At 39.2% G+C, this 144,179-nt stretch overlaps 2 protein-coding genes across 10 annotated transcripts; one reads left to right on the forward strand and one right to left on the reverse strand.

Annotated features, from left to right (window-relative positions):
- Positions 1-3,783: 3,783 nt before the first annotated feature.
- On the forward strand, positions 3,784-97,044 carry kcnh1a (potassium voltage-gated channel, subfamily H (eag-related), member 1a). 3 transcript variants are annotated; one of them, XM_047352264.1, is made up of 13 exons: positions 3,784-4,046; positions 11,300-11,423; positions 25,374-25,480; positions 29,390-29,518; positions 30,092-30,210; positions 31,493-31,885; positions 39,251-39,277; positions 45,739-45,896; positions 53,419-53,690; positions 60,969-61,168; positions 70,708-70,960; positions 76,260-76,456; positions 90,042-97,044. In XM_047352264.1, exons 1-13 carry the CDS (start codon positions 3,974-3,976, stop codon positions 90,909-90,911), a joined length of 2,922 nt encoding a protein of 973 aa, XP_047208220.1. In that variant the 5' UTR covers positions 3,784-3,973; the 3' UTR covers positions 90,912-97,044. The 3 variants fall into 3 exon arrangements, with proteins under 3 accessions (XP_047208220.1, XP_047208221.1, XP_047208222.1); XM_047352265.1 differs by lacking the exon at positions 39,251-39,277 and having other exon boundaries at positions 3,785-4,046; XM_047352266.1 differs by lacking the exon at positions 11,300-11,423 and having other exon boundaries at positions 3,989-4,046.
- Positions 97,045-99,255: 2,211 nt separating this feature from the next.
- Positions 99,256-135,366, reverse strand: hhat (hedgehog acyltransferase). 7 transcript variants are annotated; one of them, XM_047351912.1, is made up of 14 exons: positions 135,241-135,317; positions 135,004-135,082; positions 131,745-131,893; positions 131,582-131,646; positions 130,020-130,133; positions 129,741-129,938; positions 128,722-128,934; positions 125,095-125,272; positions 124,448-124,598; positions 115,678-115,713; positions 106,315-106,516; positions 105,763-105,907; positions 102,425-102,488; positions 99,256-100,008 (listed from the first exon to the last, which is right to left on the reverse strand). In XM_047351912.1, exons 3-13 carry the CDS (start codon positions 131,863-131,865, stop codon positions 102,430-102,432), a joined length of 1,482 nt encoding a protein of 493 aa, XP_047207868.1. In that variant the 5' UTR covers positions 131,866-131,893; positions 135,004-135,082; positions 135,241-135,317; the 3' UTR covers positions 99,256-100,008; positions 102,425-102,429. The 7 variants fall into 7 exon arrangements, with proteins under 7 accessions (XP_047207868.1, XP_047207867.1, XP_047207863.1 ...); XM_047351911.1 differs by having other exon boundaries at positions 102,425-102,494; XM_047351907.1 differs by lacking the exon at positions 102,425-102,488 and having other exon boundaries at positions 135,241-135,366.
- Positions 135,367-144,179: the final 8,813 nt, after the last annotated feature.

The raw sequence follows: 144,179 nt of genomic DNA on the forward strand, positions 1-144,179 counted from the left end.
GTGAAGTATTCTGATATATTCAATTTAAAATATGTTCTCTGTTATGTGACAGATAGGACCAGTTTAAGAAACATCCCCATACCAGGATGCCTGAGCCACCATGCTTTACAGTTTACTATGGCTTGACAAACTATACCTCACCCTTAATCTAATCAGAACAACCATGCTTTCATTAGTGCAGAAATTATTGCATCATTTCTCTTTAGTCCACTTAATGTGTTTTTTAGCTAAATGTAACCTCTTTAGCTCATGACTGCAGGAGCTTCTTGCTGATTGCGTGGTTTCACAAAGCGTTCATTTTGTGCACTTCTTGTTTTCCCTCCTCTAATCAACCGTTTTATCAAGGTCCATTGTTCTTCTGATTAATGACTGGAGGCATTTTATCCAGATGTTTAAAGAAATGCACAATAACTAGCATGTACAACATTTGCTGCCTTCATCCTTAAATCAGGACCACCTGTTTTGATCTGTTTTTTCACAGTTTGAACTCCTCACTGCTGTTATTGACAACAGATCCCTTTCAATTGATGATTCAGTTACACAGAATTATCAGCATGACTGTTAGGTGTGTTGGTTTTCTAATAGTCTACTAGACCTACCAGTATTATATTCAATTTAGAAATAGTTCTATCAAAAACAGTGATTCTGCCAGACCTCTTGCTGTTAATTAATAAGGACTCAAAAGCCTTCTAAACTCAAGGGATGAACTGATATGCCTACAAATTAGTCATCTCAGCAAGAATTCATATTTAAACAGAGTTCGTAAAAATGTGGTTTTGGACAGTCAAAAATAAAATTTGTCATCATTTCCTTATTTGAACATATAACACTAAAGATTACAGAGTTTGAAAGAAAAGAAAATAATTTTCATTTTAACAAGGTGACTCCCAAAGACCTATTCCTGCCTGGGGTCTTTCTGCACGGAGTTTGCATGTTCTCCTTGTGCATACACATGTTCTTTCCAGGTACTCCAGTTATCTTCCACACTAAAACAAGACTGTTAAGTTAAATGGTCTCTCTATATGGCCCTGTGGGTGTTTCTGTGTTGCCCTGTGATGGACTGGTGACCTGTCCAGGGTGGACCCAATGAAAGCTGGAGACAGGTGCCAGCCCCCCTCCAACCCTGCAAGGATAAGAGGGTACAAACAATGGACGGACGGATAATATTAATAATGATTATAAGTAATCTACATGGTTTAGTATTTGTGAGGACTCCACCACTAGGGGTATGTATTTCTACTTGTTTTGGGGGAATATAACGTAACCAATGGACATGCCCCTAACTGGACCGCTCCTGCCTGCTGTCTGTGCTGCTCTCATTTTCTGCTCTTCAGACTGTTCTTCCAATAAATTCCTCAGCCAAAACGTTTCCCATCTTCCTTCATCCCTGGGTTTTTACTTGTTTGGCTCATTCTGTAACTACAGTACTACAGTAGATTTCTTTCAATATGGATGATAAAGTCAGTGGAGCATGCGTGCCCACATCTGGTGTGCACAGCGTAATCTCTGTAACAAAATATGGCTGCACACAACTTCTGGATAATAACAGTGTTATTAATATCGGATATCGATATCAGCCTGAATTTTCATATTGGTGCATTCAAGTAAAAGAAGAGAAAGCTACAGTCAGCTGTTGTTTGAAATCTGAAAAATTCATATTCACAGCATTCGTATTAAGATATTCCGCTGTAAGTTATATTGTTTTACATCATGCTATCCCCTTTCTAATACTGTCCTGGGAAACTGCCCATATGGCCTGAGTAGAAAACTGTTACAGAACAGTTGTGTTTGTACTGACTTTAAATAACATGCAGAAGGACTCTATTGACCAAATGGGTATTTTCTGAGGGGAATAGGGTGACTTAGATTTTATGTTGGGGGGTCAGAAAATAAGGGACTGAATATAAATACACTTCACAGCTTTTTATTTGTTCGAATAATAAAAACCATGCACTCGTTTATGTCAACTTCGCAATTATGCGCATAAAATCAAAATAAAATCTGAAAAAGTTCCAGAGGTGTGAACATTTTTGGAAGGCGTTGTAGCTACAACCCCAAACTTCAAATACAGGTCCTTCTCAAAATATTAGCATATTGTGATAAAGTTCATTATTTTCCATAATGTCATGATGAAAATTTAACATTCATATATTTTAGATTCATTGCACACTAACTGAAATATTTCAGGTCTTTTATTGTCTTAATACGGATGATTTTGGCATACAGCTCATGAAAACCCAAAATTCCTATCTCACAAAATTAGCATATTTCATCCGACCAATAAAAGAAAAGTGTTTTTAATACAAAAAATGTCAACCTTCAAATAATCATGTACAGTTATGCACTCAATACTTGGTCGGGAATCCTTTTGCAGAAATGACTGCTTCAATGCGGCGTGGCATGGAGGCAATCAGCCTGTGGCACTGCTGAGGTCTTATGGAGGCCCAGGATGCTTCGATAGCAGCCTTTAGCTCATCCAGAGTGTTGGGTCTTGAGTCTCTCAACGTTCTCTTCACAATATCCCACAGATTCTCTATGGGGTTCAGGTCAGGAGAGTTGGCAGGCCAATTGAGCACAGTGATACCATGGTCAGTAAACCATTTACCAGTGGTTTTGGCACTGTGAGCAGGTGCCAGGTCGTGCTGAAAAATGAAATCTTCATCTCCATAAAGCTTTTCAGCAGATGGAAGCATGAAGTGCTCCAAAATCTCCTGATAGCTAGCTGCATTGACCCTGCCCTTGATAAAACACAGTGGACCAACACCAGCAGCTGACACGGCAACCCAGACCATCACTGACTGTGGGTACTTGACACTGGACTTCTGGCATTTTCTTCTCCCCAGTCTTCCTCCAGACTCTGGCACCTTGATTTCCGAATGACATGCAGAATTTGCTTTCATCCGAAAAAAGTACTTTGGACCACTGAGCAACAGTCCAGTGCTGCTTCTCTGTAGCCCAGGTCTGGCGCTTCTGCCGCTGTTTCTGGTTCAAAAGTGGCTTGACCTGGGGAATGCGGCACCTGTAGCCCATTTCCTGCACCCACCTGTGCACGGTGGCTCTGGATGTTTCTACTCCAGCCTCAGTCCACTGCTTCCGCAGGTCCCCCAAGGTCTGGAATCGGCCCTTCTCCACAATCTTCCTCAGGGTCCGGTCACCTCTTCTCGTTGTGCAGCGTTTTCTGCCACACTTTTTCCTTCCCACAGACTTCCCACTGAGGTGCCTTGATACAGCACTCTGGGAACAGTCTATTCGTTCCGAAATTTCTTTCTGTGTCTTACCCTCTTGCTTGAGGGTGTCAATAGTGGCCTTCTGGACAGCAGTCAGGTCGGCAGTCTTACCCATGATTGGGGTTGTGAGTGATGAACCAGGCTGGGAGTTTTAAAGGCCTCAGGAATCTTTTGCAGGTGTTTAGAGTTAACTCGTTGATTCAGATGATTAGGTTCATAGCTCGTTTAGAGACCCTTTTAATGATATGCTAATTTTGTGAGATAGGAATTTTGGGTTTTCATGAGCTGTATGCCAAAATCATCCGTATTAAGACAATAAAAGACCTGAAATATTTCAGTTAGTGTGCAATGAATCTAAAATATATGAATGTTAAATTTTCATCATGACATTATGGAAAATAATGAGCTTTATCACAATATGCTAATATTTTGAGAAGGACCTGTATGTCATATGGTTTTATCCAGCAGATGGCGCCCCAGGCTGGCAGCTGCCCCTCCTGTGCAGTGCGGTGAGGTGCGTCCCGCTCTTGTTTTCCACTCACTCCTGCATGATGAGGCAGTGCGTGAGGCGATGCGTGGGACGCCAACGCATCCAACCGGGCTGAGGAGGAGGCGGTTAACGAGCAGCGCAGACAACCCCTGTCCACGAAGCGCACGCAGGTTTTCAAAAACAGGAGAAAGCATGAAGAGCAGCGAGGCTTTGAGGGGTACATTTTTAACTGCAGAGGACTGAGTGAAGCCGCAGCATGGCGGGGGGGCGGAGGGGACTTGTGGCCCCCCAGAATACTTTTTTGGAGAATATTGTCAGACGGTCGAACGGTAAGGATGATGATGATCACTATAATGGAAGACTAGGCTGCAAGGTGCAAATAGTTTAGCAAAGATCTCAATCTTCAATCTAGGCTCAGAAATTGTTAGTCTCAAACCAATCCAATAATCAAATGATGAAAGGAAGGAGGAGGCTAATTAGTTGCACCGAATCTAACATGTCTTTATTTATTAAAAGTTCTAAGAGAAAACTGCTGGAGTGTGTCTAGATCCTGTTAATGTAATTAGTGAGATGTATTTTAAGAATGATTGGATTTTTAAAGCATCAGTTTTAAATCTGGAGTCCCCTGCAGTGTGAGCAGAGAGGAGAGACAGCAGGTCACTGTAATCATTAAATTGATTACATAAGAAGCTGGAAGTCTCCGCCGAAAAATGTATGGACCAGATAGGATGGAGAGGGATTTCTATGAACCTGGACGTCTGAAAGATGCTGATTTCTAACATGCACAAAGGTGCAGAACTGCCAGAGAGCTCATTATCATTACTGGTGTGGAAAATCATCATTCTAGCTGCAGTTTGTAACTCAACTTAAGTCCTTGTTGCAAATGCCTGAAGCTGCTAAGAGGATTTAACATTCAGCATCAGCTAAATAACAGATTCTGCTCATCCAGACAGAACAAAAAAATGTAGTTACTCATTTATTTTGTTGTAGAATGCCACTGATTGTCAAAGTAGGATACAAAGGCATGATCAGGCAAGCAATTACATACTTTGTTTAAGGATAAAATTGATTTAGATTAAACCCTTTTAATGGCAATCACAGTTTTTACAGTCATTCACAAAGCATAAATAAGAAATCTCTTAAACATATTTAATCGTGCAGGGTGAAATATTTCTTAGCTTGAAAAAAGTAATCAACAAGAATTTTTACAGATGGATAATCCATCATACTGGACACAGAAACATATTTAACCCCATCTGAAAATTGAAAGCGCTGATGCAAGCCCTGTGCATTGTTTCCTGTCACCCTTTGGCCTTTATTAGATGAAATAGAAAGTGACAGGAAGAGCTGGAGAGGTGTAACACTGAGCAGTGATCTGTGAAACTGAAGCAGGGATGCTTAGTGTATTTTTCAGTGCCATCCCGCTTTGGGGCCACGATGGATGTAGGCAAATCCCATCCATTTGTCCTGAGCCATGCTTTCTGTTTAAGTAAATGACCATTTCATTAGTGCAGTAACTATAAATGAGTGAAAACCTTCAGCTTCACTGTCACATCGGCGTTAAAATTCTCGATGACAAAAAACAGACATTTTATTCAACAGATTCCAGACCCATAACATTTTTTTGAAAGAAAAATCTCAAAAAATAAATTCTTGTGATCTTGTGGTTCATTGATTAGTTAGCAGTTTGTCACTATAAACAAAAAAAGGTGAATTTCTTATCCTTCAGGATAGAACTGAGACAGTGGTTGGTGAGAAATCATAAACGATAGAAAGAAAATTACATTTTCTGGAATGTTTAATTGTTAAATAAACAGCTCATCACAATTGCCTAGACATAATGATTTTCAGATTCCTAGCCAGTAGATTGTCTCATACCACTGATTTCCTAATTATGACAACCTGAAATCTTGTCATAATTGTATTGGATCATTACCTGACGCATTTTAAGTGTTCTGACGGACCAGATTTCTATTTAAAATCTTCGGTATTTGAAAGAGTTCATGATAACATGCACTCTAACAAGGTTCTCAGGGTTTTAGGAAGAGATACAGACCCACAGCATCACAGATTCCCCACTGTTGTTAACAGTGGGCATGATGTGGTGTTTTGCATTTTTATCCGTAGTTTCATGCCAAACTCATTCGGAGTGTTTCATAATCTTATTTGCATCCGATTGAACCACACAGTTTTAGCTAAAGTCCCAGTAGAGTTTAGAAAACTATATTCCATATCCTTCTGTTTGTGAAGGTAGGACAGAAAAGGCTTTTAGATGGTATCCCTCCTGAACACCCAGGTGGAATCTACATAGCATTTAAATGTTGTAATAGGGACTTAGGGGCCCCAAGATAACACTTTCTGCTGCTGTTCTCTAACTGTGCTTTGGGGATTGTTTTGACCCCTCTTACTTCCTTCCTCACTGTGCATGGTAGCAACTAAACATATACAGTATGTACTCCTCCAGCTAGTAGCCAGTGACTAAAAGTAACGGGCCTCTGTATCGGGTCACATTTATACCTCAGGGAAACAGAAATGTCATGGATTCCTCAATAAAACTCCCTAGAAACTCTGATTAGCTTAAAAAGTAAAGTACAAATTTAAGAAATGCTTCCGTTACGTTTATTTTAAAGGGATTAAGTTAATTTAATGAAGTTAAAGGCTTATTTTTTCTAAAACCTTCACTTTTAGAGTATTTGACTGCAATAACAGGCAGATGTATCTTCCACCAGGCGTACCAACAAATTTGCCCACATCTTTATCTGACCTATCTTTGAAAGATGAATGTTTTGAACCAGTTTATTAATTTTTAAATGTCCAAACATTTTTAATCTTTGGGCTTTGAGGGGTCTTATTGCATACGGCCAGTTAAAGAGTCTTTTCAGACATCTGAAATCAGTGCTGTATCTGTGGTGGGTCAGCTTTAACACTGTGACATGTGTCCAACTTGTTTTCTGTGTTGTGGTAAAAGGACAGGAAATTGAGTCCAATAATCCTGGAAAATTGTATTTTTTACAGATACACCACTCAGGCCTTTCTTGGCTGACACTGATTTTCGGTTTTCTATGAGGTCTCACCTGCTTATTCCAATTTTGACTGATGTTTTTGTCCAAAGACTATAAGACATAAAAGAACAGAAAATGTGCTGCTGCTTTTTAAATAGAGATATTAGTTTTGAATCAAACTGAAAATTCAGGAATTGTGAGATTATCCCCATTTATGCATAAAAACACAAATCCCTAATCTTTATCTGATTTTCATTAAACTCAAAAAAGCAGCATCAAAAGACAAGCTGTTCATTCATGTTTTATAGATTAAAAATATGGGATTATTTGATTCCTTTAAAAACTCAAAACATATGATTTTTTATCATTTGATCTACTGATCACCAATAACAGCCAATCAAGAGAAAATTAGCCGATTCTGAATGATTGGTGCATTTTTGCTCTTGATTTTTCTTTTTTGGAGGTGACTTTAACCATTTGAATGGACCAGAGATAAAAAAAAGAACAGAAAAGTAATGCCCCCGAACCCCAAAATTGCATGTTATTTTAAAGCTACTTTACAGTAATATTACCTTCCAATACTAACTGTACTTCCTGTAAAATAGTGACATTTTATATTTTCTTCTTCTTAAATGCAAAATGTGGTACTTTATTCATAAATTTTTTTTCTGTCTGTTGGCAAAAAAAAAAGGATAAATTGGATATAAATCAAAACAGTTTCATTTTGTGTTGCTGTGCCTGTTTTGCACCGACACTAAAAAGTGCATCAAAAATAGCAGCCAAGAAAACATTGGCAGTTAAAGGAGTGAAGCTTATAAAGCATCTTGTGTGTGCTGCAGGTTATGCTGTTTACTGTCAGGCGCTGTGTTTATTTCTTGGCACCATTGTTTGTATATTAAAAAACATGATTGGAAATAGATTTGTAATGGGTTAGGGTTTGTAATAGTTAAAGAAGAATTTGTGACACTGTAAAAGCTAGCTTAGACTTGTTTTACCCATACTGACAGTTCGTGTTACGGTCTTTCTCCATTTTATGACTTGAGTTTTATAGAGCTTTTTCAGGCAGCATTTTGTAATGTTTGGCTGACTGAATAAACTGATTTAAAATAAGAATTAAACCTTTCAGCTAACAGGTGTGTTAGAGATTCCACTTGATCGCCCCTAACATTTTCCAGTCAGTGAACAGAGCATTCCTAAGTGGTACCAGCTCACAACAAAAACACTAATTGGCGAGAAAGTTGTTACTGAGTTGAAGAATACTAACATTTTTGCCATATTAATTATCTTTACAATGTTTAAAAATGAGAGACAGAGATGTAAGAGGCTAATTATTGGAAAGCAATGTTTTGTTTAATATGTTTACTCATCCCAGCTGTTCATCCAGGCCTTGAGAGAGATCGAGACTTTCAGTAGATAACAGGAAGGCTGAAAAAAATACAGCCAAGTTTCTCTGTTTTATCCTTTAGAGCTTCCAGCCTCTTTCTGTCATGGAACAACCTAGATTTGAAAATGTTGGCAGCCTTTTGGAAATCACAATAAGGGAAATGAAATATAGTCTCTTGGGAAAAAATACAGAAATCACAGTTTTTTTTATGAAGCTTTAATAACAATAATAAAAAATATCAGTTGATAATCATTTTATATAGGTTTTCAAATAAGAGCACATAGCAGTTTTACAGTGATTGCTTAGTCTCTCACAGACAGTGGGACTTTGCCTCTGCTTTTAATATTAATTATTATTGATCACTCACATAGAAAAAACATATTGAAGCTGTGAATTACAGTTCTTAATGACAATCAGCTAAAACTGAGATTGGCAATCAGTCTCAAATTTCCATCTGTACAGCTCTAACCAGTGGACCTATATTCTTAATATTAATAAAGGTGACATACTCTTATCTTCTCATAAAATATATTCAATTAATAGAAAACATTGGAAACAGATGAACTATGCATATGTCCTTTTTTAAGCTATAATCATTGAGATGAAAGGACATGGCTGTGTGTGTCTTTTGTTTGATGCAGATCATCATCTTTGTCTGACATTCTTCATTCATTCAAATGTATCTCCATGTACTCTGTTAACTTTCTTTTCTTTTCAAAAATTTCAGTTTGGACACTGCCACATAGACAGACAGGTACACTGTGAAGTTTAACATGGCGTGCTCCTTATCACTATATCCTTGTAATGTTCTGTATCAAATACTGAAACACCTTATAGCTCTTTAGTCATTTGTATGAAATATTTTGCAGAAATAAGTCAGTCAGAGATTGTTTTCATTTAAGCCCCATTTCTCAAAAGATCCTCATGCATGTGATTGTTGTGAAGGACACATGGGCATGTAACGTCCTGTGCATCATCTTCTGTCATTGTGTTGATGTTTTAAGTTGGTGTTCGTGTCAGTGTGACTTTCGTGTCGTTGAAAGTTTTCTGTGTTATGTGGCCAAATTTGTTTTTGCTCCTTGCTTTTTTACCAACCCTCATGATGCCACATGGCAGTAGCAGTGCAGAGGTTTCACTCAGAATAAAACTCACTATTGCACCTAAAGCTTTCGCCTGTCAAAATTAGGATCATAAATTTATTACTTTCAACATATTTGACATATTTCTTTACTGTAAAACATGTAACCCTAATTCCTCATTGAACTTGTAGCATAAGATGTCTACATTTTAATCTGCCATTTAAGTCTGGTCAAACTGATTATTCTTCCGATGAGATGCAAACAATGTGATAGTTAGTGTAGCAAATTACTTTTACATATTATTGTTCTATTTATTTTGTTCATAAAAATAATTTTTAATAACTGACATATACATAAATAAATCTTTAAGGCATACTAACAAAAATGGGGATGCATGTAACCTAATGTATTAAATTTAACTTAAATTTATTAAAGATTTACTTGAATCTTTCTTTTTCCAGGGTGGAAGGATTATACACTAAACAACTTAAATCAGTTTTAAAGCTATGAAGAAAAATATTCCAAAGGTTTGATGCTAGCCTGCTTTATCACTTCTAAACCCGGTTTACACTTGTGTTTGGCATCACTGTCTTAGTGGAACATCTAACTGTGTCTAAATTCATACATCTCTTTGTTGATTTAAGATAAAGTTGGAAAAAATGGAGTTAGTCCTCCTTTTTTATGATACCATCCACTTTGTTCAGTGCACCAGTACCACTAACAGCAAAAAAAGCCCCACAGCATGTTGCTGCCACCGGGGCGCGGCGCTGATGGTGTAGGGGTTAAGCGTGTGACCATATATGGAGGCTACAGGCCTTGAAGCAGCCGACCTGGGTTCGAGTCCCAGACCCAGCGACATTTGCCGAATGTCTCCCCTTCTCTCTACCCCTCTTTCCTGTCTGCCTACTGTCAAAAAAAGAAAGAAATAAAGGCCACTAGTACCGAAAAAATATCTAAAAAAACAAAAAAAATGTCGCTGCCACCACCATGCTTGACATGTGGTGAAGTGTTTTGAAAGGCTTGTCTTGACTATTCTTAATGTACCTCTGGTGGTTGTTGTAGCCAGATTGTTCAGTCTTTGTTTTATCCTACCATAAAACTTTTCTCAGGGCGGCATTTGACCTGTCTGTGTGGACAGCTGCAAATTGTCATCCTTGAAGGTGTGGCTTTTGAAACAGGATCGTCTTTTTTTTGGTCCACACCCTTTGATGCTAATGCAATGTGGCCATGCTTAACCTTATTGGTGCACAGTTTCTGAACATCCAAAATTATTTTCTTTTCTTCCTGAGGTTTGGGTCAGATGGTTTAAACTACTGGATGTTTCAGCAGGACAATGATCTCAAAACTGCATCAAAATTTTAGAATACAAGGCAGAGTAACACTAAGTTTCTTAGAATGACTCCAACCTAAATTCTGTGGAAATGTATGGAATAGGCCTAAAAATCTGGTATGTACCAGGAAACTAACCTATTTAAATGAGCTCTTCTTTGGTCAAATATCCAGCCAAACGTATGCCAGAAGTTTGATGAAGACAAAAAAATGGTTTAGAGTACAGTTCAGCCCAAAATGACTTATATCCCTGGCAGATGTAGAGGAGGAGAAAGTAAAAAGTTAAAAAAAGAAAAGCTAATTTTATTGTGTTCTGTTCCTAAAGTAAACGATTTACCAGTGTGAAGGGTGTAATGAGCCGTAGACAATCAGAGATCCTAATGGCAACCACTTAAATGTGTTTGGGTAATCAAAGGCAGTGTATCCGCTACTTTTAAATAATGGTGTATACATTACTGGGTAAACACACTTTTTTAATCAAATCCACATTTCACATAACCTTCGAAGATTCAAATTATGAGGATATAACATATACCTTAAAAAGACACTGAAACCCCGTTTAATAATTAATAAGCTTGACCAAGACTAATCTCTTTATAATCTGTATATATTATACAAACGAAGATTCAAGACATATTCAAATCTTTGCTCATGTTTTAAATAGGGTTTTATTAAAGTTCCACTAAACTCACTCATCTTGACCTCTTCCCAAGCCAGAGTCTAATGTTAGATTGTGTATGTGTCAGCTTTAGACAAGACTGTTTTCTTTTATTTCCTCTTCAAAACAGATACCAACTTTGTCCTGGGTAACGCTCAGATAGTGGACTGGCCAATCGTCTACAGCAACGATGGCTTCTGCAAGTTGTCGGGGTACCACAGGGCGGAGGTGATGCAGAAAAGCAGCACCTGCAGGTAGGGACAAGGAGACGTTCGCCTAAAAGTCACCATGTTGAAGTTTGTGAACCTTTACATTTGTAAATGCGGATTCAAAAATAAGTTTAAGAACTTTTTTTGGCTTATTCACTTCATGCTACAGATAATTTAGATTTCATTTAATAAAACTGGCAATTATTTAACAAGTGGTTGCCATTAGTAATTTGTTTTTGAAAGCTGGTGATGATGCAAAAATAAATTTAAAGCTGTTTTTAGAGTTAGGACTTATTTCCTGTTTCTGTACTCTAATTAAAAAGACCAGCATGGGATTAAAAGGTTTTGTGTTTTAATCAAGTAGGATTAAATGTTTTCAATAAAATCTGTGTAATCTCACTTAGATCAGTAGGGAATAGGATAATGAACTATCACTATTTTCTAAAAATAAAACCGATAATGTCTGAAAATATAATTGGTACAAAAGATTTTGCATTTGCATTTCTTATAATTAGGCTTACTCTTTTCACTTAAATTACTTGTTTATGTTTTTTTTTTATTATTCCTGCAGTTCAACCTTTTTCATATTTTATAACGTTACTGCCACAGGCCTCAGTGTATTTTTGGGTTTTTTTATTTGATACACCAACACAACAAGTAGTGTATAACTGTGAAGTGAAGAAAGAAGGATACTTGGTTTTATTTTTTTTACAAATAAAAATTGGAAGCAATTCTTTAACATTTTTTGCCAAATAGCTCAAGCTCAGGCAGGTGGACAGCATCTATGAACATTGATTTCCAAGTCTCAAAGCAGATTCTCATTTGGATTTAGGTTTGGCCTTTGACTGCGCCATTCTAACGTATTAATATGCCTTGATCTAAACTAGCAATTCACTGACTTTTTATGGCATGTAGCACATAAGTAATTACCAACTTCCACCATCTTTACAGACTTTCTAAAACAGCAGTACATCTGGACTTGGACAAAACAAGAACTCCTCCAATTGAGAGTTGAAGGAATTCTGTTGATTTTTTAATTATGTTCTCCTGTGATGCAATTTGAGGTTTAGAATTACAAGATTAAAGTTGGGAAAAACAGAAGCAGAAACATCCACTGAAGGCAGAATTATGAGTGGAGAGTAATGTAACTTCATAAAATGTGAATACTTTTGCACCGAAATAAATATAGGGTTCAGTTTAGAACACATTTCTTATAGCCAGGTCTGTTTTAAATATTTTCAGATATATATATACTAAAGGAGTTAAAATTAATGAAGTAGTTTGTTAAAAGAAGGCAGAAGGAGTAATTGTTTAGAGAAGCCAAGAGTCGACTACATATAGATTTAGCTATTATTTATTGAGATGATAGAAAAATGAATGTCAAGTCCATCCATCCAAGTTTTTTTCTGAGAGTTTAACTCTACTGCAATTGTAATATATCAGTTCTCCCTACCTGCTTAAATATGAAAAATGTTATGCCCTCTGGCTCTCCTTCTTGTTGATTTCAATGGGATTTGTGAAAATTTTCCATGCCTCGTTGTGAAAAAACAACCAATTAAAGGCCCCTAGGACCAGCAACAGTCTGGACATTTTCTGCAGCTGCAGTGTTTTCTCTGCCGTGTTTGCATGACAGCCTCTTGTGCATGAAGGTGCCTCGAAGGCAGCGCTCACATACAGCAGAGAGAGGGAGAGAGACAAAGGAGGCAGACCTGCAAGTTCAATTTGTTCAAATATTTCCACCCTATTCCTATGATTTGTAATATTTTTAGTGCACATTTTTAAATCAAAATAATTTTCTAGCAGTTATTTAAAAAAAGATTTAAATATCAAGACCGCTGCAACAACACTAAAGTGCCTTTTTCATTCCAAGAAAAGTCCTCTTTCTTTGGGAATCATGATCATTGACCTAGTTTCCTTGAAATCCCTCCAAAGAGTTGCAGAGATTTTAGGGTGGACCAAAGCGGCAGACTTGTTGACTGATAGACTTTGACGGAGTCACGATGCTGACAAGGCTTAAAGGCTGAGCTGTGACAAACTGACAAATTTTTCATTTATCTGTCATTATAATAAACTTTAAATAGCCATCAATTAAGCCAAGAGCTCGAGGTAATTACCAAAATGATTAAAGTGCGTGTGCACCGATCATGGCCTTGCAGCTACCACTGACACCATTTCTTTTCTTTTAAAGTAGATAATGAGAATCTGATGTGATATTCTGAGTCCAGTAGATGTTTCCTGTTATAGATAACAGAGTCACAGGTCTGTGATGTAATCGGACTGTAAGAGCTAAAACTGCTTCTGTGTCCCGGTAACTGTAAAACCGAGGACCTACAGTCTCTTCTGGGCACTCGCTATAAAACTGTACGCACAAAGTGATAAAAGCTATTACAAATGAGCAATATTTCTGTTTTAGGGAGCTATTATCCAACTTGTGTTTTACTGTGCCTCTAATAAGCAAGTCAGTGCCCATATAAATAGGATCACAGTTGCTGCTGGCAGATTTGAGAACCGTGGGAGATTTCATCTGCTCTGCGAGGTAGTGTTCGTCACAGCCAGCACATCGGCTATTACTATTTTAGACCTGCGGGCCCCCTTAACATAAGCTTCAGAACACTTGCCAGCACACATATAAAAAAGCGAGTGTCAGATTATTTGTTTTAGGTTTATTTTCAGACTGCTGCAAGGAGATGTGGTGTAAGAGGAAGGAAAACAAACCTGGAAACCTCCCAACTGAATTGGGGAGCTATTAGAAAGCCTTTTGCTAACATTTATCAATGTGTCTCACAAATGAGTTTGGAGAGTGCTCGATACCACAACCTGGCAATTAATGAATGATTAACGACAAATTCCTCCTGAGGTAATTGTAATGAGTTAGAGGCGGGATATACTGTATTTATGTCTAATGATATAATCATTGGTGAGACATCTTCCACAGATGGGTAAATGAAGCTTTGTCTTTAGAAAGTATGGAGCAAATTCTAGTTTGTGCTGCTAAGGTCAGGATTGAATTTAAAAAGACAATAGTGTCAGACATTTTCACCATAGTTATCAGGTGTTTAGTTTTTTTTCTTGCTTTGGCTTTCTTCAAAATAACCCCAGGCTCTTGCTGGCTCAGCACGTAATTCAATGTGCAAAATGTGATTCTTATTTTTATTTTCTAAAGTTAGGACTCTTGCAAATCTCCTCAGCCCTAAAATGTAGCCCTTGATTTCTTTCATTAACAATTCTTTAGCTATGGTCAGGTAACATCAATGCATACTTAAAGGTAAATTGAGAATAATGGTTTGTATCAAAGAAAACAAAGTCTGATCATGCAGTAAATATATTCCAAACTCCATAAAACTGGTTTTGAGGAAAAGCATTGTGAACAGTTCGGTCTCTAATGGTCTCGCATCCAAACTGTCATTTGAACAAACATTTAAAGCAAAAATGTAGAACAATCTTTTTGGTTTGATTTAAAATAGAATTAAAAAAGCAACAGTGTTTCCTACTATAACTATATATGTTTAGATGTCATTATTTACTCAAATCTTTACATATCCACTTCCACCTCAGTTTTCTTGTCCAATTGTCATAAAATGAGCCAAATGCATGGCTAGCACTGGTGGAACAGAGAGAAACTAAAAATAAAACAGGAAATCCAAAAGACAATTTCCAAACAAGCAAAGCACATGTAGAAAGACAGAACTGACAGAGGATTCAGCACTGAACAATGATAATAAATGATAGAGTGAGGAGTGATTATGATAGCGTATGCAGGTCCTGAGCAATGAGTAATAGGTGGTGACATGGTGAGGACACTAAAGGCCAATGACAGGAAACAGAAAGAAGCGTTGGAGATATTTAGTTTAAGAGCTAAAGAAATGCTATATAAACAAAAAACTGGACCAGAAAAAAGTCATGAAACATAAAAGCCAATAGACTTTGGCAGCAATGTTACAAAACTAAAGTAAGTTGCTTAAAATACAAGAGTTTTCTTTGACTTTGTTGGATTATTGTTAGATCAAATGAAAAGTTGTTTCCTTTTCTGAAATCATTTGAATTACAGCACAGGCTAGAGCAATACCAATGCCATCTTCCAACTTCACAACAAGCTTTCTAAGTAATTTTGTAAAATGTTTGTAAATTTAGTAAATGTTGCAAATAATTTTGTAAAAAAGACAAGTAAATTTAATTCAAAACTGTTCATCTGAGATTTAAAAACCAGATTAACATTGTTTTAGTAATGACTTCTAGAAATGTTACCTCTGAATTTTGTGCAGATTTTACGTTTAAAACAAAAATGAAAATATGAAAAAATAAAATAAGAGATGAGACCTCATAGCAACCCTTAAATAACCCATTTAACAATCCTCTGGAAAGCAACCAGCTGTTCATTAGGAGGCTTTAATATTGGGAGCGGTGGGTGCTATGGTTTGTTTCTACATTACAAAAGTATATATTAGACAATAAAATGATTTATGTTTTATTCAAGCAAATTATTTTGTAAATGTAATGTTCAGAATTTTTCTATTCCAACAAAATGACCTACCTTATTTTGGTAGCAAATCCTACCTAAACATTTAGATTTTAACAGATGTTGGTTGGTTCTGCTGACTCTTATTCTAATTTACTGTGTTTGGTGTCCTGGAGGAATGGTAAGGCATGTGGTTTCAAAAGTTTTTGTGTTGGAAGCAGCATTTTTCAAATTCTTCTCCAGCACATTGTAAAGTTTCTTAATTGGGTAATGACTGTGTCCAAACCATGTGGAAGAAAAAATGTGTCATGTTCCTCTTTCACAATTTGAGTCTGGCATTTTTATCTTGAAATATACCCGAGCCATCAGGAAAGAAGAAATTCACTGATGGAACAACCTGGTCATTCAGTCTCTTCAGGTAGTCAGCTGACCTCATTCTTTGGACAAATAACATTGTTGAACCAAGACCCGGCCAACTGTAGCAACCCCAGCTCATAGCACCACCCCCACACAATACATCTTGCAGTAGGTAAGACACATGATGGGTGCATCAATTTAATGGGCCTCTCTTCTTATCCTGATACGCCCATCACTCTGGACTCGGGTAAATCTGGACTCGTCAGACCACACGACCTCCTTTGATTGCTTCAGAGTCCAGTCTTTATGCTCCCCAGCTATTTTTTTACGAGTACCCTTACTGATTAGTGGCTTTTTTAAGGCTACACAGCTGTTCAGTCTCAATCACTTGGCATTGTTCATGTGGAAATCCTTACTTTGCATATTGAACACAGCTAGTTAGTTCAGCTGTTGGTTTTTATGATTTAATACCACCAAATCGTCAATCACAATCATTCATTTCTTATGCAAAGATGATGATTCCCCACTATAATTACAGTTTTTGTTGTTAGGTCCAACAGTTGTCAACCCAATTTTCGTGGTTTCAGCGAAGTTTTAGATGTTTTTTTTACTTGGTGGGTGCAACATCTCTTTCATGAATTCACGAGCACAGGATGTGCCTTCATACATGGTTGTTGAGGAAATGAGAAGCTACTCATTGCACCAGTTAGGGTTAAATAACATGTTATCCAATCAGAACCTCTGTTAAATCAAGGTGGTGACTCTTTTTTTTGTAAAATGCTAATGAACGACACAGCTGTGGTTGTCAGGGAAAAGGTTTACAATGACATCTTGATTTTTTTGTGTTCATTAGTATTTCATTAACATTTATGCTTTAACTAGTTTAGCGACATGTTTTATCGCTGGAATCAAAACATAGCAGGCCGGGCTACATAATCCTGAGGTAGTTGTTGCACATGGCACATCTTATCTGTGGTCTTTTGATACTTGCTTTCTATGGTATTCCAAAACTGGTTACCACTGTCATGCTTGTCTTGTCCTCTGAGATGGGCAGTGGGTACATTTTGTGATGTCATTACAAACACTCCATGAATTTAAGAAAAGTTTTACTTATTTGGGTTTTAAAATATTATTATTTGAATAACATTTTTGGAGTTAATCGCAAACTGTTTAGTTTCTTTTTAATGGAGAGGACAAAGCAGATGACTTTATTTAAGAGAAGGTGCTTGTTAGTCATGATTCCACTGGATCTAGCAGAGATGTTTGTTATGAAGGATCCTCTGCATTCCTAAAACTTGTTTGTGCATGCTAAGGGTGGCAGACTGTACCCATAGGTTTTTTCTTTTTTGTAATGATCATTCTGAGCTTTTTGGTTTTAAGTATATAATAAAGAAGATGATTCTGGATCAAAATGCTGTTATTACTTTTATTTTATATGCTATTATCTTGTTAATATCGTGTTATATATATGTCCTGCTGATTCCTTGTCTAGATTCTCTGTACTTTTATTTGATTTATAAAGCATAAAATAAAAAATATTGCTTGTTGATTCTAAAATTCAAGCCGAATGTTGTAAGAAACTCAACTTATTTCAGTCACTAAATCACTAAATCAAGAAATTTTTGTAAAATGTTTTGTAAATAAGTTGGCATTTAATTTATTTAACTGTATTTTTAATTGACAATCTTAATCAATCATTTATATTAAACATAAATATTAAGTAGTACCTACAAAAACACCAATTGAGTGTTCTAACAGTTTTTTTTTGTTAATGTAGATCCATTCCATGTCTGGGCTTAAAAATGAGTCTAATCTGTGTCTAGATAAGTATCTGAAGTAAAGTCATATTAAAACTTGGTTACCTGTAAAATAAAAGATACAATACATAGGGAAACCAAAAACATAAAACAAAATCCCAAACTGAAAGTGCATATACAGCAATCAATGAGAGCCAATCACATAATAGCTCTATATGAATTTCTTGCAGTCTGCAGCTGTTTTTGTAATGAGTGTGCATAACTCTCTCCAACATGTCAATAATCTTGCTCCCTTTAAAAGATTGTTCCCTTCATGTGCAAGCTCCTGAATGAGCCTTAACTCTTAAAAGTGCAAGGTGTTACAACCCTAAACCCTCTGAGCAGCTGCACGTTTGTCCTGCACGTCCTGATCAGTTAAAGTAGCACTACAGCTTTCATCTGACAGCTTGACAGATACACCCTAGAGTCTAGTCTGCACCTTGAAAAAACTAGCGAGTTCCTGGATGTCGTCTCAGTCTCCCAGCAACCAGTGCCGAACTTGGGTACAGTTAATGAGCATGCACTTGTCTTGCTCCATCTTGTTTTTCTAAGTTAACCCAATGATACTGGGACAACAAACACAGTCGAAACCAGATAGCTACATTCTGTATAAAATTACCCATACCCTTTTTTCACTGACCAATATTATTTCCAGTGGCTAAATGCCAGAATAATGAGAATAATAATGCTTTTAGACACATTTCATTGTTTTCTTCAAACCCAGATATTTACACTATAAAAAAGCCATTAACCTAAAAGCAGCAAAAAAACATTGACTGCTATTTTTTAATACAGGGTCAAGGACCTTAATTTTTTGAGAAGATCTAATGTCAGACATTAGAAGGTATGTATCTTTTATGTATGTAGGAAATGTATGTAAATATAGGGTTTACCTGTATATGTCCTAATTATAGTGTTACCCAGAATGTACACCCTTGATAATTTTTTCCCTTGCCTTTCATTTACTTTTGCAAGGTTTTGAGTACTAACGCTCGTGATAAAAGTCTTTAGAGGTAGATTTTTGAAGATACATCTAATTTGTAGAATTTTCAACATCTAATTTGTTTTTGATAAATAGTCTTTCAAAAAGTTTGTCTTTCTGCTTTCATTTCTCTTCAAACAATTCTCTCTGGCTTTAATGACCACATGGTCTTTGAGCCCTTTTTAGTTTCTGTCTGAAACCATCTTTTTGAGCCTCGTTGAGCGGTCATAAAATATTCACTCATTGTGGGTCCTGGATGTTTTTGAGGATGATGCAAACATTAAATGTATACTCATTCCCCCCCGAGTCCAAAGCCTAAACCCCTCTGTGCTAGAGACGTGCTGTTATCAAAGATGTTTTTTCAATCATAACTGATCTTCCTGTGTCTTCATGATGTTTTTATCTGTGCTAGATCTTGTAAACACCATGGCAGACCTTTGGGAATTTCCGCACTTGACATGGAAGCTGTTTCAGAAATTATTATGCAATATTCTTCTTTGAAGAAAGTCACTTTTCTTCCGGCAAAGAAAAAACAGAACGAGCAAGGGGTGAAGTTAATCAGCGTTATTACATCAAGTGCTACTCTGAAAGCATCAGACTGTCTTATTGGATACAGCACTCCTTTTGTATTTCATAACAAGATATATTTATATCATGCTGGAAACCGCTGCTTAAGGCAGTAACACATGAAGAGAGATGAATGTCTCTGGAGCGTGGGTAAAGATGTTCATGGCTGCCTCACCAATTTTTAGGTTAAATTTGTATTTAGGGGTCACTTTGCATTTTGCCAATTAGACATCACGGATGATTTAACGTTTCATTGTTTCATGGGACATTTCAGTGAGTTTGTATCTTACGGTGCTCTGTTTTATTTCAATCTAGCCTTTAGATGTAACAAGAAATATTTTGACAGTTTCTTCAGATTTAGCATGTCTGCTTGAATTTAATTGTTACTTTTAAGAGGAGGCAGTGACATTATGCTACAACATTTGATGGGATATTTCATTCTTTTGATTTTTTTACCTGAAAACTGTGGTGATTGTATAAATATTATCCATTGTTGGGTTGAAGATGTATTCAAGGCATCTGTATGTTTCAATTTTTGACCTATTTGCTTATACATCTGGATTTTAAAGACTGTCTGATGTCTTAGCTTGAGGTTATTGACCGAGCATATGAATCCCAAGGCAATTTAGGTAAATACAGTTCCATGCTATCCTTCTGCGTTATGTGGCCATCAAAGTTCTGGGATAATTCTGGCTGGATTATTAACCGCTCCTCTTATCAGAAATGGTAGGGCTTATTTTAATTGGTTGGTTTCCTGGTGGTCCCAGCTTTTAAGCAAAGTCCATCACTTTTCAATATTTGATGAGCCTTTTTCAATTTCCAAATGAGTTTTTAAGTGTTTTCAGGAAATTGTCAGGACGTTGAAAAATCTTCTTGGGCTGTTAGACTATTTGCTCACTCAGTTGTTCACAAAGTGAACGCCCCATCCTTGCTTGTGAACGGCTAAGCCTTTCGGGGATGCGCCTTTTATACCCAATCATGACACTCACTTGTTTCCAATTAACCTGTTTACTTGTTGAAAGTTCCAAACAGGTGTTTTTTAAGCATTCCTCAACTTTGCCAGTCTTTGCTCATATCCTAGCTTTTTTTAAACGTGTTGCTAGCATCACATTCAGATTTATTGAAAATTTGCCAAAAAACGTTGATCAGTTTTCACATGTCTCTGTAGTGTATTCAATTGGATACAACTGATGATTATTTTGCTAATCAATAAATCTATCAATTATTTTTTGATAATTGGATAGCAAAAGTTGCTTAATAGAAGATTTTTACAGAATTTTAAATGCAAAATGTATGTATTTTGTGTACAATTTTGGCCTAATTGCTGTCATGTTTCGATTTAGTAGTGGACATGAGGTGCAGGACAAGCAGAGACAGTTAGTGAGATGATCACGCTTTAATGAGTTGAGCCAACTTACAGATACTGTACAGATGCTTAACAGGCAATCCAGGTAACAAAGTTCATGACAACAGTCCTGGTTTCTGGATCGCTGGACAAACTCCAGCGATGAAGAACAAACTGACTAAATAAGACTAACTTAGTTCAACCAAATTAGACTAAGGACACCGCATTGAACAAAGGACAAAGATGAACTTAAATACAAACGAAGGTGGACCTAGGGCAGGTAAGCAGGGGGGAACAGGACACAGGTGTGGACACACTAGGAGACTGAGAGGCAGGTGAACCAAATAGTTATAAACGAGAACATGAGGAGCCAGACAAGACAAACAGTAAACAAACCCAAGAGACCAGAACACAGGAAGATAACATATCTAAGAATACAACTAAAAACACAGTTAACAGAGTAGAACCTAGAAAATAAAACACCAAAAACAAGGACTCAAGAACTAACCATACTTAGTAACAGAGAAACACTTGATTAAATGTAAACAAATAACAAACCGAAATTCCACATCGTGACATCGAGTAGGTTGCTCTCTCAGCAAATGGCAGGTTTAAGAGTCTGTATACTCTAGTTAACGATTTTTCAATTACTAAATTAGTTGATAATTATTTCAATAATCATTTAATCACGATTACTCTGATTAATTGTTTCAGCCCTAATGTACAGGTCCTTCTCAAAATATTAGCATATTGTGATAAAGTTAATTATTTTCCATGTCATGATGAAAATTTAACATTCATATATTTTAGATTCATTGCACACTAACTGAAATATTTCAGGTCTTTTATTGTCTTAATATGGATGATTGTGGCATACAGCTCATGAAAACCCAAAATTCCTATCTCACAAAATTAGCATATTTCATCCGACCAATAAAAGAAAAGTGTTTTTAATACAAAAAACGTCAACCTTCAAATAATCATGTACAGTTATGCACTCAATACTTGGTCGGGAATCCTTTTGCAGAAATGACTGCTTCAATGCGGCGTAGCATGGAGGCAATCAGCCTGTGGCACTGCTGAGGTCTTATGGAGGCCCAGGATGCTTCGATAGCGGCCTTTAGCTCATCCAGAGTGTTGGGTCTTGAGTCTCTCAACGTTCTCTTCACAATATCCCACAGATTCTCTATGGGGTTCAGGTCAGGAGAGTTGGCAGGCCAATTGAGCACAGTGATACCATGGTCAGTAAACCATTTACCAGTGGTTTTGGCACTGTGAGCAGGTGCCAGGTCGTGCTGAAAAATGAAATCTTCATCTCCATAAAGCTTTTCAGCAGATGGAAGCATGAAGTGCTCCAAAATCTCCTGATAGCTAGCTGCATTGACCCTGCCTTTGATAAAACACAGTGGACCAACACCAGCAGCTGACACGGCAACCCAGACCATCACTGACTGTGGGTACTTGACACTGGACTTCTGGCATTTTGGCATTTCCTTCTCCCCAGTCTTCCTCCAGACTCTGGCACCTTGATTTCCGAATGACATGCAGAATTGGCTTTCATCCGAAAAAAGTACTTTGGACCACTGAGCAACAGTCCAGTCCTGCTTCTCTGTAGCCCAGGTCAGGCGCTTCTGCCGCTGTTTCTGGTTCAAAAGTGGCTTGACCTGGGGAATGCGGCACCTGTAGCCCATTTCCTGCACACGCCTGTGCACGGTGGCTCTGGATGTTTCTACTCCAGACTCAGTCCACTGCTTCCGCAGGTCCCCCAAGGTCTGGAATCGGCCCTTCTCCACAATCCTCCTCAGGGTCCGGTCACCTCTTCTCGTTGTGCAGCGTTTTCTGCCACACTTTTTCCTTCCCACAGACTTCCCACTGAGGTGCCTTGATACAGCACTCTGGGAACAGCCTATTCGTTCAGAAATTTCTTTCTGTGTCTTACCCTCTTGCTTGAGGGTGTCAATAGTGGCCTTCTGGACAGCAGTCAGGTCGGCAGTCTTACCCATGATTGGGGTTTTGAGTGATGAACCAGGCTGGGAGTTTCAAAGGCCTCAGGAATCTTTTGCAGGTGTTTAGAGTTAACTCGTTGATTCAGATGATTAGGTTCATAGCTCGTTTAGAGACCCTTTTAATGATATGCTAATTTTGTGAGATAGGAATTTTGGGTTTTCATGAGCTGTATGCCAAAATCATCCGTATTAAGACAATAAAAGACCTGAAATATTTCAGTTAGTGTGCAATGAATCTAAAATATATGAATGTTAAATTTTCATCATGACATTATGGAAAATAATGAACTTTATCACAATATGCTAATATTTTGAGAAGGACCTGTATAGGTCATGGTTTCAATCATTAATTAGCATACGGATTATGCCACATGCCTAGTATCCGTTTTACTCTGCCCTGCTCTCATTCACATACACTATATTACCAACAGAATTTGTCTGTGTACTTTTACATGTACATAAACTCTGATGACATCCTATTCTTAATATATAAGGTCCAATTTGTTGATAGATCCCCCATTGCCAGCAATAGCAACTTTAACTATTCTGTAAACATCTTCCACAAGGTTTAGGAGTGTGTTCATAGTTGGATAAGAAAACCAGAAGTGTCTCTCTAAATTGCCCTTAGGTGTGAATGAGTGTGTGCATGGTATTTAGTCCTGTGCGTTACTGTGTTGCCCTGCGATGGACTGGCGACCTATCCAGGGTGTACCCTGCCTCCCACCCATAAACTGCTGGAGATAGGCACCAGCTTCCCCGCGACCCACTAAAGAGAGAAGAAGCAGTAGGAAATGACTGACTGACCCTTTGAGAAACTTTTTGCACAGTCAAAAACACAGTAATACTAAATAAGAACCTTGGAGAAACACTCACTTGTTACACATGTTCTTATAATTTTACATCAAAAGAAATTAAAGCAATTTCAGTGGCCTATATATAATTTTGGTCATAAGTGGGTTAAAACCCTGATATTGTTTAAGCACAATACCAGACAGAATCCTCACTCATGTCAATTAATTTATTATTATTTTGGCTACCTTTCTAGAAACAGCGCTTCAACAGAGTGCAGTTGCAGCATTTCTTTCTGTCTTTGCTGTATCTCCCGCCCATAATTGATACGATCGCATCCAAAAAAATCTCAGTTTAGTCAGCTAGTTTTGAGTGGCATTAACCTTAAGTATTCTTATGTATAAAGGGAAGCCAATTCCCAAATCTTCAAGTTTAAATGAGGGGAGACACACGTTATCAATATGGGTCCTCACAAAGTTGGTAAAAATCTCCCGCATGTATACTACAGGTGAACTACTTCTCGGCTGCCCTTGCAAACACGGACACTCACTAGTCACTCAGCGCTTGCCTTGAGGGAAAAAGTTGTGGCTCTTTCGTTATGACATATGCAAAGTTTGCCCTTAGAAAACACAATCTTTCATTGCTTCTTTATGTTCTTGTGTAGGCACATTTCTTTAAGTTTCCTCTTTATCCTTTAGCTTCTTATGCTAGTTTTTATGTAGCAACATTACACTGAACAGTGCTGTCATTGTCTATCTTTTAAATCAAAATACAGTGTTTTGTTTTTTTACACAGAAAAATGCAAATCTGTAAAGAAAACTGTTCTTTATTTTTCTTTTCGAGGACAATGTATACAAAAGAAACTATAATAGTATTGTGATTTCACTGTAAATAATTCGTGATATCACATTTCTGGAATATCATCCACCCCAACGCTGGCCTTAGACTTTATGCAGACAGACTGTGTCAAAATCTGCAGCTTCAAACACATTAGCCGAAGTTGGCAACACCTTTTTAGACAGGACTCCTGGCTGTTTTCTTTCCAGTGATCAGCAGAGAGGTATCTGCAGGGCAAGACTAAATGTAAACAGCATAAATAAAGAACAGCCTCAAAAATTAGGCATTCTGTAACTTTCAACTTGATAGAAATGTACATAAATTTGGCTATAATCTCAGCACAACTGAAAACTGGCCACAAGTGACCTTAATGGGCACCGTTTAAACTTTTTAATGTTTATGTTTAACTTAAAAATTAGGAAACCATATGTAAAGAAAAAGAAACCTACTCAAAGTAGTTGTTTCCAGTAATATGTTGTTCTTCCAGACAACAGAGAATGTGGTGTATCTTTCCTGTTGCTGAGACATTTTACAGTTAGCGGAGTGACTCTAGAGAGCTTACAACAATAATGGAGGTAGAAGCAGCTGCTCATTTGAAAATGACAAAGGTAAATTTGGCAGCTTGAGGGCGACGCTCGTCTGGAAATGACAGCATAGATGATTATAAACCTGTTCTGCATTTTGTCTTCTGTGGAAAAAGAGAAAAAAGGGCATCCTTCACATCCTTCATAACTGACACATAAAAACAAAAGAGTAGTTGCTTGTTGGATATACAGTAGTCATAAATCTGTCTTTGCTCAGCAATCTGAGCAGGGCTGTCTATTGAATATTCAAATGTCTTCTCTTTTGTTTCTTTTCAGCTTTATGTATGGGGAGCTCACTGACAAGGACACGACGGAAAAAGTCCGACTAACGTTCGAGAATTATGAGATGAACTCATTTGAAATCCTGATGTACAAGAAGAACAGTAAGTAGCAGAGGCGAATTTGAAGAAAAGAGAAATGAGAGTCTCCACTTCTTTGTAATGTAAATGCATTCAGAACCTCTGTAGTGTAGAGCTGGAGTTCAAAGGCAGCCCAGAACATTTCAGCGTCTGTAGAAATGTGCTAATTGGTTTAAGAGCCAGACTGGAAATGAAAAAACTTTCCAAAGGAAAATATGGTTCTGTTTGTTTCTCTGTGCAGGTGTAATGTAATAGAACATTACAGTTTCTATTATCTAATGAAAAAATGTGTTCTTAAAACTAACCAAGGCCCATTTTTAAACTGTGATGAATTAAAATAATCAATGCTTTTTTGTTGGTTGTATGAAAATCAAACAATTACAAATTACCTGTTGAAATAAATTAGAAACCTTTCCAGAATTAAATGGATGCCTTTCATAAAAAATAAAATAATATTAATTCAACATAGCGTATATGGATTTAGTTAATAATAACCAATGTGAGTTGACCAAGCTTATTTATAAGTATTACTTCTCAGTTTAACTGGTGTGGTTTTAACTATTTTTTGATTACTTCTTAAATGAGCTAAAATATTTTCTCCCAGGCTTGATCATAATCTTGTTTTGCTTATTTTTTCATTCACTTGACAAAATTTACACAAATCACCAAGGTACAAAATCCATTTATGTGTTACTTAATGGTTCAACTTATATAGAGTGAATTTAGATAGATCTAACCATGCTTATTTGAAGAACATTTACAATAACCTATTTATTTAACAATCTGGTCCAAATGAATTAGAACAAGATCTAGTAAAAGAAACAAAATTTTATATGTAGAAAGAGTGAAGTGTTAGATACTTTTGTAAGTTTTTTTGTAGGTCTGTATAATTATGAGAAAAACAAGGGGCATGGAAAATATATATACATTTTCAGAGTTTTTCATTGTCTGAAGATAAAAATGTGGGTTTCTGACAATCAGTTGGTCCAGTCAGAGTTGTTTACAATGGCCTCCTATTCACCTACTTTTTAACCATAGTGCCAGCTTTTTTTATCTTTAAAAACCCATCTTTAGTTTATCATTTTTGATTAGCTCGATGTCAAAACAAATTTTAGGATTCTGAGATATCGTTCCATTTTTAAACTAAAGGATGAAAAATACAAAAACTTTAACGTGAATCTGGCAGTGCAACCAAAATTTGTCATTTGTCCTGACTCATCATTAAACTCACCAGGGTGAGATACAACAACGACAAACCCTGGTTCACAGCCAAACTCAGAAGGTTAAGACTGGATAAGGAAGAGGCCTTCAGTAGTGGGCACAAAGACATATACAGAGAGAAGTACAAGTTTGGCAAGGCAGTGAAAGAGGCCAAACGACTGTACTCTGAGAAGCTCCAAAACCAGTTCTCAGCCAACGACTCTTCATCTGTCTGGAAAGGGCTCAAGCAGATCACCAACAACAAGCCGAAAGCCCCCCACTCCATCAACGACCGACGCCTCGCCAACGACCTGAACGAGTTCTACTGCCGCTTTGAAAGACAAAGGGACAGTCCTGCAACCATCCCCCACGACACCCCCAACAGCTGCAGCCACAATCCATCACCCCCACCTCCCCAACCTCAAGAGGGGCCTTGGCACCTCCAACCCCCACCCTGAAGTTCCCCCCCACCAGCCCCCTGCCCACGCCGGGGACGGCTCTTTCCATCCAGGAGAGGAACGTCAACAAACTCTTCAGGAGACAGAACCCCCAGAAAGCTGCTGGACCGGATTCTGTCTCACCAGCCAGCCTGAAGCACTGCGCTGATCAGCTGTCTCCAGTCTTCACAGACATTTTTAACACCTCACTGGAGACATGTCATGTGCCAGCCTGCTTCAAGTCCTCCGCCATCGTCCCTGTTCCCAAGAAGCCAAGGACCACAGGGCTTAATGACTTCAGACCCGTTGCCCTGACCTCTGTGGTGATGAAGTCCTTTGAGCACCTTGTGCTCTCACACCTAAAAGACATCACCGACCCCCTCCTGGACCCCCTGCAGTTTGCCTACAGAGCCAACAGGTCTGTAGACGATGCAGTCAACCTAGCCCTTCACTTCATCCTCCAGCACCTGGACTCCACAGGAACCTACGCCAGGATCCTGTTTGTGGATTTTAGCTCTGCCTTCAACACCATTGTCCCAGCTCTGCTCCAGGAGAACCTCTCCCAGTTGAGTGTGCCCGACTCCACCTGCAGGTGGATCACTGACTTCCTGTCTGACAGGAAGCAGCGCATGAGGCTGGGGAAGCACGTCTCTGACTCCTTGACCATCAGCACTGGTTCCCCCCAAGGCTGTGTTCTCTCTCCTCTGCTCTTCTCCCTGTACACCAACAGCTGCACCTCCAGTCACCAGTCTGTCAAGCTTCTGAAGTTTGCGGACGACACCACCCTGTTTGGACTCATCTCTGATGGTGACGAGTCCGCGTACAGATGGGAGGTGGACCATCTGTTGGACTGGTGCAGCCAGAACAACATTGAGCTCAACGTTCTAAAGACAGTGGAGATGGTTGTGGACTTCAGGCAGAACCCAGCCCCACCTGCCCCCATCACCATCTGTGACTCCACAATTGACACTGTGGAATCTTTCCGCTTCCTGGGAACCATCATCTCCCAGGATCTCAAGTGGGAGCCAAACATCAGCTCCCTCATCAAGAAAGCCCAGCAGAGGATGTTCTTCCTGCGGCAGCTGAAGAAATTCAACCTGCCAAAGATTATGATGGTGCACTTCTACACAGCCATCATTGAGTCCATCCTCACCTCCTCCATCACCATCTGGTACGCCGCTGCTACAGCCAAGGATAAGGGCAGGCTGCAGCGTGTCATTCGGTCTGCTGAGAAGGTGATTGGCTGCAGTCTACTGTCGCTCCAGGAACTGTACACCTCCAGGACCCTGAAGCGGGCAGGGAAGATTCTGGCTGATCCCTCCCACCCCGGTCACAGACTCTTTGAGACTCTCCCCTCTGGCAGGAGGCTGCGGTCCATCCGGACCAAAACCTCACGCCACAAGAACAGTTTCTTCCCATCTGCCACCAGCCTTGTTAACAAAGCCCGGAAACCACCCTGACATTCTCCCTTTCCCCCACACCCCCCCTTTTTTTTTTAGGTGACAGGACACTTGTAACTTGCAACTCCATGCGATACATTAACGCTCAGCTTGGACTCCTGCTTTACTTGCACACTGATCACCTGCACTGTTGTACCGCTCTGGCATCCTATACCGCTCTACATTTACTCTCACTCACTTAAAACTGTGCACATATATTTATATTATATTGTAGATATGTTTATACTGTTTAATTTGTATTGTATTGCACCGACTACGCCAAAACAAATTCCTTGTATGTCCAAAAACGTACTTGGCAATAAAGCTTTTCTGATTCTGATTCTGAAAATCAGTTAACATAATACCAGTAAAGATGTCCAAGGAAAATCAGGCGTAGATATTTTGTTAAATGGAATTATGGCTAATCCCAGATCCAGAGATTATAACCCATATGTCAGACACACATGTTTTTAGTAACATACCTACTGTGATTTTTTTATATTTATTTCTTTAGACCAGAAATTCATTATTGTTTCCTGTTTCTTAGAACCTGTTGTATTTATGGTGTTTGAGGTTTATATATTCAAACATCTGTTGTACATAAAAGGTTAATATTTGCATTTATATCCTAAAAGATGTGTAGAAAATTTGACAAAGAAATCTGAAAATTTGAATTTAGAATAATATTGAACATTGAATTCAAAATGTGTGGCAACCTTGAACTTAAAGACTAAAATGACGATTTTGTATACATTTTTTACATTCATTCCATAAGTTGTATTATTTTCTACATTCATAAAGGGCCATGTCCTGTTAAAGTAAACAGATGAAACAGGTAAATATTCTTCTGTTTCCAGGGATGCCGGTTTGGTTTTTTGTGAAGATTGCTCCCATTCGAAATGAACAAGAAAAAGTGGTTCTGTTCCTGTGTACATTCAGCGATATCACAGCCTTTAAACAGCCCATTGAGGATGATTCTTCCAAAGGTTAGACACAATAATTCACATTTGTTCAACCTCATTAAATAGATCATCTACGTTGGAAGGATTTAAAAATATATATATATGTGTACATATTCACATTCATGCATGAGCATCAGACACATCAAGAAAATCTAGTTACATTTTCTTTCCCAGTGTGGTTTTCCTGAGGCACAGGTAACATCCAGCCTGTGCATTGCATATGTGATTTGGTACCCTGTCAAAAAAATACACAATCCATCATAATGATTATGGACACAGAGGATAAATTTACTGACCGGGATGAAAATGTGAAAAAAAAAAAAAGCAAAATGGAGCTTGAGATATTTCAAGAAAAAACTTTACAAATAAGCTGCAGAGAGAAAACAGGATCTTTGGTTTAACTAAACTAAAACTGTGAGTGTTATTTGTTTAAATGGACAGGGATCTGATGACTGGATGTGAAAACTAAAAAGATGATGCTAATGCTTCTTTATACCATATAGTAGAAGATGGCTGTTTTAAGCAATGACCCCCAAGATTGAAAGGCATGTTAAGGTCCTTGGGAACATACCCACAATCTGTTTTAATGAACTCCAGGTTGGGGGAAGTTTGCCCGACTGACTCGAGCTCTAACAAGCAGCAGGGGAGTCTTACAGCAGCTACAACCTACAGTTCATAAAGGAGAGAATGTCCATAAGCACTCCCGTCTAGCTGAGGTAAGTTCAGTTTAACCCCAAAAGTGCAATATACACTGCTCAAAAAAATAAAGGGAGCGCTTAAACAACACAATATAACTCCAAGTAAGTCAAACGTCTGTGAAATCAAACTGTCAACTTAGGAAGCAACACTGATTGACAATCAATTTCACATGTTGTTGTGCAAATGGAATAGACAACGGGAGGAAATCTTTGGCGATCAGCAAGACACACTCAATAAAGGAGTGGTTCTGCAGGTGGGGACCACAGACCACTTCTCAGTACCTATGATTTCTGGTTGATGTTTTGGTCACTTTTGAATGTTGGTGGTGCTTTCACACTCGTAGTAGCATGAGATGGACTCTACAACCCACACAAGTGGTTCAGGTAGTGCAGCTCATTCAGGATGGCACATCAATGCGAACTGTGGCAAGAAGGTTTGCTGTGTCTGTCAGCATAGTGTCCAGAGCCTGGAGGCACTACCAGGAGACAGGCCAGTACACCAGGAGACGTGGAGGAGGCCGTAGGAGGGCAACAACCCAGCAGCAGGACCGCTACCCTTACCTTTGTGGAGGAACAGGAGGAGCACTGCCAGAGCCCAGTTTGGCAGTGGGTCAGTAGTGGTGTGGGGTGGCATTTCTTTGGAGGGCCGCATGGGTTCCTCCTAATGCAGGACAATGCTAGACCTCATGTAGCTGGAGTGTGTCAGCAGTTCCTGCAAGATGAAGACATTGAAGCTATGGACTGGCCCGCCCGTTCCCCAGACCTGAATCCGATTGAGCACATCTGGGACATCATGTCTCGCTCCATCCACCAACGTCACGTTGCACCACAGACTGTCCAGGAGTTGGCGGATGCTTTAGTCCAGGTCTGGGAGGAGATCCCTCAGGAGACCATCCACCGTCTCATCAGGAGCATGACCAGGCGTTGTAGGGAGGTCATACAGGTACATGGAGGCCACACACAATACTGAGCCTCATTTTGACTTGTTTTAAGGACATTACATCAAAGTTGGATCAGCCTGTAGTGTGTTTTTCCACTTTAATTTTGTGTGTGACTCCAAATCCAGGCCTCCATTGGTTAATAAATTTGATTTCCATTGATGATTTTTGTGTGATTTTGTTGTCAGCACATTCAACTTTGTACAAAACAAAGTATTGAATCAGAATATTTCATTCATTCAGATCTAGGATGTTATTTGAGTGTTCCCTATATTTTTTTGAGCAGTGTATTTTAGCCCAACAGGGAAAAATTTGTATATTTTTCTCCATTATCTTTCCTGTTGTGCACTACTCTTTGGCAGGTGCTGCAGCTTGGCTCTGACATCCTACCTCAGTATAAACAGGAGACCCCCAAAACACCTCCTCACATCATCCTGCACTACTGCCTCTTCAAGACCACATGGGACTGGGTCATCCTCATCCTCACTTTTTACACCGCCATCATGGTGCCCTACAACGTCTCCTTCAAGACAAAGCAAAACAACGTGACCTGGCTGGTGGTGGACAGCATCGTGGACGTCATCTTCTTGGTGGATATCGTTTTAAACTTTCACACCACATTCGTGGGCCCCGCTGGCGAGGTCATCTCAGACCCCAAGCTAATCCGCATGAACTACCTGAAAACCTGGTTTGTTATCGACCTGCTCTCCTGCCTGCCCTATGATGTCATCAACGCCTTTGAGAACGTAGATGAGGTGAGTCTGTTGCTGTCTGAAGAGGCATCAATCACATATAAGTTCAGTAATCAGTTCACTTAGTCACTGTAAATGAAAACTGAACGTTTTCAAAACCACATTTGAACAAAGGTTTAAATCAAATTGACAGATTATAACTTTTTAATTCTGTATTAAGTCACATTTAATCAGCAGTTTACATTAGAACGTTTTAGTTTATTTTCTTCTGTATTGATGGAAATAAGTCAGAATGAAGAGCATGCTTGTGTTTGAATTATCCAAATGTTTTTCCATGGTGATGAGTGTTTGCTGAAGAACCATCACAGGATCTTGAGATAATTGGCACATTTTAATTGGCAAAGTGGCGTCTTTGTTAAACTAGGGCACACTGAAGAGCACAGCGAGTCCGACACCCGAAAACCATTAACTCCTTCTGAAAGCTGACAAGGACTGAACCATTGAAAAATGTGGTTTAAAGAAGGCTTTCTTTATTACTGTAGTAGTGCTGAGCTCTACCGTTTTAGGTAAAATGGTAGTTTTATAATTTATTTTAGACATGATAAATGGAGGTTTTTCTGAATATCTGGCTCTTTTTTATTACTCTGTTTTTCGCTTGGAAAAGAAGGTGCAATAAACTTTATAGCACCGTCCAGAAGTATTGGAAACCCTTAGAAAGCCTTAGAATGAATTAATCTTTTATTGCAGTAGCATTATCTGATACTGACAATTAAAAAATAAATAAACCGCCTTATCTCATATATATATATATACACAACATCCCTTTTGCCAAAAGGACAGCACTAACTCATCTCCTATGACAAAAAAGAGCGACCTTTAAACATTGCTCTTTGCAAAATCTCTCTAAATCATCTGAAGTATTAGGTTCTCACCTATGCTGTCTATGCTCTTCAGCTCCCTCCACAAGTTTGCTTTTAGATTTAGGTCTGGATATTTAGATTGTCATGGAAGGAGGTTGATTTTGTTTTTGTGTAAGGACATTTTTTTTCTGTTAATTTGGCCATATTTGGATAATTATTCTGTTGGAAGACCTAACGATGAGACTTGACAATGGCCACTGGATTTTGTATTTCAAAGAATCTGTGATACATTGCACTCTAACAAGAACCCTTGGACTTTTGGAAGAGAGACAAGTCCACAGCATCGCTGATCCTTTTAATTATTGCTGACTGTATGTGCACATTTAGCTGAGTTGGTACAGTTGTGTTCAAAAAGGGAGCAGAGAGCAAAATCCTTATATTAATTTTATTTCCCTACATACAAATTCATTAAGAATACTTTACGTTCTGTTCCATAGCAAAACAGGTTGAAATACAGGTCCTTCTCAAAATATTAGCATATTGTGATAAAGTTAATTATTTTCCATAATGTAATGATGAAAATTTAACATTCATATATTTTAGATTCATTGCACACTAACTGAAATATTTCAGGTCTTTTATTGTCTTAATACGGATGATTGTGGCATACAGCTCATGAAAACCCAAAATTCCTATCTCACAAAATTAGCATATTTCATCCGACCAATAAAAGAAAAGTGTTTTTAATACAAAAAACGTCAACCTTCAAATAATCATGTACAGTTATGCACTCAATACTTGGTCGGGAATCCTTTTGCAGAAATGACTGCTTCAATGCGGCGTGGCATGGAGGCAATCAGCCTGTGGCACTGCTGAGGTCTTATGGAGGCCCAGGATGCTTCGATAGCGGCCTTTAGCTCATCCAGAGTGTTGGGTCTTGAGTCTCTCAACATTCTCTTCACAATATCCCACAGATTCTCTATGGGGTTCAGGTCAGGAGAGTTGGCAGGCCAATTGAGCACAGTGATACCATGGTCAGTAAACCATTTACCAGTGGTTTTGGCACTGTGAGCAGGTGCCAGGTCGTGCTGAAAAATGAAATCTTCATCTCCATAAAGCTTTTCAGCAGATGGAAGCATGAAGTGCTCCAAAATCTCCTGATAGCTAGCTGCATTGACCCTGCCCTTGATAAAACACAGTGGACCAACACCAGCAGCTGACACGGCACCCCAGACCATCACTGACTGTGGGTACTTGACACTGGACTTCTGGCATTTTGTCATTTCCTTCTCCCCAGTCTTCCTCCAGACTCTGGCACCTTGATTTCCAAATGACATGCAGAATTTGCTTTCATCCGAAAAAAGTACTTTGGACCACTGAGCAACAGTCCAGTGCTGCTTCTTTGTAGCCCAGGTCAGGCGCTTCTGCCGCTGTTTCTGGTTCAAAAGTGGCTTGACCTGGGGAATGCGGCATCTGTAGCCCATTTCCTGCACACGCCTGTGCACGGTGGCTCTGGATGTTTCTACTCCAGACTCAGTCCATTGCTTCCGCAGGTCCCCCAAGGTCTGGAATCGGTCCTTCTCCACAATCCTCCTCAGGGTCCGGTCACCTCTTCTCGTTGTGCAGCGTTTTCTGCCACACTTTTTCCTTCCCACAGACTTCCCACTGAGGTACCTTGATACAGCACTCTGGGAACAGCCTATTCGTTCAGAAATTTCTTTCTGTGTCTTACCCTCTTGCTTGAGGGTGTCAATAGTGGCCTTCTGGACAGCAGTCAGGTCGGCAGTCTTACCCATGATTGGGGTTTTGAGTGATGAACCAGGCTGGGTGTTTTAAAGGCCTCAGGAATCTTTTGCAGGTGTTTAGAGTTAACTCGTTGATTCAGATGATTAGGTTCATAGCTCATTTAGAGACCCTTTTAATGATATGCTAATTTAGTGAGATAGGAATTTTGGGTTTTCATGAGCTGTATGCCAAAATCATCTGTATTAAGACAATAAAAGACCTGAAATATTTCAGTTAGTGTGCAAGGAATCTAAAATATATGAATGTTAAATTTTTATCATGACATTATGGAAAATAATGAACTTTATCACAATATGCTAATATTTTGAGAAGGACCTGTATTTATTGAATTTGCTAACAAAGTAAGGTATTAAAAAAAGTTAGGCTGTGTCTGATTTTTCTTAATAAACTCAAAACCTTCAATGTTGAAACTAGGAGAGAACTAATTTTAAGTTGTATAACCTGATTATTGGCTGAGTCTCTAGCAATTGGCTATCCTTCAATCCATTAAAATGGTAGTTTTCTTTTTTCTTCTACTTCTTTCTGGTTTTGATTTCCATTTTAAAGCGTTTGAGAACATTTAGGCTGTGATCTTTTGGGTCTGTTTGTTTTCTATTACTCTACTACACCTTCGGGTTAGGGATTTGCCGGTATAGTTTCTACTAAAAACAGTGATTGATCTCATGTACGATGTTGGACCTCTATTATTTTGAACACAGCTGTATTTTCTCGTATTCATTTCCAGACTAAAAGATCAACACATATCTGACTGATTTGAATGGCATGTTCTTTTGTTTTCTTAATTTTGAAGAATTGCTGAGGCATCGTATTCATACCCCAGGAAAGCAAAGACAAGTAGTACTAATGAAAAGGTCCCAGACACTCTGATGAATTTTAAATTTTTTCTTTCATGTATTTTAAATGAATCATTACGGGGATACTAGTTAGGGACCAGTAATTTTATTGGAAATAATTATACTTATCCTACTGCAATAAAAGATAAATTTTTTAAGGCTTCTTAACACATTTTCCCCAGGGTCGCTGTTTGTATTATTTGATATGTGTTGATTAGATAAAGAAACAGTTTAAATCTCCTTCAAAGTACCTAGAAAACTATTAATCAAGATCAGTTTGAAAGATTTATTGCACACAAAAAATATTGGTGGTTTCCAAGATGTGCAAGGTGTTCCAGAAGGAGATATGTGTTTAGTGCCATTCACATTGATTAAACTCAGCTTCGCGGTGTTGCATTTGTCAGTTTTCATTGTAGATCATTGTGTGTTTGAGTCCCTCCAAGTGCTTAAACATGTCGCGGTTCATGATTTATGTGTGTTATTGTGTCAGTGTGAAATGCTGTGATAGCATTTAACAGTTCAGTGTATCAGAATAAGTCCAGCACTGGATTTCAGCTCTTGGGGACTATTAGGTTGCTCAAACAGTCTGAGGTAACGTGAAAATCGGTACTAAATCTTTAAAATAGGGCAGACCGCATCGATCTGTTTCTGCAAGTCCAGCATTTTGGTCCTTTCGGGATCAGTCAGAGCTGCTGCATCCGAAATGCTGACAAGTTCAAGTGTGGCAGAAACGTTCAGGGGTTTGAAAAAAGTACAAAACAAGAAACCTTTTGTGGTTTCAAAAGATGCTGTTTGGGGTTATTGTAACTTCTCTATATTACCGTGAGAAGAAACTTTTTCAGTAACAAAGGTAATAAAGATGTCAAAAAACTGAACAACGGTTTGTGACCAAATTTAGTCAGCTAATTTCCGTGAATTTACACATTTGACGTGTGATTTGGCATCTTTGGTTTAAAGTGTTTCAGATTCTCTGAGTTTTTACTCGCTAAAACAAAATTTTTTTTTCTTTGTTTTTAGTGTAAATGTAATCTGAAGAGCTTTGCATTTTGTACTGTCAAAACCTAATTGTGTCAATCTGGTATCTAGAGCATTGTAACATATATGAAGCTCAGACAAATCACCATGATGATGTCATATGATTCCAAATGCATGAATCTTGCTAATATTATATGTAAACAGATTAAAACAAATATTAAAATGATAAAAGTAAATTTGCATCTTAGCCTTGGAAATTAAGTCAATAAAATATAATGACATAACACAATTTTGTGCATGTTTTAAAGATTATTAAACATATAATTGAAACAAGAGAAGTGGAATAAAGAAATAATAATATAATAATAATAATCAAAATAATCAAGTTAAATAAGTAAGGGAATGAGACTAAACAGTGGAAGAATGAGAGAATAAATCAAAAACAATAATAAACATTTGAACATTGAACAAGTTTTGTTCAATTATGAACACATCACGAATTTGGGATTTGTACAGGTCCTTCTCAAAATATTAACATATTGTGATAAAGTTCATTATTTTCCATAATGTAATGATGAAAATTTAACATTCATATATTTTAGATTCATTGCACACTAACTGAAATATTTCAGGTCTTTTATTGTCTTAATACGGATGATTTTGGCATACAGCTCATGAAAACCCAAAATCCCTATCTCACAAAATTAGCATATCATTAAAAGGGTCTCTAAACGAGCTATGAACCTAATCATCTGAATCAACGAGTTAACTCTAAACACCTGCAAAAGATTCCTGAGGCCTTTAAAACTCCCAGCCTGGTTCATCACTCAAAACCCCAATCATGGGTAAGACTGCCGACCTGACTGCTGTCCAGAAGGCCACTATTGACACCCTCAAGCAAGAGGGTAAGACACAGAAAGAAATTTCTGAACGAATAGGCTGTTCCCAGAGTGCTGTATCAAGGCACCTCAGTGGGAAGTCTGTGGGAAGGAAAAAGTGTGGCAAAGTGTGGCAGAAAACGCTGCACAACGAGAAGAGGTGACCGGACCCTGAGGAAGATTGTGGAGAAGGGCCGATTCCAGACGTTGGGGGACCTGCGGAAGCAGTGGACTGAGTCTGGAGTAGAAACATCCAGAGCCACCGTGCACAGGTGTGTGCAGGAAATGGGCTACAGGTGCCGCATTCCCCAGGTCAAGCCACTTTTGAACCAGAAACAGCGGCAGAAGCGCCTGACCTGGGCTACAGAGAAGCAGCACTGGACTGTTGCTCAGTGGTCCAAAGTACTTTTTTCGGATGAAAGCAAATTCTGCATGTCATTCGGAAATCAAGGTGCCAGAGTCTGGAGGAAGACTGGGGAGAAGGAAATGCCAAAATGCCAGAAGTCCAGTGTCAAGTACCCACAGTCAGTGATGGTCTGGGGTGCCGTGTCAGCTGCTGGTGTTGGTCCACTGTGTTTTATCAAGGGCAGGGTCAATGCAGCTAGCTATCAGGAGATTTTGGAGCACTTCATGCTTCCATCTGCTGAAAAGCTTTATGGAGATGAAGATTTCATTTTTCAGCACGACCTGGCACCTGCTCACAGTGCCAAAACCACTGGTAAATGGTTTACTGACCATGGTATCACTGTGCTCAATTGGCCTGCCAACTCTCCTGACCTGAACCCCATAGAGAATCTGTGGGATATTGTGAAGAGAACGTTGAGAGACTCAAGACCCAACACTCTGGATGAGCTAAAGGCCGCTATCGAAGCATCCTGGGCCTCCATAAGACCTCAGCAGTGCCACAGGCTGATTGCCTCCATGCCACGCCGCATTGAAGCAGTCATTTCTGCAAAAGGATTCCCGACCAAGTATTGAGTGCATAACTGTACATGATTATTTGAAGGTTAACGTTTTTTGTATTAAAACACTTTTCTTTTATTGGTCGGATGAAATATGCTAATTTTGTGAGATAGGAATTTTGGGTTTTCATGAGCTGTATGCCAAAATCATCTGTATTAAGACAATAAAAGACCTGAAATATTTCAGTTAGTGTGCAATGAATCTAAAAATATATGACTGTTAAATTTTCATCATGACATTATGGAAAATAATGAACTTTATCACAATATGCTAATATTTTGAGAAGGACCTGTATATGGGAAGGGTTTCAAACATAAGGTGACTCCATGAACAATATTCTGAAGCAGAAAAGATTTATTTTTCATTGTCTCTAATCTTATTTATTTAAAACACTTAAAAAATATATTTGTTTTGCTCATTTTGCTGCAAATGTTAAATATACTGATTCACTGGGTTTTGAATTAGACTTGATACAGTAAATTGTATTTTCAAGGCAATTATTTTATTACATTTTAGGTGTCAGGAAGTTTCTTGTTAATATTAATTCTCAATGTTTCATTAACTTTAACATTTTAAAGATGTCAAGCGTTAAGATTTTAGGTGTTTATTGTTGTTTACAGTTAACTGAAAGATGTGGTAAGCAATACATTTCAAAGATGTTCTTCTGCTTCCTGTCTCCAACAACTCAGTGAATCCTGTTAGTTTCATATTGGTTGAAGGCGATCCATGTCTGTAATGTGCCGTTGATGAAACATATTGCTTCTGCTGCAGACATTAATGACTGGTATGAATAACTTTGATAGTTGTTTCTCCCCAGCAGGTCTTTATTAAAGAAAGGGTGGATGATTATTAAGGTTCTTCATGGCAGTTTCTAAGTTATAAGCAGTTCAGGGCATGCCTTGATCACACTGTAGATCTGGTTGTTTTTTTCTGTTTCACTTTTTGATTGTTTTGGGGTTTTCATGTATTTATTTGTTGCTTATCAGTAATTAAGTATTCTTTCTCATATTCCTCGCTTTTGTTTCTTCTTTTTCACCCCACCCCCCATTGTGTTTGCATGGCCTCACCCCCTCTCTCTTCTGCCTGTGTTCATGCATGGGACGTGATGGGAAGAATTGGAACCACCGAGCTGTCACCCAAGTAGGCTTCAGTTTGATTAGAATATGATAATGCACAGTTTTGAGTTTTTACTTCACACATGCACACTTGAGACTTTGGATAAACTTCATTAGGCTTTAAAAATAGGATTGTATTACTTATGACAAAGCTATTTAGTTAATTTAACTCATTCTAGCATTAAAATTGCAGATGTTACTTCATAAGTCTTTTATAGGCCCTCTGACCTTTCTTTCTTTCCTGCCTTATAGGGCTGAACATAACTACAAACTTCAATGCATTTTATTGGGATTTTATTTGAAAAAGCAAAATAAATTTGTGAAGTAGAAGAAAAAAAGAATGCATTTTGTTTAACAATAAAAATCTGATAGGTGTGATATGCATCTGTATTCAGCCCCTTGAGTCAATACTTTGTAGAACCTCCGTCATAGTATTTACGCCCAGCTTTGCACATCTAGAGAATTTTGCCCGTTTTTTTGTTTTTTGCAGACCTGTTTTTATTTTAACCCTGTATGTTTAGGCTTGTTGTTCACCTTCAAGGTGAACTCCTGCACCAGTATCTAACACGTTTTGTTTTAGGATTATCCTGTATTCAGCTCTGTTTGTCTTCCCATCAACTCTAATTGGCTTCCATATTCCTGCTGAATAAAGCATCTCAGCAGCATGATGACTTCAGGGTTATGTGCAGCATTTGTTTTCTGCCACACACAGCACTTTGCATGTAGACCAAGAAGTTACATTTTTTTCTCATCTTACAAAAGCACATTTTTCCACATGTTTGCTGTGTCACCCAACATGAACTAAATGGGACTACTTTGGTTGTTTTTTTGCCACTCTTGCATGAAGGCTGGATTTCTTAAGTTTAGAACTAGTAGTTGTCCTGTCAATGGATTCTACTTCCTGAGCTGTAGATCTCTGCAACTCCTCCAGAGTTCCCATGGGCCTCTTGGCTGTTTCTCTGGTTAATGATGCTAATCCATGCATGTCAGTTTAGATTGACAGCCATGTGTTGGTAGGTTTGAATTTGTGCTATGCTCTTTTTATTTGGGTGATGGATTGAACAGTGGTCTGTGAGATGTTCAAAGCTTTGAAGATCTGCTTGATAGCCAAACCATGCTTTTAAATTCTCCATACCTTTATCCCTGACCTGACCAAATGATGGACTCTATTTACTAATTAGATGATAGCTAAACCCCGTGGGTCGCACTGGATTTTATTCAGGGGTACTGAAGTAAAGCGGGCTGAAAACAAATGCACACCACACCAAAAATATTTCAAAACCTTTTACCTCTATTTCACAACTGTAGATGCCTTTGTGTGGGTCTGTCACATAAAATATCTATATAACAAAATAATTTGTGGTTGTCATGTGACGAAATGTGAAAGATTGAAAGGGATATGAATGCCTGTAAAAGGAGATGTATCTAATTGTGAATTTGTTTGCATTGCTGTAGGGCGGCCACCAGAATATATTTTTTTAGTGGCACTGATTAGATTTGGGAGTTACTTTCCTAGAACAAGATCTGATAAAGGACATTTGATGCCATGAGGAGCAGTAATTAGATGATCTAAATGCCGGACACTAGAGGTAATAGGACAAAAGGAAGAGAAAAGGCTAATAAAACTTTCTAAAGCCTAAAGCTCTGCAAAACTAAGGCAGGTTGTAGGCTACAAAAGGCCAAGTACCAAAAAATCCATCTTAAATAAAAAAAAAATCATAAGTTCAAAGCAGTTTGAATCTCAGCAGGGGCTGATGAGACACAGATGGAAACAATAAATATAATCACAGGAACAGAAAAGTGGAAGAGCAAATCCAGATATAAAATGCATGGACAGACTACTGAAATAAAACAGAACCCATAAGATAAACAAGCCACAAAGAAGTCTAATGAAACGAAAAAGACACACTTAAACTGAGCCTCTAATGTCTGCACATCATAACAAAGGAACCAAACAGTACCAGAAAAATAGATAATTCTTCATCATAAAAGCTGCAAATACAAAACAATACATACCATTTAGCAGTTGATCTGTGAAACAGCAACTTACTTACCTATGAATTATAATATACTGTATGGTTAATTTCAAAATCCAATGACTCGAATAAAATAGAATAGAATAAAATAGAATAGAATAAAATGATCTTGTGTTTCCCCCCTCTGGGGAAATTCAGGTGTATCGGCAGCAAAGTGACAATTTAATTTCTCCATTGTGAGATCAATAAAGTCTAAAATTATTATTTTTAATTATTGTTTGTATTAGAAAGTGTGCCAAATATAGAAATTGGTCACCAGAAATATAGAAAATTTGGTACGGTCGGCTATGAAGCGGCGGACTGTGAGCAGCGCGGATTCTGTTCACCCAACTATGTTCTGCCCTTTACGCTTTAACCATTGAGCAGGATGTCCGATCTGACACATGGCTTTTACTTATCCTTAAAGACTAACGTGTTTAAAGATAAGTTGAGATAAACTGCTGGTTGAAAACAACATGATTCTGGTTATATTGCTAATCCAGCCCTAGGTTAATTGAACACAACATGTTTTGGTTACGGGTGGGCATGGTTGGTGTTATCAAGGTGAACAGAGGATCTAAAAATACGACAAATTAACCCCCCAAAAATGTCTGTCATCCGGTTTCTGTAGTCTAAAGTCCTTTTATTCAGAGACCTTACAAAGTACCAAAGTGAGTGGAGTTTTCTCTGACTTTATGACACATAAAGTGGGGTAGCATTTCCCCTCCCCCACCTGTAACTGTGCACCAATGGCCAGCTGGCTAAATGATAGCAACTTAACTTTTCACTTGCTTAGAACAAAGACGAATTTGGATATTTGGAAGTATTATTTTTGGTCTCAAAAACTGATATGTATGGTATTAGCACTAAAGCAGTGCCACCCGTCACTGCTGTTAAGGTAAGGCTGTTTTAAAACTGCATTTGGCGAGCTATGAGCCACATGTCTGTTGATCACATCACTGCTTTTCACAATCCTAGCAGATTGCCAGACTAATTCACCAGCTATTATCATCCTGTTAGACTTGCGTCACTCTTAGAAAATAATAATAAAACAGAGTGGCTAAATGCAGCATTTAATAGCTTTTCTATATTTTTAAGTCAGTGCATCAAAATTAAACTAATAGCAACTTACTGCTATAGATAACAGTATTATAACTGTACCAATCATTATGCCAGATTATTTCATTAGCAGTAAAAGTAATTAAAAGTAAAAGTACTTTTTTGTACAAACTGTGGTTAAACTTACTTTCAACAACTTAAGAATATCTTTCCATCCCATGTTTAGTTAGAGCTAGCATACAGGGCCAAAAAAAGGTGGCTAATGTCTAATATTAGGACTACCAGGGAGTGGGTTGAGAAATATAACCAATAACTTGAATTATTAAACAAGTAATATTTTTGTTTTTGTTTGTCTCTTTATTACTTTTTTCCAATCTAAGACTTTTATTAACAAACAAGTTAGTTTGGATAAATTTGAAATGCAGCCTCAGTATAAAACACAGAATAAAATGTTTCCTATCTATATTGACTTTAAATTGAGCTCTTTGGTCAAAGTTTAAATATTGAACATAGCATGCACTGGCTTTTTCTAGCAATTCAGCAGGTAAAAGGTAAATGTTATCCAAAGTGAACAAACTCTTTTTCTAGTGTGAACTAAAGTAATTTCCACTAACCATTCACATTAACATTATTTTACAGCCAGACCTCATTCATCCTGTAGAAGAAGTTCAATGAAGTCTCATCAAGTTGTAGAATGGTTAGAAATGGCCGTCCGTGAAGTATGATGAGGTTCCTTCTGTTGTCTTCATTAACCCAACATCTGGGTTAGCTTTTGGTTAAAACTGCCCAACCTGTGTAGCAACAGGCTAAACTCTGCATGTGGGTTGAATAAATACCTCATCTATTTTGCTTGTAGGAGTTCATCTTCTAAGTCAAGCCGAAAAAGGTCAAGGTGACAAAGTTTCAGAGCAAAACAACATACAACAGACGATGCTGCAGAGGAGCAAATAATTAGATTATTCTGAATAGGATATAAATAAATTATAACAAACTTGTGGAAAGATCTTGCCTTTATTGGATTGGTCCCAAAGCCTTTTTGGTGCATAGCTGCTGTACTGCTCTCTCTGGGTTCTCTGAGTGCTGTGAATCATCTCTTTTTGCCCCACAGAGTTATAAGTTATTCATTTGGTCGTCACATTTGAGACAAAAGGGTAATGTGATTACCCCTTTGATTATATTTTATTCTCAATAACTGAGATCTATCAGCTCTGACCTAGTAAGCATGCTCATGTTAAATAAAACATACATGGTGAGTGGAAATGGAAAAACAGTCATTTGGATCTATCTAAAAAAAGAAAGCTATTCACCATATAAAGAGCCAAGTTGCCATTTTTCTCTCACTGTCTGACATTAAATCAGACAAAGTCAATCCTGTTTTAAGTCTGTTAGAATTACCAAAATTATTTTCATTTGCTAAACGTCAGAATAATGAGAAATAATATTTGAAAAGGATTTTTTGTATTATTTTAAAATTCAGCATTTACATACACGAGGGCTACGGTGCCTTTAAAAAATCTGGGAAAGCCCCAAAAGGTAGATCCACAACATGAGTTAAATGGAGGCGAAACTGTGGATATATTTTAAGGCAACACTAATATATTAAATAAATAATATCAATAATATCATAATAAATCATCAAGTTATCAGGAAGAGAAGTGTGGACCCCTACAATTCATGTTCCAATTTGGGTACAATTTCCAGTTGCCTGAAGGGGGCATATTCATCTGTTTTAACAATTACATGCAAGTATTGTAGGAAAGTCCAGCCATCATATCGTCTAGGAAGAAGATGTGTTCTGTGTCCCAGAGATCAACGTGTTTTGGTGCGAAATTTGCATATCAACCCCAGAACAAAAGCAAAAGACCTTGTGAAGATGCTGGCTGAAGCTGGTAAGAGAGTGTCAAAATCCACAGTGAAACACGTCCATGTACTGAAATGGACCGAAGGACACTCAGACAGGAAGAAGCCATTATGCCAGATTATACTTTGTATATGCACTTAGAGGGAAAGACCTTAATAACTGGAGACATGTCCTCTGGTCTGATGAAACTAAAACTGAAGTGTTTGACCATAATGGACATCATTACGTTTGGAGGACAAAGGTGGAGAACCTCATCCCAGTTGTAAAATAAGGGGGTGGCAGCATTATGTTGTGGAGCTTTTTTGTTGTAGGAGGGACTGCTGTACTTAACAGAGTAGATTGCATCATCAGGACAGAACGGTATGTGAAAACTCTGACGAAACATCTAAAAACATCAGGAAGTTAAAGCTATCGCACACATGGGTTGTCCAAAAGCACAGTGACCCTAAGCTTGCCTACAAATGTGTCTAGAAGTAGCTTACGGGCCAAAAGTCAATGTTTAGGAGTGACCATTATAAGTGTCTGATCTAAGGGCTAGAAAGTGATTTCATAGAAGCTGAAGTTTAGGTGTCTGATAGGCATCTCCAACAGATCAAGTGACAGCTAACACAGCAGTTGTACTCGCATTGCAGACCACAGCACTTTAGCAAAATCAATACCCGGATAGTTCACAGACACACGCATAAAGAATACCAACAGAACTGCAGAGCAGACTGATGGGATTGCAGTTGTCGCTTTGAATCAGTGAGAGGGCGTTTCAGGCTGCAGCTGAGCTGAGTAGACATTTAGCCTTTGGTTATAGCTGCTCAGGGATAGAAAGTTTCATCACATTGTAAAGGAATGCTTTTACAATCAAATCCTGATGAACATTTATTTTTGTCATTTTTTTACCATGTTGCTGCTGCTATCACAAATTAAGCAAATTAAGGCGAATGAATTTTCAGGCAGGTTTCACTTTCTATGTTTCATGCTCACATTTGCTGTGGATTTTTACTTTAATGCTCACATGTCCAAAACAATCCCTGGAGCACAATTTATTTAAGCTGACTAACTTTATTCTGTGTGTCTCTTTTTCGTATCTGTTAAAAAAGCAAAACAAATTAAGAATGTACAGATAATGTTTTTCTTGATAATGACATTTATAATAAATACTGAGAAAAATAAATTTTTTAATAAATTGCAGCATTATCAAATCTCTCACACACAATACATAAAAACTGACTCAAATGTCAGAAGGCAAAACAAACTAATCCTTATCCAGCTGTTAAACCTTTATTTTAAATTTTTAAAGTTTGCCTTTTAGGAATAAAAACTATTACATATTAAGATAATTTTTAAACGTAGTGAAAACAGAAAGAAATGAGTCAAATGCAGTATAATTTATAAATATTCTTTCTTGACAAAAAGAGACATTCAATTGACACTGAGGAGCACAAATATAATAAACCAAAAAAAAAAAAATGTTGAACAGCTTTCAAAACTTTAAAAAACTCTACTTAGATTCTCCGAATGTTCTCATGTAACATTTCTCCTGTTTCACTCTTCTTTCAGGGGATCAGCAGTCTGTTCAGCTCTCTTAAAGTAGTCCGGCTTCTCCGTTTGGGTCGGGTCGCCCGTAAACTGGACCACTACATCGAGTACGGGGCGGCCGTTCTGGTGCTGCTGGTCTGTGTTTTTGGGCTGGCGGCACACTGGCTGGCCTGCATCTGGTATGTCTCTATGTTTGTCCCAGATCAGCTAAAACATTATATAACACATTTTCGTTCAGCAATATTGCAGTGCATTGATTGCAGAGCCATTTCATACAAAAGAGGTCAGCAATGACGCTGATGTGTGCATTAATTAAAACATACTTGTTTTCACTCATTAATCCAGTGTCTCAAAGGCTAAAGAGTTATTGCACTTTCAGGAGAGTTATTGTTTTTCTCATTAATATGCAAATTTATGGAGATGGGCCTCCAAAATCTAATCAGATCATCGACTCAACAGGAGGGGCTGCTATAGAGAGTAAAATTTCCATTATGTGTTTTATCTGATTTATTATGTTGATGGGAAGGTCTACAGACATAATAATACAGACATCATTTTGACTTTTTAATGCATCACCCACCCAAAAACAGAGAAATCTTTTTTTTTTTTTTTGCAAATGATATACAAATTTTTTCTGCAGGCATCTTTTATTTCTGTTTCTTTCTCTTTGATTACACACTATGCTCACCCACTTTCAGTTTCACGTGGAGGCTCCAAGCGGTGCGCTTTGCGTCAACTGTCGGTCCAGACAACATAATCAGACCTGAATAAATGTACCTGATGGTGCTCCAAAACCAGACAGCGATACCAGTAAAAATAGCTCCTGTGTGGTTTCAGTGGTTGCCATGGTCACATGCGGAGCCACGTCGGCGACTCAAGAAAAGTTTAACCGTCGTCAACTCGGATGACAGCAGCAACTGCGAGAGCTGGCATCCTGCAGTCATTTTCTTTTACACAGAAAATAATGGAGGCGGTTGAAGTGTTAGTTTGACACTAGAGCTGCAAAAACAAAAGTAGATTCTTGTGCTTGAATAAGAATACTGGAGATTTTTTGTTATTTTCTATTGAGAGCAATAAAGAAAAGCAGGCAAAACGGAGGAGGAAATCAACATGGAAACATTGCTTCATCCAGTTCTGTTCATTTGTATTCTGGAGACTAAAAAAAGCACCCTTTATACACGAAGCCAGGTATTTTCATATGCAAATAGCTCACTCAGACAGGTGTTCTGATTATGAATTGTTTTATTTCCATGCACACTAAAATCCCTCAGCGGTTACCGTGAATTACTCACTAATTTTCTTTATCTCATAAAAACTAACTTAAAGAGGACTTTTTTGGATTAAAAAAAAAATATAACCTTACTAACTGTGATGGTCATCATTTATTTAGGTTGGCTCTTTTTACATTATTTTGGTTCTCTTGGTACAAATTTCTCTTCATCATCTCTCTGTATGAAATGTATTTATTTTGGCATTATTTGATTTGATTTATATGACTTTGTTCCATGATTCTCTTTTTGAATGCTTTTTGCATTATTTTTGCTTCTCTTTGTGGCATTTTTTTCATGCTGTTGTTATAGCTGTTTTTACTTTTACGTGCTGATTTTTTTTTGTTTTCTGTGGACATCTTTCTTGGCATTTCCATCGCTTTGTGGTGAATTTGTGCAGTTTTGTTGTAAATTGTGTTCTTATGTATTTCTCTTTGTAGGGATTTATATTGTTTGTGTGGGCAATGTTTCATCACGTCATTTAGTTTGTTTCTTTTGTTTTATGTTTGTGATTGTAGTAGTTGCTATCAATTTGTTACAATTGTGTCTCTTTGAGGTTTTTGTTTGTTGACACTTTGTATATGTTTTTCTTCCTTTCAGAAGCATTCGCTTTCTGGTCATTTTGACTTTTAATTTAAATTTAATTTAATGACTTTGGTATATACCTTGAGAAGATTGAGTTCATCTCCTTGTGCTGCTGTTCTTAACTGAGACCTGTAAGAGCAATTAGCTTGATTTCTTCAAACTACAAAGAATAATGTATAAATAGTTTTGTTGAGTTAAAACAACTCAGACTGTGTGATAAGTCTTTAATCAGGCCCCACTGCTGGTTGTAGGATGAAAAAGGTTTTGTGAAACGTTTTCCAATGTTAACAAAGACTTAAAGAAAAATGATTTGGTAAAAGAGTTTTTATCAACATCAAAGAGTTGAAAAACGTTTTCAACTCTTTGAGGATTGAACTTGAATGCAGGTTTAATTACGGCATAGTGTACTTTCATACAGACCTGTTCTAGATTTGCACCACTCAAGGTGGCAGCAGGTTGGAGTATCACTGTTAATATGAGTTACAGCAACATTTAATTTCCCTTTGGGATTATTTAAAGTCTTTTTGAACTGAATTGAATTATGCTCAGTTCTCAGAGGAAGGTTTCTTTGTCATTTTGTCTGTTTATTTAAAGGAAGGATTATCCAAATCTGTTAGAATATGCCGACATCTACAGTATTACTTAAAATGCTGAGTATAGATACAGTAAATAAAATTTTAGGTTGTGAAATGATGGCCAAAACGTAACAAGCTAAAAATGATCTGATATAATATCAGGAAGTAAACTATATTGGTGCAGGATGGTGACTGACGTGTGTGGTGTGATAACCTATCTAGGTCCAGGGGCTTGTAGTACAAAGCAAAATATGGTGTTTATTTTTGGATCCTCAATACCACAAAGCTGGTTGACTTCTTACCTGAGTGCTTCTCCTTGGTAACTGATGTTGGACCCAACCTGCTCTGAGCACATTAAGGTTTCCAGATTAAAGAGATGGTGACTCCAGTTTCAGACTCAAGTCGCTCTAAAGTCCCACAAACAAAAACTTCAAAATTGACGTAAACTTGAGCTTTAAAGTTTTATTGACACAGAGTCTTGAACTCAAGTTTTATAACCTTTATCTCATTTAATCAAATGTGAAAGAAGCTGGAATGTAAGATACAAATACAGCTCTGAGAGGTCATGCACCTCAAGCGCAGACTGTGGGCTGTTAATGAATTATAACTATCTAAAAATGTTAGCTCTAACAATGACCACACTGATCTCTCTGTATTAAATCAGGTGGGGTCATTTCAGAACAAAATAAACATAACTTACCTCCTCTTACTGTGACTTTAGCTGCCTTATTACAAAAACACTTCCTGTCCACCCTTTGCTCATTATGTTGTCATTTATGACATACCTTGGAACATGTTTACTGTTCAAAACAAGGGATTTAAATTTAGATTTAGAAAAGGGATTTTGCTGATAAAATTAAACATCCTTCAATTCGGATTCTAAAGCCAATATCAGAATCAGCTTTATTTCCAAGTTTGTACAGGCAAACAAGGAATTTGACTCAGATACACTTGCTCTCAATAATAAAATAATAAATCTTTTTAAATGTGCATATATACATAATAGACTTTACAATAGACCCTCTACAGGGTGCTCGAGGGTTCGTGGGAGTTTGACCAACCGGTTCACATGTGCTTTGTGGACCTGGAGAAAGCATTCGACTGTGTCCCTCGTGATGCCCTGTGGGGGGTGCTCCAGGAGTATGGAATCGGGGGCCCTTTATTAGGGGCCATCCGGTTCCTGTACGAGCGGAGCAGGAGTTTGGTCCGCATTGCCGGCACTAAGTCGTACCTGTTCCCAGTGCATGTTGGACTCCGGCAGGGCTGCCCTTTGTCGCCGGTCCTGTTCATAACTTTTATGGACAGGATTTCTAGACGCAGCCAAGGGCCGGAGGGGGTCTGGTTTGGGGACCAGTGGATTTCGTCTCTTCTTTTTGCGGATGACGTGGTCCTGCTGGCCCCCTCTAGCCAAGACCTACAGCATGCGCTGTGGCGGTTCGCAGCCGAGTGTGAAGCGGTTGGGATGAGGATCAGCTCCTCCAAGTCCGAGGCCATGGTACTCGACCGGAAAAGGGTGGCTTGTCCTCTTCAGGTTGGAGGGGAGTTCCTGCCTCAAGTGGAGGAGTTTAAGTATCTCGGGGTCTTGTTCATGAGTGAGGGAAGAATGGAGCGGGAGATCGACAGACGGATCGGTGCGGCTGCCACAGTAATGGGGGCGCTGTGCCGGTCCATTGTGGTGAAGAGAGAGCTGAGCCGAAAAGCAAAGTTCTCAATTTACTGGTCGGTCTACGTTCCTACCCTCACCTATGGCCATGAACTTTGGGTCATGACCGAAAGAACGAGATCCCGGATACAAGCGGCGGAAATGAGCTTCCTCCGTAGGGTGGCCGGGCACTCCCTTAGAGATAGGGCGAGGAGCTCGGCCATCCGGGAGGGGCTCGGAGTAGAGCCGCTGCTCCTCCACATCGAGAGGAGCCAGTTGAGGTGGCTCGGGCATCTATACCGGATGCCTCCTGGACGCCTTCCTCGGGAGGTGTTCCAGGCACGTCCCACCGGGGGGAGGCCCAGGGGACGGCCCAGGACACGCTGGAGGGACTATGTCTCTCGGCTGGCCTGGGAACGCCTTGGGCTCCCCCTGGAGGAACTGGAGGAGGTGTCTGGAGAGAGGGACGTCTGGGCGTCTCTGCTGAGTCTGCTGCCCCCGCGACCCGGTCCTGGATAAGCGGAAGACGACGAACGAACGAACTTTAGAGAATAGAATATAATGTGAGATCAGTCCAAGTATGCATGGTGTTGTTTTGGGACTCTGACTGTCAAGTGTTCACCAGAGAAACAGCCTGTGGGGCTGCTGGTTTTAGCAGACAGCGCTCTGTAGCACTGACCTGAAGGTAAAAATCTAAACAGATTGTGTGCAGGGTGTGTGGGGTCTGTAGAGATTTTCGCTGCCCTTTTTCTGACCCTAGACCTATATAGAGAGAAGTTCAGCCCTGATGATTCTCTCTGCAGACCTGATTGTTCATTGCAGTATGGTCCTGTCCTGTTTGGTGGATGAGCTAAACCACACTGAGATGGAGGAAGACTGGACAGACTGAATTATGGGAGTGTAGAAGATGCCCAGCATCCTGTGGAATGTTGTACTTCTTGACTTGCCTCAGGAAGTACAGTCTCTGCTGGGCCTTCTTCCGAACACTGTCTATGAGTGAGGACCATCTTAGGTTTTGAGAAATGGTGGTTCCTTAGAACCAGAAGTGGTCCACAGCAGACACAGTGTTGGTTCACCACATGGTGAAGGGATGGAAAGTGTGAACATAGAGATTAATACAGGGGTTGGACAATGAAACTGAAACACCTGTCATTTTAGTGTGGGAGGTTTCATGGCTAAATTGGACCAGCCTGGTAAGCAGTCTTCATTGATTGCACATTGCACCAGTAAGAGCAGAGTGTGAAGGTTCAATTAGCAGGGTAAGAGCACAGTTTTCCTCAAAATATTGAAATGCACACAACAATATGGGTGACATACCAGAGTTCAAAAGAGGACAAATTGTTGGTGCACGTCTTGCTGGCACATCTGTGACCAAGACAGCAAGTCTTTGTGATGTATCAAGATCCACGGTATCCAGGGTAATGTCAGCATACCACCAAGAAGGACGAACCACATCCAACAGGTTTAACTGTGGACGCAAGAGGAAGCTGTCTGAAAGGGATGTTCGGGTGCTAACCCGGATTGTATCCAAAAAACATAAAACCACGGCTGCCCAAATCACGGCAGAATTAAATGTGCACCTCAACTCTCCTGTTTCCACCAGAACTGTCTGTCAGGAGCTCCACAGGGTCAATATACACGGCCGTGCTGCTATAGCCAAACCTTTGGTCACTCATGCCAATGCCAAACGTTGGTTTCAATGGTGCAAGGAGCACAAATCTTGGGCTGTGGACAATGTGAAACATGTATTGTTCTCTGATGAGTCCACCTTTACTGTTTTCCCCACATCCGGGAGAGTTACGCTGTGGAGAAGCCCCAAAAAGTGTACCACCCAGACTGTTGCATGCCCAGAGTGAAGCATGGGGGTGGATCAGTGATGGTTTGGGCTGCCATATCATGGCATTCCCTTGGCCCAATACTTGTGCTAGATGGGCACGTCACTGCCAAGGACTACCGAACCATTCTTGAGGACCATGTGCATCCAATGGTTCAAACATTGTATCCTGAAGGCGGTGCCGTGTATCAGGATGACAATGCACCAATACGCACAGCAAGACTGGTGAAAGATTGGTTTGATGAACATGAAAGGGAAGTTGAACATCTCCCATGGCCTGCACATAATATTTAGATCTGGCTAAATATTATTGAGCCACTTTGGGGTGTTTTGGAGGAGCGAGTCAGGAAACGTTTTCCTCCACCAGTATCACGTAGTGACCTGGCCACTATCCTGCAAGAAGAATGGCTTAAAATCTCTCTGACCACTGTGCAGGACTTGTATATGTCATTCCCAAGATGAATTGACGCTGTATTGGCCGCAAAAGGAGGCCCTACACCATACTAATAAATTATTGTGGTCTAAAACCAGGTGTTTCAGTTTCATTGTCCAACCCTTGTAGGTGTTAACTAAATCATTAAAAAGACAACATAAAAAGTCTGTTGTTATATTCAGTCAGAAATCCATCATTAACAGTGCTAATTATTGGCCTTTATCAATTTTCTAAATAATTTAAAACAGCTCATAAAAGTTTTTTGCATGTTAAAAGAAACGTTGAAAAGTGAAAAAATATCTCTTAAATGTTCATGTGTTAAATTAGGCCTAAAGACAGACAGTACAGGACGCAGGGCATGTATTTGATGAGAAAATGTATTTTTTAGTTATTAAAGACTCTTTATTTAGTTATGCCTAGTTTCATATTTTTGTCCATATCTTTGTCTTGTATCATAGAGCTTCATTCAAACAGTGGTGCTGAACAAGCAAAAGGCACAGAGAAAAAATTACACAAAGGGTCAATACACTGAAGGACCATGCATTGGAAGTTAAAAATCTGAACTAAAAACGCAGAAAAGGCAACATTATGGCTTAGAGTTAACCAATACCTACTTTATAAAAAGTTAATGTTTCTTGGATTTTGGGTCACAGCTCTCTAAATTCTTTTTGATTTTATAGTTTTGATTTTTTGCTCTAAGTGCACTGTTAGTCTCTTCAGCTTCTAAATTGTAATCTGTTCTCAACCAAGCCTTTGTATCTGATTGTATTGTATCTTCAATCTGAAGGTTGAGTTGGGGTTTAGGTTAGAGGTGGGGTTATGAGATTTCTTTTAAAAAAAAGTTTCATGTTTCATCCACATAAAAAAACGAGAGCAGTGTTTTAAGATTTCCCAACATTGCTTTGGGAGCTCCACAAAAACAGTGTGGACATAATAAAACACTTGCATATTTGCATAAGAGTATTCCCTTGTGGGTGGTAGCTTAGTTTTGTTTTAATAAAGGTTTCATTATTGCCTCGGCCTTCTGAGGCGATTCCATTTGTACCTTCTCTTCTCTTTGACTACACAGAAATGGGTCATTGGGATTTTTATGCTCATAATCAATGTGATGGTTTAAAGTCTCAAGATAATATTAAAATTTTTATTTAGTTTATTTTCAGAGCTGTAAGACAAACTTCTGGAAATTAGATATTATATTTCATTACTGCATGCTGTTTCTTAGGTTTTAATGTATATATTTACTTGGACCTCAATGGTACTCCTAACTTCTACCCACTCTAGTTCTTGACCACTGTTCCTTATAAAGTAAAAACAACACTATGAACCACTATAACTGAACAATTGTATCATTATCTACCCTTCAGGTACAGCATTGGAGACTACGAGGTGATTGATGAAGAAACCAATGTTGTCCGCATGGACAGCTGGCTCTATATCCTGGCTGAGACAATGGGCAGGCCCTACCGCTTCAACACCAGCGGTTCAGGGAAGTGGGAGGGCGGTCCGAACAAGGACTCCGTCTACATCACCTCCCTGTATTTCACCATGACCAGCCTGACAAGCATCGGCTTCGGCAACATTGCTCCGACGACAGACGGGGAGAAAATCTTCGCTGTGGCCATGATGATGATTGGATGTGAGTGGAAGGGCTTTCTGTTCTTTCCAGTGAGGCAGATTACCTGAGAAGCACAGTTATGCTTTTAAAAGCCGCATTGCACCGAGACGTGTGAATTAGTGAATTATAAATGGAGGCATCAAAGTTAAAAAACAGTACTCAATCAGATGAATAGCAGAGCAATATGTTTGGCTTTTACCCACATTATACATCTTACATTACATGGTGACAACTACTTTTCATTGAAATCCCAGTATAATTCACCTGTTTCTAAAGTGATACATTTACTGTTAAACTTAAATTTTGTCTAAGGAGATACTGGGTCAAGGCTATACCTGCCCAAACAAAACTCCGATTGGCTGTGCTGTTTGTAAAATAAACGGTTTGAAACCTCATCATTATTGTAACCAATGTTATGTAACATCTTGAAGATATGTAGCTCTACCTTGGCTTTTATATCAACTGTAGCACAAATTTAACATCGTGTATTTCACCCCTTAGTTTCCTTTTCAATCTCATCAGCACTGCTGTCAGCTCCATTCAGCCTGATTTATTACAATGACATAAAGTAAATTGACATTGTACTCATTATCCCAGTCTGCTGTGTGATAACGTTTTAAAATATTTAGATTTTCCAGCACATGCTTTCTGTTATCCTTCCTGAAAATAGTAAATACTATAAGAAGGTAACATAACCGACTTTGCAGCAACTTCAATAGTTAACAGTGCCTTGTAGAAGTATTCATACCCATTAAACTTTTGTCACATTTTGTTATATTGCAGCCACAAATGTCAGTGTTCTTTATGGGGATTTTATGTAATAGAGTGGCACAAAGTAGTTTATAATTGGAAAAAGGAAGAAAAAGCTACGTATGTTTCTGAAAAGTGTGGCATGCACTTGTATTCACTCCTCCTTCACTCTGATACCCCGAAATAAACTCTTTGGCCTACATGCATGGCACCCCCAGCATGAAATACGATGATGGCAGCAATATGCTGTGGGGATATTTTCCTCAACAGGGACAGGAAAGCTAGTCAGAGCTGATGGGAAGAAGGATGGAGCTAAATGAAGGACCATCCTGGGAGAAAACCTGGGGCAGAGGCCCACCTTCTAGCATAACATTGACTCTAAGCAGTCAGTGGAGAGGTTTAAGTTAAAGCCTTTTTAAGGGTTAGAATGTCAAAGTCCAGACCTGAATTCGATTGAAAATCTTTAACCAGACTTGAAAATTAATTTGCAGATGCTTTCCGTCCAGTCTGACTGAGGTTGAGCTATTTTGCAAAGAAGAAAGGCAAAACCTTTAGTCTCTCAATGAGCAAAGCTGGAGCAATTGCAGCAAAAGATTTATTTAACAAAATAGTAAATCCCAGCAAAAGGGATGCTGAGTACAAATGCATGAAAAGTTTTTTCGATGTTTTCTTTGTTTTACAGTTTTAAAACCTGACATTAATTTTCTTAAACTCTACATTTATCACTTTACATCCCAAATACTGTTAATCCAATAAGGTTTGAGGTTGTCAAGAGCCAGCAAGGAGTCTGAAGGTACATTCACCATTTCCCTGCAGTCGGGTCTAAAATAATACTAACCATGTTGTCGGGTTGTTCTTCATTTGTGAGCTTTGAGGAAATGTATGTCTTACCTAACAACACTTCCATTGGCTCTACTGTAAATAGTAATAAAAATTTTCAGCAGGCTCACACCTCATCACTACTGTAACCATAATTACATAACAACTTCTTGTATATTTGAAGCTGAACAAAGCAGCTTGACAAGGGCCTTCCTGTCAGTGTGTAGCCAATATTTAACATCATACAGAGAGAGCTTTAATGAATGCCATCCCCTTACTTTCTTTTGCAATCTCATCAGCACCGCTGCCAGATCCACTCAGTCTTAATCAATACAATGACTTCAAGTACAGGGACATTTTACTTGTTTCTCCGGTCTGCTGTTTGATAACGTGTTCAAGTTTTTTGATTTCCTGGCAACACTTTTTGTAATCCTTCCTTAAATTAATAGCCTAAAATGGGAAAATAAGAAGGCAACATCTTGAGCAATTTAGACAGTTTACAATACCAGAAGTCTTCACATTCTTTGAACTTTTTCCCATTCAGTCATGTTACAGCCACAAACTCCAATGTACGTTTTAGGTGTTTTTAATGTGTGAATAGAAAGCAAAAGCTTTTTATTGAAGAGTTGCAAGAAGCAAGCCAATTCTTGAAAGAAAGGCTGAGAAAACATTAGCCTGAAAACGGCACCCACACAGTGCAGCACGGTGGTGGCAGCATCATACTATGGGGTTTCTGTTCCTCAGCAGGGACAGGGAAGCTGGTCAGGGCCAATGCAGTAGATGAATGAAGTGAAGTACAAGGCATTCCTTGAAGAAAACCTGTTAGAAGGTGCAAAACATTTAAGACTAGGTGACTAGGTAACACTACAATGGAAAGTGTTTGCAAGGCACCAAGTATATTTGCTTTTTTTTCACCCAATGTTGTTAAATGTTCTTGTTTTGTGACAATTATTGGATCACTACTTAAAATCTACGAACAGGGTTGCAGATGTTCTTTCTTCACACATTATGTTATTGACGAGGATCTCTGCTTTTGTAGCTCATAAAGCCACGTACAGCGCGGTGCTATTACTGCACACAGAGAGCAACTTTGGAGCAATAACTGACACTGCCAGATCAATTTAGCACAGCACTCCCTCTGATCCCACCACAATCACCCCAAACCTCCACTCTACTTTTGTCAGCTACAGTCCCAACCCTGAGACAAGAGAAAAAATCCTGCACACACGCTCTCCTCCCCCTTCCATTCTCCCCCTTCTACTTTCACTCTGATTTGGCTGTTCTGGTTTATGAATACTCTCTCGGGGGAAACCCGCAAAAACTAATTTTCAGACCCGTCTTTGTCTTAAATTTTCATTGTGAGAGACAAATCACCTTAAATCTCTCAAAACCAGACAGCCTTGGGAGGATTCTGTTTTAGATGCAATCTAGTGTACTCTGTGGCTGTTCTCTATGAAATATGGATGCGCTCATTCTTGCTATTTTTACCAGCGGCATCGGATCGGCGCTTGCAGCAGAGGATCACAGCGTGGGGAGGGATTGTAGGGTGGCATGGGAAACAGTAAGGGGGATGAGGGGGTTGTACTGTACATTTGTCCTGTTTCCATAGCAACTGGTGGCCCCAGGGCTGGAGTTTCTATCAACTATGCTTTGACTACCTTCAAATGAGCCAGCTGTTTGATGGCATTCAATGAAGTTGTGTGCGGCAGGAAGTACAGGAGGATGTTGCCAACTAGGTGAAGCTCTTCTGTGCACAGAGAAACTGAGTTTCCTTTGTAACAGCATTTCCTGCTTTCCAAAGACGCGCAGTCATCCCCGAAGTCTCACTAAATGGTGTTAAAGCTGCAAAGAATATTTTAGGTCGGAATCCTGTGATAACATGTCTTTGCAGCTTAGAGATAGTGATGATTCTCCCATTAAAGGAATCATGAGCTGTTTTTAATTAGCATTATTCCGCTGCCCAGTTTTTTAGCACTTTGATTGAGCATTGTGAAATAAACAAACATGCACCGATGCATTGGCAGGTTACTGTTATCGTCATCAGAGGGTAATTGAAATGTTTGGCTGGCATGTTTCCTTCTCCATCCCTTCAAGCAGGGCTAATTAGGGCTCCATTGCCAGGAGAGGACTGCTCACACAGAGCAGACATCTGATAGCTTTGATCCACGCGTGTTCGCCAGCTGTTGCCATCTCTGATCCGCTGCTTGACTCTTTTCTTTTGGCTTTCAGAAAAGTCTTCTATCAATTTGTGATGTAGGATGTAGCACCATGAAGACAGCTCAAAACATCTCAAACTGAAACTGTAATAGTAGATTTTCCCTTTTAGCAAGAGGTCTTTGATTATATTTGGGCCCAGTTATGATTAATGCTCTGTAATTTCCAAAATGATTCATTTAAGCATTCATGGCGTCAAATTAGATGTGGTCTGGAGGCACATTTGGTCCTAATAAGGCAGATAAATATGAGGCCCCTTGCAAAGGTATTCATACCCCAATAAATGTTTTCACATTTTGACATATTACAACCACAAACCTTAGTTTTATGTTAGAATAACACTGAAAAGTGTATAGTTGTGAGCAATTCCTTTTACACTAATACCTCTAAATAAAATCCAGAGTGAACTATTGCCCTTATTAGTAAGTAGAGTCTATATGTGTGTAGTTCATTCTTAGTGCAAATCCAGCTGTTCTGTGAAGGTCTCAGAGGTTTGTTAGAGAACATTAACGAACAAACGGCATCATGAAGACCAAGGAACAGAGAAGACAGGTCAGGGAGAAAGTTTAAAGCAGGGTTAAGTTATGAAACATTATCCTAAGCTGCAGAGATCCACAGCTCATGTGGGAGAATCTGTTGACAAGATAACTATCAGGTGTGCCTTCCACATTTATGCCCTTAATGGAAGAATGGCTGGAAGGTAATTTTTTTAAAAAGGTAAATTTGTTTTGGTCATTTTTTTAGGCACCAGTGGCCTTTTTTTCAATTTTTTTTCGAAAGTGAGCTGACAGGAAATAGGGTGGGAGAGGGTGATAACAAGCAGTAAACGTCAATAGGCCGGGACTCAAACCCAGGACAGCCTGCATTGAGGACTAAGGCCTCCGTATATGGGTCATGTGCTTTACCCTTGCGGTAATAAATGTTAATTTGTCTAAATAAATATGTTAAATTTTTCAATTTAACATATTTATATGAGAATATATAAACTGTAATGAATATATTAAAACAACATCCAGCTGTTTGTATTGTTACATCTCAGTTGTTTCAAACAGTTCTTCTCACATGTTGCTGGCTGCAGACAACGAGTCGCTAACGGATGCAGGCGTGCGAACGGTGCTGAATGCAGGAGTTGTATCCGGCGATCTGAGGTTGTCGAAAATTGTGCACTCTTCAGCCTTGAAAAAAATCTTGTGCTTAACCAGGTGCTTCCTCAGATTAAACGTTTTCCTGCCGCTGGCCTTGCTCTTCACCTCTCAAATATTGCAGCGAGAGAAATCTGCATCGCATTTTCCCTTTCTATTAGACATGTTGTCTTTGTTGATGGTACCAGTGGCTACTGACGTCATTACGCTTGAGTTGATGGCAAGATCGATGAGGCTAAATACAGGCTGGAAAAGATTATGGAGGATGCTCACATTTCAGCAGGGCAATGACCCATAAACATAAAGATGGACCTAAATCCAATAAAGAATCTGAGGTAAGACCTGAAAATTGGTGTTACCAGTTTCGCTCCATACAATCTGGCTGAGGATGAGCTATTTTGTAAAGAATAGGCAAAAAATTAAGTTTCTAAGTTTCTATTTATGCAAAGCCCATGGTGGCATGACTTAAAAGACTTGCAGCTGTACGAGAGAAAGGTGGTTCTTCAAAGTATTAACTCAGGGAGGCTGAATCCAAATGCACGCCACCTTTTCCAGATTTTTATTAATGAAAAGAATTTCAAAAGCATGCCTCATTTTACTTTCACCTTATAGTAATGCACTATCTTGTCTTGGTCTATCACATAAAATCCCAATAAAATACAATGACTTTTTAAGGTTTTAAGGTGACAAAATGTGAAAAGGTTCAACGGGTATGGATACTTTTGCAGGGTACTGGGGATGGAAGTCTTTCAGAACGGCAACTATCAGTGCAGAACAATAAAAACTTCATGGATGTGTGGCCAGACTGAGGCCATTCCTCATTAATAGGAATTAATAGGATTCTGAATGATTCACAGACGAAGAAACAGAAAATCTTCAGATTTAATGTAAAAGATTACAAGGGACTTTGATCAGCATTTTAATCTCTTCATATCCGAGGCTTTATTAAAACTTTTTCATCTTTAGCCTCTAAGGAAACAAACAATATTAAAAAATGAGAAGTTACATCTTTTTTTTTATTATTATTTTTTGTAAATTATTCCTTTGGTGAGGGATGTCTGGGCGTCTCTGCTGAGTCTGCTGCTCCCGCGACCCGCTCCCGGATAAAGACAACGAGTACGAGTATTCCTTTGGTTCAGTTTAAAATAAAGATGATGTAAGGTTTGCTAGAAGCTGCAGCCAGAGGGGTTGTTTTATATGTTTTATATGACATAAGCAGTTAAACACGTCAGTATGGAGTGAAACATGGATGACGAGACATATAGCCTAATTTTGACTGAAAGTTTCTAGAACATTCAAGACCACATACTTAGGTGTAGTTTGGCTTTTGACAAGACAATAACTTGAAGGATAGCAAAAATTAAACCCAGGTGGGGGGAAAAAAAGTCCTACAGAGGTCTGAAACCAAAGTGAGCATCTCTAGATGAACCCAAAAATAGTTATGCATCGATGCTTCTCTTCCAGCCTATTCAAGTCTGAATGTTTGGGCTTGAGGATACAGAAAAAACTTCCAAAGACAGTTTGATACGGTTGTTGTTGCCAAAGTTTCCTGAAGAAGCATTATGCGAAAGGTCTTGGATTTGAAAAAGTGTAAAAACCTTTTCATCTGCACTGTACTGTATTTATTGATTGTGAAAATTTATTTTCTCCCAGAGAAAATTCAGCTTAGTATGAGTAAGTTTCTTCTAGGTCATATTGCATCTTGAGAGACATCTAAGTCATTGGGCATTAAGAGGACATTTTTCTCCTAAACTTTAAAAATTGTGATTTTTATAAATTATAAATCCATGAAATACATTTAACAAGGCAAACAATAAAAAAAAAAATTCCTTGGTTTTCTCATTCCTTTACATAATGTAATTATTTTACCCAAAAACCGTTATGTTTATGTACCACCTTCTTCTCTTTTGTTTTTCTAAAGCTACAAGACAAATTCGGTCTTTCCCCTCGTCCAATGACGCAATGGCAGAAAGTGTGGCAAATGTAGGAATTTGTCACAAGAAATGTAGGAAATTGTGTGTGTGGAGTTTGTGGTGCTCACAGTACATGCACAGGAACTCTGTGGGAGCCTTTACTCGATACCACAGCTTTTTGAGGAAATTTTTAACTTTGTTACAGGTAGTGATCTCAGAAATGCTTGAAGTGATACTTTTGGCGTTAGATGGTTAATGTTGAACGAGAAAGAATTTATTTATAGCAAATCAACAAAGCAGCAAATGTCACTTTTCAAAATAAAATTAATTCACTAAAATCATATAATTCATAAAGTTTTTGTATGTTTTTAAAAATCTTCTACCAAGAAAAAGTTCAAATAAAATAAATCTATAATTTTGCGTTAGATGGTGTCATGCAATTTCTCTCTGTTTTTCTCTAGCCCTTCTTTATGCCACCATCTTTGGTAACGTGACAACCATCTTCCAGCAGATGTATGCCAACACTAATCGTTACCACGAGATGCTCAACAGTGTTCGGGACTTCCTTAAACTCTATCAGGTCCCCAAAGGCTTGAGTGAAAGAGTTATGGACTATATCGCCTCCACCTGGTCTATGTCACGGGGTATAGACACTGAAAAGGTATGTCCTCCTGTTTCTGCAATGTTTTTGGTATTTTAAATAATTACAACACATTTGGCCCAAAAAAAATGGAATCATGTCTTTTAGAGGCTATATTATTGATCAGAAACCAAATCAAATGTAATACGTGGGCATTTTGTCTGGCAGAAGTACAGCATGTGAAACCCAAATTATTGTAGTTCTTCTTTTGTTCTGTTCAATATTATGTTTTTCACTATGCTGCTGCTGTTATCATGTCTGCATTTGGGTCCTCAACAAAACTAAAACATGACAAAATCTTCATTTTGTCTTTCGTGATTTTTAAGTCTTGATTTGAAAACAAAACTTAGCATTATTTGCAAGAATTTTATATAGTTTTGAGGCACATTTAACAAAGCCAGAACTTCGAGTCGCATCTAATGAACATTTTCCAAGTGTGGGGAACCAGTAAGTTTTGCCAGGAGCTTGTACAGTCTGGCTTAACGTGTTCCTCTCTCAAATTCCAATAATTCATGCACTCTGAATCAGTGTTCTTGAATATGCAAGAAAAAAATATCCTTAGCATTCTTGTTATTATACCCCTCAGTTTTTATGTGGATTTAATACATTTTACATTCAGTTTTGAAAAGGTGTCTGCAGAGATGGATTTTTGTTATTTCTGACTTTGAAGGTTTTTGGTTATCAAAGGTGTAACAGAGGCTACTGCTCTAATAACCAAGCAATTTCAGATAAACTATATTGTCAAAAGTATTTATCTGTCTACTTTTACATGTACATGAACTTTGATGACATCCTATTCTTAATCTATAAGGTCCAGTTGGTTGATGGACCGACTGTTGCTAACAATAGCAACTTTAACTATTCTGTACACATGGTTTACGGGTGTGTTCATTCTAGAACACCAGAATTCATTAATTTGGTGCCGTGACCCAACACGTTGGCTATATAGTTTATGTTTTGAAGTGGGCTTCTGTTGAGAGGTGTGATCAGTAAATATCTTACCTATGGTGAATAATTCACTGAACATCTTCACTTTAATGAAACAAACATTAGCTGTAGCAGAAATGGTTTGTGAGAGCAGAAGAAAAGTACATTTCTGGCATTTTAACACAACTCCAGGCTGCAACATAAGTGATCATCCCATTTGAAACACGACTGCACGGTGCTGTGAAAATTATTTGCCCCCGTTCAAATTTCTAATGTTTTTGCTTTTTGTCACACTGAAAAGTGTAAAATCAATAAATATATATATATATATATATATACGGTATATATATATTATATTTTTTAGATAAAGATAACTTGGGTAAATACAAAATGCAATTTGCAAATGAGGATTTCATGGATTAAATGAAATAAGCTTTCCATACCAGTCTTGCCTTATGTGTAAATGTAAATATCCCACAAACCCAATAACTGGCTGTGCCATCCTCAGCAGCAACTGCCATGCAGCGTTTATGATAACTGGCAAGCATTTAGCATGAATGACTTGTTTAAGCACAGCATCTCAATCTGACTCAAGTCCAGCCATTGACTAGGCCACTCCAAAGCCTTGAATTATTATTTATTTCTTTTTATGAATCAGTCAGAGTGGGACTTACTGGTGTGCTTCAAATCTCCTGCTGCATGCCAAAGTTCTGCTTGAGTTTAGCATAAAGAACTGTCAGATCTTCTGCTTCAGGACTTTCTGCTAGAGAGCAAAATTCAGGGGTCCATAAATTAGAGCAAATCATCCTGGTCCTGAGCGAGTAAGGAAGCTATGGTCCATCACAGTTCCACCACCACATCTTCTGAAATGCTATGTTAGTTTCATGCTAGATATAATGGGATACACATCTTCCAAACACTTTCATTTTGTTGCTTTCTTATTGATAATTCATGAACACTCACTTTGAACTGAGACAAGTGATGTCTGGAGTTCTTAGATGTTGTCATAGGTTCTTTTGAGATGTCCTGGAGGAGTTGTTGGTAGGTCAGCCACTCCTGGGAAGGTTCACTGCTGTGTTCAGTGTTTTCTCTAATTGTGGATATTGGCTTTCACTGTGGCAGCATGGAGTAGAGATGGCTTTGTGAGTCTTTCAGACGGAAATATTTCACTGGACTTTGTTTCTTGTATTTCTTTAGATCAGGACATGATGTGTTGTTTTTTAAAGATCGTATTGCCTACTTCATGTTGTCAGATGCCAAGATATCTATCTGTTGCAAGTAAGATAGCAAGATAAGCAGAAATCTGCAAATAAATGTAAACTATCCCTTTAATGCAGAAATTAAGTTTAAAAAAATGTGAAAATCTATTTTCCAGTCAAAGCACTACAGTGCTATTTAATGTAAGGCTTTATCATATGGATAAGAGATCCAAGAAAGCCCCCAACTGAATTTAGTTCAGCTTCACACTGGAAATTTACCACAGGGATATTTTTCAGTTGCCAAAAACATGTTACTCCTCTACCAACACAGCGAGCAACTTCCCATTCATTTAAAAGCCACGTTGAAAGACACAGAAGGGTTAAATTATTGATGTGCATCCAGCAATTAAACAGAAGTGCTGAAATTGATTTAGAAACTGTTTGGCCTGGTTAGTTAGTGGTTAAACACTGTTTAAAGAAGAACTGTGGGCAGGAAAATGAGCCTTTAAGTAATAACTCAAACATTTGTTAGACTCCTATTTAACAATTATCATTATTAGAGCTCATGACAGTGTTTACTGGTGAAAGTAAGAGGATATCAATATGTACAGTATAAAAGGTGACCTTAAGGTATTCCATCAAAATGGCTTTCAAGTAAGGAAGTTTCACGTAAACACATCAGAAAGACTAATTGGAAAGAATGGATTTAATTTACTGGACTCAGGAGTAATGGAAAAGGGTCATTGGGTTTTGGGGCAGCTTTATTCTGTTTCATTGTGATTGGTACATCCAGATGAGAAAATCAGTGGATGAAGTGATTAACTTATCATGCCTATTGGCTGCTCTAAAAGCCTGATGGGGCACAGTTGTTATCTCAGATTAAAGAATATGTTCAAGTCTAGTTTCAAAAATTAGGGCCAGCTTGCTACCAAAATAACCAAATTTGATATATATCAACCAATTTTTTCTAATTTCTAGATAGTTGTCAGGTTCAGAAACAACCTCATCACTCATAGCTCAACTAATATAAAGTTCAGGCCTCAGTTGTTTAAAGAACATTTGGATAATGAAGACTTTAGTTTGACGTTCTAAACATCAATACAAGTCCTTGATTAACAGTTATTCAGCTTTATCAATATAAACGTTTCTTCCTTTTCTTATTCTTTTTATTGTTATTATATAAATAGGATATTGCTTAACAACTGAAACCATAGCACTGGAAATGTGTACTGTATACAAAAAGCCTAAATGGTCCTACAAAATAAAACTTTTTGTCAAGACAGTGACTCAATTAAGTAACTACTTTACTCTTTGATATGTTATTTTATACAATGTAAAAATTTTAAAGTTATTCGGCTCAATAACTGTAAGTGTGTCATTATTATAATTGTTATATTTATTATGGAAGTTTGCATACAAATTGAAACTATGATACTACAAATGTGTACTGTGAAGTTACAGTGATCCTACAAAATATTGATTTTTGGCAAGGCAGTGACCAAAATTAAGTAACAACCTTACTGTTTTATTTTGTTAATTTTACAAAAATGTACATTTTGTGTCATTCCCAAATTGTTAAAATTGAAAATCATGAATCCAATTATTTACATTTTACAATAGGTGTCCCACAGGGTTTTATGTTAGGGAATAGTTTTTTTATTGTATGGATGTTACTGCTCTAACCCCTCCAGAATGGTAGAGTTGTAATACATCAATGCACTGAACCACCGCAGAAACAGTTCATTGAAAATTAGTAATTTTATTTCATCATTGTCAAATGTCATATATAAAGATATATACTATTCACCGCTCAGAAAGTGATGTAAAGTACAGGGCCCGTATTCACAAAGAATCCTAAGACTAAAAGTAGGTTCTAGTGACGTCATTTTAAGAAAAATCTTAGAATTTCTTGAATCGTAAGATTTTTCTTAGAATTTTTCCTTATTAAGATAAAAGTTCTTCACGAAGCATCTTAGGCCTTGAGAGAGCTCCTAAAGTGAACAAAAGTTTAGAGCAGTGAGGAGGACTTTTAGTGAGTCTACGAGTTTCTTATGCAGGCAAGATGGCAGGAAGACCGAGCGAAAGGAAAGATATTCTCCGTACAATAAATAACAGCGAATTAATGAAACACTACGGACTCGACAGTGCAGGGATCCACCGCCTTAATAGTCGAATAAATGAGCACATAAACTCCTATAACAATCATACAATTATTAACAGAGATAAGATAAACTTTTTCACCCCCCCAGTACGGCATTAAATAGTTTCAGCGGCAGGACAAGGTGCACCTGTAGTAAGGAAGGATAAAAAATATAATAGAAACAATAATAAGTAAAAAGTAAACAGAATTAGAAACTATAGTAGTACATATTATTTAAATACTTACAGTACAGTAAAAATTTGGAAAAAAATTGAAATACATACATATATATATATATATATATATATATATATATATATATATATATATATATATATATATATATATACATAAATAGAAACTCTAGACAAGATACAGTACCATAATCTAAACACTATATACATGGAAGCAAGATGTAAATTAGGTTAATAAGTATTTGCTGTATTGTACATGATGATGTCAGTAGCCATATTCTAAATGGTCATCTACAACGCTCCCTGTCTGTGGAGAAGTTCCCTGGTGTGCTGCTATCTCCTCTCTAGCTTCTGATTGCAGCAGGTACCAGAGCTGCTCACATTTCAGGCTGGTGCTGAAAGCAGAGGGAACGATGCATTGATCTGCTTGAGAATGCCTGTTTGTTCGCACCGTGATCCCAAGACCAAATCTACCTTTCAACACTCCTGTGTTCTGTTCGGTTTTCTCCAACTTTTTTTCTCTGTTTTGTTTTGGTCATTTTACCAAACTAAACCTCTTTGCACAAGAAGTGTTGTATAGGTTAAAATGAATAATGGTGTGTTGTCTTTGTACTTGGAAGTTGGATTATCTAGCTCAATAAAGTATGAGTTAACTATATTAGTGAAACAAAGTCAAGAACATCCAAAGGTGACACTGTTTTACGCGGTTTATGGTGTAATGTTGTTCTTTCTTCTTCCGGCGGCAGTCCTCACTGCTCAGTGCAGTTTAGAAATTCTTCTGTTACCAATGACATCGGTAGATTTTGTTAAAAATGAGGTTACAAAGGACTTGCTTGAGCTCAATGGGGTTTTTTTTTCTCCACCATGGGATGTTTTTTTGTGTGAGACCTTGGTAATCACACACCCTTTTATAGACCATCTGCTGGGACTGAACCAGCTGATATTAATTTGCACTAAGTGGCAGGATTGTTTTTTAATTACTGATATATTTCAGCTGGTGTCATGATTTTCCATTGCTTTTAACACCTCCCTTTCTTTATGTGTTCAATACTTTTTCATTCCAATATATTACACATAATTTATGGACAACTACGGATTGATTTCTTTGGATGTTTGGACTAGATGGGTTATTACAGACATCTGGGGAGAATTTCATGTCAGTTGCACCTTTAGAAATATATTTACTTGGTTTCTGCAACTGTGTCTTCACAGGTTTGCCTAAAATGAACGAGACAGCTGCAGTTAGTCCTGAATGCTACTGCCCTTGTTTTCACTAAAACTAAGAAAGTGGAGCACATCGACCCAGTTCCAAAGTTCTTACACTGGATTCCTGTATCTCAGAATAGACTTAAACATGCTTCTGTTAGTTTATAAATAACTAAATACATTAAAGATGTGTTGTCATTGTATCAACCTTCCAGGGCACTCAGGTCTTCCGGTTGAAATCTACTCTGCATCCCCAGCTACATTCAATTTTTATGCTCCACTGAAATGAAACAAACTTCCACGAAAATGCAAAACAGCTGAATTCGTGAGTTCTTTTAAATCATGGTTAAAATCCCGTTTGTTCAGAGTTCCTTTGATTGTTCTATTTGAACTATGAACTAAAACATATTGGTAAACATTTCTACTGGGCATAAAGATTAATTAGGATTTTCCATCTTGGAACAGACATCATAAAGGACCTCGCTGTCCACAGTGAGTAGCATTTACCTGTAAAAGACCCCTCCCCAATAGACTGGTACTGAGCTGGGCTCAGTTAGGAGGAAGGTACAGAGCACCAGGAAGTCTCTGAATCTTGGTCTAGGCGTGGACCAGTTTTAAAAGGAAAATTCATTATCTGACCCATTATCTAGACGCGTAATGAGTCAGAAAAGGATCTGCCTCCTCACCAGGGAGAAACATTTGATTTTATGTTGAGTGCATTCATTAATTTCAGGCTGTAGTCCAACTTTTGCTTAATTCGAATTTTACATCAAATTTTACTTAATTTCTTTTTTTTTTACTTTCCTTTATCATGCCACTGTAATGTACATTTTATGTTTTTTGTCACTCCAATGTACATCTTTTATTATGAAGCCAGGGAGGAGTGTACAGTCAAGCTCAAAATACATTTAATCCAACAGATTTTCCTTTTAGAGCATCACATTGATAATGTATATCTCAGTCTGTGCAGAGCTGTCATCTTTTTACCTTTTAAACTTTGTTGTGAAATTACATTTTGATCATTTGCATTTAAATTGTTTACATATTTCAATTACTTTATGGTGTGTAGCTATTCAGAATGTTCATGATCATGCATAATGTTTTTATGTCTTTAATTTGCTGTTTTATATTGCTGTGCTTTTGAAAATGTGTGCTTTTTTATATGATGCACGAGGACTTTTGATGGTTAATTTGGGTGCTTTTATATTTAACTTAACCAATGACTAAGTTTTAAATGAAATAACTTATTAATTATACTGCTCATTGAACAAAGTTTTTTTTTTTTTTTTTAACTAGCTATTTCTTTATCACCATGTAAAATTTCCTCATGAGATTTACATTTCTTTTTTTATGGCTCACATTTACCTCCAGCCTTCCAGATGTTGTTAAAATGAGCTGAGTGTTTCGAGATTAGGCATTTAAAGCTGAAAACAGCTCATTTGGACTGGAGCCATTCAGATGATTTGAAGCCAGAAACCGTTTATTGGTGCAACTAATTAAAATCCACTTGTCTAAAGTGAATTTTTTTGACTATTTCATTTCAAATTAGAAGCAAAGCTCTAAACAACACATGCATTTTACCACCAGGATTTCTCTATAACTTAATGACCCCTTTGTAATCAGAAGCAAACTAAAGCCTATTGTGCCCCTGTAGTCTTTCTCTTGATCTTTGTGTGGCTGCAGGTCGCACTAAAGGTGCTAAAAACGGCACATAATCTCTCTGCTTGCCATTCACCTTCAAAGAGATTTGTTTTAAAGGAAGGGCCCTCTGACAGCCTGGCATCCCGTTGATGAGGCGTATGTGAACAACATGATGCCACTCTGTGACACTCAGCATGCAAGCAAATAGACGCTGAGCTGATAGCTACCTTCACGCTTCTTTTTGTGTAATTGAAATATAAAAAGTGCTTAAGTCACCCAGAATGACTCACACTTCCACTGACTTAGTAAAATAAATCCAAATGCACAGTCACATTTATTGTCACCCCTTGTAAAGGTGTGTAAAAATCTTTAAAAGAAATGGATATTTGCCCTGGAGCAAGGAGGTCCTGGGTTCAACTCCCAGCCTGGGGTCTTTCTGCATAGAGTTTGCATGTTCTCCCCGTGCATGCGTGGGTTCTCTCCGGGTACTCCAGCTTCTTCCCACAGTCCAAAAACATGACTGTTAGGTTAATTGGTTTCTCTAAATTGTTCCTAGGTGTGAATATGTGTTTGTGTTGCCCTGCGATGGACTGGCGACCTGTCCAGGGTGTACCCCGCGTCTCGCCCATGGACTGCGGGAGACAGACACATTCCCCGCGACCCACTATGGAAGAAGCGGCAGAAAATGACTGACTCACCAACCATTAATTTGAGCGCATTTGGTCAGAAATAATTGCGTTTGACAAAATTACCAGTAGCAAAATTATAGGTACCAATAAGGACCGTAACTGAAGTTTTTATTTTTATTTTTACTTGACTTTGTAAGTTGTGAGATGCGGACCCATTTTTATGGTGTTTTCTCTTTGCATTCAAATGTCGGGCCGAGGTTAGAATCAGATTCACCTGCTGCACAGACAGTATACGGTTAAGCCCAAATGAATTCACATCCCTGGCAGATTTAGATTTAAAGTTATTTTCATTCAACCAAGAAGTTTGTTTCTGACAGGAAAGAAGACAGGCATCTCTCAAAAAATAAATCAATGTCAAAGGATCATCAATATTGAAAACAAACAAAGTTTTTATTTACATTCTATGAAAAAAATATTTATCTCTACATGCAGAATGTGATGGCAGAAAAACAGTTTTCAGTCCCACCAAATCAGATGTAACTTGTTTTCTAAACACGACTGGGACTTTTAACTAGAACCACATACTTTGGCCAGATGAGAGTAAGGTTGTGCTTTTCAGCAAAAAACACTTCATTTGGGTTTGGTATGAAACAAAGTTGAATACATGGGAAAGCAGCTCATGGTTACTGTTAAGTACGGTAGAGGATCTGTGATGCTGTGAGCGTGTTTCTGTTCCAAAGACCCTGGGAACCTTGTTAGAGCGCATGGCATCATAAAGTGTTTGAAAATAAAAGGATATTTAATCTGCTGGCTTCAACCAGTAAACTAAAAATGGTTCGTCATTGGAATTGCAGCAGGATACAGATCCAAAACAAATGGCCAAATAATTATCTTGATCTAAATCCTAGAATACTGTGCAGGGTGAGCTAAAGATAAGAGAACATAAAAGAAGACCCAGAACTCTGGGCAATTTAGAGAGACTTTGCAAAGAGAATTGGTCCAAAATTGCTCTCTCCGTATGCTTCAAACCTCCGAAATACTAAAAAAGACCGAGTGCTGTCCTGTTGGCAAATGTGGCTTTTTACAAAATATTGACAGCAGTTGTACAAAGAAACTGTGCCTCCAGGTATTTTGTTCAAAATAAATTGATTCTTAATTTGCGATTTTGTCCCCATTGAATAAATCTACTCAAATTAAAGGTGGATTTTTATAACATTGTTAGACAGAGATTATCCTACTGCAGTGAAAGGTACATTTCTATTAAGGATTTTAACACATTTACTAGTGGTCCATCAAATGTGTATTATATGTATTAGCTGAAAAGTATTTGGTATTAAGGTGCCATTTTATTAGTTTCGAGTTTATGGACAGTAACACTGGATGCCCATTTAGTTTTTTCTTTATGACTTTTAATGTGGGTTAAATAAAGATCAAGGCATAGTAAAATTAGTTTTCATTTTTAACCTTTTAAAAGTATTGCTCCTCGGAAGCAAAGTATATATTAATTAGGAACGGCACAAGAGTATATGACAGTACTTTATGTAACACAGTGGGATACACAAAGGCTGGGATGGGTGTCCTCTGAACATTTATCTTCCAACCCCTACTCTCTCCTTTTTTCTAGGTGTTGCAGATTTGTCCAAAGGACATGAGAGCAGATATTTGTGTTCATCTCAACCGAAAGGTTTTCAAAGAGCATCCAGCTTTCCGACTGGCCAGCGACGGGTGTCTTAGGGCTCTGGCTATGGAGTTTCAGACGATCCACTGCGCTCCTGGTGACTTGATCTACCACGCTGGTGAAAGTGTCGACAGCCTCTGTTTTGTGGTGTCTGGATCCTTAGAAGTCATTCAGGATGATGAGGTGGTGGCTATTTTAGGTGAGCTGTGAAATATTTGACTTGACTGTAGGTTTTAGCTTTTATTGTTTGGTCTATTGCAGTGCTTCTTTTTGTAAAAAGTACCAAGCCATATTTTTTATAAAAGGACTTGGAACTTATATGTGTGCCAAAGTTGAAATGCGTAAGCTTCAAGTTGTGAAATATAATAGAACGGCCTATCTAAAATTAGAATGCCAAGTGTGAAAGTCAGAGGTTTCTTGCCAACCCTGATCTCAAAATCCAATATGGCCGCCGCAGTGAGAAAAAAACATCATTTAACAATTTGCTTTTCTTGGGGTACAAATCATGCACTTTGGGTGCATGATTCGTACCCCATTCTATGAATCCTGAATTACTGCCAGAGGTGGTGCTTCAAGCACTGAAAGATCATTCTTGTGCATGTGTAGGTCGAGAATGAATAACAATAACATCACCTGTGACCTACCGGTGATCAACGTGAGTCTATAGTCACATTACACCGGAAGTTCAGTCTCTCTTACTCCTCGTGAGCACGCGGAGACCGAGGGCTCTGGCAGGCCAAACACTGTCACTGGAGATGAAGTAGAGCTAACATATACTTATACTTCAAAATGTTGCAGTGCAAGAAGCATCACAAGGGTTTCGTTTCCAATAGAGAGTATCTCAACTGATGAGGCTTGAACTTTACAGAAAAGTAACTGACAGGATGGCACATGTCCTTCTAACCGTCCTGCAGCAACACTCCACCAGCTCCCTTGTCGCACACATCTACTTCCAACTTGAAGGGCCTAGTGAAATCTGTTGCCTCTAGCACTGGAGCACCACAGAACAGTGATTTAGTTAATTTGTTGGTATTTACCTTGCAAATCATTGTGATACCAAAATTTCCTCTCAGTACCAGTCCAAGTACCACCATTGTTACTTGTACATAGTAGTCTTTTAACTGTAACGGTCACTTAAATTTAGACTTTTGCTGGTATTTCATATTTATAAGTTTATACGGTATGTGCAATGGAGTGTTACACATAGCTAAATAATGCAGTTTACCTCTAAATATAGAGAGACGTGGTCAAAGCAATTTTTTTACAAGGTGGCACTTAGACCCTCAAGGCAGATTTGACTCTGTCAATAAATATTAATTGTTGCTTTCTCATGCTTTAATGCAGATACACTTTTTATCTCAGAAGGTCATTAGCTTAAAAAAATCGGCAGTGATGAAACGGCTTGCTACAGTATTGTGTAAAGAAAATCTTTTTCACCACAAGAAAACGTTTTTGTTATAAAGGTTTCTAATTTTGCTTTTCTGTTTCTGTTCAGTGGCTCTTTGTAAACTGCCACTGACAGCAGCAAAAGCTGAGCTGATTGAGGATCATTTTCTGCTGAGTGATGATTCAGGATTTGGACTAGAATGTGTTTGCTCCGGTCTGATACATAATCCTCTCTGCAGCACTTTGTGACCAATCTGACATTTTCTGCTTTAAAAACAGTCAGTCCCATTACTTATTCTGGATCCATGGACACTTTTACAAAGACTTCTCCTCATGAATCCATGAAGTGTAGCGGCAAAGAAAGATGGTAACAACTTCAATGTTATGCAAGTTAACATATTTTTTACCATTATTTTATATCGGCAGCTGCAATAATACATTTGGCAGTGATGTTGTAGCTAAATCCACTTTGCAAATTGCTTAAAGATGGGATTTTTGGGCCAAAAATACACATAAAACTTACAAGACACACATAAAGTGGAGATTTTTAAACGTTCCTCTTTCTCTGAGACAGTCCTTTAAGATTTTTCTCTTTGTATGAGCAGAAAGCTACAATCATAAACTCCTTTATAGAGTTTGGATCAATACCTGTGTCATGCACTCCTAACAGTCACATGTCCTGAATGCATGCCTGGGTCCAGTTTGTATTGATTTTTTTAGAAGGCTTCGCCAATTTGTGGCTGGTTTGATGCTATCTGTGAATAAAAGGTCTTCAGAGGTTAAAAAAACTGTGAATGCTCTGCAGTACTGACCGTTATATATCTGATGCACACGGATGCCTTTTTAAAATAAATCAGACGTTCATAAACAATCAACATTAACACTGAAGAGAATAAAAACTTTGGACTCAGCATTCATTCACACGGTTACTCAAAAAAGGTCATTTAATTTAGTAATTGCATGTATTGGCTGGTAATTCCAAAGTTAGTCTGCTATATAGTTAGTTAATATCCTCTAATGTACTGTATTTGGCCAGTATTCTTGGATGCCAGAATAGATCTATTATAGAATGATCGGAATCACAGTGTTTCGATTGTAATAGAAGCCCTGAAAGTCATATGAAACCTTCTTTTTTTCTGCTCTTTTTCTGGCAAGTCTGGCAAAAAATGTCATTTTTTCTATATTTATCTGCAGAACATTTTTTTTTTCATTCAACAGTAAGACATGATAGTAATGTGTGTACATGTGTGTTTGCACGTGTGTGTTTGTGTGAGTCGTGCATGTGTGTGTGTGCATCCGTGTGTGTGTGTGTGTGTGTGTGTGTGTCTAAGCATGTAGGCTTCTTTCAGTAGTGAGAAAGCATTTTGGAAAATCAGGAATTTGTAAATTCAAGAGAAAGCCTCAGCTTTGTTACATACCAAGAATATTATTATAAATATTTTTATTGTTAATCTTTTTAGTGGCTTTTTTGGGGAAAGAAATATTCTAGAGGCATTTTGCTTTAGTGTTTTTTTTCACCTGCTGATGACTGGTTAGGTCATAGGGAAAAAAAAAAAACGGTTGGTCAGAAGATGAATATGGGGTTATATTTCCTTTACAGCACTTTTGTCCAACCAGCGTGACAATACTGACAAGGACTAAAGTTCTGAAGCTTTCTTTGATCTTGTTTGTAACACATATAGAAACAGTACACATTTTTCTTGACGGTTAAAACCCAGCAGAATGTTTTATATTTATAACAAAATGTACAGTGGTAAAGGAATCACCGTGGACTGTGATGTTTGCAGATGACATTGTAAACTGTGGTGAAAGCAGGGAACAGGTGGAGGAAAATCTAGAGAGATGGAGGTTCGTCCCAGAAAGAAGAGGAATGAAGGTCAGCCAGCGCAAGACAGAATACATATGTGTGAATGAGAAGGACTCAAGTAGAGCCATGAGATTTCAAGGAACAGAGATAAGGAAAGTTGGAGGATTTTAAGTACCTAGAGTTAACAGTCCAGAGCAACGGTGAGTGTAAAAAAGAGGTAAAGAAACATGTCAATGCAGGTTGGAACCAGTGGAGAAAAGTGTCAGATGTGTCACTGAGGAAAAGACAGGAGGCAGAGCTGGAGGTAGCACAGGTAAAGATGTTGAGGTTCTCCTTGGGAGTGACCAGGATGGATAGGATCAGCAATGAGTACACCAGAGGGATAGCTCATGTTAGATGTGTTGGAGATAAAGCCAGAGAGGCCAGGCTGAGATGATTTGGACATGTAAAAAGAAGGGATAGTGAGTACATTTGAAGAAAGATGCTAAGGCTAGAACTGGCAGGTAGGAGGCCTAGAGGAAGACTGAAGAGGAGATTTATGGATTAAGTGAAAGAGGACATGAAGGTAGTGGGTGTGAGAGAGGAAGATGCAGAAGATGGTTAGATGGAGACAGATGACTCGCTGTGGTGACCCCTGAAAGGGAAATGCCAAAAGAAGAAGAATAAATGGCAGATTGAAAGCCCAGTAATACCTTTGATCTTTTTTGGTTAAACTGTTGAATTTAAATTGTAAATATCAGGTTCATACTGTTGACTTGAATAAATACTGTAATTGAGCCTGATGCTATAAGCAGGATACTATCGCCAAGGTTCTCATTAAGCAAATAGCATTGTTATCAATACAACAAGCAGCATATACAGTATATTCATACAAGACAGAACATGTCAACAAACATTGAAGAGGATTATCTTGACATCAGGGTGGAATTTAATGTTATTTGCTTTTTTAGATAGTTTGATATATGAAACTATCAAGTTGGACATTTGTGATCCTAAGGAGACCCAATAAATATTTTTCCTGGTCAAAACATTTTATTGAATCATTCTGTAAACCTTCTTGGTTTTAACTCCTCATGGGGTCATGTTGAGCCCTTTAACTCATAATAGTTCTGAGCATGAGTTGCAACTGGCGGCATACTGAGCACATGTTCAGTTAACATCTCTATTAAATCTGCCTTTAAAAACATACTTACATATAATCCTAAGCCATTTTCAGCATTAATAAACAACTTACTTAAACAATTTATGGAGCAGCTGAAAGCCTTTAATCAGGGCAATCCACAACTTGCTTTATTTTAAACATTCTCAAAAAGCCTGATTCATTTTTGGATAAACCTTTCTGTATTTAAAAGTCATGTTTGTATAAGTTAAGAAATCTGTTTAATCGAGCATCAGCCACACTTAACAACAGTCAGAAGTGTTTGAGTGGAGGTGATGATCGGCTCTGCAGCCATGTGAGCAGTGCAGATGGAGGTAAGGATGTTTATGCTGTCAGAGATCAGTTAAATTAATCTGAAAAAAACAAAATGTTTGAAATAATGTCTAGAATAATTAATGGGAAATGATTTGTTGATCTATGGAAAAATAGGGAAGCTGCTCATAAAGCTTCTTTTAAGAACTGCTTTCATGTCACGACTAAAGCTAAACCAGCATTTCTTAAGATAAAATGTCTTTTAAAATGCAGTAAAGTACTGTAACCCTGAGAAATGGATTAGCAATCAAGTCCGATATCCAAAAATGTAAAAATACAGGATCTGGTAGATGAAACGTAATACAGTAATAAAATAAATTTTGCAGACGTGTGTTTAATGTTTGGCCAGAATAGAAAGTCTTTTTGATGACCTTTTTTACCTTTAGCTTTAGAAAGAAATCAAAAAACACACAGATGCAAATTGAGTAACTGATAAGTTACCTAAATCTGGGACATGATACATTTTACAGGAAAAACTGGAAAAAGTTTCATTTAATTTCACAGGGGTCCTAAAGGAAAAAAAATCTCTTGAAATCACAAAACGTTCTTGACTGTGAAATGTTCTGACAAACACACCACAAGCTGAAATAGATCAACAAAATGTAGATAGATAGGATGTTGTAAGCATAAATCTGAACTCAGAGACCTTGCAACCTAACATTCCTTCTCATGAAAGAAACACTGTATGGCCACATTTAAAGCATTCATTCAATATTTTCATACTATTATTGATGCTTCTTTATAAGCCCTTCAGACATGCTTGTGTCTGTGCCTAACCTAAAGATCAGGTTTCAGAGTGATTTCCTTGTTTAAAAATGTGTCCTCTCTCTGCAGGTAAGGGAGATGTATTTGGGGATGTTTTCTGGAAGGAGGTGACTCTGGCTCAGGCCTGCGCAAACGTCAGAGCGCTGACCTACTGCGACCTTCACGTCATTAAACGTGACGCTCTGCAGAAGGTCCTGGAGTTCTACACAGCGTTCGCCAACCACTTCTCCAGAAACCTGCTGCTCACTTACAACCTGAGAAAGAGGGTGAGTGACCCTGCAAACATCAACAGGAACAAAACAGTCCTCCATATATGTATCGTTTATTGTGAAAGCAGTCTAAAACTTTGCACTTCAACTGTTATTTATATTTATTCCATGGGGAAAAAGATATGTCCAGAAATAACTGTTCAAAATAAAAGCACCAGTGACACAAATACTTCACCCCTACCTATTCCTATAAAAAGAAACTGAACTAAAACATTGTTTTATTATTCTTACTTTTTTTTAAGTTGATCAGACTCTCAAGAAATGTTTATTTAATAATCCATGACTTCATTTGTCTTTGAGGTAGGGAAATTATTGGGCGCAGAGGCCCACTTCTCTTAGCTACTCTTTAAAGTGGGAAAGACAAGAGATCATGCCTATCAATCAAAGCAGATATTTTTGATCTTCAAATCTAGAAATACTAACGAGTAAAATAGCTGCTGGCCTAAACTTGCCTCTCTACAGTCAGAGTAAGAATTTTAAAAGTTTAATACAACTTAAACTGTGTTAAATAAGACTAATAGACCCAAATGTATCTTGCCACCAGGCACAGTGAGGAGGAGCTAACTGTTGAAAAACTGCAGCATCTTGGTATTACCAAGTACAAGTCTCCATAGCAACAACTTCTCTTAAAAGTTTTGAGACATCTTTACCAGGGGTGCCAATAATTTTGGAGAGGGATGTATTTCCAGTACCCTACTGTATGACTTAGCTGAGTTAGCAATAAAGGGAACTGTAGATTCTAAAGGAAAATGACTCTTTTCATGAGGTAAAATCTGAACATTTTAATCTTTTAAATGTAGTTTTTACCATAGCAAAGGCTGAGGTTAAATCAGTTTTAGCAAATGAAATACAGGTCTGGATGAAAAATGACATTCTGTAAATTAAGTTGTCATGAATTTTCCAGAGAGCCAAATCTGTTCATATGTCCAGTCACCATACGTTTACATATCTGAAGATGCATATAACTACAGCAATACATTAGAGTGTGCCTCTAATGCAACACGGTTGGCATCATTCCTCATATGGGCTGACAGTTTCAATGGTTGTTCCTCCTCTCAGGGGGGCTGTAAATACAACAAAGGTCAGATGAATGTTGTAGAAACACAAGGGAGGGAGCAGGTTAAGAAAAAAAGAAATTATGTTTTGGTAATAAGGAACAGAGCTGTATATACCATGCAGATGTTGCTACGAATTAGAAAAAGGCGGACCCAAGATTCAGCCAGACACAGTACTGAAAGTTTAAAAGGTTTATTCAGCCACAGGAAAACGTCACACAGGTAACACTCCTCACAGCTTACGGGAATCACTGCTTTTGTCTTGAGTAGAACTTGAAACCCAGAGGGGAAACCTCAGTGGGTGGCAGGCGGTGATCTCCACAGCTCAGGTAAGATGTGACTCCAGGCTGAATAATCCAAGGGCTAGGCTGGCTCAATAATCCGAGGACAGAAACAGGGTCAACGATTGGAACAAGAGACGTCAGGCAAGGGACAGGCAGAGGCATAAACCAGATGCAGGAAACAAGGTCAAAACCAAAATCCAAACAGTCCAACAGGGAGCTCATAACAATACCCCCCCTCTAAGGTCCGGCTCCTGACGGACCACGAGGCTGATCAGGATGGAGACGATCAAACTCACGAATTAGGTCCTTATCAATGATGAACCTCGTAGGAATCCAAGTCCGCTCCTCAGGCCCATAGCCCTCCCAGTCAACCAGGTATTGCAATCCACATCCTCTTCGCCTGGACCTGAGAATGCGCCGGACCGAGAACACTGGACCACCATCAATGACCCGGGTGGGTGGAGGGGGCACAGAGGTGGGCCCAAGCATTCTCTGCAGTTTTCTTATCCTTCTCCAGTTCATGAATTGTCCTTCCTGTTTCACTAATATGCTCAGTCAAATCACTTATTTCCTGTTGCAGGTTCTTGTTCTCCCTCTTCAGGGTGTCCAGAGCTTCTTCATAAGAGTTTTTCCTTTTGAACATCTCTGCACGCGCCTCCTTCAGAGCTCCTTCCAGCTCGACCTGACTCTCTTCATACTTCTGCTTCCACTCTGCAAGAACCTTGTCAAAGTTCCTCTGCTTCTTGTCCAGGTTTGCAGCCAGAGCATTAGCTCTCTCCACGTCAATCATCAAGACCTCCACTTCATCCTGTAGCCTCTGTTTGGTCTTCTCCAGAGAGGTACATTTCACATTCATGGCCTCGATGGACTCTTCCGCATCCTGAAGACGCTGGGCAAGCTTCTTCTTTGCCTCCTCGAGCTCCTCAGTGCGCTGAATGGCATCAGTTTCATACATGGTTCTCCACTGAGCCACCTCGTCGTTAGCCTTGGACATAGCACGCTGCAGCTCAGCTTTGGCCTCCTGCTCCTCCTCATACTGTTCTCTGAGCAGATCACAGTCATGACGAGCCGAATGAACAGCATGAGCCAGAGCGTTCTTGGCCTTAATCTTATTAAATACTTCCTTTAGATCATGGTATTCTTGAGGTACCTTGGATAAATCCGGATAGGTCTCCTCAACCTCATTCTCCACACTGACTTCCGTAGCAGCAGACAAAAGACAGTCAGCGGAACATGACTCAGACCAACCCAGAACTTCTTTTCTCCTCCAGTCAATGTGAGGGTTGTGTTTCTGCAACCAGGAGGCTCCTAGGACAACAGGAAGTTCAGGTGAATTTATGATCATGAAGGTTACATTCTCTTGATGATTACCTCCAACTGTTAAGGTAATCTCCTCCGTTCTGAGATGTGAATTGTTCATGCTGTGACCATCCAATGCTAGCACTTTACGTGTGTCAGCTGACGGAATGAGCTTTATGTTATTCTTAATGGCGAATGCTTCATCCATGAATTCAGTGTCTGCTCCTGAATCAATAAACACCGCCCCCTGGAGAGACATGGAAGAGGTTCGAAAATGAGCAGGAAACAAGAAGGAGGAGGCAGTTAGCTGACTTCGGCTCAGTAGAAAACTCCCTTCCTCTGCTGAGCCTGTCCTTTTTAATGGACACCTGAGTGCTAAATGTCCCTTCTCTCCACAATAGAAACAGAGCTTGAATCTTCTCCGACGATCCTTCTCTTCAGGGGTAATCTTGGTTCTGCCCAACTGCAAGGGCTCACAATCCTCATTTTCCTCAGTGAGAGGTGACCGGCTCCTTCTCTCATGCCAGAGTGCAGAACCCTGAGTTGATGATGAGCGACCCTCCTCATGTCGCTTCCCCCTCCCTCTCTCTGCCAGCCGAATGTCAATGCGAGCAGCCAGATCCTCAAGTTGTTTCAGGGAAGAGGGGTAGTCACGGGTTGCTAACTCATCCTTGATGTCTGCGTTTAGTCCTTGCATAAATGCATCCATCTGTGCTGCCTCATTCCAACGGCTCTCTGCGGCCAACAAATGAAAGTCGATTATATAAGACGAGACAGGCTGATCACCCTGTTTGAGGGACAATAATCCTCTTGCGGCCTCACGACTTGGAATGACCGGGTCAAAAACTCGACTGAGTTCCTTGGAAAAAGTTTCATAGAAGGTACAAGATGCAGACCTGTTCTGCCATTCAGCAGTCCCCCACTGCTTCGCCCTTCCTGCCAGCAGAGATATAACAAAAGCCACCTTAGAACGTTCAGTGGGAAAGGATGATGGCTGAAGCTCAAAATGAATTTCACACTGAGTTAGGAAAGCTCGACACTGGTCTGGGTCTCCCCTGAACATCTCAGGCGGAGAGAGGCGCGGCTCCTTTTGTGACGGTGGCGGCTCGGAGACAAGATTGCCAGAACGTAATGTGGAAATTACTTCCTCCAAGCCAGAACCCAACCAGGAAAGGGTCTCATCAACGTGGGTGCGCCACTGTTGTTCTGGCGATGGGTCCATTTTTGGCCAGATTTTTCTGCTACGAATCAGAAAAAGGCGGACCCAAGATTCAGCCAGACACAGTACTGAAAGTTTAAAAGGTTTATTCAGCCACAGGAAAACATCACACAGGTAACACTCCTCACAGCTTCCGGGAATCACTGCTTTTGTCTTGAGTGGAACTTGAAACCCAGAGGGGAAACCTCAGTGGGCGGCAGGCGGTGATCTCCACAGCACAGGTAAGAAGTGACTCCAGGCTGAATAATCCGAGGGCTAGGCTGGCTCAATAATCCGAGGACAGAAACAGGGTCAATGATCGGAACAAGAGGCGTCAGGCAAGGGGCAAGCAGAGGCATAAATCCAAAAGGCAAGGCAAGGTCAAGAACACTGATCAGACAGGAAGGAACGCTGGATATCTACTCACATGATGGTTTTCAAAAATCTGGCACCGTCTGCTTGTCAGAGTCGGTATATATCAGGGCAGACACAAGTGTATGGCATGCCATAGATTGCACTGCACAGCAGCGGCCACCAGGTGCATCTAATCTGCTGAATGCAGCCAGGGAGACAGGGTAGAGCAGATGTGCCAGAATCATAACAGATGCAGTAAGAAGAACATTTTAAACACAAACATACAGGTCCTTCTCAAAATATTAGCATATTGTGATAAAGTTCATTATTTTTCATAATGTCATGATGAAAATTTAACATTCATATATTTTAGATTCATTGCACACTAACTGAAATATTTCAGGTCTTTTATTGTCTTAATACGGATGATTTTGGCATACAGCTCATGAAAACCCAAAATTCCTATCTCACGAAATTAGCATATCATTAAAAGGGTCTCTAAACGAGCTATGAACCTAATCATCTGAATCAACGAGTTAACTCTAAACACCTGCAAAAGATTCCTGAGGCCTTTAAAACTCCTAGCCTGGTTCATCACTCAAAACCCCAATCATGGGTAAGACTGCCGACCTGACTGCTGTCCAGAAGGCCACTATTGACACCCTCAAGCAAGAGGGTAAGACAGAGAAAGAAATTTCTGAACGAATAGGCTGTTCCCAGAGTGCTGTATCAAGGCACCTCAGTGGGAAGTCTGTGGGAAGGAAAAAGTGTGGCAGAAAACGCTGCACAACGAGAAGATGTGACCGGATCCTGAGGAAGATTGTGGAGAAGGGCCGATTCCAGACCTTGGGGGACCTGCGGAAGCAGTGGACTGAGTCTGGAGTAGAAACATCCAGAGCCACCGTGCACAGGCGTGTGCAGGAAATGGGTTACAGGTGCCGCATTCCCCAGGTCAAGCCACTTTTGAACTAGAAACAGCGGCAGAAGCGCCTGACCTGGGCTACAGAGAAGCAGCACTAGACTGTTGCTCAGTGGTCCAAAGTACTTTTTTCAGATGAAAGCAAATTCTGCATGTCATTCGGAAATCAAGGTGCCAGAGTCTGGAGGAAGACTGGGGAGAAGGAAATGCCAAAATGCCAGAAGTCCAGTGTCAAGTACCCACAGTCAGTGATGGTCTGGGGTGCCGTGTCAGCTGCTGGTGTTCGTCCACTGTGTTTTATCAAGGGCAGGGTCAATGCAGCTAGCTATCAGGAGATTTTGGAGCACTTCATGCTTCCATCTGCTGAAAAGCTTTATGGAGATAAAGATTTCATTTTTCAGCACGACCAGGCACCTGCTCACAGTGCCAAAACCACTGGTAAATGGTTTACTGACCATGATATCACTGTGCTCAATTGGCCTGCCAACTCTCCTGACCTGAACCCCATAGAGAATCTGTGGGATATTGTGAAGAGAACGTTGAGAGACTCAAGACCCAACACTCTGGATGAGCTAAAGGCTGCTATCGAAGCATCCTGGGCCTCCATAAGACCTCAGCAGTGCCACAGGCTGATTGCCTCCATGCCACGCCGCATTGAAGCAGTCATTTCTGCCAAAGGATTCCAGACCAAGTATTGAGTGCATAACTGTACATGATTATTTGAAGGTTGACGTTTTTTGTATTAAAAACACTTTTCTTTTATTGGTCGGATGAAATATGCTAATTTTGTGAGATAGGGATTTGGGGTTTTCATGAGCTGTATGCCACAATCATCCGTATTAAGACAATAAAAGACCTGAAATATTTCAGTTAGTGTGCAATGAATCTAAAATATATTAATGTTAAATTTTCATCATGACATTATGGAAAATAATTAACTTTATCACAATATGCTAATATTTTGAGAAGGACCTGTACAAAAGGATAGGCAGAAAACTTCAAGAAAAAGGTTTTAGGGTAGGGTTTGATATATGATTTCATATATTTATTCTAGGGCTCAGACTTTAATGTGTTATGACTACAGAAAAAATGAAGCATTAAAGCAATTAATTGCACTGTGCAATGTTAAACCCATATGCCATCTTAACTGATGTTTAAATGAGTAAATTAGAGGTGTCCAATTTCAAGTGAATGCAGCGCATAATGATCTGTGAGCTACATAGCGCTCCCCTCCTTCATATGTTTGGCCAGTGCTGGGGAGAGTGGAGAGGCAGTGCCGTTTAATGGGAGGGTAGTGGGATGAAACAGTGCTGGATAACCATCATCACCATTTATTGCCCTGAATGGGCCACTCAGTTTGCAACAGGTCCTTCATAAAAAACAAAAAAAAGGGGAGTAAAAGTAAGAACACTACTCTTCAGAGTAAACTTCAAAGTTGATTGTTACAACAAAGCCCCAACATTTAAAATCTAAAGCCAGAGGAAATCGTTAGTCATATAAGACGTAAGACAGGTGAGAGGGAAAAAACAGCTGAACGTGTATCAGTGTTGCTATGCCAGCATGCTTTCAATCCAGAAAGGTTTTTTGTTTTTACTTTATTGGCTTTTGTGTAATTATGAAGCATTCAGATTGGGGGTTGAGTCAGAAAAATACATTCATGTAAAGGATTTAAAAATCACATTTCCATTAAAAAGCAGAGTGTAAAGAGTGACACAGAGAGGGGTTGAACACTTTTGAATATAGAAATGACAGAAACCCAGTTCTGTAAAATATAAGTATTGAACTTTTTCCCAACATAAATGTATGATTTAGAAGAACATAAAGCTTAAAGCTGCTGGTTTACTTGCCCGAAGACATTTTGAATTGAACTGCATCTGGATGTGTACGGTTGGATGAACCACAGCATGAAAACAAAGCTGTAACATGCTAGTTTTCTCTAAATCCAGGTAGAAATTGCTGTACAATAATCATACTTCACATTTTATGTGTCTACCAAAATTGATTTGAATTACTTATTGTGTCAGATATTGGTATTTGATAAAAATTGTTTGATAAATTGTTTGATAAATTAATTGTGATTAATCACAATTAATTAATCACAAGGGTTTTAAGATAATTTTGAATCGCGTCTCAACATTTGTTCATTCTGTATATTGATGATTCATCATGACGATGTGCACATTTATCTTAGAGTTCTTAAGTTGTAATAAAAAAAACTATCAGTAAATTTGGTAAAATCTTCAAGTAGTGATGTGGCAAATCAAAGATAAAGGATATTATGTTAAGATAAGAGACACCAGAGCCATCGATGCAGATGAGCTGAAGGCCACTAGTAAAGCAAGCTGGGCTTTCTTAACACCTCAGCAAAACCACAGGCTGATTACCTCTATGCCACGCTCCATTGATGCAGTAATTCATGCTAAATTATTGAGAGCACAGTACATGGACATTCTTTCAGCAAGCAAACATTTCTGTATTAAAAATCCTTTGTCATTGCTCTTATTTAGTACTCGAAACTAATGTTTGGATTTTCATCATCAAGCAATCTTTTGACAGTTACCACTTTGTGTGTACTGATTTTTAAAATTTTTGAAATTGAAATACTAAAATAAATAAAGTTTTTGATGAAATTCTAATTTATTGAGATGCACGTTTGACACTTCATCTGTCCACATCCTGCCAGGAAGCCTGGCAGCTTCTCTGAGAAGAGAGCCAGGCCCTTGTCACTCAGCACCTGGGTGGTTGTAGATGTGCTTCTATGAAGGAGATAAAAACATAGTACTTAATTTGCTAAAAGGAGCTCCCAGAGCAAAGGACCTTGTTTCAGCACATCCAGCTTTGTATTTTCGTCATGTATCCCTGTGTGTGTGACAGGGTGAAAAAAAATCCACTCTGCTTCACAGTCACAGTTTGCATCTGTTGTTGGGGGAGAGGATACACAGAGGAGCTCCTAAAGTGGCAGCTCTGCTCAAGTGGAGGATTGGAGGGGAGACATGTGAGAGCTTTGCTTGCAGTTCATGAGAGGAGACACCTCTACACACACAAATGCAGAGAAACAGTGGCAGATGGTACAGCAGTTTAAACTCTTCCCTGAGTTGATATCAGGATTTTATACTCAATTAACCCAACAGTTTGAAATTATAACTAGCATATTAACATATAAATTGTGTGCAGTTACCAGGGTTTTCATTGACCAAACCATGTGAATATGTTCATTTTGCTTGTAAACCTTTCAAATATAGAAACAGTCCTTGCTGTATCTGAACAACAAAAGATCATGTGGACTCTGATTCTAATCCTCTGTGAGTGAAAAAATGTTTCTACTTAACAACATGGTATATTCACTAGAGGTCATAGGACTACAAGGCACAAAGACATTAAATAGCTGCTGGCTTTGGTAAAATGATGAATTCACTGCTCCATTTTCAAACAGCAAATGACGGATCTCTGCTGTAAACTTTATGCCATTAAAGGATTTTTTCTGAAATGGTGGGAAACATTTAGTACTACACCTAAATGTCTCCCTGAGATATACTATACATTTTCATACCTTTAGCCATAATCATTAGTTTTATTTTATTTTACAAGGACCAAGTGGTTTTACTACCGTCCGTCCGTCCGTCCATCAGTCAATCCATCAGAGGGCAACTGGACTTCTTCTCTTGTTTCCTAAAGAGTTTTTGTCACAGTGTGTCTCTTGGTTCTGTATTTGTTTACATTTTAGTTAGGTGGTTGCTGTCCAGTATGATTAGTCTTTGAGTTCCCGTTCTGGTGTCTTATTTTTTAGGTTATGTTCAGTTTATTGTATGTGGTTTTGATTCTGTAATTAGTTACGTTTAGTCAGGTGTTTTTTCTGTTACTGTTTGGTTAGTCCTTAAGTCCTCGTTTCTGGGTTTTGTTTCTTAGGTTCTCTTCTGTTGACTGTGTTTGTATTATTATTATTAATTATTATAGATCTGTTCCCCCCATGTTCTGGTCCCTGGGTGTGTTTACAGTTTTGTTCTTCGTTTAGTTCCTCCATGTCCTCATTTGTCCCTATCTGGTTCACCTGCTCTCTCTGCTTCCCTGCCTCCTTGTCTCACCTGTTCCCTGTTCCTCTGATTACCTGCCCTATTGTTTCATGTCCACCTTTGTCTGTATTTAAGTTTGCCTTCGTCCTTTGTTCCACACGGTGTCGTTATGTCTCTTCCATGTCCTCGTGATATGTCCTTTGGGTTACGTCTTCCACGTCTTGTTGGAGCTTTGGATTTACCCTTATTTGTGTCCTGTTTTCAACGCCTGTATCTCGCCTGTAAGTAAGCGCTGAGAATTAAAGATGGAGTTCTCTCACTGATCCTACTCTGCTCTCTCCGTACTTGTCTGCCTCTGGTCCACCACAAAAATACAGCATTATGACAGTTTTCACCTCTCATTTAGTGGTTAGGGTTTCTTCTTCAGTTCCCATTTTCAAAACTGAAGAGGCCTTTTACATGAGATGTGAAAGATTTTCAAGGAACACAAGAGAATGTCAATTTGCCTTCCTCGTAAGCACTTAAAATCTTGGGTTGTTTATGACACTTGCTCTCACTGTCATTAGAGCTGTTTGAGCTGGTTAGTTCAGTTTCAGATGAACTCTTTAGAAAAGTCAACCACAGCATTACTAACTGTATCTGTCTAGTTACAGATGAGCACTTCTTTTTATAAATAGAGAGAGTTCATTTAAATGCAATCTAGAAAACTGTATGTGTAAACATGACCTGGAAATTGGAAAATCTGCAAATGAATCCATTAAGCAAATTTTGTCCATACAAACTGTTTATACAAATCATAATTAGACAACCTGCATTCATATGGTTAGCCTGTCCAAGAAAATGTGATTGCAAGATTGAATATCCTGCATATAAAAAAGCAATCTCATCTGCTGCATCAAAATCTCTATTCACCAATGCATTTCCTTAATGTGCACAGCAGGGGAAACTACGGGCTGAGAGATGGATTGGAGGATTGAGTATAATATTTTGTTCATATAGTGCTTGTGAGACTGACTTCCTGTAAACACAGAAGACAAATGTCCAACAAATTACATCCCATCCAGGTACCAGTTATAAAAACAGTTTGGCATTGAGAACACAGGAAAATAACTGTCTTCCTTTTGGAAAGAAACAAGCTGTTAAGAACGCTAAAAAAACAAGGATTGAATGAGGAAACTAGGATTTTTTTTTTCTGGCACTGTGTTTGATGATAAGCAGAGGTATACAGAAGAAGAAAGGCTAACATAAGCCATGGTTCTCAAACTGCAAAACTAGTAGCACTTGACTAAGGGTAGTCAGAAAAAGGCCCAAAACAGTGAGAATATTAAATTAAGGTGAGAGCACACAGCATAATGTGTCATTCTGCAGTTTCAGCACAGAAAGCATGAAGGCATCACATCTAAAGCTGTACCCTTCAACTAAATGCATACGTTTTTTTCTGTTACTGGAAGAAAACTGGAAAAAAACCTGAAGAAGGCCCATAGGCTGCTGGAGATAGGCACCAGCTCCCTCGTGACCCACTGTGGAATAAGCGATATAGAAGATAAATGAATGAATGAATGAATGAATGAAGGAAAATGCTTTTTTAAATACCATATAAAAACCAAGAGAAACGCATAATCAATTCACTGCTTTTTGGGGTTTTTTATGGACAAGATGAACTATTGCCTGTTTTTTAGTAAATTTAAGTGACTCATGTTGGCAAATTTGATCATAGTAGCATAGGCAGCTATGCTAGTGCCGTGCTAAGGTTACTAGCTGTATTTTACAATAAAAGACTATCATGTTTAAAACTTAAAAGATATTGCTTCCTGTTAAATTGATTCGGAACATATTTCCACTGCTTTGTTTTTACGATTCAGTGAAAGGCTTTTGAGGGATGGTGATACGGATGGACTAATTAATTCCTTTTAAGGTATACCAAGTTTATAAAACATTATTTCCAAACTTCTAACATTTTCAGTCATACCGTTCCTTTAATGTAGCACCAAAGATAGTGCCAAAGTGATTATGGATTTCTCCAGCTGTTCTCCTCCATCTGCTGCTGGGCACGGCTGGTCAGCTGGCTGAAAGAAAACTACCACGCTTTTTCCTTGGTCACAAGATAGACAAATTAGCTTGGAAATGTTTCCAATTGCGAAAAGCAAAATGTCATGGTGCAGGCACTGAAATAACATCACGCATCAGCCTTTAATGTGTGACATTGTTTTAAAACTGTGGTGTAGAAGCTATGAGCAGCATGTCTGTTAAACAAAATGACTCAAGGCTCTTCTTGAGCAACTCGTCGACCAGCTAATATCATGTTGTTTACCCCAGTATAATGCAATAGGGAGCAGAACGGCAAGCACTAAAAATTTACTTTATAAATAAATCCTACAGATGACATTATTATAATACAAAAATCAATGTTATCATGTTTTAAAAAAAAATAATTTTATCAATATTAGGAATATTTGTTGTTTGAAATGAGAGATCATCCCTCCATCTTACCGGGTTGCAATGGGACTGAAACCTATCTCCAGTAGCCATTTGGCGAGAGGCAGGGTACATTGAAACACAGGACAATCAACCGTGAGACTTTCAAACCTTTCTCAAGGTTACCATAATTAATGCCAAACCATACTTAGATGGTGAAGACTGTTTAAGCTATTATCGCAATTAGATGATTAACCTAGAAATGTTCATGATTGACTGGCAGGTACCAATTTTTGCATTTGAGAACTTAAGACAAGTCTTCGTAAAGGGGCCTGTATGTTTTGTTTAGAGACTGACTGATCCCCACAGCATGCGTTGCTTATTTTGATTTCTGGAAGCTGGCAGTGGTATCCAATGACAGGCTGTTGGCTCCATCCACACCAACATCGATGTGGTATTTGTTCTGCTAATCTCGCTTAGCTGCAACATTTTCAAAGCTTTCAGCCACACAACATATGATCCAGCCTTCCTTAGTGTACAGGCTTTGCTTGGATAGAGCAGCTTTTGTTCACATGCAGTAGCTGTTACATTAAGACTCACTGTATCATTTTGCATAATAGGTACTCCATCACGAAGTTGTTAAAGTTGTGTTGGACTTAAAAACTGGAAAATAAATTGAGACTGAATGCAACATTTTTATGATGACATTATTTGTCATGTATTTAAAAATAATTTTTCTATTAGGACTAAGTTTATCAGGTTTTTAATCAAAAGCAGGCAAGAGTGTCTTGAAAGATGTATTAGCAGCTGTCTGGTAAGTTTACTGTGTCTTTGCCAGAGGCTTGATGTGAACTTTCTCTGTCTCTTAAGGGAAATGCTTTCTTTAAGAGTGACATTTACAACCTGCCCACACTTTGAAATGTTGACAGTTTTCCTGACAATTTTCTAAGGTCAGCACGGACCTTCAAACAGATGTCTTATTTTTGTTCCACCTGAAAGATATGTAGTCTTTTTGTAGACAAGGCTGTATGATGAATTTACAATATTTCATACAGATTTAAATTTTTTTTGCTTTGTCACCATACAACAACAACCTTTAGTGTCTTTTATTTGGATTTCATGCATAACTTTTTGAACAAATTTTGAACAGGAAGAAAAGCAATACATGTTTTTTAAAATGTTTTACAAATACAAATCTGGAAAATGTTGCATGCCATCCTACTCAGCCCGGTTTACTCTGAGGCCCCTAAATAAAATCCAGTGCAACCAACTGCTTTATATAAGAAACAGAGCAGACAGATCAAGCTTAAAGCATAAAACAAAATTCCAGGCTTTAAATGTCTCATGGAGCTCTGTCTAAAATATAATTTGAAATTTGCTTGCCTTGAGCACAGCTCAAAGAAGCCCATGGTAATGTGGGAGGAGCTAGAGATATACACAGATCAGGTGGATAATATGTTGACACAACTATTTTTCTCCATAAATCTAACCTTAGGAAAGCATAGGAAAGAGTGGGCAAAATATTCTCTAGAAGTACAGAAGCTGTAACTGCACGAAAGACAGTTCTCCAAAATATTGACTCAGGCAGGCTGAATACAAAAGCAAAACAGGTTTTAGAGTTTTATTTGGAGACCTTTTTAAAAAACCTTGTATTCTTTTCCTGTCAGTTGCAGTACTTTGAGTTGCTCCATCACATAAAATCCCAATTAAACATCATCAACGTTTGTATTTGTCACTTAACAAAATGTAAAAACAAAAGCTCAAGGGGTATGAATACTTATTTGAAGCACTGTACCAGGAATCAGTGGTGCAGATGGTTATCTACCACAGGGAAGTGAAACCTATTGTGGTATTGTTTATATTGTGGATGTGTGCAAATTATACCAGCAAAAAAACAAAGTAAAAATGAAGCTATTAAAGAAGGTGATTTGAGAAGAGACTTTAAAGGATGTTTTTGAATATGGTCTGTTAAATACTGATACTTTAAAATCAGATCTACATGATGCTTATTATTCTGGTTGTCATAAGTTCTATAAATTGTTTTGTAGATTGTCTTCCGGAAGATTAGTGATGTGAAACGGGAGGAGGAGGAGCGACAAAGACGGAAAAATGAAGCCCCTCTGAACCTGCCCCCAGATCACCCAGTGAGAAAACTCTTCCAGCGCTTTCGACAGCAGAAGGAAGCCCGCATGGCAACCCAGAAACAGGAACTCAGCGAACAAGATGTTGAGAAGGGTCCAGTCTATGTGGACGTATCAATGGCCAAAGCACCTGTTATGACTACCAGCATAGTCACGGTAACAGAAAGCCCAGCAACACCCTCCTCCTCGGTCCCTTCACCTTCAACGCCAACCAACTGCACCTCAACAGACAAGGCAAAGCTGCAGGTGCCTTCGCCAGTTTCTTTGGCAGCATGCCGACCTGCTGAGCCGGTCAAGGTCAAAGGCTGGGGCCGCTTCAAGGAATCCATGGCCAAAGCTGATAACTGGAACAAGGTGGCTAAAGCCGAATCCATGGAGACTTTACCTGAGCGGACCACTGAGCACGAGCCGCACACGACTCTGAAGAAGACGGACTCATGTGACAGCGGGATCACCAAAAGTGACCTACGCCTGGACAAAGTGGGCGAGTTCCGCATGACTCCTCAGGACCGCAGTCCTGCCCAGCCTCCGGAAACCAGGCATGCCTTTTACCCCATCCCAGAGCAGACTCTTCAGGCCTCACTTCAGGAGCTCAAGCTGGAGCTGAAGGAGGACATCAAGAACCTGAGTGTCCGAATGTCGGGCCTGGAGGCGCAACTTGCCGAAGCACTTAAACTCCTCAGAGCCAGGAAATCAAGTACTGGCTCCGAGCTGCCGCTTTTTGACATTTCAAGGCCCACTTCACCAGAACTGGACAAAGAGGACATTTTTTCATGAGGGAAGGAAGTCTCATCAGGCAATGGTGATCAATGAGGTCAGCTGGAATCCAGTAATGTTGAGATTGCTTGGATAGCTGAGTCAGTGCAAGGCACACCGTCTGTATTAGGCGTCACCGTGGTGTGGGAGAGCCACTGACCTATAAAATAAGGTGTGCCTGCTGGTTAACGAGAGACTGTCAAAGATTACAGTGTCGTAGCACTGAAAGCTTGAAGGTTCCATAACAAATGACAGAAAAAGTTTGTACATAATTTATTTTTCCACTGTACCATGTTGGAAAAATAATGCGCTTAGTTTTTAATTTATCCCAGCCGCAGAATTTACTGCAGAATTGTAACAGTTGGGAAGCCCCAATGGAGGCAGCATGACCCGATGGTTTGTTATCGAATCACTCGTATGAAACTCTTTGCATGTCATAAAAATAGATGTGTACCTCTTATTGCAAGCAGGGGTCATATTTGATTAATTGCGGCTGTACAGCAAGTCATTTGCATTATTTCAGCGAGAAAGAGCAGCTTCTATCCAGATGTCGAAACAAACTCACTGTAATTTTCTCAGACACAGCTCTTATTAAAATCTGCCAGGATCATTATGAATTATACAACAGATAACTCTGGCCGGGCAATCTGATTTCCCAAAAAAAAAAAAAAAAAACATGCTTGAATAGAGCTTACAATGTCATTTACATGAAGCACTAATGGATGTGCTAGATAGAAAATGAATTTAAATGCTAACTCTTGAGCCTGCAGTGAAGAAGCTATCCATCTTTGCTGTAGTCTAGCATTTGTTAATCTCATCTGGGAACGCTGCAGCCATATACATGATGCACTGTTGTGTGAAAGTTATGCATTCCTACCATTGAGAATGCGTTCAGTAATTTGATAATGCAAACTGCAACATTTGTTGAGCCACGGCCCCTTACCTTCTTTTGGAAATCCATTGAGCATAGTAAGGAATGCTCATTGGTACAATGTTTCTAAAATAATATGTGGTAATATGTATTTATCCAAACGGAGGCTTACATAAAGTTGCATAAAACTGCTAGGTAATCTGGATCTGATAATAGTAACCCCCTTCCACATAGTTTCACAGTTTAACCCTGCTGCTGCAACGCATGATGCATTGTTTCTTTTTTTTCACCTCAGCTAGTTTTGCATGATTCTTGTTTTTATTTAAAAAATCCTTATTGATGACATCTTGTTGCAGCCCAATTTTTAAAACTTTCCTATGACTGGGTAAAAACAAACTTACATGTCACTTTTTTTGTTGGATGTAACCTCTTATAATGTAAGCTGACGTCAGTTTCTCATGAAACTAAAGAAAATTGGTTATTTCACTCAGAAGTATGTTTACCATTCGGATAACTAGAGGCAAAGCCTTCAGTTTGGTATTTTTGAGCATACTAGCTCCGGATCAGTGTTTAAAATGCAGACACAAACAGCTTAAATGAAAATAAAACTCACAGACATCTACTTTTAAAAAGTAGATTTTAAAAGGGAGAGATTACATACAGAATAAAATAGACACATAGCTGTTTTCTTCCTCACTGTTTGACATTAGCGTAAACGTATCCTGTTTTAAGTTAGTTAGGATCATCAGAATTATGTTGGTTTGCTGAGAGCCAGAATAATGAGAGATTATGTTTTAGATTTTATTTGATCTTTTCACAAATATATACTCAGGACTGAACCAGGCTTATGGAGGTCTGATCTCATGATGTCGTAGAAGAAAGCAATGTGATTGAGGTGTTGTCTTAAAATACGTCTTCGGCTGTACCTCCATTTAATTTAATAGTTGTCATTTAACCTATCAGAAGCTTCCAAAACCATGACATCATCGTCTAGGTTTTCCTAAATTGTTGACATAATAAACTTAGTTCATATACTGTATTTATACATTTGAAATTGAAGAAAATAATTTTTAAAACTTCCGTCATTATTCTAGCATTTATCAAATAGAAATAATTTTGGTAATCCTAACAGATCTGAAGCTGGAAAAGTTTAGTTTGATTTAATGTCCGATAGTGAGAAGAAAATGTTTTAATGAATCATATTATGTAGATTAATCACAGACAGACTGGTGTTTTAAAGCCTTAATTTGTGGTAATTATAATGATTTTCTGCTTACAGCTAATGAAAACATACAAATAAAAAAATAAAAAACGTTTTAATACAGAAATGTGGGTTTAATGAAAATGTTATTTTCCAAAGGTGACAGATAAGCCTCATTGGAGTATTCATTAAATAACTATAGTTACATTGTAAATATGATAAATCTAAAACCAAACGAAAGCAAAAATAAGATGTAGTTCAGTTTAGAGAAAAATCTTCATCAAATATAAAATAATTGAGAGCCAAGGAGTGTTAAATATAACATGTTTAGTCTTCCAGGGAAATTAATGATCAAAACCTTTACTCATAGCACTTTACAAATTGACAAATGGAGGAGTGTCAATGTTTTAATTAGCAAATTTGTTGAATTGTTAAACATTCCTGCCATTTTTGCCACATAATAAAATCCTAAATAAATGGACTGTAGTCAATGGCAGAACTGTAATATGTTACACACTCATAAAAACTAATTTTGAGTTGGTTTGTAATGTACGTTTTGCTAAATTCAACATTAGTTTACTGGTAAAGTATTCTTCTGTGACTAAAATAATGACTACTCTGTAATACTTATTGTCCAGAAGGATATTTAATTTTTCCGGCATGTTTTTTTTCCCCCCCCTTATTTTAACGAGGCACACGGTCAGCTGAAATGGACACAGCGGAGTGGAAAAACATCCTGAGGTTCCGTTGCATCCATTTACATTAAATATTCAGCTCTCATAAATAAACGGGCATGTCATCACAGAAGTGAGAACGTCTTGGGTTTGGCGCCTGGATTTTTGCGGCTGTTTCTGCTTCTACGAGCGATTCAGTTGCTAGGTAGAGGTAGAAAACGCACAGGCGTCTTCTTGCGATCCCCTACGCTCAGACCACGGATGAGTAATAAAGATGTTGATCATGTGTAAAGAGTTCACAAATCAAAGGTTGAGAAAAAGAGGTCAGACAGCATCGCAGTGGAATTTAGACACTTTGGTGAGGAAAATAATTTTGTAGAAGAAAACCATAATGTGATCAAAGCAGCAATATCATTTCTAACATATCCTTAACCCTTCAGTGACGTTATGGCATACATATATAACACAAGCTTCATCTGGTTAACATACACTTCATGATAGATTTGACGGATTTCATTTAATAAATTGTTGTGCTGTAAAAGCCACTGCAGGATGTCTGATGTTTAAGAGGTTGCCATTTTATTTTGGATGATCAAATAATAACTTTAGCTGAGAAATCTACTAACGTTTTTTAAAATAATACATAAATAACACATAATAAGAATAATAATAACAAACATTTAGAACCCAATGTATTTTATTGTTTTTCTATGTGATAGACCAACAATAAGTAGTGCAAAAATTGTAAAGTGGAAGGAAAATGATGCATGTTTTCTTTTCCACAAATAAAAATGTGGTAATGACAAATCATAACCCACCCACCCACCAAAGCCCATGGCCATACTTTGGCTGAACCTCCTGCTTCTCTTTTGGGGTATTTCTCGACCAGCTTTGCACATCTTAAGACAAAGATTGTTGTCTTTGCAAGATAACTGAAGATCAGTTGGATTGGGTGGAGAACACCCAGTGTGTTCCCTCATCTGAACTGGATGTAGGTCTGTACTTTAAATGGGCCATTCTTACATATGAATTTTGATCTTAAGCAATTTCAATTACAGCTTTGGCCGTATGCTTAGGGTGGTTTTCCTGCCCTTCAAGTGTTTTGTAGCCTCTAAATGTTTTTCTTCTGGGATTATGCGGCATTTAACTCCATCCAACTTCTCATAAACTCTGACCAGCTGCCCTGGCCCTGCTGAAGAAAAACCTCTCTGCCTCATGATGCTCCCATCGCCAAGTTTCACCAAGGGGATAGTGTGTTCAGGGTGATGTGCAGTGTTAGTTTTTTGAATATAAGACAGAAGGTTAACATTTCTGTCATATCTGACCAGAGCACCTTGTTCCACATGCATGGTTTATAGCAAGCTGCAAACAGTTCTTGTTGCTTTATTTTAAAAAAAATTATTTTTTCTTTACTATTCCTCCATAAAGGCCAAATTTGTGTTGTGCATGATCAATAGTTGCCAAATGAACAGACTCTCCCATCTGAGTTGTGGATCTCTGCAGAGTTACCATGGGTGTCTTGGGTGCTTCTCTGAATAATGCTCTCCTTACCCGGCCTGTGAGTTTAGGTTGAACAGTTATGTCTCGTTAGGTTAGCAGCTGTGCCATAATCTTTCAGTTTTCATATACTGAATTGAACAACAGTCTTTTAGATGTTCAAAGCCTGGATTACTGTTTTATAACGTAACCACACTTTCAACCTTTCCATAACTTAAATGTGAAAACAATGCATCATTTTCCCACCGCTTCACCGCTATGCACTACTTTGTTTTGCTCTGTCAAATAAAACCTCAATAAAACAGGGAGGTTTGTGTTTTACAACTTGGCAAAATGCGAACAAGTTCTCGGGGTATGAACATTTTTGCGAGGGATTGTATGCATTGGGATTTCGAGCAATGAGAAAACGCAGCACTTGTTCATCAAAAACAGAGAAAAAAACTGTTCAGAGACCTCTGCAAAGAAGTAAGGCATTACATGTTGCTTGTTTCAGTATAATAGCTGAAATAAGGTCAGTTTGTTTGTAAAAATGGACTTCTTATGAAAATGGCCCCCAAAGAGAGCCGCAATTCTTCACTCTGACTTATTTTACTATGCAACACTCCAGAATAACAACCCTGAACATAGCCAGGTTATTATTTCCACTCTGCTTCCAGTCAATGTGATGAGCTCTGGCATTGGAATTCCAGGACTAAATCTTTCAAATTGGTCCTGATTTTTCACTTTTCCATCCATCAAAAGGACCTTTTTCTTTAAAAATCTGTTCTCAAACTAAGATGGCATGATTTCATTGCGCATGTAAAATGGTTTTAATGGTGGTAAAAGCTATTGTAAAAGACAATTTCGTAACGTTGGATTTTTATTTGTGTGGATTTTGAGTGTCAGAATGACAGCTTTAAGATGAAACTTCAAGTCATGGGGTTGAAACTGTATATCTTTGAATGTTAGAACTTGAAATGAAAACATAAACTTTTATGAATATTCCTACAGAGGTGATATTTGCCTCTTTTCTGTCCTGATGCAGCTGAGAGCATATTTATTTTTTACAACAGATGTTTTCTTGTACTTTTCTTGCAAATGAATTAATGAATGCTATTCTTTCGAGTTGTTTTGTTTCACCACTGACACAGATGAATGAAATGGTCAGAATTTGTAAACCTTATCTTATATTAACACTTTGAATATGTATTTTCATGTTATGTTAATAGAACATTTTCAACAAATTTGGTTTTGTTAAACTCTAATTAAAATCACATTGGTTTGATTGTAAAATGAGCATTTGTTTTAGCTACGGTCACATTGCGTTTATGTTTGGTGGCGGTCCAAAAGCCCAGAAATGGCTTATGGAGGAAACCCTCACTTACACTCTTGTTTTTAAGGCCATAAATATTTTACAATTCAGATCCTTGAAAGCAATATGTAGCTCTGCGCTTTAACATTTAGAAATACCTTGTGACAAAAATGCTTAAACTACTGCACTAACTCATCTCATCGAACCCTCATGTTACTGGACTCGTTACCTTGGAGAAGCATGCGAACTCGTGCCTTTGTATAAAATGTCCCCCGTAACTCCTTTTCCAGCCTGCAGAGTAAGAGCAGTGCTCATGATCCAAATTACTGTCGCTCCACTGAAATGATTTGAACAAAGATCTATTTTTGTGGTCAGCTCTAGAAAGCTGCCTAAAAGAAAAAAGAAATAAGATATGGATATAAACATATGCACAAGTTATAAAGCAATGGTAGGATTCTATTTAAAGAGCAAAGTTTGAATTTGGTGTATGTATTATGCACATGCCTCTGTGTTAACACATCCTATGTTGGGAAATGTACTATTTCAAGCACAATGGAAACTCTTTGTTATAAAATGTGACATACTGTGCTATTGATAATAAATATTTTATATATACTGCATCCTGTCTCTACCCTGTGAAGGTGTGTCCTTCTGTTTTTGGCTCCACTGCTGGTGGTAAACACTAATCTTTAAGAAGCTGTAACCAAGCAGGTGTATTCTTCAGCTTGAGCTGCTTATGTCAGATAAACCTCACAGTTTTGTGCTCATTTAAGAGGATTCTTCGTTGACCCTCTGCTCCCTTTGATCCAACTTACTGCCACGAACGTGATAATCCCAGAGAAAGAAATCAGCTAATGGAAACCGAGCTTCAACCGAGCAGCAGACATTTTTAAAAGAGTTCATTTTATAACACGAATAAGGTCAACTGTTGAGAAATTCAACATCTTAGATGAATAAAGGTAGCACGTTTGACTTATATCCCACTAATCCTTAAAAGTAACCCTCTTGATATAATACCCTGAGTAGCATGAAGATGTCAAACTTTGTACGATCAAAACAAGCTGAAAAGGGAACATTTCCTTAATAATTGAGATTCTTAAAAGTTTAAAAGGCAAATGTTTTAAAGGAAGAAAGACTTGTCACATAGTTATTTGAAGCTAGTTTTTCCTCCCAGTAAATCGGATTATTCAAGCTTTTTAAATTCATGACTAAACACCCCTGATGAAAACTGGAATATATGCTTAGACCAGCGGTTCTTAAATTATGGTTCAAGAACTCCTGGTGGTACATGAGCCATGTTTAGTGGGACTCCGAAGAAATTTCAGAGTAAACTACATTAACTGTGATGTGGAGCTTACAAGCGCCACCAGCTAAAGGAATGAGTTATTCAAGCACAATGATCTCTACCAGTCTCTACATGATCAGAAGTGTCTGAACTGGGAAATCCAATGGGGGAAATTTTGAGAACTGCCAGCATAAACTGGAAGTGGATGCTCAACATGTCCTGGTTAATTAGTACGATGTGTTCCTGTTAATGCTGAAGTCGTAACCCTGAAGGAACTTTAAAATTTACTTAGAGAAATTAAATCTTTTCTGCTAATTTAGACCTAAACCCACAGTTTTATGATTAATTTGATTTATTTTTGCTTTTAAGCTGTTTTGTAAAGGTGGATATCCTGAACATTTTGGACAGGTTTTGACTAAGAATGTGTGGTGTAGCTGTCCTAGGTCTGATGCTTAAATATCCTGAAGCAGCAAATGCACCACATTGGGAAGGTGCACACTGCCTTGAATAGCCATAGAAGATGGTTTTGGTACTTTGGAAGAAAACTACTTTCAGCCAAATCACAAAGGTTTTTACCATGAGAAAAAAACATTTTTAATAAAACTGACCTGAAAACCATTGACTGGGTTGGCTGCCCAGTGAGGCACTGGACTGAGACAGGAAGATACTTTTAGGAGGGCCATTTCAGTGGAAGTCCAGGTGAGCCATTGTTTTCTGTTGCTTGCCTAAACCAACGCCTATAACCATTATTTCCATTCTATTCAATTTCACATACGCACGAAGTTAATCGTTAAACGTTTAAGTCAGTCAGTCATTTTCTACCGCTTATTCCATAGTGGGTCACGGGGGAGCTGGTGCCGATCTCCAGCAGTCTATGGGCGAGAGGCAGGGTACACCCTGGACAGGTCGCCAGTCCATCGCAGGGCAACACACAAACAACCATGCACACACTCATTCATACACCTAAGGACAATTTAGAGTGACCAATTAACCTAACAGGCATGTCTTTGGACTGTGGGAGGAAGCCGGAGTACCCGGTGAGAACCCACGCATGCACGGGGAGAACATGCAAACTCCATGCAGAAAGACCCCTGGTCGGGAATCAAACCCAGGACCTTCTTGCTGCAAGGCAACAGTGCTACCAACTGTGCCACTGTGCAGCCCGTTTAAGTCTTTTGGCATTATTCTGCTTCCACTAGCCCATAACCATTGGCCAAAAAGCAATTCTGCAATCTTCCAAAAAATAACTTGGAAAGTGGAATATTTGGAATGAGGTTATAACAGGCTTGCTTGACTAGGTAAAAACTGTTTTGATGCATTACTAGGAATATAGATGACCATTTTTAAATCCAGGTTATAAAGAATTCAAATGCTTATGATAGCCAGATATGATGAAATAAAGTTCAAACTCTAAGCTGTGATATGTTGTTGCTTTGTGATTTGTTTTTTAATCCCCATGAAGTAACTATAAAAAAATGTCCACTTTTACTTTGTCTTGTCCTTTGGACATGAAAAACTTCCATTAGTAAGACAGTAAAAATTAAAAAGATTTTTTTATGTAGCCTTTATTCAAATATGGACATAAGCAGATTAATTATTATATATTTCTAGCAGTTTTTACCACAAACTGATATCTACATACATAACATCTATTGACATGTGAGTCTGAAGGTTAATTTTCCTAGTGTAATGGAGAATATAACAAATACACTGCCCTGATTTCATATCTGATATTTGTAGTTCTGCTACATCAAAACTACATCTATATAGAACCTGGGCCAGGTGACTACTGCTCTCTTCGTCTGCTTCTGCCAAAACAGCAGCTTTTAGTATACTTCGAAAACAGCAGTAAACATTTCTCCAATTAACTGCACCGCTAAGCAATATCATATCAAAGCCAAATAACAAAGACAGACCCAGGGCCCAACATTTGGTTTTATGGTCTCACATGGCTTACTCAAGGTTGTGTAATAGAAACTGCCTTGAAATACAGCAGCTCTTATTTCCTAACATTTTCATGAAAAGTCCACACAGACTTTTGTGCAGCTCCGCAGGCTGTGGAAAGCAGCCGAACTTCAGTCATGTTTGGACACTTCAGGTGGCTGTCAGCCAGGTCTGCCACAAAGGCTCCGGTTGCTGCGGCTATCCAGCCAGCGGGTTGTTCTGGTTGTCCGGCAGCAGGGATTCTCGCTTTTGTACAAAGTCAAGGTGACTCACGGTGCGAGAGAAGTACGCTCAAGTCCAACCTGAGCAAAGCAGTAGAGGAAAGCAAGCATCGATGGAGCAATGGTGGACCACCCTGAAACGAGAAAAACAACATGCCCATTATTTCTAGTAATTAAAATAACAATTACTTAAAAGATCTTTATATAATTTGTTCCATAATATAAATACTGATTAGTTCAACTGATATCTCTCTGTAATGATACATTTCTTTTTTGTCTTTTGCCATTTATAGCTAATTCTTCAAGGCTTGAGAACAGGAAGGTAAGGACGGCCGTCTGTGCCTCCTCCCAAACTGGCCTCCCTCCAAATCATCTCAGTAACCTGCACCTGCACCCACAATGCTTTTGAAGGGTCTATTCTTTTCTATTCATGTCAAAATCTAATTCACATACACATGAGCTGCTTAAAGCCCAGCTGAGCTGTCAGCTACCTCTCTACAGAGAACGACGGTTATAAGAGACGTATATGGAGAAGCCACATTTTGAGCTAAATATATTTTTGCTTTACATTCTGTTTTATTTTTGTTTATTTTTTAATAGGTAATTATTGAGCATGATACAGAACTGCCCACTTTTGTTTTTTAGGTACCCTGGCAAAGATGTGTAAAGAGCTTTAAAATACATCAATTCATTGCTTTTGCTCCAGTTGGCTCTCACACTCAAAAAGTTACTAAAATCCAATGTTTATTTGAGTACATGTATTCAGTGGGGAAAATTTTGTTTTTAAACAAATGGCTAGCAGCAAAAATATATGTACAATAATTGTGACAATCCCTTTGAAATTGAGGTGTCCAAAGTGGGACCTTTGGAGTTATTTTTTGTGGCCCCTGACCAGTTTAGGAATGGCACAAATTTGACCTTTCAGCAAATGGCACTAATGCAAAGGGACACTTTTTGTATGTTTTTAGAATGAGAATTTCAATGAAGAAATTATCTTAAATGGAAAATATTCACCACAGTATTTTTCTCTCATCAGTCTTTTTTTTTTTTTTTTTTGCTTTTAACAACATGGTAAGTAGGGCTATAAACATCCTGTTCCTTTTTATTTAAAAACAGATTTGGAGTCGCCCATTCGATAATCTTGGCTAAATACAGCAAAGGTTTTCAAAGGAAGTTCCTTGTTTTCGTTGTTGTACATCTTTCTTTTAAGGCAAATGTCTGCGACCTTTTTTTTGGGACCTACATAATTAGGTTTTTTTTTTTTATACCTTGTCTTATTGCATGTTTATTTTAATAATTCACAATAAAATGATTTAGCATTTTAATTTAATTTATTCTTTACTTTTTTGAAATACCAGGAGGTTTAAAATCGGATATGCTGAACTGAAAATGGGTCATCATTGGGTCTTTCAGCAGGATCCAAGTCATGTGACCAAATCGACACAAATGGTTCCCTGGACCCAAAATCAACATTCTTCCATGGCCATCTCAGTCCGCAGAACAAAATACTAAAGAAAACGAGTAAATGAGCTGGAGAGATAAAAACAAGATGGGACGGCCCGGGGTTCTGGATGATCCAGAGGGGTCATGCAAAGAGGAATAGTTAAAACATTCCTCTCTATGTATGCTCCACCTCTACGAAATATTATTGACTAAAATGCTGTCCTATTGGCAAAACATGATTGTACAAAGACAGCAGAAGGACCAATAATCATGTAATGTTGATTTTGTTAAAACAATTATTTAACACAGGATTTTCTTCCCCTCTAAATAAATCCACTGAAATGAAAAGTTGTAACTTTAAAAGGTTATGCTGCTGTAATAAACGCTGAATTTATTTTATGTTGAAGCCTCCAACACATCTTCACCAGAGTTGCCAAATACGTTTACAGCACTGCTACACTGTGAAAACATAATAGCCACGTCTAAATAAAACCATTGACAGATCTTCAGAAAGCCTGAAGAGCTGCTGCTCAAGACTGCAGTAATAAAATAAACTATACAACCGACTGGTCGGAGTGTACAAACAAACGTCTGTCCAGTATTTTACATTCTCCAGCGGTACCCATCCTATTTTGGCTTTCCAAGATTGACATTTTACTGCTGGAGTGGATCTGAAAGTTCAATAGTGCATCATTTTGCTTCAGACCTTAATATCTAGATGCCTCTTGATGGATTGTCACTAACTGTTGTACAGACAGTCAGTATACCAAGAGCATAAATCTTATTGCCAATATTTCATTAGGCTTACAAAGATGTCAAGACAGCTTTTGGTTGGACTAGAAGAAATGTAATAATCATTCTGGCCTGTGGAAGAGTCATAGCAGCTCTTCAAACAGACTGTAGCTTTAGAGTCGTTTCCCACAGGGTCACAGAAGAAATACACACTCCATTCATTGGTTCAGCTCACAGAGATGGGCAACATCTACAACTACAAACACAGTGTGGTTAGAAAATTGCAGACTTCACCAGAGAGGTCAGAGAGCAATTACACTGCTGCCTGAACAACTGAAAATCCCAGTCAAGCTGATTTAAAAACATTGATCTCACGGTAATCAAACAGCTCGGCCCTGTTGGTGGTTGAGTGCGCAGACACCGGAGGGCACGAAGAGCGCTCGATCAGTTACAGAGCAGAAGGAGAAAACCAGCGGGATTATAAAGCAGTTTGATAAACGATTATTTAAGAACATGTCAGATATGCGTCAGATGGTGGTATGTTTATTCAAGTGTTATCAATTCTGAGATTTTCTGTTTAATTTACAGCTCAGAATTATTCATAAGGGAAAAAGTATTTCCAAACACACATGTTGAATTTTATTTTCTAACTCTACAGACGTTCAAAAGAGGTCAGGACTTCTACAACCCCTGGCAAAAAATCATGGAATCACCAGTCTCTCAGGATGTTCCTTCAGTTGTTGAATTTTGTAGAAAAAAAAAAAAAAACAGATCACAGACATGACAAAAAACTAAAGGCATTTCAAATGGCAACTTTCTGGCTTTAAGAAATACTAAAATAAATCACAAAAAATAATTGTGGTAGCCAGTAACAGTTACATTTTTTAGAACAAGCACAGGGAATAAATTATAGAATCACTCAATTTTGAGGAAAAAAATATGGAATCATGAAAAACAAACAAACAAAATAACACTCCAACACATCACTAGTACTTTGTTGCACCACCTCTGGCCTTCATAACTGCTTGCAGTCTCTGAGGCATTGACTTAATGAGTGACAAACAGTACTCTTCACCAATCTGACTCCAGCTTTCTCTGATTGCTGTTGCCAGATCAGCTTTGCAGGTTGGAGCCTCATCATGGACCATTTTCTTTAACTTCCACCACAGATTTTCAATGGGTTTGAGATCCAGACTGTTTGCGGACCATGACATTGACCTTATGTGTCTTTCTTCAGGGAATGTTTTCACAGTTTTTGCTCTATGGCAAGATGCATTATCATCTTGAAAAATGATGTCATCATCCCCAAACATCCTTTCGATGGATGGGATAAGAATAGTGTCCAAAATGTCAAAGTAAACCTGCGCATTTACTGAAGATGTAATGACAGCCATCTCCCCAGTGCTTTTACCTGACATGCAGCCCCATATCATCAATGACTGTGGAAATTTGCATGTTTTCTTCAGACAGTCGTCTGCATAAATCTCTTTGGAACGGCACCAAACAAAAGTTCCAGCATCATCACCTTGCCCAATGCAGATTCGAGATTCATCACTGAATATGACTTTCATCCAGTCAACCACAGTCCACGATTGGCTTTCCTTAGCCCATTGTAACCCTGTTTGTTTCTGTTTAGGTGTTAGTGATGGCTTTCTTCTAGCTTTTCTGTATGTAAATCCCATTTCCTTTAGGCGGTTTCTTACAGTTCGGTCACAGACGTTGACTCCAGTTTCCTCCCATTTGTTTTGTTATGCATTTTCTGTTTTCAAGGCATATTGCTTTAAGTTTTCTGTCTTGACACTTTGATGTCTTCCTTGGTCTACCAGTATGCTTGCCTTTAACCACCTTCCCATGTTGTTTGTACTTGGTCCAGGTTTTAGACACAGCTGACTGTGAACAACCAACATCTTGTGCAACACTTGATAATCCTCTCCTTTTTTTCAAGTGACATCTCTGGTGTTGGAGCCATGATTCATGCCAGTCCTCTTGTTGCAGCAGCTCTCCAAGGTGTGATCACTCCTTTTTACCTGGACACTAACGAGCAGATTTAATCTGATGCAGGTGTTATTGTTTGTAATGACAATTTGCAGGGTGATTCCATATTTTTTTCCTCAAAATTGAGTGATTCTATAATTTATTCCCTGTGCTTCTAAAAATGTAACTGTTACTGGCTACCACAATTATTTTTTGTGATTTCTTTTAGTATTTCTTAAAGCCAGAACGTTGCCATTTGAAATGCCTTTAGTTTTTTGTCATGTCTGTGATCTGTTTGTTTTCTACAAAATTCAACAACTGAAGGAACATCCTCAGACTGGTGATTCCATGATTTTTGCCAGGGGTTGTAGAAGAATGTGAGACACCATTTGCTATAGGCTTTCCTGGGCATCCAGCAATTTTTTTTACTGTCGCAACACAACTTATCTTGTGACTGGAGTGTGACCTTTATTCATCTTTTTCTTCTCAATAGGTGCTGTATTGCCTACTACTTTTTTCTACTATACTTTGAAAAAATTGTCACATTGTAACTGTTTATATTCTTCCAATCTGTATTAGAAAGAACCATGTGCATTCAAAAAAGGTTTCAGCGGCATTGAAAATGGTATTATCAAGTATTGTACTGTGCCAACCTTAGCTCAGGTTCCCTTTCCCTGCATTTTCTTATCTTATGTGGGTCTAATTGTTATTTTACTCCACAAAAAAAAGTTACAGAGTTTAAAAGCATATCTATCCATCCATGTATAGTCATGGGGAGTTGGGTGTCTGTCTCCAGTAGTAACTGGGCGAGAGGCTGGGTACGCCTTGGATAGATAGTCAGTCCATTAAGCATCCACATGACACGGATTTTTAATTTCCTTATTTTAATGCAGTATTGCACTGTGACTCTGTATTGGCAGACTGCTTTTCCTGAATTTCCAGTGTTTCTAAGCCAAAATATCAGCTGTAAAATCAGTTGACATACATCCTCAAATCAAGACAGATTTGTATACTGAATGATATGGCTCACCAAGCCTTCCATTGCACACATTATTGGAGCTAGTAACCAATTGCAACACTGATAAATTGTCCTCCGACAGCTGAAAAAACAATATATATTATTGATGAGCATATTTAATTTTTTTAATTTACACCTACAAACAAAAACTGTTTGCACCAAATATGTTGAGGATTTATTACGTCACTAAGTTCAGTGTCTTCTAAAGCCCAAACTAATTTCCAGTTTGAAATGAGAACTTCTTGAGGCAGAGCTTGAATTGTCAGCACTGAATCTGTCCCAAGCCCAGCAGCGAGTGCACATTAGAATGCTTATCATTAATGGACAGGCTTCAGGAAGGCTTCCCATCTCGCTTTAGGTACCCAATGAGCCAAATACAACCGCAGGGAGCAAAGTAGGCACTGGCACATGCACGGAGCAGATGTGCTCCTCCAACGTTCACGGCTCTAATGGTTAGTTTGATGTCCTATGTATCCAAACAGGTGCACAAAATAGCAGGAGGCTATTTTGTGCACCTGTTTGGATAAATATTACAAGATGTTGCAGCACATTAAAAAAAGCGCCTAATTCACATTCATTAAAAAAGTGTTTTTTTTCACATCTAGATGAGACCTGGCCTCTCTCTAACTGCTGCTTTAGACAGTCAGATTTTGACTGATTTGTCCGAAACCTTACCAACAATGCAGTGAAAATAAAACAATATCTGTTTAAGGCAATTTACCTTGAACAAAGACGCGCTTCCAGACGATTCTGCCCACGTGTATTCCCCCAAGGAACACCAGATTAGATAGGATGAGCATGGCAGTCGAGAAGGCACAGAGAAGGGCGATGCAGCGCCTCTGCACCCCCATGGAAAAATTCTGCTCCTGGGAAATCAGTAAATAACTAAGTAAAAGTACAATATATTCTTATTGTCAGTGTATGAGAGAACCCGTAAGCTGAAAAAAATGAACCATGTGGCCATAAACGCGGAGGATTACACAGCATCAGACTTTAGTACTATTTTTGAAGATGAGTCGACTCCCAAAAGGAGGAAGCCAAAGAAATCCTAGTACATGGAATACAAACTGCTCAGCACATGCCAATTAGATGAGGCCCAGTGTGTTTGTCTCCTGTCTGTATGCTTTAAAGCTGATCAACAATCAGCTTTATGAAATATAACTACCGTACATGAATTACATTACTAATGATTTCCTCACTTTTAAATTAATTTATCCATTAGAGCCTATTGTTGTTGCACTGCTGTGGTTTAATGCCTTGATTAAAAACTTACAACTATGGAGCGAAGGCAGGATAAGGCAAAGAGAGATTTGATGCCATTTTCCACCAGAACACCAGCCCAATTCATCAGGGCCCAGTAGCGCAAGTAGTCGAGGCCACCGTGCCAGAAGCAGACAAATCCAAAGGCAAAGCCAGTAGATAACACTTTGTAAAAAGGACCATGGCGAGAACCACCCAGTGGCACATAGATGTATCTGGAAAAAAGGTTGAATGGGGTAAAAAAGGGATTCACAAGAGAAAATACAGTTAATATTGCAGATGTGAACAACACCACGGCTACAAATTAGACATGCACCGAGAAATTGGCTGGTGACCCTTATCTGCAGTGTTTTTTACCTTAATTGACTGCCAGGTGATTGGCTGGTCAAAAATAAAATAAAAATTCCAATATTTTTCTGATCAGCTGTAGAAGCTATTTAAAATAAAAATCAATTTTCTAGACTTTCAACAGATAACAGGAAGGTGAAATGAAGCAAAGCGACCTCAGTCAAGGAGCATGCTGGGTTTGGAAATCTTGGCAGACTAAGAAATCTCAAGAGTTTAGGTAAAGGTCTACTTTAGTAAAATATAAACAGTATGGTTAGTTTGGTAATAACTAATCACCATCATAATGTTATCTTTGTTTTATATTAATAAAACCCTATTTAGCTGCATAGCTGTGTAACAGACTTCTCTCTCACCCACAAGGGGTGAAGTCAATTTTGCTCCTAGTTTTCAATAACAAATTTCAAAAAATCTAAAATGCATTAGTTTTCCAACCTGTAACCACATTTTGCCCCTTATTACTACATGATCCCACCATTAGACAAAATCATTAAGTTCACATGTAGGGATGGGTAACGAATTCTGTACTTTTATAGGTACTGACTGAATTCCATCCGTACTACTGAGTACGTATTCACGTAAAATCAAACAGTACCATGTTTTGGTTCCTTTGAGTACAGAAACCGATTCCCAGGTACCAGGCATCTGTGAAAGGTACCCATCCCTATCCACATGTAATGAACAGTTCATTTCTCTTAGTAGTGAAGAATTATGAAGAATTATAGGGACAAATCACAATCATGCTCAGATCTCAGGTATATTTAAATTTTATCACATTTTCTGTGGGCTTTGTATCACACCTCTATGTGAGATTGTGCTGTTCTGCCCTCCATTTGGGCGAGTGGACTCTTGTGACATATGAACCCCCCGATCAAACCAAAATAACCTCGGCCAGAACCATATTTCTTTACAGGTAATTACAAAACTCATCAGAAATCATGAGCTGTCAAAGCGGGAACAAAATGCTTTCACACCAGGTACAAACTGAGGCATGATTGGTAAAACACGTCCCATCAATGCATCTCGTATTTTAAAATTTGGGTGCAAAAACAACCTGTAAAAGTAGGAAACGGCAAAGGGGCAAAATGACCAGCATCCCCAAAAGGCTCCTTAAGGCTTTATAACAGCAATAAATGAACAGATTTTTTAACAAATCAAATAACAGTAAATCAAAGCACTTTTCTCTCAAACATTAAGTTGGATGCAGCGGCTATTTATTTTTGAATGGGGAAAAACATGGAATACATGATTATATGGTGCAATTCTATGTTTTTGGGTGTGCAATAAATAAATAAAAAAAGATAAGACTATTGAGGTATAATCTGTTTTATAAAAGATGAAAGGAGATATGCTGCACATCCTTTTGGCTTCTCTTTCCCCTGTAAAAATGCCTGTGCTCCACAAACAGGAGCATTTTACAGTAAATGTGGATTTCCTGTGCGGCCGAGACAGGCAGTTCTGCAACGTTGAGCTGTTTTGGAGAAAATTATTCTAAGCATTTTGTTATTAAGAGAGTTCAATGTTCAAATATTCTAGAGGTTAGACAAAATATGTTGAATGCTACTAGTTATAGCTCAAACGGTGCATTTCTACTGGCAATAAATGTCAACATAATGCACTGACAAATTGTGAGGAAGACCTGACAGAACCTATTATCATATTTATCATTTATTTTACTTTAAACCAGTAAAATGTGGCTCTGATGTCTACAGCAAGAATAGAAACTCTCCAGGGAACTAAATCCCTGCCAAGATGTTAATAAAGCAGACTGTGTTAATGAATCCAAAATTAGAAAAACTGAGCCTCACACGAAAGCCTCGACGATTTGTTGTTCTTTTGTTTTTCTTTCAATGTTCTTCTTGGGCAAGTTCTGGCTTCAGCCTTCAGGCTAATAAACAGGATACATGCTTAGATGAAAAAGCAGTATTTATGATGAAGTACTTTATCAAACATTAAAAATTTAGCACATAATTCATACATGAGATTGCATTGTACGGGGTATAAAAATAGCAGCGCCATACTCCCGGGATAGCCCCACTTTATGTGCATAATGCAACACCAATCAGTGACAAATGGCTTCATATAGTGGGAGCACCTCATCTGTCCGCGAGGTATTGCCAGAGCCTGAAAGCGCAACATCACTCCAACACACTCAACAAACATCTCGCTGTGTGTGCAGTGTGCCGCCGAGCTGGAAACTAATTATCTCAGCTTCCCTGTGGATAATCAATGTTTGTGAAAGATGAGCCAGCATTTTCTGGGCTTTAAATAGAGTGGCCAGCTCGGCCCTATTGAAGGATGAAAGGCGGAGCAAAAACAGATGGAGAGCGTCAGAGCCGGAGAAAACTGAATACCTAAACACGCTTGGTGTTGCCTCATCATCCCCTCTTTACTTCGATATGAAGGCGCTGTAAAAAGATGTTACGGTACTTGAAATATGATCATTTTAGCATATACAGGACTGCCTGACTAATAAGTGTTATCTAACACCAATATACTTAATGTAGGGAGTTCACCATGATGATAGGCTTTATGGAGAAAGAGCCATCAAACAGTAGAGCTTGTGCTGTCAAGACTGAACGGTCAGTTGGAAAAAAAGGATGATCAAAATAGTGATCTCGATGCTTATTAAGAGGGAACTGCTCAATTATTCACTTCATGATAATCCTGGATGCTATAAAAGATGCTTTCATTGTTCACATTGTTCAAAACAAGAGTTAACTCACCAAAATCGGCCTAAAATGAGTAAATCACTCCATTAATTACAGTTTCTGCTCATTGTCATTTAAACTATTCTGATGTCAAACAAAAACTCGCACAAAAAAAAGTTTAGGAGTTCTTGTACTCGTACTCGTCTTCCGCTTATCCGGGACCGGTTCGCGGGGGCAGCTGACTCAGCAGAGACATCCAGACGTCCCTCTCCCCAGACACCTCCTCCAGCTCCTCCGGGTGGAGCCCAAGGTGTTCCCAGGCCAGCCGAGAGAAAGTTTAGGAGTTGCTGAGAAAATTATACTGCATGAAAGGTTTGAAGATAAAAGCACGTGTTTTATCTGCAAGTACAGCCAAACCCTCACCACAAGGTGCCATTTAACTGGACCTGCATATCAAATAGCAAAGTGCTGCTTGGTTGAAATATTTGTTTGGATATTATATTTCAAGTGCCCAAGCTTTAACACCATACATGCCAATTAGTATATTTGGCCAGATGGATGGCCTCACACTGCCTTTGAAGCTCACACCAGCTGTATATTTTTAGTGGTTAAGATGCTAAAATAACAGCAATATTTTTGCAATTAGATCTTTTTCTGATATTGTGCATTTCTAAAATATAGAACTCAAATGTCTTTTTTTTTTTTTAATCAGCAGCCCACACAAACCAGGGGGGATTTTAGGATTGCTCCAGTCCCCCACTTATTTTAAACTCTAAAGAACTGAAAAATAAAGAAAAGTAGACTAGTCTTCAAAAACTTATTTTAGAGATGGTATAAATGTGACAGGCCCAAAAGACAAATGAAAACAGTGGTGTCTGAAAATTGTCAAGTCGAAAATTGTCACGGGCCAAAATATTTTTTTCTTTGAAAACTAAAAGATTTCTAATAATAATTCATGTTTTGCATGTTTGCTGTGTTAAGTCTCTAATAAGCAAATATTTGGAGGGTCGACTGTCTTCTGTCTTGCCCTGTTTTTTTTTTTTTCTTTGTCTATTCTCAGGAACAAAATACAGGACTTGAATTACTTTTTGAGAAATGCATTATACATTCTGCAAAAATTAATAAAAGTAATTTAAAACATTTGGGTGCACCCAAATCTGCTTGTGAGAAGAAGTTGCTGGATATACAGGTCCTTCTCAAAATATTAGCATATTGTGATAAAGTTCATTATTTTCCATAATGTCATGATGAAAATTTAACATTCATATATTTTAGATTCATTGCACACTAACTGAAATATTTCAGGTCTTTTATTGTCTTAATACGGATGATTTTGGCATACAGCTCATGAAAACCCAAAATTCCTATCTCACAAAATTAGCATATCATTAAAAGGGTCTCTAAACGAGCTATGAACCTAATCATCTGAATCAACGAGTTAACTCTAAACACCTGCAAAAGATTCCTGAGGCCTTTAAAACTCCCAGCCTGGTTCATCACTCAAAACCCCAATCATGGGTAAGACTGCCGACCTGACTGCTGTCCAGAAGGCCACTATTGACACCCTCAAGCAAGAGGGTAAGACACAGAAAGAAATTTCTGAACGAATAGGCTGTTCCCAGAGTGCTGTATCAAGGCACCTCAGTGGGAAGTCTGTGGGAAGGAAAAAGTGTGGCAGAAAACGCTGCACAACGAGAAGAGGTGACCGGACCCTGAGGAAGATTGTGGAGAAGGGCCGATTCCAGACCTTGGGGGACCTGCGGAAGCAGTGGACTGAGTCTGGAGTAGAAACATCCAGAGCCACCGTGCACAGGCGTGTGCAGGAAATGGGCTACAGGTGCCGCATTCCCCAGGTCAAGCCACTTTTGAACCAGAAACAGCGGCAGAAGCGCCTGACCTGGGCTACAGAGAAGCAGCACTGGACTGTTGCTCAGTGGTCCAAAGTACTTTTTTCGGATGAAAGCAAATTCTGCATGTCATTCGGAAATCAAGGTGCCAGAGTCTGGAGGAAGACTGGGGAGAAGGAAATGCCAGAAGTCCAGTGTCAAGTACCCACAGTCAGTGATGGTCTGGGTTGCCGTGTCAGCTGCTGGTGTTGATCCACTGTGTTTTATCAAGGGCAGGGTCAATGCAGCTAGCTATCAGGAGATTTTGGAGCACTTCATGCTTCCATCTGCTGAAAAGCTTTATGGAGATGAAGATTTCATTTTTCAGCACGACCTGGCACCTGCTCACAGTGCCAAAACCACTGGTAAATGGTTTACTGACCATGGTATCACTTTGCTCAATTGGCCTGCCAACTCTCCTGACCTGAACCCCATAGAGAATCTGTGGGATATTGTGAAGAGAACATTGAGAGACTCAAGACCCAACACTCTGGATGAGCTAAAGGCCGCTATCGAAGCATCCTGGGCCTCCATAAGACCTCAGCAGTGCCACAGGCTGATTGCCTCCATGCCACGCCGCATTCAGAATCAGAATCAGAATCAGAAAAGCTTTATTGCCAAGTACGTTTTTGGACATACAAGGAATTTGTTTTGGCGTAGTCAGTGCAATACAATACAAATTAAAAAGTATAAACATATCTACAATATAATATAAATATTATATTGTAGTATATATGTAATATAATATAAATATATGTGCACAGTTGAAGCAGTCATTTCTGCAAAAGGATTCCCGACCAAGTATTGAGTGCATAACTGTACATGATTATTTGAAGGTTGACGTTTTTTGTATTAAAAACACTTTTCTTTTATTGGTCGGATGAAATATGCTAATTTTGTGAGATAGGAATTTTGGGTTTTCATGAGCTGTATGCCAAAATCATCCGTATTAAGACAATAAAAGACCTGAAATATTTCAGTTAGTGTGCAATGAATCTAAAATATATGAATGTTAAATTTTCATCATGACATTATGGAAAATAATGAACTTTATCACAATATGCTAATATTTTGAGAAGGACCTGTACATTGCTGTGAAGAAGTGTTTGTCCCCTTACACATTTCTTCTGTTTGTGCTTGTTTTGTCACACTTAAATGTTAGAGATCATCAAACTATTTTATTATTGGACAAAGATAACCTGAGTAAATACAAAAAGCAGTTTTCAAATTCCCCCCTTGTTAAATCATGAATAAACTGTAATTAAACTGGCCTGATTATTACCTGACCTGCAGATATAATAAATAAAACCAGTAGAAAAACAAAGTCAGTGAAATCCAGTCTGGAAATGGTTACAAAGCCTTTTTAAAGACTTTGGGATGTCAGCGAGCCAAAGTGTGAGAGTCATTATTCACAACTAGAGAAAACATGCAGCAGTGGTAAATCTTCCCAAGAGGCCTGTCAACCAAAATTACTCAAAAGTACATCAAAGATTAAACCAGGAGGTCACAAAACAACCAAGAACATCTAAAGCTGTGCAGGCCTCACTTGCCTCAGTTAAGGTCTGAATTAACGATTCAACAATAAGAGACTAGGTAAAAATGGCCTCCATGGGAAAGCTCCAAGGCCAAAAGCATTGCTGACCCCAAAAAAAAGGCTAGTCTCACATCTGCCAAAAAACATCTTGAAGATCTCCAAAATTTTAGGAAAATATTCTGTGGACTGACAAGACAAAGGTGGAACCTATATGGAAAGTGTTTGTCATGTTATATTTGACTTAAAACTAACAGAGCATTCCAGAAACAGGTGGTGGTAGTGTCAGGGTTCAGGGCTGCTGTACTTCCCTAAGTCCCGGACGACACTCCTGCAGGACAATGGTCAGTCATCAGTACAGGACTTTGGGCCCAATCACACTTTGGCTCTGCAGTAGGACAATAATCCAAAGTACAGCAGCAAGGCAACCTCCAAATGACGCAACCCCCCCTCCCAAAAAAAAAGATGTTTTGGAGTGTCTACACTTAAATCCCATTCAGATACTGTAGTGTGACCATGAACACGCTGTTCAAAGCCCTCCATGATGGCTGAATTAAATCACTTCTGCACAGGAGAGTGGGACAAAATCTCAGAGGTGATGTTAAATACTCACTACCAGTTATCACAAGCTCTTGATGCGACTGCTGTTGCTGGTGAGGGTGGCACAACTACGCTAGTTATTAGCTTTTAAGGGGGAATTAACTTTTCCACGGAGGGCCAGGTTAGTTTCAGATAGCTTTTCTTTTCTCTTAGCGAATAAAATCATCATCATTGGAAAACCGCTTTTTGCATTTACTCAAGTTTACTTTATCCAATATTCAAATTTGTTTAATGGTCTGAAACATTTAAGTGTGGCAAAAACTAAAGAAATCTGTAAGTGGGCAAACACTTTTCACAGCACTGCATGAGGTCTTACTTACTATGAAGTAAAAAAACAAAAACAAAGTGTGGTTATTGAAAGGTAAATACTTTGAGTTGTACACTCTGACATTTACACTTTAAGAGGATGTGAATTTGTAAGACAGAAAAAAAAGTTAGACTTTGATCTGAGTTAATCAGTGTCAAAAAAGATCTTTTAGAGATTGTCATTGACCTGCACTGTATTATTACCCATCTTATATAATGTACACGGAGTGGTTATGCGATTGTGGCCCATAGTTTTAAGTGATGCTTTGTGTTTCTTGCAATTTAATCAACAGTTAGGACGTTAGGAATTATTACATTACAACTTCTGTACAAACTAACTGCAATTAGCCTCCTCAACACCCAGAAAGAGACTCATTATATTTCTACAGCTACAAATAAAGGTTTGTTTAACTTTTTGATTATATGTTGTTCTGAATTGAGATTACTGGAAGAACAAAACTTTTACTCGGAAGGTATATGGCCATGTTCCTTTCAGGTCCTTGATGATGGTTTTTGTTCACAAAAGGCAAAAGAAAAGGAGCCTATAAAAAAACCCTTTTTCTAGTGCCAGCCTAAAACACCTTAAAACTGGACTAAAATTAATTAACCATGTCAGATCCTAGAATCGCCCATGACTTACATGTAACACTTTGTGTCATCGTACTGTCAATGAAGCAGGATGTAAAGCAGCAAAAAAACGACAACTTGCCTTCTCACGACTATTTTCCAGCAGTGGCTTCGCCCGGTCTCAGGATTCACCTTACCTCCCAACCAAAATGAATGAACAAATCATGTGCCATTTCTGTGGGTCGCTTCTCTTAAATGTAATCAGAACCAATCCAAAAACCCAACCACTTAACCAACTAAACCTACGCTCCTATATAAATATTTACAGGAAATATTTATCAGGATCAAATGTCCATCCTCTTGTGTAAATGTTATAACTCAATCAATCACCCCAGAGGAGCTCTTTTTAGTTTTTTTTAGCTGAGCGCTGAACCTGAAACCCAGCAGGCATGGAAAGCATAATGGAATGGCAAAGAATGAGCCACTTAGCTGCCCAGGGAGACGAGGTGTCAGTGACTCATGTAGAGCACATCATTTAACACCTACACGCTCATCCAGCCCTCTTCAGACAATATGGGCTGGATTTTTGAAACTGCATTAAAACGTCTTTAAAAGCACTTTAGCACAAGGAACCGTCTGGGTATTGCGTCACGGGTATCATCTCGCATCTCTAGAAAGATAATTGCAAGTGATGCCATTAGGCAGAATTAAACAGTTTCCAGTGCGCTCAGCTTAAAATGGAAACTTGTATTTGCAATTTAAATGGCAGGATCTTAAGCGGATAAATTAGAGCTACTTTAATAAGTCTAATAGGCTTTATGACATGCAAAAAGCAGATGTGTGAATATCCTACTGTATATGTCAAACACATTAGAGGGAAAAAATGGCAAGTAATAAACAACACAATGAACATTTTCACAGACTGTTGTGTTCTTTGACAACTGAACAGCTGTAGACTTGCTTTAATGTAGAAATGTGCGTCTAACAAGCAGACCATAAACTCCCAGCAGGCTGCACCCGGCCGAGTGTGCATCATTAAAAGAACGGGAAATAATAATGTGTGTTGTCCAAATTGCAAGTGAGGAAAAATACAAAATCCTCCAATTACATGTGCACATATTAAGCAAAGCAGCATCTCTTCATGGTGCGGGAGCAGAAAGGCAACAGAAGAAAAATTCACCGCCACCAACAAGCAGCTTCATAAACATAAGAAAGCAAGCCTGCGTGCAAAAACAGCATCCGGCTCCATTGTTAACAGGCAGCATGAGAATGGCACACTTTTTCAAAAGGTTGTTCTGCTGCCAAGTTCTTTGTCCCACAGGAAAAGGCTCTTTAGAGTGTGCAGTGAGTAATAAATACAGGGCAAAATTGTTGGCAATCATAAAGCAATAAAAGCAGACAGAGACATTTTGATTTAGAGAACATTTCACATCTTTAGTGAGCATTAACATGTGAATTAGTCAGTCCAGCGCTGGTGAAGAGCCTCTTACCTGATGAGCCATCGATACAGCCCCTCATCAAAGTGCCTGAGAGGGAAACAAATGGATATTTCAGTCACAGATTAACATAATAATAAATAGGCATAGAGTAAGAAACACCTGAACACAGGGCTTCCCATGAGGTGAACCCTGGGCCATTGGACGAGCGTTTGAGGGACGCCTCTTTGTCATAACAAGGATTAGATCTGGCAGCGTCTATAAACTCAAACTGGTTCTTCGCTAGTGTCGGCCAACAGCTTTATGCATTCCATCAATTTCGTCGCCATTGACCAGCTCAGCATATAAGAGCCGGATTGGAGTGCACCAGCGTCAGCACATCGCTTCTGTCTGCTGCGGAGAAGGCATTTTATCATGCAAAGCCTTCTGTCTCCACTTTATGAGCTCAGAGTTAAGGAATCATTACTCATAGTTAATTACACTCAGAAGCAACAATGTGTGTGCATCTGTAGGCTCAGCAAACCTACTAGGCTTACTGTACCTATTGCAATAAGCAAGTAACCATCAGTTAAAACATTCTGAAGGTCTCTAGTGTATAAAACAGTTTAAATGTTGCTGTACTTTAAGAGAAGCACGGTTGCTTTTTAGGGGATAAGAATTTAACAGCACAATCGTGTAGAATGAGCTTGGTTAGCATATCCATGTGTTGACAGTCTAATTCTTGCAAACACACTCAGACTTACATTCGCACCCTCAAGATCCCACCATACCCTTGCTGAATCTTTACTTACAGGTCCTTCTCAAAATATTAGCATATTGTGATAAAGTTCATTATTTTCCATAATGTCATGATGAAAATTTAACATTCATATATTTTAGATTCATTGCACACTAACTGAAATATTTCAGGTCTTTTATTGTCTTAATACAGATGATTTTGGCATACAGCTCATGAAAACCCCAAATTCCTATCTCACAAAATTAGCATATTTCATCCGACCAATAAAAGAAAAGTGTTTTTAATACAAAAAACGTCAACCTTCAAATAATCATGTACAGTTATGCACTCAATACTTGGTCGGGAATCCTTTTGCAGAAATGACTGCTTCAACTGTGCACATATATTTATATTATATTACATATATACTACAATATAATATTTATATTATATTGTAGATATGTTTATACTTTTTAATTTGTATTGTATTGCACTGACTACGCCAAAACAAATTCCTTGTATGTCCAAAAACGTACTTGGCAATAAAGCTTTTCTGATTCTGATTCTGAATGCGGCGTGGCATGGAGGCAATCAGCCTGTGGCACTGCTGAGGTCTTATGGAGGCCCAGGATGCTTCGATAGCGGCCTTTAGCTCATCCAGAGTGTTGGGTCTTGAGTCTCTCAACGTTCTCTTCACAATATCCCACAGATTCTCTATGGGGTTCAGGTCAGGAGAGTTGGCAGGCCAATTGAGCACAGTGATACCATGGTCAGTAAACCATTTACCAGTGGTTTTGGCACTGTGAGCAGGTGCCAGGTCGTGCTGAAAAATGAAATCTTCATCTCCATAAAGTGTTTCAGCAGATGGAAGCATGAAGTGCTCCAAAATCTCCTGATAGCTAGCTGCATTGACCCTGCCCTTGATAAAACACAGTGGACCAACACCAGCAGCTGACACGGCACCCCAGACCATCACTGACTGTGGATACTTGAAACTGGACTTCTGGCATTTTGGCATTTCCTTCTCCCCAGTCTTCCTCCAGACTCTGGCACCTTGATTTCCGAATGACATGCAGAATTTGCTTTCATCCGAAAAAAGTACTTTGGACCCCTGAGCAACAGTCCAGTGCTGCTTCTCTGTAGCCCAGGTCAGGCGCTTCTGCCGCTGTTTCTGGTTCAAAAGTGGCTTGACCTGGGGAATGCGGCACCTGTAGCCCATTTCCTGCACACGCCTGTGCACGGTGGCTCTGGATGTTTCTACTCCAGACTCAGTCCACTGCTTCCGCAGGTCCCCCAAGGTCTGGAATCAGCCCTTCTCCACAATCTTCCTCAGGGTCCGGTCACCTCTTCTTGTTGTGCAGCGTTTTCTGCCACACTTTTTCCTTCCCACAGACTTCCCACTGAGGTGCCTTCATACAGCACTCTGGGAACAGCCTATTTGTTCAGAAATGTCTTTCTGTGTCTTACCCTCTTGCTTGAGGATGTCAATAGTGGCCTTCTGGACAGCAGTCAGGTCGGCAGTCTTACCCATGATTGGGGTTTTGAGTGATGAACCAGGCTGGGAGTTTTAAAGGCCTCAGGAATCTTTTGCAGGTGTTTAGAGTTAACTCGTTGATTCAGATGATTAGGTTCATAGCTCGTTTAGAGACCCTTTTAATGATATGCTAATTTTGTGAGATAGAAATTTTGGGTTTTCATGAGCTGTATGCCACAATCATCCGTATTAAGACAATAAAAGACCTGAAATGTTTCAGTTAGTGTGCAATGAATCTAAAATATATGAATGTTAAATTTTCATCATGACATTATGGAAAATAATGAACTTTATCACAATATGCTAATATTTTGAGAAGGACCTGTATGTGTGTGTTGCTCACCCCTGCTGAGGTTTTTTTTGTACTATTTCAGACTCTATTCTTAGCAGAATATGATTTTTTTCCCTCCTATCTTACTTTACCTAAATGTGTGATTTCATTACTTTTCATAGATTTTACCAGCGAAAACCAAACATTATTAGTAACTTGGACTTTAGCTGCTCTTACACCAATGATCCAGCTTTCTTAATTAGATTACTTAGTTCAACTTCAGCACCAGTAAAAGCAATATATTATTAGCACCTGAAAATGTGGATTAAAGCTGTTTTGTACCAGTGACTCAGCTTCACTAGTTAGAATTCAGTGGAAGGATGAGACTTCTCAGCACAAGATGCTTTCCCCTACATAGAGGACTTAATGATATAATTACCTCTTTAGAAAGATTGGTTTAGAACCAGCTCTTACCAGTAAAACCCAAAGGATTATTAATGTTATCTGTATCATTGTAATGTTGGCCAGAGATTTTTTGATTTCTCAGAAGGATTCATAGATTTTTAGATTTCTTAGCATTTGATTTGTTTTTCTGTGTTCTTTGTGATTGCATTGTGATTGTATGTACAGCGCTTTGAGTGTCTCGTTACTGAAAGGCGCTATATAAATAAACTTACCTTACCTTAGATAAAAGGCAGACAAAAACCTGAACTGAACAAAATTGAAATCAAGTCAACAGGCATGAACCAATATGAAGGACTCTTTCCTCAGTTAAATAGTAAACATAAATGGTGCCATGTAAAAAAAAAAACGAAACATTTCATGTACCCGAGTTTTAGGTTTTTCTTGTAGATGTAGTTGTCTTTGGTCTTCACATATATGCAGAATAATAAATTTGTGTCTCACGTGCAGAAAGTACCACTTGTGGTCACTATTAACTTGAGCAATTGTGACCCCTTCAGCATAAATCAGGCATGATCTTTTCAGACAATCTCTCTTCTGTGGTAAGAACACTGTTAAACAAGCTTGATAAACTGTTGCTACATTTGTTTTTATTAGGCGTTATGTTTGTGGTAAATGGGAAGGTATTGTTGGTTAACATATAGTTGATGTCAGAAGTTTACATACACTCAGCTTTTAATGACCCAGTTCAACTGAGTTTTTTAATTTTCTCTCACAAGGACTGAATTACACAAACTGACTCAAATTTATACACACACCACACCACCGCTAATCTTTGGCTAAATGTCCCCAAGCAAGCATGAACAAGCTTCTGGCATAACTCTGGCTGGATATTTGACCGCTCTTTGTGGCAGAATTGGTAGAGATAGCTGGTTTTTAACCAGAGTCCACACATTTTTACTCGGATTCATGTTCCAAAACCTTGATCTTAGCCTTTTTGATCCATTCTAAATCTAGTATTGGAGATGTTGATCATTGTCCTGGTGGAACATCAAATTGTGTCCAAGTTTGAACCATCTAGTTTTGTTGATTTGAGGTAAAGCTGAAATATTTGGAGGTAGACCTGCTTCCTCTCGTCTCGCCCACTGTGTGCAATCCACCCAGAAGCCACTGGTAAATCCAGCCACAGAGCACGATGCTTAGCAGCTAGTATAGATTTCCTAAGTTTCAAAACCTGGCAGCACCAACATGGCACCTTCAAAACATTATTCTTGTTATTGTGTCCAAACAGCTGAGCCTTTGTCTCATCTAAACAATATAACTTTTCTCCAGACAGCATCCAGCTCCAAGTGGAAAGCTGCAAATTTCAGTTGGGGTAGAGCTGAGGGATACGGACAAAAGGATTATTACAACATATTATTTGATATAGGTTTCAAAAATTCTCACAATACGGTTTCAAATTAAAAGTCTGGTCTCAAAAATTGTATCTGTTTCAGAACAAATTAAAATGTGTTCTGAAACTAATTTATTTCCCTAAACTGTGACAAAATCAACAATGAATTCCTTTAAGAAGACTTTATGGCACTTTCTGAACTAGCAACATATTGATGTACAAATCCCATTCGAGGTACTGTTTAAAAGTGAAAATATATTCAAGTAAAACCACCAAATAATGCAAATCAAGTTCACACTACTGTTTGCAACCTCTTTTCCATCTTGTAATAATGCTTAAATAATTGTTGATCCCAAAGCACTGACCTCTAGTGTACTGAAGGGAGGAAGGGAGGAAGGAAGGAAGGATGGATGGATTTGACCCTGTGTTAATTTCTTGCATTTAAAATTCATTGAAGCTGTTTGTTGCACAGATATTCCATACTGAATATCCTGAAGTCATTTCTAAGTCTCCAAAAAGCCCAGAACATCATAGACACTTCTCACCCAGGTCATGTTCTGGTTGAGCTGTTAACACTAAGTAGCCGCTTGGCAAGAACAAGAAGATTCAACAACAGTTTCTATACAACAACAATAGTTAAACTCAATACAACCAGAATGTAAAGGAGATGCAAATATGGGAATAGTGCAATCAGTTGAATGTGTGTACATTTGTTGTTATTTTATCTTTCTAACAAATGCTTCTTTTGTTCTATTTTACATAAAGTATTTATAGCTCATGCACTGACCTGATAATCTTTTCTCATTTTCATTGTACTAACAGTGAAGGATATTCTGATTCAATTTATAAAATGAGTATAAACATCTGACCAGCACTGTATCATATTTCATTTGTGTAAAAGTAAATTCTAAGCTACTCTGAGGACAAAAAAGGCACAATTTTATTTTATTTTTTTAACAACCTTCCTTGTAATTTCAATTTTCTTCCTTTTTCAAAAGACACGGTTTACTTTGTAGTTCAACAAATGATGGTGCAATTTTGCTCGTACTTGTAGTCTTCCGCTTTATCCGGGACCGGGTCGCGCGCGCAGCGGACTCAGCAGAGACGCCCAGACGTCCCTCTCCACAGACACCTCCTCCAGCTCCTCCGGGGGGAGCCCAAGGCGTTCCCAGGCCAGCCGAGAGACATAGTCCCTCCAGCGTGTCCTGGGCCGTCCCCTGGGCCTCCTTCCGGTGGGACATGCTCCTCACCCTATCTCTAAGGGAGTGCCCGGCCACCCTATGGAGGAACCTCATTTCAGCCGTTTGTATCCGGGATCTCGTTCTTTCGGTCATGACCCAAAGTTCATGGCCATAGGTGAGGGTAGGAACGTAGACCGACCGGTAAATCGAGAGCTCAGCTCTCTCTTTACCACAACGGACCGGCACAGTGCCCCCATTACTGCGGCAGCCACACCGATCCGTCTGTCGATCTCCCGCTCCATTCTTCCCTCACTCGTGAACAAGACCCCGAGATACTTAAACTCCTCCACTTGAGGCAAGAACTTCCCTCCAACCTGAAGTGGACAAGCCACCCTTTTCCGGTCGAGAACCATGGCCTCGGTCTTGGAGGAGCTGATCTTCATCCCAGCCGCTTCACACTCGGCTGCAAACCGCCCCAGTGCATGCTGTAGGTCTTGGCTAGAAGGGACCAGCAGGACCACATCATCTGCAAAAAGAAGAGACGAAATCCTCTGGTCCCCAAACCAGACCCCCTCCGGCCCTTGGCTGCGTCTAGAAATCCTGTCCATAAAAGTTATGAACAGGACCGGTGACAAAGGGCAGCCCTGCAGGAGTCCAACATGCACCGGGAACAGGTCCGACTTAGTGCTGGCAATGCGAACCACACTCCTGCTCCGCTTGTACAGAGATCGGATGGCCCCTAGTAAAGGGCCACCCGATTCCATACTCCTGGAGCACCCCCCACAGGGCATCCCGAGGGACAGAGTCGAATGCTTTCTCCAGGTCCACAAAACACATGTGGACCGGTTGGGAAAACTCCCATGAACCCTCGAGTACCTTGTAGAGGGTATAGAGCTGGTCCAGTGTTCCACAGCCGGGACGAAAACAACACTGCTCCTCCTGAAGCCGAGGTTCGACTATCGGCCGGACTCTCTTCTCCAATACCCTGGCGTAGGCCTTACCAGGGAAGCTGAGGAGTGTGATCCCCATGTAGTTGGAACACACCCTCCGGTCACCCTTCTTATGTAGGGGGACCACCACCCCAGTCTGCCAGTCCAGAGGCACTGTAACCGTCTGCCACGCAATCTTGAAGAGGCGTGTCAACCATGACAGCCCCACAACATCCAAAGACTTGAGGTACTCAGGGCGGATCTCATCCAACTCCGAAGCCCTGCCACCGTGAAGCTTTTTAACCACCTCGGTGACTTCAGCCTGGGTGATGAAAGAGTCCAACTCTGAGTCCCCAGCCTCTGTTTCCACCAGGGAATGTGTGATGGCAAGATTGAGGAGATCCTCGAAGTACTCCTTCCACCGGCGGATAATGTCCACAGTCGAGGTCAGCAGCTCTCCACCCACACTGTAAACAGTGTTGGCGAGGCACTGCTTCCCCCTCCTGAGGCGCCAGACGGTTTGCCAGAATCGCTCCGGGGCCAACCGGTAGTCCTTCTCCATGGCCTCACCGAACTCCTCCCAGGCCCGGGTTTTTGCCTCTGCCACCGCCCGGGCCGCGGCACACTTGATCCCACGGTACCTGTCAGCTGCCTCAGGAGTCCAACAAGCCACAGCCGATAGGACTCCTTCTTCATCTTGACAGCCTCCCTTACTGCCGGTGTCCACCACCGGGTTCGGGGATTGCCGCCGCGACAGGCACCGCAGACCTTACGGCCGCAGCTACGGGCGGCAGCATTGACAATAGATGCGGAGAACATGGTCCACCCGGACTCTATGTCTCCAACATCCCTCGGAATCTGGTCAAAGCTCTCCCGGAGGTGAGAGTTGAATACATCCCTGGACAAGGGGTCCGCCAGACGTTCCCAGCAGACCCTCTCTATGCGCTTGGGCCTGCCAAGTCTGTTCGGCTTTCTCCTCCCCCAGCGGATCCAACTCACCACCAGGTGGTGATCAGTGGACAGCTCAGCCCCTCTCTTCACCCGAGTGTCCAAAACATGCGGCCGAAGGTCTGACGATACGACAACAAAGTCAATCATTGACCTCCTGCCTAGGTTGTCCTGGTGCCAAGTGCACTGATGGACACCCTTATGTTTGAACATGGTGTTCATTATGGACAATCCGTGACTAGCACAGAAGTCCAACAACAAAACACCACTCGGATTCAGATCGGGAAGGCCATTCCTCCCAATCACGCCTCTCCAGGTGTCACTGTCATTTCCCGTGTGGGCGTTGAAGTCCCCCAGCAGAATAACGGAGTCCCCGGGAGGGGCACTATCCAGCAACCCCGACAAGGATGCCAAGAAGGCGGGGTACTCCGCACTACCACTCGGCCCGTAGGCCGAAATGACAGTCAGAGACCTGTCCCCAACCCGAAGGCGCAGGGATGCGACCCTCTCATCCACTGAGGTAAACCCCAACACGAGACGGCTGAGCTTGGGGGCGACAAGCAAACCCACACCAGCCCGCCGCCTCTCCCCGTGGGCCACTCCAGAGTAGAAGAGAGTCCAGCCCCTCTCGAGGAGATGGGTTCCAGAGTCCACGCTATGCGTGGAGGCGAGCCCGACTATTTCTAGTCGATATCTCTCGACCTCCCGAACAAGCTCAGGCTCCTTCCCCCCCAGCGAGGTGACATTCCACGTCCCTAGAGCCAGCCTGAGCATCTGGGGATCGGGCCGCCGAGGTCTAAACCTTCGTCCGCCGCTCAATCCTCTTTGCACCGGTCCCTCACGGTTCCCCCTGCAGGTAGTGGGCCCACTGGGGGATGGTCTCACGTCTCTCGTTCGGGCTTGGCCTAGCCGGGTCCCGCAAGGAGCAACCCAGCTACTAGGCGCTCTCCGACGAGTCCCGACCAGGTGACGTCACATGCCTCGATTTTGTAGTCGTCATGAGGGGTTCTTGTACCGCGCTTTGTCTGACCCGTCACCTACAGCCTGTTTGCCATGAGAGACCCTACCAGGGGCATTTAAGCCCCGGACAACATAGCCTCTAGGATCACTCAAACCACTCCACCATGTTAAGGTGGCGGTTCAAGGAGGGGCAATTTTGCTTTTAATAAGAAAAAAACAAGGATGAAATTTAAAGATTTGTGAAAGGCTCTCAGTAAGCAAACATAACAGTATGAAGCAGACGGAAAGATACAATGCTGTTGATGTGAAGGTGACCTGTTGTGCTCTTGCACGTAGTGACTCACCATGAGACTATTTTTTCAGGCCAGTCTGGACCTGCCTCAGAAGGCATTTTACATCAGAGGTACCTTTTTTCACCTTAAGGGTCCCAGGTTTTCCAGTCTCTAAAATGTAGGCTATCTTACTCAATTCTCAACAGGGGGTCTCACCTCCACATCCCTGTGAAACTGTACATGATGCTGACGCAACGAGGAAGCTTTGGGGGAACCAGTCCATCTAAAGTAGCAAGCATGGATGGAAATCCAAACAGTACCAGATACTTCACGTAGAAGAACTGGACAAGAGCCAGGGCCAGACCACCTGAGACAAAACAGAGAGATGGTGCTGAAATCATTTAAGTCCCTAGATAAACAACAAAGGATAGTCACCCATCAAAATATGCAATCATACTGACAACAGAGAAGGCGTAAATAGCTGTACTTTAACTCGTTAGAACTTGGTTAAACACGACTTACTGCTATGCATAAAAGTTGCTAAATTATTGATTATGAATTACTTTATCTAATATTTATCATCACTTTCCTGGTTGTGACAACTAAAAGGGCCAAAGCATGTCTGAATGAATGGGCTGATAACAGACTGTCAACGCAAAGCAGCCCACATCAAAATAATAAGATTATTATTGATAGATCATTAGCAAATGTGTAATAGCAACATCATCCAGAAGCTGCTAAATCTTCTGGAGGTAATCTCAATATATTATGTAACATATGTCTTCAGTGGGAGAAAAGTGTTGAATGTAACACCTTGTTTTAGCTGGTTTTAAACAACAAACTCACAGAGTGTAAAGACTTACCCAAGGCCCAGGGAGGAAGTATTTCCATGTAAGTCTCATTAGACTGAATGGAGTGCATGTACATGACATGGATCATGTATTCTGCCAGGCACCACCACAGTAAGACCCGTCCTGATCTGGCCAGTGCGTAGCTAAGAACAGATTCCTCCCTGTTGTTCCCTTCAGCCGACCTCCGCATCTGCCAGTGGAGCGAGAGCAACCAGATACTGAAAGAGTGCAGGTTCAACATATGAAACACATGTTGGGTCTTGAAATAAATGAATGTAAGGGTTCACGAATACAGTGTCTTGAATGTTTTCATATTTTGGCACGTCCTAACCACACACTTCAAGTGTTTTCTGCCTTACCACCACCAACAACAAGATTGTTGTGGATTTTTGAAGATCCGGGCCATGACGTCTATCACCATCCACACAACATGCTGCACTTCTACAACTACCTAGGAGTCAGTATGGATGACAACCTGGACTGCTCCCTGTACATAAAAACTCTACAAGAAGAGGCAGAGCCTTCTGCACCTTCTGCAGAGGTTGAGGTCCTGTGAAGCGTGAGCAATGAGATGCAGCACACATTTGATCACCCTGTGGTGGCCAGTGGCCTCGTTTATGGCCACTGTGTGTTGTGGCTGCGGTATCCCACAAGGGGCTGGACGCTTTGGAACAAAAAGGGACAACCTCACTAAAAACTGTGGAGGGGCACATTGAGTAAAGCTACAATGAATCCTCCGGCACCTGGACTCCACAGGAACCTACGCCAGGATCCTGTTTGTGGATTTTAGCTCTGCCTTCAACACCATCGTCCCAGTTCTGCTACAGGAGAAGCTCTCCCAGCTGAGTGTGCCCGACTCCACCTGCAGGTGGATCACTGACTTCCTGTCTGACAGGAAGCAGCGCGTGAGGCTGGGGAAGCACGTCTCTTGACTCCCTGACCATCAGCACTGGTTCCCCCCAAGGCTGTGTTCTCTCTCCTCTGCTCTTCTCCCTGTACACCAACAGCTGCACCTCCAGTCACCAGTCTGTCAAGCTTCTGAAGTTTGCGGACGACACCACCCTGATCGGACTCATCTCTGATGGTGACGAGTCCGCATACAGATGGGAGGTGGACCATCTGTTGGACTGGTGCAGCCAGAACAACCTTGAGCTCAACGTTCTAAAGACAGTGGAGATGGTTGTGGACTTCAGGCAGAACCCAGCCCCACCTGCCCCCATCACCCTCTGTGACTCCACAATTGACACTGTGGAATCTTTCCGCTTCTTGGGAACCATCATCTCCCAGGATCTCAAGTGGGAGCCAAACATCAGCTCCCTCATCAAGAAAGCCCAGCAGAGGATGTTCTTCCTGCGGCAGCTGAAGAAATTCAACCTGCCAAAGACTATGATGGTGCACTTCTACACAGCCATCATTGAGTCCATCCTCACCTCCTCCATCACCATCTGGTACGCCGCTGCTACAGCCAAGGATAAGGGCAGGCTGCAGCGTGTCATTCAGTCTGCTGAGAAGGTGATTGGCTGCAGTCTACTGTCGCTCCAGGAACTGTACACCTCCAGGACCCTGAAGCGGGCAGGGAAGATTCTGGCTGATCCCTCCCACCCCGGTCACAGACTCTTTGAGACTCTCCCCTCTGGCAGGAGGCTGCGGTCCATCCGGACCAAAACCTCACGCCACAAGAACAGTTTCTTCCCATCTGCCACCAGCCTGGTTAACAAAGCCCGGAAACCACCCTGACATTCTCCCTTTCCCCCCCCCCCCCCCCCCCCCCCCTTTTTTTTTTGCTGACAGGACAACTGTAACTTGCAACTCTATGAGTTACATTAACGCTCAGCTTGGACTCCTGCTTTACTTGCACACTGATCACCTGCACTGTTGTATTGCTCTTGCATCTTATACTGCTCTACTTTTACTCTCACTCACTTAAAACTGTGCACATATATTTATATTATATTGTAGATATGTTTATACTGTTTAATTTGTATTGTATTGCACCGACTACGCCAAAACAAATTCCTTGTATGTCCAAAAACGTAATTGGCAATAAAGCTTTTCTGATTCTGATGAACAGTAGACCCCTCTCCACAGCCTCCTAGCTGGGCAGAGGAGCAGCAGCAAAGGCAGTGGGCTCCTCTAACAGTACAGAGCAATTTGGGAAATATTTTAGTCCTTCTGATATCTCAGCCTGTTTAGTTGCATTTTTATTGTTAATTATTGGATTTTATTGTATTGCTGTTCTTTTAAGAAGCTGATGCACATTTGCAATATATGTCATCTGTATTCATTCATTAATGTATACATGCATCTATACATCCCCGCAGCATGATACTGCCATTACCATGTTTCACAGCAGGGGTGGTGAGTTCAGGATGATGTGGACTGTTCATTTTATATAAAAAAACATTTTGCAAGTAGGATAAAAAGTTTATTTTTTGTGTCATCAGGCATTTGGTTGCACTGTTTTTTATTTATTTATGGGTGTCACGGTAAAGAGGGCTGAACACAAATCCTTTGCTTCTGCTTCAGTTATGCACAACCTGATCTATGTGTTGCTCAATCACATGCAACCCCAATAAAATGCGTTCATGTACGTGGTTGTAATGTGACAACAGGTGAAAAGCTCAAACGACATGCAGAAAATGATTATGCAGCACACTGTATCTCTGCTATAAAGTGTCTGTGACATCGAATTTTATGATAAATCCAATTACATTAATGGAAAGGAACCACTAATAGAATATATTAAAAAGTAAATTCATGCCACTGAAATAAACAGTTGTTGAGAAATAATAATATTATTAATAATAAAATAATTTCGGATTTTTAATTATTAACAATAACTGGCGATATCTTAATTCATGTATTTTTCTGACAAGGAATTGATCAAGTGAGTATTGATCCATTTATCAACAGCAACAACAACCTTTTCTTTGGCGATCTTTTCCCATCAGATATTGAACAGCGTGACTATAGACTCTGCTTCAACATTCTCCGTCTGGAAGATATCCTGACCTCTGACACAATTTCTCAGGTGAATTCAGAGGCTTTTTGTTCAAAGTAGTTTGCCGAGAAGTCCCCGATCACAACTGGCTAGGTGGGACCAGCCCATCTGTCCGTCCTCAGTTTTCCAGCTCTGATCCTCTTCACTTCAGGAAAGTAATGCAGACTAACGGCTGCTGACGTAGTATTGCTACCACCACCAGCAATGCACAATTTCACCATAGCACAATTTGGCTTCTATCTGAACTGTTTACGCTCACATAATGAATGACCGGAGACTATCCCATTCAAGTCATTTCTGGGCAACTTTGGACATGCAAAATGTAACATCGAAATATGTTTAGTTTCTATCACAATTGTCTTTTATCACTTCATATCATGTCAATTACTGCCCAATTCCTTCAATATGTAAATGTTTTGGTTTTTTTATTTATGCATTGTGGGAAAAGTGTCACAGGCACTTAAATGTATGTATCTATGCAAGATTTATTTTTAAATACTGTGTTTAAAGATTATAATCAAGGGTTCGCAACAAAGAGCTGAAAAATCGCTCAACTGAAACAAAATTTGTTTTTTGTTCATAAAACCAAAAAGACTCGGCCTCCATAGCAACAACATGGGAGGCAATTTTACCCTCACCTGCTCAGTGTAGGCTTTGAAAGTGATAATGGGTCCATTGTAGAAAAAAGGATGATAGAAGGTGTATGAAAACAGCCAAAAGAGCTGCACCACTCGACTGCGGTCTAAAGGGCTCCAGCAGTGCTCCAGGCTGAAGCTGATGAATCGCAGGCCACAGACGGCAACGCTGAAGAGTAGCAGGTAGTACTCCTCCTCTGTGCTGTACCAGCCTCTCTGAGTGATGAAACAGTCAGAACAATTATTTGGGTACATTCACAGGAAATTGTAATGACATATGATAGATTTATTGCCTATGCTTTTCAAAAAGGGGAAGCTCACAGGGTAGGACACATAATTACAAATCTATCCTGAACACTGGATCCTACTGTATTAGTATTTCTGCTAAACTTTATTTAGATCTGTATCGCTTTGCTAAACTTCCAACTGCAAACTGTTTTCTCTATAATTAAATTATAAATATTCTCACTGTAGCATGGCTTGCTTGTTCAGATATTGCAGTTGGATGCATTTCCAGCATAAAATCAATTTCAGCCTTTGAGTCTTTGTAATAAGACTCAGAGGGAGGAAGGACGCTCCAAGTAATCCACCTAAAATGTATTTAGCTGTTTAGATGTAGCAAAATGAAGAGAGAAAAGGCGCATTGTCTCAATATCTGCTTTGCATCTTCTGCCCTCTTGTGTTCTTTGTGAGTATTACATTCAGTGAGAATCAAAGGTGGATCTGCTGTAATAGGTAAAAAAAATTAATAAAATGATTTATTGTTGTATCTCCTGAATGGAAAAGTGAGGCAAGATTATTGTTTTACCACGTTTTTGACTCAATATATTCCGTAACTTAATATTTGGCTCAAATGTGTTTTTTTTAGTGTTTAACAATCCACAAAAGAGAAATCAGCCAAAATCAAGTTTTTAACTTTGCATTTAATCAAAATTTTACTTATGTATACTTATATATATAAATGCAAGCTAGACATGTCTCAAACATCAGGAAAAAGTTACAATGTAGGTAACAGAGCTCACCTGGATGTTCTGTAATGGCTGAATGTAAATGGTGGAGAGCAGCAGAAGGTTGGTGACCCATGCCAGAGAAGGCTTTCGCAGCTGGGCCACTGAGAAGGCAACAGACACGTGTAGAAGCAGCACACTCACACCTTTAAAGCCCAACACGCTGCTGGCTGCCAAGAAGTCGTATACTGTGAGGGTAAGCACCTTAAGCTGCTGGGACAAAAAATATACAGCAATGTACATGTATAAGAACGTGTATATATTTCCTTTAAATGCACTGTAGGATCACCTCACCTTGGGGTAAAAGAAGGTGGTCAGTCTTGATAATATGCCATGACCAACCAGAGTGCACAGTAAAGACTTTTTGGCCCACTCAGTCCAGAAACTCCATTCAAAGTCAGACGGGTCCTTAATAAAAAATAAATGATCCACTTTTTCAAAACTAGACCCAGCTGAGCCAGGTCTTACATTACTGAAATATTACAGGGACTCTTTTAATATTTAAATTATAACCTGATATTCTAAAAATTGAACATTTTAACAGTATTCATAGCCCTCTTAACCTTTTCACATTTTGCCTTTTTACAGTCACATACCTTAATGTATTTTATTTAGATATTTTATATGACAGACAAGGTAGCACATAGTTATAAAGTGGAATAAAAAGAGACCAATTGCCTTTACAGTTCAGCACATAAAGTCCAACTGTGTGCAGTTTAACCTCCGTATGAATGCAGCTGTTCTATGGAGGCCTCAGAGGTTTGTTGGAGAACATTAGTGAACAAACAGCAGCCATAAACCGACAGACCAGGCAGGGAGAGCACCAAGCAATGAATCAGCCAACAGGCCCATGGGAACTCTGGAGGATGGGCAGAGATCCATAGCTCAGGTAGGACAAATCTGTCAACAGAAGAACTACCAGACTTACAACCACATTTTTAATGGAAGAGTGGTGAGAAGAAAGCCACTGTTGAAGGAAAGCCATAAAAAGCCTTGTTTGGAGTTTGCCACAAGCCAACATGCATAAGGTACTCTGGTCAGGCAAGACCAGAACTGAATTTGTATGATACATGCAAAATGCTATGTGTGGAGGAACACTATCACTACACATCACTTGTAACACACCATCTTCACAGTAACACACAGTGATGGCAGGATCATGCTTTGGGGATGTATGTGAGAAACCTGGGACAGGGAAGTTAGTCAGAATTGACGGTAAGTTGGATGGAGCTAAATACCAGGCAATCCAAGAAAGGCTAAAGGCTACCAACGACTTGGCTCGGGGGAGGAGGTTCACCTTCCAGTAGGACAGGCGCTAAGCATACATCAAAAGCTACAGGGGAATGGTTTAGATTAAAGCAGATTTATGTTTCAGAATGGCCTAGTTAAAGTCCAGACCTTAATCCAATTCGTAATCTGTGGCATGTGTTGAAAATGATTGTTTAGACATTTCCATTCAATCTGCGCGAGATTGAGATGTTTAAACAGGAAGGACCTGTGAAATTTTTCGCTTTATATGTGCAGAGCTAAGACATGGAGACCTGCACCTGTACCTGCAGAGAAAGGTAGTTTTACAAAGTACAGCTGCAGGTAAGAACATATTTTCGAGCCATGTAGTTTAGATTTTTACTTGTAAAAACAAATATTTATTCGTCATTCCTTTTCCCCTCACTTTACAGTTATGTATGACTTTGTGTTTGTCTGTGAGATCAAATTAATTAAGGTTTGTGGTTGTGATGTGACAAAATAGGAAAAAAATATCAAGGGGAATTGTTTTCCAAGGTAGTTTAATTCAAGCACCATGTTTTGTTTTTTTTTGTCCCACAACATAATTTAAAGTAGTGGTGTACCCATACCCTTTTAAGCCCCTTTAAAATGCCATTTTCCAACTGGAACTCTCTCTGCAATCCCGCTTCATGCTCTAAGGTAGAAATGGGGACAGAACAGAGACGTTTTACTTTAGATTTTACCTTATTCTTATTTAATCAAAACCAATGTACTGACTGCTGTCTACTCTACCTTTGGAGAACTTGTGCAGCTGGTAAAAAGAGTAAAGATGAGAGCCCAGCGAGAGCACCCAGTAGACAAACACCTCAGGCCATGGCAGTGGCGATAGCTGGGGCTTGAAATCGGATGACATCAGGTAACGTCACTCTGCTAAAATGTCTCTAAAACAAAGGAAGTGAAATACACAGATTTAGTCTGATATACAAGGATTAACTTCACGTCACTAAAAGCTAACATGTGCTTCCTCTGCTTTCTTTTCCATAACATCCCACTACAATCTGCTGGACTTCTGCAGGAATTTGTGATTGTGTAGTTTATCCAAATGTTTATCCAAGTGCCAGTTGAATGTGGTTTACCTAGTAGGCTAAAGGATAGGCTTAATCTTCCCTATGGGCCAAGAAGGCCAATGAAGGGATTATTAGCTGATCTACAAAAATGTAATGAAATAAAAACAAAATAATCCTGACAGCAGTTGTTTCTATAACTTTCAGAAGGAGATAAACACAGCAGTCTTACCCAGACAAATAATAGCACAGTATATATATTGGCTCTTGAGGCGTTGTGGCTGTGATCGCTAGTCTTTAGGGTCAGATGCTGAAAAGTCTGGGAGGTACTGGGTTGGCCTACACTCTGCCCAAATGAGCACAGTGTTTTTGACATGAAGACATTCTTTTTAATGAGAAGGGTCTAAGTATTTTACAGCAACTGAATATATGCTAGAAAAGCCTTTGTTCTGTAGCATTAAGTTCTAGAAAATACAGGCAATCCAGTCATCCCGAACTGGTGGGTGAAAAACAGAAGTTAAAAATGCTGCACGGTCCCACACAAGATACTTTTCCACGTAGTCTGTTGGACTTAGATAATGTAATTAACTTAAGTACCTATTTTATGGTTCTGTTAAGCACAAAAATAACAACCTAATTTTTAACATAAAGATGTACAATGTTCGTAGACTGCTGGAGACAGGCACCAGCTTCCCCATGACCCGCTATAGGAGTAGGGGTAGAAATGTCCACGCTGAGGAAATACAGTGATAAGACAAACTGCCGACAGGACGATATATAGACACTGAGCCTGTTAGCTCAGAGCAGCGATGCTTCAGAACTTCCACCATACTGGGTTGGGAGACAGCTGCCACAAAGCCATTCAAGTAAAACAGGGATTAAGAGCATAGTAGGTTTTCCCTGTGAAATATTTTTTTCTAGAAACCCGCCAATCAGAATTTTAGGGTCTGGTTAAATAAATAAAAAATTTAAAAACTCATCATTTCTAAAGTCAGCATGTTCCAAACAGAGGAGCATCATAAAGATAAAACAAAGCAACTTTGCTGTTGCTGTTCAGCCTTCCTGTTATATACTGAAACCTCACTCTCTGTTTAAATGACATGTCGGAAAACATGGCTTCCTTTCAAATTGCTTCTTACACATTTTGTGCTTTCTCTGATCCTTACTGATACTGGAAATAGTTTGCAACAACTTCAGCAGCAGACAATCTTGTTTTTACTGGGACCTGGTAGCATTAATCCATGGTATGTTCCTGGACTGGAAAATGACCAGCCAGCGACCGGATGGTGTCTGGTCAGGGCCAATCGAGCTGAAGAATCGGCTTATTCCGATCATCAACCGTATTTTGGTGAATGTTAAATATTTTCCAAAATAATGTTTTTATTCTGCATATGGCGTGAAAACATCTTTACTCTAGTGACTTGAAGAACGATCAGCTAAGCATAACCCAGATGAAGGTTCAAAAATGAGTGTCTTTACAAGAGAGACACTAATGACTACTACTTAAATCAGTGGTGTATAATATGAGACCTAAGGGCCATTTGCAGCCCTTGGAGTGATTTTATGGAGCCAACCCCCTGACCACAATTCAAAAATGATGCCAGAACAGTTGATTAATTGAAATTAACACCTTAAGAAAATATCAAGAGCGAGATTTTCCCCTTACAAATTAAAATCTTCTTAAAATGGCGAATGTTAGGTACAACACAATACATTTGTATCTATTGATCACATTGTTTTTGGTTCAATTATAATTTCATAAACAGGACTGAAAAATATCCAGTGACTTCTACTCAAAGCAGAACTTGGCTAAATACAGCAAGGTTCATCAGAGCAAGAGTGACCCATATCCTGTTCTTGTGGTTAAGAAGGTGAGAACTAAAAAAAATAATAATAATGTTCTCGACCAAGAAAATAGAAAAAAATGATCAGAATTTATTTTTAGGAAATTATAGGCCTTTCTTTTAAAAAAGGAAATTGTGTATGATCCCTTTATGTTTCAGATCTACAATGTTTTACAAATACCATTTCTACAAAAATCAGACTGCTTTGTCAGTTTCATGTTTATTTTATTGTTGAGGAGTGTCAGGAAAATATCTAATTTTGATCATTTTGCTGAAAATTGCTTTATTGATTATAATTACCCCAGTTTTCCTGCCGCTTGTTGAGACTCTTCAGTTTTAACATCTCAGCCACTAATGATTTCCATCCCATGAGCACATAAAGGGCAGTTAGAGTCCATCAAACTGCCAACTATTGCCATATGTTATTGACACGCATACTTACACGTTAAATATAATACCTTATCAAATAATGCATACAAGCAGTACTTTGCGATTGCTATATTGCACGCACTGATATTATGATAACCATTGTGATTCAATATATTCTGCAGCCATATTGATCAGGCAAACATTCTAAAGTTGACAGGAAATTTAGTTTACATTTTTTACCAAAAGACAAACAAAACTAAAAGAAAAAAAAAACAACACATTTTTGTCACCTGCAACCACATCCAACCTGACAAATTTGCCCCACCACTGACTTACAGCATCGCATTTTCCTCAACTGGGAATTGTAAAAAAAATGTGCTACTGTTTAAACACATTACTTGTTTTTAATGTCACTTTCTTAACTCCTGTTTCTTTATTTTCCTATAATGCATTGTGAGTCACCCATTTATAAATGGAGATGTATGAATGAACTTTTATATGCAAAGTTTTCCTTTACTTAACCTACTTTTATTAAAATATTAAGAAAATAATACTGTAATGAAAGAGACTTGTGCAGCAATTAAGTATGTCATCAACTTGAGCTTACAAGCATAATAAAATGGATTGTGGCTATATTTGAGATGCGATAAAATCCTCAATGGCCATAATTCCTTTATAACTAATAATATAACCTATTTAAATGTAAAAAGGATTTGAAATAACACTACTAGATAATGTTTAACCTGCAGAATGCCTGTAAAAACGTCTACTTACTTTCGAATTAAATCTTCTAAAGATCTTCCACGAAGGTTTCAAGAACTCCAGCATGCCGAACTGTAAGGTTTCTCCCAGCCTGTTGTTTCATTTTAGAAAAAGACATTTGATTGGCTGCATGTAACAATTTGTCATTTTGCATTGTTTTCACATTGCTAATTTAACCCAGAAAGTTCCATAAGCTATATTTAGCTGTTAACTCCATTAGATAAAAGACTGAGCAAGCTAGGAAATTACCGTATAACCTTATTAGTGAGCTGCTGACCAGCTGTAAACTGTAGAAACTGCTCTGAGTTACAGCCGTTCGCCAAACATCCACCCTGATCATGCTACAGGACCGTCTTCTTCTTCGGTTATTTATTGGTGGATTACAATCGCAGTGTTTTACCGCCATCTGCGGGCTGAGGTGTGAAACTTAATGTAACTTACATTTTGGGGGTAGACAGAAAAACGATAAATTCTGTTAGTTAGTTGTGTATCCTTTAGAAACTTTACTAGTGACTTTAATATAGCATGTGAATCAGGTCTACTTAGTATGTGGATTATTATTAAGGACATCTCACTGCATGGGCTGCACAGTGGAGCAGTTGGTATCACTGTTGCCTTGCAGCAAGAAGGTCCTGGGTTCAACTCCTGGTTTGCATGTTCTCCTTGTGCATGTGTAAGTTGTCTCCGGTTACTCCGGCTTCCTCCCACAGTCCAAAAACATGACTGTTAGGTTAACTGGTCTATCTCTGTTGCCCATGGTTGTGTGTCTCTGTGATGGACTGGCAACCTGTCCAGGGTGTACTCTGCCTCTCACCTGTAGACCACTGGAGATAGGCACCAGTTTTTCCATGACCCTGTACGGAAGAAGCAGGTATAGAAAATGAAGTGAGAGAAATCTCAATGACCTTCTCATTTCCTCTCTTTCACTTGTGTACTTTCTGCATTCTAAAATAACATCCTTTTCTTTCAATTCAGTTTTATTTATATGGCGCCAATTCACAACGCATGTTGTCTCAAGGCACTTCACAACAGTCAGGTACATACATTCCAATTAATCCTAACAGTTGAACAGTGAAGTCAGAGTTAGTTATTTATTCAAATTGGATAAAAAGTTTTTCTGTCTAAGGAAACCCAGCAGATTGCATCCAGTCAGTTACTTGCAGCATTCCCTCCTCCCGGATGAGCATGTAGAGACAGTGGACAGTCACTGGCGTTGACTTTGCAGCAAACCCTCTTACTGAGCATGCATGTAGCAACAGCGGAGAGGAAAAACTCCATTTTAACAGGAAGAGACCTCCAGCAGAACCAGAGCGGCCATCTGCCATGACCGACTGGGGGTTTGAGAGAACAGAGCAGAGACACAAAGAGAACAAAGAAGCACTGATCAAGGAGTCCTTTCTATGGGAAGGAAAAGTAAATGTTTATGGATGTAGCTCCTTTAGTCGTTTCACCTAGAAAGAAAGAGCAGATAAACTCTGAGCCAATTTTCAAGGTTAGAGTCTGAAAGAGAGCACATACAGTTAGTTACAGTTAAACTCAGTCAATCGCCATGTCTAGGGGAGAGAAAGGGTTAAACACTAAAAGACAGGGCTATGTGGATCATTGGTAGAGGGTGAGCATTAAGTTGTTGCCAGCAGAAGCTCGGACGATTCCCCTCTCCAGAAAGGTGTCACAGGTAGACACAGAGTCAGGCCAGGTGTAGCTTCTAGGAAGAGAAAAGAGAGAACAAGGTTAAAAGCTGAAATAACAACAAATAATGCAAAATTGGAGAGTAGTGTGAGAATGTAGCGAAGAGGGTGAAAGTGGTCATTATGTCCTCCAGCAGCCTAAGCCTATAGCAGCATAACTACACAGATAGTTTCAGTTCAGATTATTTAGTTAAACGGCGCTTATTTACAACAATGTTGTCTCAAGGCACCACACAAAGGGTCCCAATGATGGTCATTGTTATACTAAAAAATACTAAAAACCACAAGGATTGGGATACATCCCTCTGTCAGACTGATTATAACTATTGGAAAAGAGAGGGGGTCATACAGGCAGAAATGGAGGGTATGTTTGCACCTCAACCATAACTGAGCCGGTTTAGGCTAAACCTGACTCCCCCTTACTCCAACCAACAGGGAGGGAGGAAGGCTCCCTCCCTGATAACCTAAGCCACTCTAACTATAAGCTTTATCAAAAAGGAAAGTTTTAAGCCTAGCCTTAAAAGTAGACAGGGTGTCTGCCTCACGGACTAAAACTGGGAGCTGGTTCCACAGGAGAGGAGCCTAATAACTAAAGGATCTGCCTCCCATTCTACTTCTAGAGACTCTGGGAACCACCAGTAAATCTGCAGTCTGAGAACGAAGTGCCCTGTTAGAAACATATGGAACAATCAGATCTCTGATGTATGATGGAGCTAGATCATTAAGGGCTTTATATGTGAGGAGGAGGATTTTAAATTCTATTCTGGATTTAACAGAGAGCCAATGAAGGGAAGCTAAAATAGGATAAATATGATCTCTCTTTTTAATTTTCATCAGAACTCTTGCTGCAGCATTCTGAATCAGCTGAAGGCTTTTAACTCCATTTTGTGGACATCCTGATAGTAAAGAATTACAATAGTCCAGCCTTGAAGTAACAAATGCATGGACTAGTTTTTCAGCGTCACTCCTGGATGGGATATTTCTAATTTTGGCAATGTTCCGGAGGTGAAAGAAGGAAATCCTAGAAACCTATTTAATATGGGATTTAAATTACATGTCCTGGTCAAAAATAACACCAAGGTTTTTTACTTTATAATCAGAGGTCAATTTAATGCCATCCAGGTTAAGTGAATGACTAAGCAGTTTCTTTTTTAAAGACTCCGGTCCAAAGACGACAACTTCTGTTTTGTCTGAATTTAGAAGCAAAAAATTTAACGTCATCCAAGTTTTTATATCTTCAAGACATGCTTGTAGTCTATCTAACTGGTTGGGCTCATCAGGATTTATGGATAAGTAAAGCTGAGTATCATCAGCGTAACAGTGAAAATTTATCGTATGCTGCCTGATAATTTGACCTATTGGAAGCATATATATATAGTAAAGAGAATTGGCCCAAGTACTGAACCCTATGGTATTCCACAATTAACCCTGGAGTTTAAAGATGATTTATCATTTACATGAACAAACTGGAATCTGTCGGACAGATAAGATTTAAACCAGCCTAGCGCTGTTCCCCTGATCCCTACAGCATATTCCAGCCTTTTTAAGAGAATATTATGGTCGACTGTATCAAATGCAGCACTGAGATCTAACAGAACCAGAACATACACAAGTCCATTATCTGAGCCCATAAGAATATCATTAGTGACTTTCAGCAGAGCTGTTTCAGTGCTATGATGAGCTCTGAAGCCCGACTGAAACTCTTCACACAGGTCATTGCTGTGTAAATGCTCACACATTTGATTAGCAACTATTTTCTCAAGAATTTTAGATAAGAATGGAAGATTGGATATAGGTCTGTAATTTTTCAAGTCATCTCGATCAAGCGAAGGTTTCTTAAGTAAAGGTTTAATTACAGCTAACTTAAAAGCCTGTGGTACATATCCACTTAATAAAGATAGATTAATCATATCTAAAATGGGGCTGGTAATCAGAGGGAACACTTCCTTAAATAATTTGGTTGGGATTGGGTCTAACATACAAGTTGAAGGTTTAGATTAAGCTAATATTTCTGATAACTCAGGAAGCTTCACAGCTTCAAAACAGTCCAAACACAAATCAGGTTCTGCAGTTATTTCCAATGTTGTCTCACTTGCTGAGGATGAAGTAATCATCTTCGGGAGTATGTCAAAGATTTTCTTTTTAATAGAATCAATTTTATTTAAGAAGAATCCCATAAAGTCATGACTGCTAAGAGCTAAGGGAATGGATGGCTCAACAGAGCTATGACTCTATGTAAGTTTAGCAACTGTACTAAAGAGAAACCTAGGATTATTCTTGTTCTCTTCTATTAATGATGAGAAATAAGCTGTTCTGGCTTGGCGAAGTGTCTTTTTATACAACAGTAGGCTATTTTTCCAGATTAAGTAGGAATCTTCTAGGTATGTAGAGTGCCATTTTCTCTCCAATTTTCTAACATTGTGCTTTAAAGTATGCAGCTCTAAATTAAACCAAGGAGCTAGCCTCCTATGAATGATTACCTTCTTTTTCAAGGGGGCTGATGAAGTAACACAATGAACAAAAGAATCAATTTGTGAAGGGGCAGAAACAGAATTATTGCCCTCCACTGTGCTTTTCAGTGATAATGAGGAAATTAAAAGTGGAACAGATTCTTTAAAGGTTGTTACAGCATTGCCTGATAATGATCTACTATAATGAAATTTTCTTTCAGGTGTGGAGTACTCGGTTAAATTAAACTCAAAGGTTATTAAGAAATGGTCAGACAGGACAGGGTTATGAGAAAATATTGTTATGTCTTTACACTCAATGCCATAAGTCAGCACAAGGTCCAGAGAATGAAGACAAAGGTGGGTAGGTTTGTTAATGTTTTGAGCAAAGCCAATTGAGTCTAAGATAGTATTAAACGCTATATTTAGGCTATCACTTTCAGCATCAACATGAATGTTAAAATCCCCCACTATAATAACTTTATCTGTATTTAACACTAAATCAGATAAAAGGTCTGAAAACTGATCTAAAAAATTGAGAGTAAAGGCCTGGTGGATGGTACAAAACAACAAACAGAAGTGGTTTTAGTGCTTTCTCCACAATACAGGAAACCATCCATCATTTCTTAAGGAGCATGGCTCTATGTTGTCAGGCATGGCTTAACAGGGGCTCCTAAACCAAAATGAAAAGTCAAAAGGGCAGTTTGACTTTAAAATTCTGCAACCTATGGGTTTACAGACATGGAGGGCAAATTGACAGAAACATGGCAAACAGATAGAATCAATGCAATTTTCTCAAAACTATTTACACCCTTTGGAATGTTTTCATCTTTCAGTTTGGGAATCATGCTGTGGGAAATTGCATCTCAGAGGAAGCCTTTTGAAGGTATGCCTTCTTGCTTTGACAAACAAGTAGGGCTGGGTGACATGAATAAAATGTAATGTCTCGATATTTTTGGACTATATCACGATACACGTTATATATCACAATATATTTAAATAACAAATGTTATTCTACCATATGGTGCCTGAAATTGCACTGGTATACTCATTCAAATAGTCCTTTAAATATTTTAGTTTCAAATTTCAATACAAAAAACTGAATACATGTAAAGGTTTTATTTTAACCATTTTTTAACCATCAGTTGCACACAGATGTTTTTCACAAATGGAAATACTCTCACAGCATGTCCCTTTCTGTGGTCAACATCAGCCCATTAGCAAACAAGATAACAGGATCCAAAAAGGACATCAAGCAAGAATCCACAATTCAAAATAAAACTATTGAAATTAAAAATGTGCTGTTTTGTGCCTATAACATAAAATTGTTAAATAAGGAATGAGATGACCTCAAATTACAGAAACAAAAGTCAAGATATAACTGAATGACTATAGAAATGACTCCCCAAGAACAGTCACAAGTATCAGAGCATTTCAGAGCTATTTGCATTGCTCTTAATGTGCTGAGAATTTTAAACAACAATCCACAAAAAGTTGTGAAATAGAAAACAGTTCAGACAATGCCTGCAAAACCCCTGAACAAGAACTGTCACATTAAGTATTAGAACATCTCAAAAACGTTTAAATAGTGATTGCTCTTTATGTGCTACATTTAAACAACACACACCACACAAAGTGCTGAAATAGGAAATCATGCTAAGTTATAATCACAGACGCCAAAGCCCAGATTGTTTCTTAAATACCCCTAAACAAGAACAGTTTCATAAATGGAAAGGGTCTATATGTCCCTAGAGATTCTGTGCCAAAAACACACACCTGTCAACAGATTCATGTTTGACTGAAGCCCGGTGACATGTGACCACATTTCCACAGTACTAAATACCCTTTCTGATGGGGAAATAGTGGCAGGCACACACAGATATTTTTTGCCAAATTCTTCACCTTTGGGAATTTTCCTTCATGGCCCATCCACCACTGCAGGGGGTCAGATTCACTGTCAGCGCTCACAGACAGCAAGTACGCAGATAACTCTACATTTATTAACTGTCTGAGTGATGATGTGGCTTTGGAAGAGGATGTTTTTGCCTTTTTATAGAAACTTCCAAGTGTTTTCTTTTTTGGTGCATCTGGCTCTGATACTGCTGGCGTTTTACTGGGCTGTGAAGCAGATGACCCTGACGCACCCTGATCAGACAGCATGACACCTGCCTCCATCTCCATTATTTCTCTGTACCTGATTTCCTCCGACTTTTCTGTAGCGATGAATGTTGGAAGGGTCAGCAAATTTCTCCCGATGGTAATCCAGGATGGAGACTTTGATGGACTGGGTCAGTGGAGTGTCATTTTCATCAACTGCCAAAATTCTGGAAGTGAAGACATGCAGCAAAGGTTGACGAGGCCGGGATTAGAACCCACAACCACTGCGTCAAGGATTGTAGCCTCCGCACATCAATCGCTCAGTCTACCCCTGTGTCACCACCGCACCCCCCTTGCACCACTTTTGATTAGTGGGCAGCACTGTAGACCTGAAGCACCCTACGACCTCAGGTTTTGAAGAGTATCTGACCCAGTCATTTAGATATCGCAATTTGCTGCTTGTCTAATTTGCTAAAATTCTTAAACCTCCCTATTTTTATGCTTCAGACCCATCCGCTAGAGCAAAACGAGAGCACTTACTACCTAATATTCTTCCCACTAACCTATGCAATGCTGAAGAGATACTCACTTTTATTCACCTCCAGCTGACTGATGGTGCCACATTCAGGACCAGTAAAATGCTGGGTGGTAACACATACGAAAGTAACCAATACAATTTGTTTACCTGTTTTTTAAGCTCCCCTCACTGTCTTCTCCAGGGCCCTCTTTCTCTGCCATATTGTAGCTAGAGTACCACATTGAGATGCCACATATTAACACAGTCCCAATCACAGAATGTGAGGATGATGGTAGGGACAGGTGTTGGTTTCAGTTCCTTAGAAATTCCAGTCTGAGATGGGTCCGTTTCATGATCCAAGTTGTGTTCTTTGAACCAGGTGAAGTCATCAAAGATCTGTACTCTAAGGAATGTTATGATGAAATCAAAAAAAAGGGTGGTCCTCAAACTCAAATAACACACATTATCTATGCAACAAGACTGAGGAAAAGTGTGATTATAAATTCAACAGTTACTGATACATCTCCAGATTATACGTGATCTTTGCAATATACTTTTTGAAAAGGTTTTTCTTACTTCTTCTAGGTTGTATAGATAGCATTATGCTAACTAACAAAGTGTGCAAAGAAAGATATCAAGATCCCCTTCCCTTTTGTCTCTGGGTGTCTCTGCATGTGGGTCAGGTCGGCGGTAAATATTTTGACAGTGTGGGATTTAAATGGATAACTATGATGACAGAAAAGTAAATGTGACTATTCTTTATGAAAATCTACACCAGCCACTTAATATTTATACTTTGCCAGTACCTGGTTGGACCCCTTTTTGCCTTCAGAATTGTCTTAATTTTTTTATGGCATAGATTCAACAAGCTGAAAAATTCCTCAGAGATTTTGGTCCTTACTGGTATGAAAGCATCACACAGTACATGAACTTTGATGACATCTTGCTCTTAATATATAAGCCATTATATTTTTGCCATGTCAAATGTATTTCCTTGTCTGCCCCCACTTCCAGCTCTCCATGCCCATCTGGTTTTTGTTTTTTGGGGGTGTATTCAAGTGTACTTAGCATAGCTGTTTTGTTAGCCAGCATTTTTTAGCAATGCTAATGACATCATTTTTGACACAGAAAGAACACAAGCAGAGATAATCTCACGGTGAAAAGAAGTTTATTATTTCCTAAATCCTACAAGGAAGTGACAGGAGTCTGGTCTCTCCAACTGTGCAGGGAAAAGAGCAGGTAAGAAACAAAGACGGCTATATAAATATATATATATAGTCAGTCAGTCATTTTCTACCGCTTATTCCATAGTGGGTCACGGGGGGGCTGGTGCCTATCTCCAGCAGTCTACGGGCGAGAGGCAGGGTACACATATATATATATATATATATATATATATATATATATATATATATATATATATATATATATCAAAAATAAAGATAAATGCTCTTACTAGAGTGAGAACGGAATGCGCCAGGGGAGACGGAGTTAAGAAACTAACGTAGAGTTCACCGCACTGGTGAACCAAGGCTTAACCTGGGAGACATGAAAAGTGGGGTGGATGCGAAGACTAGGAGGCAGCCGAAGACGAACTGCAGTGGGACTGACAATGGAGTCAATCACATAGGGTCCAATAAAACGAGGAGAAAGTTTCTTAGAAATAGATTTAAGGGGAATGTCTCGGGAGGATAACCAGACTCGTTGCCCCGGGCGGTAAACAGGAGCCGGGCGGCGTTTTCGGTCAGCAAACCGTTTATTGAGCTCAGCAGTCCGCTGAAGGGCCCAGACGGTGGAGTTCCAGATGGCCCTGTAATGGCGAATATGATGTCGAACAGAGGAGACAGAAACCTCACCTTGGTCGGCAGGAAAAATGGGAGGCTGATAACCAATTGAAACCTCAAAAGGAGAAAAGCCAGTAGCAGAGGACTTGTGAGCATTAATCGCATACTCAACCCAAGGTAAGTGTTTACACCAGTCAGCAGGATTGGAGGACGAAAGGCAACAGAGAGTGGATTCGAGTTGTTGGTTCATTCGTTCCACCTGGCCATTGGACTGGGGATGAAATCCAGAAGTCAAGGAAACCTTAGCTCCAAGGGCTAAAGCAAACTGTTTCCAAACTTGGGAAGTGAACTGAGGACCTCGATCGGACAGAATGTCCTGAGGAATGCCATGGAGCCAGAAGACATGTTTGATCAACAGCTGGGCGGTCTGAAAAGCAGTAGGCAATTTCTTCAGTGGGATCAGATGGCAGGCTTTGGAGAATCGGTCCACAATAGTCAAAATGGTAGTCATTCCTTGAGAGGTAGGGAGGCCAGTAACAAAGTCTAAGGCAAGATGAGACCAAGGACGACCAGGGATGCTTAGGGGCTGTAAAAGGCCAGCAGGTGGTTGGTTACAATGTTTATTTCGAGCGCAGACAATACAGTACTCCTTCAC

Source organism: Girardinichthys multiradiatus, chromosome 22 (assembly GCF_021462225.1).
Source record: "Girardinichthys multiradiatus isolate DD_20200921_A chromosome 22, DD_fGirMul_XY1, whole genome shotgun sequence".
In the NCBI taxonomy this organism is placed as follows: Eukaryota; Metazoa; Chordata; class Actinopteri; order Cyprinodontiformes; family Goodeidae; genus Girardinichthys; species Girardinichthys multiradiatus.

Excerpts from the sequence above, each read along its gene's own strand:
- kcnh1a (XM_047352264.1), top strand. The coding sequence starts at position 3,974 with ATGGCGGGGGGGCGGAGGGGACTTGTGGCCCCCCAGAATACTTTTTTG. Across the intron at positions 29,519-30,091 it reads TGAGGATGATTCTTCCAAAG|GTTGGGGGAAGTTTGCCCGA; the intron begins GTTAGACACAAT and ends AATGAACTCCAG. Across the intron at positions 45,897-53,418 it reads CACTGGCTGGCCTGCATCTG|GTACAGCATTGGAGACTACG; the intron begins GTATGTCTCTAT and ends TCTACCCTTCAG.
- hhat (XM_047351907.1), bottom strand. The coding sequence starts at position 131,865 with ATGTCATCCGATTTCAAGCCCCAGCTATCGCCACTGCCATGGCCTGAG. Across the intron at positions 115,714-124,447 it reads AGTTTCACAGGGATGTGGAG|GCACTTTGATGAGGGGCTGT; the intron begins GTGAGACCCCCT and ends TTTCCCTCTCAG. Across the intron at positions 105,908-106,314 it reads CCTGCCTTCGCTCCATAGTT|GAGCAGAATTTTTCCATGGG; the intron begins GTAAGTTTTTAA and ends CTGATTTCCCAG.